The 144,179-nt window shown below is 38.5% G+C and overlaps 7 protein-coding genes across 10 annotated transcripts in view; 5 read left to right on the top strand and 2 right to left on the bottom strand.

The window, feature by feature from the left end:
- LOC132107703 (T-cell immunomodulatory protein-like) overlaps positions 1–56,635 on the top strand; it is a 203,699-nt gene extending 147,064 nt beyond the window's left edge. For all 3 annotated transcript variants that reach the window (XM_059513876.1, XM_059513868.1, XM_059513860.1), the window contains 6 exons: positions 24,609–24,652; positions 26,844–26,922; positions 45,944–46,068; positions 49,182–49,264; positions 49,957–50,074; positions 55,233–56,635. In XM_059513876.1, the coding sequence (XP_059369859.1) occupies positions 24,609–24,652; positions 26,844–26,922; positions 45,944–46,068; positions 49,182–49,264; positions 49,957–50,074; positions 55,233–55,292 (509 nt within the window). In that variant the 3' untranslated portion in view covers positions 55,293–56,635. The remainder of the gene's footprint in view (positions 1–24,608; positions 24,653–26,843; positions 26,923–45,943; positions 46,069–49,181; positions 49,265–49,956; positions 50,075–55,232) is intronic.
- A 515-nt stretch (positions 56,636–57,150) lies between these two features.
- On the top strand, positions 57,151–75,474 carry LOC132107674 (neuropilin and tolloid-like protein 2). Its single transcript, XM_059513807.1, has 9 exons — positions 57,151–57,554; positions 64,775–64,831; positions 65,319–65,459; positions 66,721–66,969; positions 68,302–68,349; positions 68,626–68,753; positions 69,403–69,631; positions 74,053–74,166; positions 74,483–75,474. The coding sequence occupies exons 1-9, from the start codon at positions 57,545–57,547 to the stop codon at positions 75,181–75,183; spliced, it is 1,677 nt and encodes a 558-aa protein (XP_059369790.1). The 5' UTR covers positions 57,151–57,544; the 3' UTR covers positions 75,184–75,474.
- An 8,676-nt stretch (positions 75,475–84,150) lies between these two features.
- Positions 84,151–91,022, top strand: LOC132107668 (dnaJ homolog subfamily A member 2-like). The gene is made up of 9 exons (XM_059513795.1): positions 84,151–84,317; positions 85,099–85,158; positions 85,950–86,176; positions 86,411–86,491; positions 86,713–86,846; positions 86,938–87,134; positions 88,489–88,633; positions 88,703–88,830; positions 90,035–91,022. The coding sequence occupies exons 1-9, from the start codon at positions 84,240–84,242 to the stop codon at positions 90,218–90,220; spliced, it is 1,236 nt and encodes a 411-aa protein (XP_059369778.1). The 5' UTR covers positions 84,151–84,239; the 3' UTR covers positions 90,221–91,022.
- Positions 91,023–93,989: 2,967 nt separating this feature from the next.
- On the bottom strand, positions 93,990–105,299 carry LOC132107662 (alanine aminotransferase 2-like). The gene is made up of 11 exons (XM_059513781.1): positions 104,699–105,299; positions 102,871–102,960; positions 101,826–101,934; positions 101,448–101,581; positions 99,058–99,301; positions 98,336–98,415; positions 97,341–97,477; positions 96,751–96,925; positions 96,450–96,605; positions 95,933–96,045; positions 93,990–94,986 (listed from the first exon to the last, which is right to left on the bottom strand). The coding sequence occupies exons 1-11, from the start codon at positions 105,005–105,007 to the stop codon at positions 94,887–94,889; spliced, it is 1,647 nt and encodes a 548-aa protein (XP_059369764.1). The 5' UTR covers positions 105,008–105,299; the 3' UTR covers positions 93,990–94,886.
- Positions 105,300–107,264: 1,965 nt separating this feature from the next.
- LOC132107655 (UPF0547 protein C16orf87 homolog) lies at positions 107,265–113,509 on the top strand. Its single transcript, XM_059513773.1, has 4 exons — positions 107,265–107,551; positions 108,274–108,367; positions 111,492–111,671; positions 112,879–113,509. Exons 1-4 carry the CDS (start codon positions 107,486–107,488, stop codon positions 112,995–112,997), a joined length of 459 nt encoding a protein of 152 aa, XP_059369756.1. The 5' UTR covers positions 107,265–107,485; the 3' UTR covers positions 112,998–113,509.
- An 8,601-nt stretch (positions 113,510–122,110) lies between these two features.
- On the top strand, positions 122,111–138,876 carry mylk3 (myosin light chain kinase 3). Of its 2 annotated transcripts, none has more exons than XM_059513750.1 (13): positions 122,111–122,342; positions 127,091–127,181; positions 127,309–127,639; positions 128,693–129,159; positions 129,826–129,931; positions 131,037–131,130; positions 132,296–132,405; positions 132,946–133,087; positions 133,776–133,846; positions 134,443–134,571; positions 135,667–135,819; positions 137,832–137,967; positions 138,078–138,876. In XM_059513750.1, exons 1-13 carry the CDS (start codon positions 122,262–122,264, stop codon positions 138,153–138,155), a joined length of 1,989 nt encoding a protein of 662 aa, XP_059369733.1. In that variant the 5' UTR covers positions 122,111–122,261; the 3' UTR covers positions 138,156–138,876. The 2 variants fall into 2 exon arrangements, with proteins under 2 accessions (XP_059369733.1, XP_059369725.1); XM_059513742.1 differs by lacking the exon at positions 122,111–122,342 and adding an exon at positions 124,890–125,627.
- Positions 138,877–138,890: 14 nt separating this feature from the next.
- orc6 (origin recognition complex, subunit 6) lies at positions 138,891–142,635 on the bottom strand. Its single transcript, XM_059513762.1, has 7 exons — positions 142,501–142,635; positions 142,279–142,405; positions 141,439–141,602; positions 141,267–141,356; positions 140,800–140,909; positions 139,907–139,993; positions 138,891–139,653 (listed from the first exon to the last, which is right to left on the bottom strand). The coding sequence occupies exons 1-7, from the start codon at positions 142,563–142,565 to the stop codon at positions 139,523–139,525; spliced, it is 774 nt and encodes a 257-aa protein (XP_059369745.1). The 5' UTR covers positions 142,566–142,635; the 3' UTR covers positions 138,891–139,522.
- Positions 142,636–144,179: the final 1,544 nt, after the last annotated feature.

Below are 144,179 nucleotides of genomic sequence, written 5' to 3'. Positions count from 1 at the left end.
ATTTAGACAAGATAAAACTTTAGTCATGAAAGTAACAGGGGCTATGACTGTGTTTAAAGAGATAGTTCACCCAAAACTTACTGCCAGCATTTATCTAAACAACTGCAGTAAATTGAGTCCAGCTTCACTTTCAAAAAGGACAACAAATGTCTATAAAATGTCTATATAATGAAGATTTGTCCATCTTTGATACAGATTTCAGATTAAAAACAGTCCCCTCTTTCCACACCTGTGTTCCCATGGTCATCTGCTGCAGATCACCACAAGCACAGGTTTTTCTATAACCTGAAATCACAAAAGAAATAAATATTTTAAAATACTTTTTACATTTAGGGTACCATGAATAACCCTTGCATAGTGCACATTTAAAGTGTAATGGATTAGTTTAAGCATTCTTTAAAATTTCCAAACTCATTATGGAGGAAACACTTAACCTGTTAATTATGATTGATATTAAAGTGTTAGTTCACCCAAAAATGAAAATTCTGTCATTAATTACTCTCCCTCATGTTGTTCCAACCCCGTAAGACTTTCGTTCATCTTCGGGACACAAACTAAGATATTTTTGATTAAATCTGAGAGCTTTCTGTCCCTCCATAGATCACCTAGAAGCCTATGGAGGAGTGACACAGCTCTCAAATTTCATCAAAAATATCTTCATTTGTGTTCCGAAGATGAACAAAAGTCTTACGGGGTTGGAACAACATGAGGGTGAGATATTACTGACAGAATTTTCAGTTTTGGATGAACTAACCCTTTAATGTTTGAACATGCAATACATAAACTGCGATCTGATTTTCAAATAGAATGTTGAAAGTGACATTTTGATGAATTTATATGATTTTATTTTTCTAAAATAAAATGTTTACTGTACTCTTATGATATAAGTATGATATAAATAATGTAATAATCTGACCTGGAGTAATTCAATTTGCCAAGTAGCAAATTTTCTAAAACAGTCCCCTCTTTCCATACACACCTGGGTTGCCATTGTCATCTGCTGTAGATCCACAAGCACAAGCTTTTCCACATAACCTGAAATCACAAAATCAAATAAATATTTTAAAATACTTTACATTTAGGGGGTTAGGGCTACCCCTAACCATGAATAACCCTTGCACAGTGCACATTTAAAGTGTAATGGATTAGTTTAAGCATTCTTTAAAATGTTCAAACTCATAATGGAGGAAACACTTATTAACCTGTTATTACTGTATGATTGATATATTAAGGTTTGAACATGCAATACAGACACTGCGATCTGATTTTCATATAGAATGTCGAAAGTGACATTTTGGTGAAATTATGATTTTATTTTTCTAAAATAAAATGTTTACTGTACTCTTATGATAGGAAATAACATAATTATTTGACCTGATGCCAGTCAGCCTGTTCAATAGAAAATTAACCTACTAACGTTACATGACAAAAACTATGACGAAAATTACTCAACGAAATTAACGCTGGAACGATATGAAACCTGATCAGGAAAGGCTAATAGTAACGTTGCATTTTTTGGCTGCTATGTTATTTTAGGTAAATGTATAGGAAGCAACGTTATATACTTGATTTAGCTGCATCATATACCTAGGGGTGTAACGATCCATCGATCTGGATCAATGCATACTTTCTATATTGAAATGAGAACACTCTTACCTTCATTCGAAACGTGGAAGAAAACATTATATTCCTTTTTCCAAAATGCCAATGCAGATCCATGATAATGATGGCTCACCTTAAAACAATGAATTGAAAACACCCGCGCTAACCCGCTGAGAAGTCATCTCTGGCAACCGTTTGTCATTTTTCAAACTTGTTCTGTTACGACACATTAGACTTGGTGGTCGTTGTGGGCGGGACTAAGAGGACACGGAATTGGCGGCAAATTTGAATCTGCGTCGCGCGCGCACACACACACACACACACACACATACACACACAAACAACAATATGCATCTGAATAAAGTGTGCTGTTGAATAAAAGTTTGAATGTTAAATAGTTTTATGGAGTTGAAATTATAATAATGTTATTTTCATTATTCTGTGGAAATATTTTGATCTTAGTCAAAATGCAGAAATCATTCTCTGAATAGGCAACAAAAGTTACAATCTCACACACACACACACACACACACACACACACACACACACACATGTATGTATGTATATGTATATGTATATATATGAATGACACATTGCTGGTAAATGGTAAATGCTAAAAAAGACAATGTGTATGTTCATTTGTATATGTACCTGCCTAATTTTGCTCTCATGCATTTGTTGGTGTTTTTCTGTGCACTTGTAAAACGTATCTGCAAAATTCCACAAGGAAAGTTTCTGTTGGTGCTTCTCCCAACAGGTATGACTGTGTTGGCCCCATACTTCACTACCATATCCACCCTATTTTTCAACACGGAAGAAGCTTTTCATACGAGATATTTTCATGTATGACAGTATGAGACTTCAGTTTCATTAGTCACTAGGTAGAACAGCTTGAAAAATAACAAGGGTGTAGTAAACAGTAAATTACTTGTGCTATATGATTATCATGTGTTTATGATTATGATAATATTAAATGAATATGGTAACAAATATTAGTAATAAACTGTTTTTCTTCAGATGTATTGATGACACCCAGAAGTCTCACACAAGTTAAAAAATGGCTGCACCCATTGTTATGTCAGAAATAAGATGGATAACACAATGGGCTGGATGACATGTAATATTTTTACGTTAACAATAGAAGTGTTTGCTACTAGGTTATTGCTAAGCATTTAATAGTGGTTCAGATGTTAATTGGTGATTGCTCTGTGATTTCAAGTGGTTGCCAATAGCAAGGATGGTGAATGTGATTTCACCAAGTAGAACTTGTTCCTGGATCAACTTCCTTGTTTGTCCTGGAACAACATTCCAATCAACTAAACAGATTTTAGGGATAAATGTAAAATTAATATCAAGTATTAAGACTATGGGTTAAGACTATGTTTTTATGACAGGAATGTTGTTCCAGGATCACCAAAGGTGATGATCTACTGTAGGTACACGTCTTACTTTGCAAAATCACCTCAACCATCACAGGAGATACCATAACAACTATTTTCTCTCTCTCTCTTTAATGTTTTTTTTTTCCTCAGAGCACAATGTCCCTTTGATAAACACTATCACAGCTGTGGCAATGTCACTGTATTAAATAATTTAACTATTTATGAAAATGAATTGTAAACACAAAATGCTATTTTTACAGGGTACCGTGACTCTAGTTGCAGCTCCAAAAACTAAATAAATTCATAAAGTCAAGTTGTATACAAGCAGCACAAAATAAAAAATAAGTGGATTCGATTAAGTCATGTTTTAGCAGTATTGCGACAGGAGCAAAACTCTAATTTATGTTTAAATGCAGACGCAATATATTTTATATATAATTACGTTTGCTTGTACTTCGCCACCTATTCGGTAAAGGAACATCAACGAACAACAACGCAACGCGGGCCCGCTCAGTCACAGTCACACTTGGCCAACAGGTGAGCATGAGCAAACATCTTTTTCTCGACCTTAGGTATTTCATGTGCAATTGTATGTTTGGTTACATATATACAATATTCAAGTAATTTCACTGTCTCTCCTATGTGCGCTGAAGTTTGATTTGATAAAGTTAGCAAACTGGCTAAACTTTACTTTTTGCATATAAAACTGCACAGTTGCGTCAGGGTTAACTTATCTGTATGAAAATTACATGCGGCACTTGTTCTGAATGTAATAAATACATGCTTTGGTAACAATATATTGCTAGATTTTCTGTGTGGTTGTAATAGGCTACTCCTGAAGAGAAGTGTTAAGTTTTAAAGAACTGCGCTGATGCGATGGCTTTATTATCCGTGTATTGATCATGGATGGATAATAAAAAATATACACAGAACAAAAATACAGTACATTACAATCTTAATACATTCACAATTCCTTTTGCATAGTGATGAGTGATTTAACATATACAACCACACTCAAGGTAATCCAATAACCACTTGTAACCTCTTATTTTCACACTCGCTACACCTCGTGCTTAACGTTACTTGCTTCGGTCCACGTGCGGCAACTGCGCATTCTAAATCTACATATTAGCACTGGAAATTGACTTGTTAAGAAAAAGTGAATAAAGTTCTCTACAATATACACGCTATTCTGTGTTAAAATTTATAATAATTATTTTAAATGTTTTATAGCTCACAGTTTAGTTTGTAATATGAAATGGCTAATGTCTTTACATGCCGTTTCTGTGGCCTTTCGCTAAAATCTGTAAAAGGTTATGTAGATCATCAAGGACTACATAGACATGAGGCTAATGGCCAATAGTGATGTGTCGTTCTTGAACGATTCGTTCATTTTGAACGAATCTTTAATGTGACTCGGGAAGAACGAGTCGTCTCGGGGAGTGATTCGTTCAGTCGCGCATGCGCATTATTCTATAGGTTCTGTTCTAGTAGTAGTGATTCACCATACATGTCTATGGATTCACCTGTCAGTCAATGGAGTCTTGAGCCGGAAAGAGAATTGATTAGTTCATAGTTCGGGTCTATCGGGTTTTTGACTCGTTCCTTAATCACGTGACAGCCCCATACGCTAACCCAATGCAGTCTGAGCCGGAAAGAGAATTGATTAGTTCATAGTTCGGGTCTTTCGGGTTTTTGACTCGTTCCTTAATCACGTGACAGCCACATACGCTAAAACCAATGCAATATGAGCCGGAAAGAGAATTGATTAGTTCATAGTTCGGGTCTATCGGGTTTTTGACTCGTTCCTTAATCACGTGACAGCCACATACGCTAAAACCAATGCAATATGAGCCGGAAAGAGAATTGATTAGTTCATCTCATGAGTCTTCGGGTCGGGTCGAGTCATTCCTTAATCACGTGACAGCCCCTTATGCTAAAACCATAGACAGTAAAAGAATGCAGTATTGAGTCGGAGAGAGAATTGATTAGTTCATCTTTCGGTTCTTCGGGTTGTTCGTTCTTTTGTCCCGTGATGTGACAACATTGGCTAGAGTAATTATTAAATCAGATTGTCTGTATAAACCATACTTTTGTAACATATGACACTTTATAAACATTAAAAAACACTGTGTACATACTTTTGAATTGTTGTTTATTGTTTATTTTTGTGCCATTAAAGCTTTGTAACAAAGAGGACAACTATTCCAAAATAAATCAAAATAATAAAAAAGTATAATAAAGATAAAACTAAAAGATAATAAAGCCACAGGGTCTAATAACCTTAACAAATGAACTTTAAAAGTACAATAAAAAAAAAGAAAAACTAAATATTGCACAACAAGCTTTGCTTTTTTTTATATAATAATTTAAAATGAATACATTTTAAAATAAATAACACTTTTGTGCCAAAATAAAAACTTTATATCAAAGAGTATAACTATTCCCCAAATAATTTTAAACCATTTAAATAAAAATAAATGAAAATGAAGAGATACTAAAGCTACAGAGCCTTATAACAATAACAAATTACCTTTAAAATCACAACAACAACAAAAATATTGCACAACAAGCTAGTCTTTTTCTAAATAAATAAAAATAAATAAGCTTTAAAATAAATAACACACTGTGGCTATATTTTTAGGACTTGCTTTAAGGCATGTTTGCATAAAAAAAAACAAGCTCCCTGACCTTGGATGGGCTGAGTCTGTTTCTTCTATCTGAGATAATCTGCCCAGTTTTAGAAAAAATTCTTTCAGATGGCACAGATGTGGCCACAATGCAAAGTCTTGTCTTTGTGACTTTCAGAAAGGCTTTTGTATACTGGTGAACATCTCCTCCACCAGGCCAGAGGGTCTGATGTGCGGGGTAAGAGTGGCTCTGCAAGGTAGGCCTGCACCTTTATAGCATCTGAGGTCTTAGAAGAGGTAGCAGAAGGCCTCAAACATGGCCCCTGCACTGGCAGTAGCACCAGGATCTGAAGTATCCTCCTCACTCTGAGCTGGGTTAAAACTGTTAAAGCTGAAGTTATCATAACCTTAATGTTTTAAACTAACATTAATAATTCAAATTCAAAATTTTATTTGCTTTTAATGTATATGTCATTATGTCCTTTTTTGAGCAATCTTCTTATACATATATTACACCAATATGTCAAGTCTGCCTAGGAAAAGCAATTATTATACTAACAAACTCAAAATTGGAGTAAAAATGAACAAACTAGTATAAATACTTTTTATTGTACGCTTGAATTATTATATTATTATATAGCCTAGTGTTTATTTACCGATAGACAGTCAAAAAGACAAATTAATCAATATTTTATTTATAACAGGGTTTTATTTATTTATAAAATAATAACAAACCACAGATCCTCAACAAACAGTAACAAAAACACAGTGACAGAAAATGTCAGAAATAGCGTATGGGTCTGTCACGTGATTAAGGAACGAGTCAAACTCGACCCGAGACCCGAAAGACTCATGAGATGAACTAATCAATTCTCTTTCCGGCTCAAGACTGCGTTAGTTTTGCGTATGGGTCTGTCACGTGATTAAGGAACGAGTCAAACTCGACCCGAGACCCGAAAGACTCATGAGATGAACTAATCAATTCTCTTTCCGACTCAAGACTGCGTTAGTTTTGCGTATGGGGCTGTCACGCGATTAAGGAATGACTTAAACCCGAGGACTCTTGTCAGATAAGAGGTGAGGTGAGCTAATCACAGACTGAAGACCCAGGTAAAGAAGGAATTTTTTTCTGTATCTTATAGCATTTTAGTTTTGTATTGTTTTTAGTGTGATCAACGTTTGTGTAAGTACTAGATGTGTTGGGGAAGTAACATAACATTTTCATTACATTTTGCTAAAATGAACGAAATGAACGAAATGACTCGAAAAAAGATTCGTTCATTTTGCTGAACGAGACTCAAAAGTCCGAGTCGGTAAAATGATCCGAACTTCCCATCACTAATGGCCAATATCCATGTTGTGTGACTGACTGCAAACGAGTTTTTGTTAAGTACAGTGCTCTTAAAACACATTTTCATCGACACCACAAAAACCCAACTGTGACAACTGGAAATTATACAAGTAACGTTAGTCAAGGACCATATACATGTGAGAACACAAGTTGTCAGAAGCAGTGCACAGATCTCAAAAATTTGCTCGCACATCTCAGGTCACATCTTTCCAAAAGTGAGTTGGTAAAGTGTCCATTTGCTAGCTGTGGCAAACTATTTAAGCTACGGTCATCATTTACTTCACATATATCCAGGATCCATAAAAATGCGATTGCAGGGCAATTATCCGCTACATGCTCTGCAGATTTGGTGCATACTGAGCCAGCTTTTGATGCAATTGAAAGTGATACAGGTGAAAATGCATGTGAGGATATGCCAAGTGATACTGATATGAGAGCCATCTACACAAAAAATATCTGTATGTTTTACATGAAACTGCAGGCAAAGCACCTCATTCCTTCATCCACCATACAGATGATTGTTGAAGAGATAAATGTAATTTTATTAATAAGATTCGGGAGGAGCGCGTCAGATACTTAGCCTAATCAACACAGGTGGACCATAATCAAGTAATCAATCCCATAGTATAAATATCGCTGACTTACCTCTATCCATTGACAGTTTATCAGCATCCCTCCTCCACCCCATCTCCTCACTTCAAGTTCACTTTATAAATAGACGGGGAAGGGGGGGGGTACTCTAGGTTCGGGCCATTCCCGAGCTCGGAGCCCTTCCCCGGACAGCACGCCAAATACGCATTCCATACCTCAGCTAATTATATGTAAGCGTGAACTATTGAAATGGCTTACATGATATTTGCAGTCAGCACACAACAAAACAATTTAAAGAAAAACTTAAAGGGATTACAAATATTTCTGATTCTGATGTAGAAGCAGCTTTGAATGGTGTGACAGATTTGCATTCTTCATGCAGCTTTCCTCTCTCCACAGAATATTCCAGGAAGCAGTTTTTTCAAAAGAACTTCTCCTATGTGCACCCACAACCTATTTACCCAGGGACAGATGATAAAAGAAGAGACAGGTATGCACAGTACATCCCTCTCAAAGAAACTTTGAATGCAATATTAAAAGATCCTGTGGTTTGGCAGGAATGCGTGAAGACTCAAAATGTCCCTCCTACAGGGGTATTAACTGATGTGTGTGATGGATCAGTGTTTCATACCAATGCTTTGTGTATGCAGTCAGGTATAAGTTTAAAGCTTATTTTGTACCAGGATGCTTTTGAGGTAGTCAACCCTCTCGGCTCGGCAAAGAAAAAGCACAAGATAGTGGGAGTGTACTTTACACTTGCCAACTTTGAGCCGTTCTATCGGTCAAGTGTTGATTACCTGCAGCTGTTGCTTTTGTGCACGGAGCAAGATTTTAAATACTTTGGGCATGATAAATTGTTTTCAAGAATGCTGTCAGACATTAAAGAGCTAGAAGACAATGGTCTAGTCACGTCTTCAGGTCATATTGTACGGGCAACGGTCTTGTGCATTGCTGGTGACAATTTAGGATCCCACTGTATTGGTGGTTATACTGAAAATTTCAGTACTTCCTCTCACTGTTGTAGGTTCTGTTTGGTACACAGAGAGGAAATTGGTAATGTGACAGTCAGATTTCCAGTGAGGACAGTTGAAAATTACAAAGAGGCAGTGCAGCTACTACAAGACAGTGAAGAAACAGTTGTAAATGGAGTGAAGTTTGACTCACTTTTCAATACTCTTCAGTATTTTCATGTTTGTCAGCCCGGCCTTCCACCCTGCATAGGCCATGACTTATTTGAAGGAGTAGTTGCCTATGACCTTTCTATTTGCCTGCAGTACTTTGTGAAAGTGAAGAAATGGATGACTTACCAGCAACTCAACCGGCAAATCAAACAATTCAAGTACATGGGTTCTGATGCTAGTTCAGTTCCTTCAGAAGTCAGTGAACGTGGAATTAAGATTGGTGGGCAGGCAGCTGAGAATTGGTGTTTGCTGCGACTCCTCCCCATCATTATTGGGGACAGAATCAAAGACACCCAGGACCAGGTATGGCAGTTAGTGATAATGCTAAAGGAAGTAGTGGAGTTAGTCTGTTCCCCCAAGATATCTGCTGCCCAAGTTAGTTTCCTTCAGGTCCACATTCAAGAATATCTTGAAACAAGGAAGCATCTTTTTCCCTCTGAAAAACTGAAACCAAAGCATCACTATCTCCTACACTATCCATGGTTGATCATGAGGTTTGGCCCACTCATTCGCTTGTGGACAATGAGGTTTGAGAGCAAACACTCATACTTTAAACAATGTGTGAGGAGGACACAAAACTTCAAAAATGTTTGCAAGAGTCTGGCAAACAATCATCAGCTCCTTCAATCCTACATGAACTCCAGCTCCTTCTTTCCTCCAGCTTTGCAGGTGAAAGACTCCTCCCCTTACAGCAGTAAAGTACGCAATACTGTTGAGGCAAGCTTGGTCACACCTGACTTGGTGTCCACAGAAGTGACCTTTAAGGGAACTCTCTATAGAAAGGGTTTCTTTCTATGCCTTAATAATGATGAGTCTGTGGAATTTGGACAAATTGAGCTTGTTCTTATGAAAGAAAACAAAGATGTCTATTTTCTTGTGACACCACACTCATCATCTTACATGCCGGAGTTTGGGCTCTATAAAGTTGGAGAAGCTGCAAGGGATATGCTTTGCATTCATGCTGATCATTGTCTAGATTTTTACCCACTTGCTGCATACAGTCTGTTTGCGATGAAAGTAATATCCCTGAAGCATAGTGTTTTAGATCTGTAGCTATGTTTCCATTTCACTGATCATTTATTTCCCCTGTTTAGCCATGGATGACATAGCCACACTTATTAAAGAAGAACTTCCAATGTATAGCACACCGGCTACAATGCAACCCATTTTGGATGCCCTCCGAGACTTGGGTGTGGAAATGGTTGATGACATGAACCTTGTACAGACAGATGACCTTGCTGGAGTGCTCAAACCCATTCAAGCAAGGAGGCTTCTTGCACACATAAAAAGTAAGGCCTATAGTTTGAACATATGAATGTATTTTTGATTTTGTTTGTATATATTGACAAAGGGCCTGTATTTTGAATATAAGCGATCAATGATCAATCAATGTACTAAATCCTCAATTTCTACAAAGTTGTGTATTTACGCTGTAAAAAATGAATCCATGTCCAAGCGTGACTTTGATCTTTTTAAGTGAATGTGTCTCTGTGCTTTTTAGGTGTCCTCTCTGCTCAGAGCGATATAGCTCCAAGCCACTCAAACATGGAAGGTGATTTCCCTAAACGTTCCCTAAGTTTCCCTAAGGACACACAGGTCATTAAAGAAGAATGGCCCTATCTATTTTCGCTTGTTGGCCTGAAGGAACACTTCAAACTTTTAACTGGTGTCCACATCAATGAGGCATTTGAGGAGGCCATGGCAACTAAATTTGCTAGAGTTCTTGACTACTTCCAATCTCTTCCACTTGAGAAGTCAAACATAGCTTCAAAACAGAGAGAAGAAATCCAAGCTGGTGGTGGACCCTCTGGAGCAGTGTTGATGCTACTTTTACACTTTAAAGATGATCATGAAAGAATGTTCCACATGGTCGACAAAACTTGCATTGCAGATGAGGTTCAGACAGAACACCTGCCACCCACACCATGTATTATTGTATGTGGTAAGTGAGAGGCAACAGAATTTGTGTGTGCTAAAATCAAGTAGTGACTTTTAAATTGATGGATTTTCCTGTATGACTCTGATAATATTATTATTTTAATTTTTTCACAGGAGAGAGTCCAATGTCTGCAGCAGCTTTCATGGTGGGAGCGGACCATGTGGTGATAATGGAAAACATGACAAGCTTCACAGATGCACTGGTCTGCATGTTTGTGTGTTACTACATCTTTAACATGCACTATCCAACAGCACTTGGGGGCACACTCGAGTTTCTTCAAAGGTAAATGTAATTTAATTATCTTCTGATTGGGATTTTTTTTTTTTATTCTTGAGAGTAGTATCTTGTATTTGTCTCTGTATTTTTGATTTCAAGCATAGGCGTCGGAAGCAAAGAAAATGTGGGTGGGTCCTCCCCCAGAAAAATGTGACTCGACTAGATGCCATTTCCTGTATTCTGGTGCATTTTAATTAAATAATTATGGGACAATCCACAATCCGTTATTATCCTTCTTATATATTCTAATTTGCCAGCATTGACAACTTAAATCTGTTATTGTTGTTTGCAGCTCAATAGTTGACCGGAAGGGTACAACTGACGGTTATTTTCGTCAGGGCTCGCTAAATCATTCTGCCCGCTTTGAATCAGACACAGGGATAAAGTATTGCGAGATTACATTTATTTGAATGAACGAATTATAGCATTTATTTGAATTAATGAGAAAGAGAGAGAGATTCGTACCAGCATCTGTTCAGCTTCTCACTCTATTAACAACGAAGCTGTGAGTTGAATTACTTCAAAATAGCGATGTAACCCCCTCGTTGCTAAGAAATATAATGCAGCGATTCAGTAGCAAAGCTATTTTATTACTTAAAGTTGTAGGGCAGCGTTGATAAGCTTCTGTGTGCGTGCAGCGCGATCTCCGCTCTTAGTGACATTTGTGTTAGTGTGCTTCAATGCACAGCAAGGAAGTCAAGGCTGTAACTAAAACGCGGAATGGAAATTAATTTATTAGGGCATTCCTCAAGTGGAATGGATTAGACTGAAGGCACTCTTACAAGTGAACAGACATGCGCTGAATTAGAGATGGTAAAAGTGAGTGGGTCCAATATCATTGGTCTTAAAAAGTGGGTGGTCCTTGTCCCACCCATATACAATGGTTCTGGCATCCATGAGTTAAACTGATTGTTGAAGGGATAGAACTTAAATTTCATATCAGCCAATATACCATAGACCACCAGTAGTTCTAAAGAGAGGAGAAAAGAGGAGAGGAAAAGAGAACAGGAAGAGAATTTAAATTTAAAAACCAACAAACTTAAGAACATATACAAATTAAAAAAAATAAAGAAAAACAAAATAACAAAAACTACTAGGGTACAAGAACCTGTTGTCTTTAACACAACAGTAACTATCTTATCAAGTCAGTAAACCCTCCCACCCAATCCACACACACACACACACACAAACTTTCACAAATGAGGAGAGGAGACGAGAGATGCTTGATGTAGTTAACTTTGTAGTTATTTTTTCACAACAGGCCAGATACTTTTAAATAAGTAATATCACCTCTACTAGGTGTTTAGAGCATTTTGGATATCTCAGTCTCTCATAGACCATATTTGATTTTCTCATTCTGCACAGTTTCAGTCTCTCTTGTGCATATGCTGAGTCTGTCTCGACATTTCTCGCAAATAAACATTCCTTTCTATTCCTCAAATACCTTTTAAGTTAGAAATATTTAAAGTTACATAAGTACAGACACAGTGTTGCCCCTAAATTCTCAGTAAAGTCAAAATTGTTGACATCAAGGAGATAGAAACAGCATAGAAGAACTACAAACAAGGGCTATAGTAGAGAAGTGACTCTTATGGTGCCCTCTTTGAGACAACAATTCTAACATTCATCCATACACTTCATGTGGGTACATTGATTAGATTGGTGTGTTATTGTGAGTTGATGTTTTGTTGATATGTAACAGGTGTTTGTTTTTTATTCCACTCATTTACCAACAGGTGCATATTTAAGATCAATCCTGACAAGGGTTCCAAAGTTGAACGTCTGGAAAAGAAGAAGAGCAATGCAGTGAACCCAAAAGTCCTGACGCTTATTACTCGCATTTCGGAGTTTGAGTGGAGTTCTTAATGAGTAAGTTGCTTATTGTCACTTTGCATGAATTAATGCTCTTAAGCCCAAAGTACATACTTTGTTGAAAAGCAAACACTTAGTGTACAATGTACAGCATGAGTGACGCAAATCATCATCAACAGGTTACGCAGCCAAAATAACGAGTAAAATGAACATACGTCTAGAATGACGAAAACAAACATATAAAAACAAAACAACGCAGTACAAAGTAATCGTTGGTTATTTACGTCATCGTCACTGAAAAATTACATTGTTGTGGAGAATGCTGCTTACTGGCTGAACTGAAAGCCTCTTAGGCCGCATTTACACTGCATGGTTAAAGTGACCCAATTCCGTTTTTTTTCCTCCCATGTGGCACAGTTCGGGTATGACCGGCGAACGTGTAAGCAGGAAAAAAGCACATGATCGGTTTCAGGCCTCACTTATATGTTGAAATAAATCTGATATGAATTGGATACGCGCATTTGCACCTGCCATGTATGCGGACAGATCAGATATTCCCGTCAATGCGAGTCGTACGTCATTGAAAAAGTGACTTTTTTGAAACCGATCGAGGTACAGATGCATCTATAACAACTAGCAGAGTATTAATTTCGTTCATTTGTGTAAAATAAAAGGTGATCTGGCGCTGAAATGTGTTGCTTTTGAAATCATGCTGAGTGCTCGTTGTTGCTTTTGTCAGTGACGGCGGCTCGTGCACAGACACGCGCTTCAGTCCCGTTGTGGAGACTCTATTCGTTCCAGTGAAACCACAAAATAAAATGCACATAAAAATGTCCCTGCCCTTGATATACAATCACTGATGAACGCATTTGGTTTTAATGAGTAAAAAAACTATACGAGGGTGGAATCAAACCCAGAATCTCTGACGTGTTTAACAAAAGTTCTACCACCTATTATTCCTCTCGCACACATTCAGCGGCTCTGTGTACAGAATCACTGTCATGAAGAATTTGTACTAAATAATTATTCTGATGCAAGGATGAAACTTGCATTTAAAATAGTTTATATGAATGTCATGTTAATACATTAAACTCTAAGTACTATTGAAATTGATTTTGTGATATAATGCTATTTTCTGTTCGTTTCGCCAAGTGTAGTGTAAATGAAGATATCAGATATGAGTCACTTTTAAAAGATGATGTAAGAGGGTCGTCAAAAAAATCGGAATTGGCCATCAAGACCTGCAGTGTAAATGCGGCCTTACATACTATGCATGTAAACATGAACACTTTGTCTTAAAGGGTTAGTTCACCCAAAAACTAAACTTCTGTCATTAATTACTCTCCCTATCTTCAGAACACAAATAAGGATATTTTTAACTCTTTCCCCACCAGCGTTTTGAAAAAAAAAAAAGTTGCCAGCCACCGCCAGGGTTTTTGACGATTTTCACTAAACTTTGATGGCCTGCAGACTATTTTGTTCTATGAATATATGAACATACTATAAATCAAAATAAAGATCTGAGCCTCTGCTTTAAAAAAAAATAAAAAAAACGTTTTATTTTATCTTCACTTGTTCTTATTTTATCACCACTCTCCTAACTAATTCCCGTTTGTGCTGATCGCGTCTACGTTTGCAGACGCTTGTTTCTATGATCCGGAAGTCTCATACTCTTTCAGAACATGCGCTAGGGCTTTCCTTACCGTATGCCACCTGAAACCTGGAATATTCTGTGTTTGGCAGTGAAAGAGTTAATGAAATCCGTGAGCTTTCTGTCCCTCCATTGACAGCCTAAGTAACTGAAACTTTCAAGACCCAGAAATGTAGTAAATACATCATTAAAGTAGATCATGTGACTCCAGTGCTTCAATCTTCATTTTTTTAAGCAAAAAATGAAAACAGCAAAAATAACGACTTTATTCAACCATTTCTTCACTTCCGACTTTATGGCAAGCGCTTTTAACATGTAATCATTCACAGGATATGAATTATTGATTTATTGATTATTGATTTTAGAAATGATTGATTTCTGCATGTAAGGGGGAGTAAATTAAGCTAAGCTATTGTGCATGTGTCAAACCTGTCTGCACACACAGTCAAATGGAGTATACTTTGGTACAGGGTTCGACTGGACGCATACGCTGAGCCTTCACGTCAAACTTTACTATACTTTGGGCTTCAGACATTACTTATTTCAGTAAGATTGAACCTAGTCTTGTAAGGCAGATGTTTTAGCTTGTACATATTGCTAATCTTTCTAATAAACCGTCTGTACTTCTCATCTCCTGACTCCTGTACTGGATGCCATTTTTTTCTCACAAGTTGTTATGTTTTCTAGAGACCCAAGGAGGATTATGTGCATGGGAGCGGCAGTTGGCCTGTCTGAGAAAACCTCTGGAATCTCAAGTCTCACAGACATATAAAAAGTCCACTGGCACTGTTCTTCATTATCTTCTAGTCATCTATCACATATTTTCCTTCTGACCTCTTCCTCACACACAGTTTGTAATGTTAAAGGAGAATTTTAACATTTACCTCTGTTGTTTGTAAATTTGTAGTGCTGTCAGTACAGAGAACAACGAAAACAATCAGTGTTGCCTACACCGTGTTATCCTCTTTTTAAAATTTGCACCCACTTGACTAAAATGGGGCAAGTTTTAAAGCTGCTTTTAGCCTCTTAACATCCTTGTTGTATCATTACAAGTGCCCAGACATGTGAAGTGATTCCTTCAGAGTGAACACGGTGAATCTGACTGCAGTAGATGTGAAAGATATGCATAAAAGTGATTCAGCCAGCGCACATACCTCTGTTTACTTCCTGTTTTCCGGTGAAGCCCACAGTAGACGATTGTCGAACTCATACAATCCAATATTCCAAAACGTATTTTTATTTTTTTCTACAAAAAACTATTTGCCGTGTTTATAATAACCATTTTAATTTAAAAAAGATATAATAATCACGGCAAAAAAAATTTTTTTGGGAAAAAATAAAAATACGTTTTGGAATATTGGATCATATGAGTCTGACATCGACTACTGTGGGCTTCACCGGAAAACAGGAAGTAAACAGAGGTATGTGCGCTGGCTGAATCACTTTTATGCATATCTTTCACATCTACTGCAGTCAGATTCACCGTGTTCATTTTGAAGGAATCACTTCACATGTCTGGGCACTTGTAATGACACATCGAGGATGTTAAGAGGCTAAAAGCAGCTTTAAAACTTGCCCCGTTTAAGTCAACAGGGTGCAAATTTTAAAAAGAGGATAACACGGTGTAGGCAACACCGATTTTTGTCGTTGTTCTCTGTACTGACAGCACTACAAATTTACAAACAACAGAGGTAAATGTTAAAATTGACCGGAGTTCTCCTTTAACATTCCAAGGTTTTAGAATTCTACATTACATGTTAGCACAGTAAACAAGAGATGATCTGTTCAAAAATGTTACCATCACATTTGATGCTGGCGTAATACAATGTTTTTGTAATAATGAATAAAATATGTTATAAATATGGAGTTTCTAATTCTAATTTCTGAAAAATTGTAATGCAGGTTTGTTGATATTGTAGGCATTAAAAATCACTGAAGGAACCATGGACCACAAAAAGTTAAGCTTGAATTTTGATCCAGGAGACATGGGCATTTCTTTCCTGCCAGGGCATGGTAAAACCCTAAATAGACCACATTTTAATTTTTAATGATAATTATAAATATAGCTGCAAGCAGTGTAAAGCATTTTAATTCCGCTATAATGTGCTTAATCAAAATGAAGTAATTTTACATTAATTTCTGTCTTAAACAGGAAAATAATCTATAAAACATTAACAGTTATTTTATGTAAAACTACATTTTTAATCTGTAAAAATAGTATGAATTACCTTTAAAAAACATAATTTCTATGTAATTGCTAATTACAAGGAATTACTGTAATTTTAATTGTAAAACTTTAAATTACAGCAAATATCTGTAAAACAACAGCATTTTACTCTTTAATGAAAAAAAGGGGAAATTCTGTAAAAAAATACAGAACATTACCTGTAAAATAACGTTTTTTTTTTACAGTGTACAGAAGAGAGCATATTCTTTAACACACTTACAATATCAGCCATGTCTGTGACGGAGCCTGACATTTTAAAGAGTAACTGCATATTAAAATGCTTATTATTCAAAAATTATTATGTGCAGAGGTGGGATTTCAATAATTTACAATTATTCACTATCTCCTTTGTTAAAATCAGTGTTAAAGTTGAAGGTTAATACTACTTTTTGTTTGTTTCTTTTGGGATAGAAAATGTACGTTTCTGGTAGAATGTCCCTTATATTGTAGGAAATGTTCAAATGTCTATCAGTTTGTCACCAGTGAAACAGTTTTTATTGTGCGTGTAGCTTGTGAGTGACATTGTACTGCAGGTAAAGACAATTTATAACCATAACACTATCAAAATAGAGTATCAAAATATGGGGACAATTGTTTGTTGACTAGAAATGCTCCTGAGATCCATGTTCCCACCAACTGCTAAAGTGAGGCAGGTGACTTACATCAGAGCGTTATATCTGCATCAGCTTTCCTCATTTACTGTCCTCTAGAGGAATTGTGGGTTATGTAAGCCATGTCCTAATGCAATTACTGTTCCCTCTCTCAGTACCCAGCGGTTTACATATTGCCTGGGAAGCCCTCAGTTATTGCATCCTCGGAGGAATAAATAAACAATTTAGTTCCATTCGATGCCAAGTCCTCATGGCCATGTGTGTTTTCACATAAATCTGAATTTATACATGAAAAGAATATGAGCCTTATCACAGACGTGTAATATGTTGAAGCCTTAGTGTTTTGTTTTCACTTGTTCTGCATTTACATCCCAGTATCTCCATGTTTAAAACACCCACTTGCCCCTTTTTTCCTCAGTATCATAAAAGCTCTTATAGCTTATATCATAAAATAGTCTTAGTGAGCAGTCAGCGGGTAGCAGGAGCGTACAAGAGGCAGGAGAGGCCAGGTGCTGTAATTTCCTGTGATTGCGTGCTCTAAACACACACGGACGGCAGTTGGAGTCTGTGTTATGATGTGGATGAGTAAGTGTGTGTTGACTATAGGCTGAAAGGGAGAACTATGGCAGCTGATTGCATTCCTGTTCATTTATTAGAATGCAGATGAGCCCCAATGAAGAACATCTGCGTGCTTTGTTCAGTCCAGTGCTCGTTCAACCCCCCCCCCACGTTACAACTGTACATGGGAACTTTTTCTTTCACTGTAGCAGATTGAATTTGATAAATTATTAACTGTGGTTTCAGTTCAGTTCTGTCAGTCACTATAGGTTTTTGTTTGTTTGTTTTTTTGCCTTATTAGACAGATGTAGTAGAGGAGGACACTAAATTATTAGCGAGAGAAAGTGAAAGGTGTCACACACCAAACTCGGACTTGAGGAACAAGTTTGTCTTTTTGTGGACTGGCAAGGTTGTGCATAATTTAGAATTGTAAAATGTGATGCATTTCATGAGTGTGAATGTGAAATCAACTAGCCACATACTGTTCACACTTATGGATAATTATTCATGACAGTGAATGAGGAAGTGTGTCTCTGTCTCGATCTCTCCTGTCTGACAGTGAGCACACACTCTTTGCTGAAACCAGCTCTTCCTGTGTCTGCCGGTTTTAATGGCTAGACTGTGCTCACTGAGCCTGTCTCTGCTTTGTGTCTCTGACACTCTGGAGATTATCTTCCGATTCATAATCTGATTTAAGAGTTCGATTAGAATTGTAATTTAGTTTGTGTTTTAGTTTCTTGATCCCAATGTTCCAGATATTTATTGTTAGATTGTTTAATAATTTGATTTATTTTGAAGTTTGGGTGAGAAGCAGTGCTGGTTTGAAACTGGATAGTTAGTCAGGTTAGTAAGTCTCAGAACTAGCTGACTGAGTGGACTCTTTTCGGGGTTCAGTTCTTGGGTTTGAATTGCTTTAAAATGAAGTGATTCTGTGGGACTTGATTTAAGATGCATCCAAAATCTATCTATCTATCTATCTATCTATCTATCTATCTATCTATCTATCTATCTATCTGTCTGTCTGTCTGTCTGTCTGTCTGTCTGTCTGTCTGTCATCTCTCTGTCTGTCTGTCTGTCATCTCTCTTTCTGTCTGTCTGTCATCTCTCTGTCTGTCTGTCTGTCTGTCTGTCTGTCTCTGTCTTTCTGTCTGTCTGTCTGTCTGTCTGTCTGTCTGTCTGTCTGTCTGTCTGTCTGTCTTTCTGTCTGTCTGTCTGTCATCTCTCTGTCTGTCTGTCTGTCATCTCTCTGTCTGTCTGTCTGTCTGTCTGTCTGTCTGTCTGTCTGTCTCTGTCTTTCTGTCTGTCTGTCTGTCTGTCTCTTTCTCTCTGTCTGTCATCTCTCTCTCTGTCTGTCTGTCTGTCTGTCTCTTTCTCTCTGTCTGTCTGTCTGTCTGTCTCTGTCTTTCTGTCTGTCTGTCTGTCTGTCTGTCTGTCTGTCTGTCTCTTTCTCTCTGTCTGTCATCTCTCTCTCTGTCTGTCTGTCTGTCTGTCTGTCTCTTTCTCTCTGTCTGTCTGTCTGTCTCTTTCTCTCTGTCTGTCATCTCTCTCTCTGTCTGTCTGTCTGTCTTTCATCTCTGTCTGTCTGTCTGTCTGTCATCTGTCATCTCTCTTTCTGTCTGTCTGTCTGTCTGTCTGTCTTTCTTCTCTCTTGCTTTCTGTCTGTCTGTCTATCTATCTATCTATCTATCTATCTATCTATCTATCTATCTATCTATCTATCTATCTATATGTCTGTCTGTCTGTCTGTTATCTCTCTGTCTGTCTGTCTATCTCTCTGTTTGTCTGTCTGTCTGTCTATTTTTCTTTCTGTTTGTCTGTCTGTCTGTCTGTCTATCAATCTATCTGTAGGTCTGTCTGTCTGTCTGTCTGTCTGTCTGTCTATATATCGATCTATATATTGAAAGTTCTATTGTTCTATCTATTGTATCACTCTATAATTCTATTCTACCATTGTAACATTCATCCAACATATCTACAGTATATGTCTGTCTGGGAAATGTTTTTCAAAACTTTCAAACTTTTGTTTCAAACTGTTTTTTGAATTCTACTTTTTCAAATTAAAGTTAAAATTTTAATTGCTTCCTGTTTACTACCTTAATTTTGGTAAGAATTTTTTCAAGAGCTAGAGAACATAGAAGGCATTTTCAGTTCAATTGTGAATTGTGCACAACCTGGCAGCTTTAATAAATCCTTTCCACCTCTCAAATTGCCATTGGTCGGTCAAACAGATAGCCATGCCCCAAACTCATGCCATTAGTTAGTCAGTGAACATCTCAAACAAACAGAGCCACATTAAATTATGGTTCACTTGCTTCTCTCCATTAAGATGGATTAGTATTATTTTAGCATAGACACTGCTGCTTTAAGTGTGTGGAGAGTATATATTTTTTTTTTAAGTATTTATAAATATATAATTTTTTTTGTTTGTTATTGAGGCAGAATGATTAGGTAATGGGGGACTGGGAGTGCTGCTTGTTACTGTAATCACTGCCTGACCTCAGCCAAGACGGAGAGCCAATCATATAGCTCTCTGTGTTCCTGCTGGGTTGGAGTAAGGTAATGGATGTAATCTCCCGACTCCAGGCTGTGATCTCACAACTTTGAAAGCACCTGGTCACCAGTTTCCTGGACTAGATTAAGAGTGACAGGTATTATTCCAGCTTTATGAAGTAGTGCACCACCACCTCTGATGGTGTAATAATGTGTGAGTGTCTGTGTGGGGCAGCTGTTATGAATGACATGTGACACAGTCACTTAGAGCATCGGTGGCATCTGGTTTACCAGTGCGGAACAGAACAGCAGGCCTCATGTCCAATTTCACAGCCATCACATCACAGCTATTCCATTGTTTCTGAGAACTCCTGACAGATTCACTCGGCGAAATCTCCCAATGTCCTGGGAACAACTAGGGCTGTCGTGGTTAAGAAATTTCCCCTGCAGTTATTATGGGTGGCTCAATATTACCGCCGGTTTTATTTATTTTATTTTTTTTACATACCTAATTTATCCTGATTTTGCTGCATACAAAGCTCTATCATTGAGTTATGTAGCATATATTGTTGCTTTTTTAACTGACAGAGGGACACGTTTTAAAACATTTTTGTTTATTGTTAAATGCCAAACAGCAACAAGAACATGCGTTTTCCAATAAAAAAAATTTTTAAGAAGTCATTCATTTTCAATGTAAGCTGGCATTGAGGAGCGGCGCGGCGCAACTTGACCGTTGAGAGCGTCGAGGAGAGTTGAAATCAAGGCAACTTTATGGTAATGAGCTATGACACGGTTGGGCAGCAACCAATCGGAACGTAGAAGTCCACCGCTTGAGAGGATTCCAGAGAACGCAGCTCTGACCACATTAGTTGCCAAGCACAATACAGGACAGGTTGATTATTGCTGTTTCGCGTTTGCAATAATCTATGATTTGTCCCTGTTTGCGTATTAAAAGTGATACGTGGACCAAGGTGTCTGAGACTGTTCATTTTACTGGTGAGTTGCTGATGTGCAGCATAATGAATAATAATCTAATGATATAATAAATAATAGTACTGTAGTTCCAGTTTACTTTTAAACAAATTTTCCTGATTATACTTACATTCAATAATGTTTATACTTGATTATATTTACTTAAGTAGCATTTTCAAAGCAAGACTTTTACTTGCATCAGAGTATTTTTACAGTGCTTTATACATTATTAGGTAAAGGAACTTAATACTTCGTCCACAACAATATTTAACGAGGTTAACTTATAACATTACCCTCCTTGTGGTTAGTCTGCACGAGATCAACAAGCTTGTTTGCTTTGCGGTCGCTTTAAATACAAAATAATCATTCGATCTACGTCAGAGCGTCTGAGCGCTCACGAATCTTTCTGCAGCGTCGTGAGCAGAGCGGCAAGAGCGATTTTTTTACGCTCTCGACGCCGGCGGTGTGAACGCACAGTTATGATGGTTTTCTATGAGAGGAAAAGGCTTAACGTGTTATTAAACGAGTTGAATTCATATTCAGGGATCATCTGATTTTTTGTAGATACTTTATTAATATGATGTTTAGTGAGTTTGGTCTGTTAAACCACGTTAAGCTTTTTTCACGTTAAGCGTTTTAGAATGTCCCGATGACCTCAAATTAGATGTATTGCCGCGTCACAGGAACCTTTTTGCAGTGAATTTTGCATATCGGCTCATCTATATTCGCTGGCTCGCCCTTTTCATTGGGTTGAAAGCCAAAATGTTCCCAAACTGGCGACGTGACATTAGGTTTTGGGACGAGATCGAGCACCTCCCATCGTTTCAGCCGGCCTATTCAAAACAAACGAAGCACCATAAAGCTACAAAGGCTCGCGAGAAAATTACAGCCGTAACCATATTGTATCATTAATTTATTTAACATTGAATGCACAGTGACAAACTGAAAAAAAACAAGAAGGCCACAGCCTCATTAAAAAAAAAAAAACTGAACACTGCGGTTGCCGCGGTTGCTATCTTTCCTCTGCGGTTTGCTTGTCAATAGCGCGGTATTACAATATTGCGGTTATCGCGACAGCCCTAGGAACAACTGCAACACAATTTGGATCCGTTCCTTTTGTCACAACAAGAAAAAACTAAAATAAAAACAGTTGAAGCTGTTAAAACAAAATCATCTCAGATATCTGGGATGAGGTGTTCAAATGAGGAAATTGTTCACGTAACCTCATAAGCTTATCAAGATGTCGTCATGATTTGTGAACCATCATAAGTTTTTATTGAATTGTTTTTTCAAATGTCCCCTTTAACACTCTATATTTCCCCTCAGCTTGTCATAGAAGTTTAATGACATTCCTGTCGCTGTGTGATTAGTTTAATTTCTTTGTATTAGAGAGGTTTACAGGATCTCCAGATGAAGCCTGCGGAAGCAATAGAGACAAATGTCGAGTCTTATCTCTATATGAAGGCTCACACTAAGCTCTGACAGTAAACAAGCGCATTATTCATGCAGTGAGTTCACAAAATGGCATTTCATTGGGATTAAGCACGTTTAGATGTATTCAGTGCTAAACCTTCTGTTAATGGTTTTATGCTGTACTCTTAGTTGGGTACTGCACAGCAGTACATGCACACACACAAACACACAGACACAGTGGGAGTGTGTCATGACCGTGCATATCATGCTTCAGTTCAGTGCACAAGCCCTGCTGGTAACTTGTCATTGATAGAGACATTTCCACTATGTGTGCATGTTTCATTATCCTTTAGTGTGCGTCTGCAGGCATGTCAGTTTGTATGTTCAAAATAGTGGTCAATATTAGCCACACATTCACAAACACTAGCCAAAAATGTATCTGACAGCTTCAGGCCAGCAGGATGTCTGCCACAAAGAGGTATATCATACCTGGAGAAGGTTATCTGCTTGGTTGTTGCAGGACCCAAAATGGTATACTACCATTCAAAAGTATACATCAATACAACAAGGATGCATATAATTGATCAAAATTGATCAAAAGTGACAGTAAAGGCATTTACTTTGTTACAAAAAAAATAATAACTTTGTTTAATTTTAATTTACTTTGTTTCAAATAAATGCTGTTCTCTTGAACTTTCTGTTCATCAAAAAATATGATGTATTATGTATTATGGTCTCACAAAAACTATGAGCAGCACAACTTTTTTCAACATTGATAAAAATAAATTAAAGACACACACTTATATATATAATTTTATATATATATATATAATTTTCTTTTTTAGAATTTTTTTATTATTTTTTCACCAAATCAACATATAAAGATTTCTAAAGGAGTATGTGATACTAAAGACGATGTAATGGCTGCTGGAAATTTTGGCTTTGCTATCACAGGACTAAATTAATTTTTTTTAAATATATTCGAGTAGAAAATGGTTATTTTACTTACAGTATTACCTCTTTTACTGTGTTTTTGATCAAATAAATGCAGCCCTGGTGAGCATAAAAGAGTTCTTTCAAAAACATTGACCATTTTGACTTTAACTCTCTGTTCTTGTCTTCCAAGCACAAACAAATATAAAAAAATAAAACAAAACTGATAGACCAGGCATGAATGAAAAATGATTTCAGGCTTCATGTCACACCTCTCTTTCACCCCTCAGTACGTTCAAAGCCACACATTTGATTTCACAATCCTAATAACTCATGCAGAACATTTGTCCGTCAGACCAAATATGGAAAACGATAAATTTCTAAAGGATGAGAAGTGATAAAAAACATTTTCAGAATTAGTTTTTCCGTCACAGACTTTCAAAGCAACTTTTTTTTTCCTATGTCCTTTCCATTTTCCCTTATATAATTTATGCTGGTGTTCTTCCATCCTGAACTTTCTAATTCGCCGTGTCTGGAAATAGTGCTGCCTGTCACTGCCAGTTTAAAAATCTAATGCTGAGTTTAGATAAAGACAGATGCACAAGTACACAGATGGTTCTTTGTGTGCCACTAATGAGCAATTAATGATTTTTTACTTTCCCTTACATATGTGCTGTTCTCTAACGCACAGTCAATTTTGGTCTCAAGAGAGGCAGAGAGTCTGGCTCTTATTTCACACCATTAGTGGGAATTTAGTGCACATTTTGCCCAATTCATTTTCTCTAGGCATAAGTCCTGGCTGATGATGTGTGCAGGAGCAGAGTTGCTGTTAAATTATGTGATATTAGAGGAGGTGAATGTACGGCTGCCCGTGTTTATCACAGTGTTGTGAAGTGGATCTAAGACGGACACTGCAATCAGCCTGTCTTATCTAAGGGCCGGATGTATGGGACACGGTTATGATTGTCTTTATCTCTTCCTCTTTGTAGTGCTCAGTGGCCTGTGCTTCAATGACTGTCCAGAAAACGTCAAGGTGAGTTCTGATCTGTTTTTGCTCTACAATACAAGACACTCAACTGGAGTGGGAGTGGCATGTGTTTGGCATCACCAGGCCCACATGCAATCTGCTATCTGCAGATTTCAGAATTCACACCCATCATTCACAATGTTCTACACATTCCCTGCCTATAGCATGTTCGTTTATATTATATGGGTATTTTGGATTTAATTAATTTTTCTTTATTACATTTGAGTTGAATATGCTTTCAGCAACCTATAATTATTTTTCCACCAAATCAAAGCAGAAATTGTGACTAATTAGCCAAACAGGAGAACTTCTGCCAATGCTTTTACTTAAAAAATGTCAAATATTAGCTGATTAATCAGCCTTAACAATAAGAGTTCAGTCGACCACTACATCTAGGTAACTCTTATAAAGATCAAAACTGATTTTGATTGCCTGACTTCTGTCACATTATCTTTCTTCCTTTGAAGTCATCGACTAGCTGTTGAGGTTGTGAACAAGTGAGTCACAAAACTGTCCTCATTCTGATGAGAAGAAGGGCTTTTATGTTCACACTCTTGTTTTCTCCCTCTTCTACACTCTCCATTTGTGTGTGAGCACTTCTTCTTAGTGATATGCTGAGTGCAGACAGTTAACCCTGAGGCCAGTGGATAGCAGAGGCCTCTGTGATTTAATGAGATGGGCCGCACTCCTGTCTCGCTCCAGCTGGACCTCTGACATATATGTTATACAGTCTCATGCTAAATTAATATTCAGATGCAGAAATGGGGATGTTAGTGCAGATGAATTCATATGTTCTAGATTGTAGCCATTTGCATTTGTACGATTTTTCCAGTGTCGCATGCAACACACAGTTGCACATCCTGGACGATCACAGCCAGTGTAAATCACACTGAAATAGGGAAGAAGTTCAAATTTAACTTATCTATTTTCTATTAATTTCTATGATTTCAATGAATGCCCAGCATGATTAATATTTAAAGTGTGTGTCATGATAATTAAAGGGATAGTTCACCAAAAATGAAAGTCATTTATCATGTGTCTCTACATGCTGAGTGAAGAAGCAATTAAAGAAGCAACAAAAGTCATAAACTGTGATGCTGTGTTTTCTGTTGTAGTCAGTTACATGTGTTTTGTGTTTTAATATCTATGAATAAACTGTGATGGATGTTGGTAATGTAGTTGGTTGTCAGGTCCAAAGAAGTGTATTGGACTTCAGGTCTCACTGATGTCAGATTCTCTGGCCGTGTAATTTGCCCTCATTGTTGTCTTTGTCTGAACATTTTTTATCTGTATCTGATGCTGCCAGGTCTTCGTTTCCCTCATTTATGTCAGTTTGGCACTGGATGACTGAGAGCTTCAGCTCCAGGATTGTCTCACTTCCTGTCAACATTGTCTATTGGCTGGATTCATCAGTAACGATGGAACATAATTTACAACTAGGGAATAATTTCACCCCTTCCCACCATTAATCATGCCCTACAACTACATCCGTTTAAAAATGTATGCTCACTTGTTCCTGGCATGCTGTTCATTTGCAGTTCCCAGGTTTATTGTCTGCACAGAGAAAAGTATCCATAATGGAGAAGCTGTCATGTAGTAGGTGTGCTCCATCTCCCCGGTGCTGAGCCAGTTCTGGCCCCACATTCCTCCTGGATGCTGATAGATATCTCTCATGTGTCTCAGTATTTGAGGGAGGCTAGAGCTGGGCCTGTGTATTCTGTGTGGTGATCTGTGTGGACTCAAGTCTGAAAACACACACACTTGCATACAAGCAGTCAGGGTCAACATCTTCGCCGTCAGGCCAATATCAGAGGTCAGAGTAGCTCCAATGTTCTGGATTTTAGTCTGCCAGGAAGCAAAATCATATTTGCAATTTCCCAGGCTACTACAATGAGCCTTTCCCAGGAAGATTTTATTGATATTATCGGATATGTGGTTGAATCAGTTAACTCTAGGGTTTTTTTTTTTTTTTTTTTCGTCTGAACATCACCTTTTTTTTTCTTTATACTACACTACACTATTTGCAATAGACAATGGAGATTTTTGGCCTGCAAAATTATTTTTCTAATTTGACCACACCTTTAGTAGTGTTTTTGGTTTTGCTTTTTTGCTTCTTGAGTAGTTTTATGATTTTGTTCACATTTTTTGTATTTTATTGTATTGTATTTGTTGTTAATCACTTCTATCTATCCCACAGCCCTTTGGTGTGAACCAGCCTGGCCCGTATGTCATGTACACATCGGTGGACTCGAACGGTTATCTGAAGAACGCGTCTGGTGAGTACACAGCTCAGAAAAGATTAACACTAGATGGAAAAGGCATCACACATATCTCTTTGCCCAGCACATCCTGCCTCAGGAAGGTAAGAAAAGTCAACCGCAACACACTACACTTATCTGTCCCGACTAGTTCACTACTTTCTATGGATCAGACTAAACTAGTCTAGGATTATTTTGAATTGACCTATAAAAAGCTTTTTCTTGGTACACTTTATCCTGGTGTTAATTCTAAAATCTGTTCTGGCATGGTGGAAAGAGTATGAAAATATTCTACTCGAGTAAAAGTACCATTACATTAATTACATTTTACTTAAGAACAAGTAAATGTAACAGTCTAAAAATCTACTCAAGTAAAAGTTAAAAATATAGAATAAAAAATTTACTCAAGTACATTTTAACAGTGAGAGGGAGACTAAAATGGGATAGGCCAAGTGCGATAATAAAACACATCTGATCCAGCTAATCTAATCATTCAGGCTTATTTGTAACAAGCAGACTAGAAGTTAAACAGGCATGGGTACCATGGATGCCAATTTATTTGCTATGTTCAGTAATGTAAAATAATGCTAAACATAGCATAATTGCTTTTATATTGATTTGTATGAAATAGCCTAACCTACAAGAATGACTTGTGAATTGATGTGAACACCAACAAATGGGAATAATGCTCAGAATGCTTGAGGATTAAACATCTCCGATGATGTTCATCCCCAAGGATTGATTTTAACGGGTTACAAGAAATGGTAGGATATGGATTTAATTGCGAACTGTTAGTATGCTACTGATTTTATTATGATTGATCATGCTAGCTACAGCATTCGAGGCCACACGCGTCGAACTAGTTGTGACAGCCTGGTGAATAATCTGCAATACATAAAGAAAAGAAAATCTTTAAAGGTTATTCACGATAACATATTGATGCCAAGGTATCTGGTCTTTACAGTGCTTTGTTATGTGGAGCTGTTTGGTAGATCATGATCTAAACGAGGCAGAACGCCATACACTGTAACTCAATTTGAGCGTTCCAAACAAAGTGAAAGAGCGGTAACTGGTGTTATACGGTGCTCTGCCTTGGTTTCTCTGTGGCTTTTCCAAGTTACGGTTGATACGACCCATTATTTTCTTGGAAAAACAATGAAATTGACTCAAGATACGTCGTATACACATGATGAAGAATGTCTTCAATGTCCCAAAAATATAAATAACTAATTTTCAACAAAAATCGAAGTTACGGTCTTTTGCCTTTGCACGGCAGAATACTTCAAACAAAATATACTTAAATAAAAGTTAAATTACAGATTTTAAAAACTACTTTAAAAAGTAGAACTACACAAAAAAGCTAATCAATTACAGTAACGCGAGTAAATGTAATTTGTTGCTTTCCACCTCTGCATGGTATATTGTGTGAAGGATACACACAAATGCTCTGGACAATTTTTTTACTCAGAAAAATGTATTGACATTTGTTCATGAGAAATTAATTTATGTCCATTGTCACACCATGTTTCTATAGACAACAGGTCTAAAATATTGTTTTCCAATCTAGAGCAAACTAGAGATTCTGTAACTAAGCACTAGGGCTGTGCAAAAAATCGAATGCGATTTTCATGCACATCTCATCAGAAAAGACGCTCCTGTAATTAGAAGTATATCTCCAGCACGTGCGTTCAGATCAGGGTTGCCAGGTATTCACAACAAATGCAGGTTGGGATTTACTACACCGAGCCGTAATTCACTGACAATCTACACAAAATCGATCTTTGTCGATTTTGAAAACGATTTTGTGTTAGTTGTCGGTAGACTACGGCTCTGTGTAGTAACTGCCGCTCCACCTGAACCAGTGTTGCCAAGTCTGCGATTGTTTTTCATGTCCGCGGTTTGAAGCAACCCCAATACCAATAACGTGATATTTAGACCCTAAAATGCGAATTTTACCATGCCAACCCTTCCAAAAAATGTATATTTTAACCCCGGGAAGCAATTTTTATCGGGGAACCTCCCGGAAACGCGATTGGGCTAGTTTTGGACTAGTTTTAAGAAGCAACTGGGCAGGATTTGTTGTGAAAACCTGGCAACCCTGATCTGAACGCATATGCTGGAGATATACTTCTAATTACAGGAGCATCTTTACTGATGAGATGCGCATGAAAATCGCATTCGATTTTTTGCACAGCCCTACTAAGCACACATCGGTTTAACGCTTGCGTTGCCTTGTTTCTTGATTGCTTAGTATTTTATGTGTGTGTGTGTGTGTGTGTGTGTGTGTGTGTCGTATGTTGTTTTGGCCCTTGAGGGATATCCGACTGACTAAGTTCAAGATCATCTGTTCCACCTTTCTAAGAGCAGATGAGGTTAAATTCCTCACGGCTCTGACAGAACTCCATCACTTTGGTGTAAATGGCTGTTTTCCAGAACCCTCTTTTGAAATACATCACTGACTGAGTTCTCAGTGGAAGCATTACATAAATAGAATGAATGTTTCTCTCATGCTGTGATTCTGTGTGTGTGCCTCCACTGGGCCACGTGCATGTCTGCATCTTCTGTGCAGACCTGTTCTCTCTCTCTCTCTGTGTGTGTGTGTGTGTGTGTGTGTGTGTGTGTAGACTGTGCTAAAGATCATCAGCAGAACAGGGAGTGGCATGTGACAAAGCTATTTCAAAGATAAATGGCTAAAGGGACAAAAAATATTCTCAGATAACGGGAAATAATGAATTTTAAGGAACGTGTGTGCTTCATGCTTGTAGAAGAAACTGATATCTTTTTTTAAAGCAATTATGTCCTGCTTTTAAAAGCTGGACCAGAGTTTCTGAACTTGTCTTTGAGTTCTGTCCAATCAAATTATAGCCTTTCCACTAGCTAGGAAAGGATTTCTGTTATCTTAAATATCTTCACTCTCTCTCATTGTCCTCTTTATCTTTGTTCTTTCCTCTCTAATTTGAAGAGAGATAAAAGACAAATCTTTAGGCAGATAGAGCATTTATAAATGTTTATTGTCATTGTGTCCTAAAAAAAAACAGTCTCCGAGTTAAATGGCATATGCTGACATAGTGGTCTATAATGAAATGTCACTGTAAAAATGTTCTTGATTTGTCTTGTTGTGCACCTCTGAAGCAGAATACAAATGAGCAGAAGTGTTTGGCTGTGTTTGCTTCTTAATAGTCTGAGTATGAAATTCAGTATGAATCTCCGGCTTCACCTGCCGTGTGTCAGGTTTGTTTTGATTTTCAGGTCAGGTACTAATGTGTTTCACAGAACTGTTTTTCTGTCTGTTAGGGATTTGCTTTATATATGTACTCTATAATTTGCTCTATCTATCTATCAGTGGTGTGTAGTAGAGGTCTTCACAGTGCACCTGAGACCCGTCGAACCGGGATCCGACCCGTACGGGTTCGGGTCTATATTTTAAATCATCAGCCGGGTCCGGTGCGGGTCCGAATCTATTACCTCGGATCCCGGGTCTGTTTAACATTGTGTGTAATACCCGTGCGATCGGAGTCATCGGACTCGGAGAACAAACACTGCCGTGATCAAACACTGCTTGGGTTTTTTGTAACTTGCAAAGTGTAAAATTCTCTCTCGCACTCTCTCTCTCTGCCGTTAGAAGCAGAGCGCACAGACTCAGAGTTAATGCAAGTGCACGCACGGTAATAATGCTTGCAGGCTTGAGACATTTATATTTAATATATTTCAAATCAGCAACACAATCTGAGGTGAACTGTAACATGAATGTTTTCTATGACGCTCAAATTGCGTTAAACATATTTAAGGTTGATACAGCTAGCACGCATGTGCAGTCTCCAGCATGTTTCATGTTTCTATGGCAACCAGTGAGGGACACTTCGACCGCCAAACCGCACTTTACATTTTCTCCCATTTTTATAATAATATAAATGAACCATTTAATCTTAAAATTTTATTGGTCAGATTCAGACTCCACGCAGAGCAGAGAGCACAGAGATGATAGCAAATAAGTAACGTCAGTGGCGTTATTATAGTTCAAAAGGCAAACAGTCGAAGTTATTATGCGAGTTAACTCGAGTCAGAATGTACATGTGCACAGTTGCATTGACATCAAGTGGACTTTTGAAGCAGTAATAATGAGTGGATTAAGCTTGGACTTGGAATAATGAGACTAATAACATGGATAACTTTCTTGTCGGAGGATTGTAATGCATCACAGACAGTCAGGTACAAGGAAGAGAGACTACGGCTCCTTAAATTAGGTAAGACAAAAAGCTGTATTTTTTGCAACCGGTTTATTGACTTGTAATAACAATTTAAGGTGGAATATGTGACAATCGGGTCCAGTCGGGTCTGTGTCTTTCGGGTTCGGGTACAAATTTTTGGACCCGTGAAGACCTCTAGAGTGTAGTGGTGTTCTGAGATAAGACAGCAAAGTCCTCAAAAAGGCGGCATTTATCCCATGAACCAATCACAGCCAAATATAACTAGTCATATCCTGTCAAATTGTAATGGAGGCATTGCCTCCTCTCACTCGACTTTTCCCCATTCATTCTCAATTACCCCCCACCAAACTCACTGCACACTCTGTTATAATGGGTAAGTTAAAACTCAATGGGCTCAGGGGAGGCGGGAGAGAAGCGTTGTAACCTTACTTTACTGTAACGTTTCTAAAAAATTACTGATTTATACACTTTTTTTATTGTTAAATTTTGTAATTTTGATGTTGTTTTATTTTTGTACTACAAATTTTTTTCTCATCCAATATAGACACTGCCACCCTTGCCGCCTCAGGGGAAATGCCCCTACTATCTATCGTTCTATCTGTCATTCTACAGGGCTTAAAGTTCTCTGGCACCGTGCCGGATTTCCGGCATGCAGCGTTTAATACTACATTTAAAAAAATAAATAAATAAAAAATCTTGTTGATTGATATCACTTTTTGAGTCCATGCGTCTGCCTACTAATGGTATGAGTGGAGCAACTTTCACTCTCAACCAAACTAACATTAGTAGCCAGTCAGAATATTTTGCTTTTATAAACACGAGACGCGCATAATAGTATTCAATTGCAGAGTCGCAGCCCCGATGAATGGAGAAGCAAGACAAAAAGCTGTGGAGCGAAATGGTCAAATATATCCATCTAGTGCGTATTTACATAGAAAAGCTCATTTAAAAAGCAGCGGAGCTTTGTAAACGGCTCAGAGTAATCATGTCATCTCCATAAGAATGATATGATTGCCAACACATATTTACCGGGATTTCTGAAAAGATCCTGTTCACACATGATCTATTAATGGTAACTTTACCAGTGATTTACCAGTAAAGACTGTATGTGTGAAAGGGGCTGAACTCCTCTGTATACGCTGTGAATTTTAATTGCTTAACGTAATCTGGAACTACCGTGTGCATTATCTCCCCCTAGATTTGTAACGTAAATCATTTATAAACCTTTGCCAACACAGAAGATATATCAACCTATGTCTAAATATGCCATTGTATTTTACATCGCGATTTTAAAATAAATGTTTCTGCACGTGGCCAAATATTAAAATTTAATGGATTTAAACATTGTTTAATCAAGCTGTAAAGTGAAATGTCACCAGGCCGTTGGCGCCCTCTGCAGGTATTTGTTTTAATACATAATGTACTTAAGTTATGTTCATGTTATATATATAGACATATTACATTATGTATTTTAATAGTGTTGTTCAATACAGTCTTGTAATTTCTTGGTTTTGATGGTTTTTTGAGCCAATTATTATTTCCTCATTGTTAGTTTATATATAAATAGTCATATTAAAGCCTAGTTCACTTAGGTCTGTTTGTGTGACTAAAAAATAATAATAATAGGATTACTCAGTTGTCAAAATAATCAGTAGATTGATTACCAAAAGAATCATTAGTTACAGCCCTAGATTAGTTAAAATATTTCTAAATACAACTGCATTGTTTTACTTTTTTAATAAAAAGACAAACATTTTATTGAAAACTTCTTAAAAACAGTATCAAAATATTGTCACATTCTAGTGAACCAAGTATCTGTACTTTGTCTCATCTAATTAGCTAGGTGTATTGTCACACTTCTAGTGTCAATAAGCGATGATATAGCTCATAATTTTCCAAGTGTATGATACAGCTTTCATTCTGCAGGTCAATCATATATTCATGAAAAAGAAAATCGGTTTGAATAAAGAAAGCAATAACTTTGTCATAGTATCCTTTCAAATGTTAAAGTTGTCATAGCCATTGCATGCTTTACATGTGCAGCCCATGCCCCGTGCCCGGAAAAAAGTTCAGGCTGAGGATTTTTTTTTGCTTAAACCCCTGCATTCTAGCTCTCTATCATTCTGTTAGAGCCGTAGTTCACTGACAAGATGCGCATAATAAACGCAGTTTTTGCTTAATCGCAATTGCGATTAAATTTCGATTAATCGTGCAGCCCTGATTTCTATGTATGTGTGGTTCTATCTAGCTATCGTTCTATCTGTCTTTCCTCCACACACTGTTTACCATGTGAAGAGTTGAGGAGTGACAGGGAGTTGATGGCATTTCCCACAGAAAACAGAGGAATAGATAAATAAAAGCAATCACCGTTTCAGCACAGAAACTGTTAGTAGAGCTTAGTGGCTATCGTCCCTCTGTGATCTGATGCTGAACTTCTAACTACAGTTCTTTGATAAATGTCCTGTAATTGGAGAGATTGTGGCAGGGTTTCTGGGGTCAGCTGAAGGACAGTAATGGGGTGTATGTTGTACGCGGAGTGGAGAACAGGTCAGGTCGTATTAGGACCCTTATTCCCTCAGGCTCTCACTGGCCAATAATGAAACATAGCACAGCAAGACTTATTGCACATTTAGACTCGAGCTCAGGGCATGGGGACGACAGTATTCCTGCTGCTGTCTGCATTTGCTCTCCCTCTCTCTATTTGAGGACAAAGTAACTGAAGACAAAGTAACAACCAATGCAACAATGTAACCACAGATCCCATGAAGGCAACATTGTTCATGTACAGTACTGTCCTGATAACAGTTTAAAATAAATAGAAAAACAGGCCTACCATTCTCTGAAAGTAAGTTTAACTGGAACACTGAAAATAACTCATTTTTAAATCAGCTTGAGTTTTTTCTCAATTGGCTTAAATGAGGAGCAACCTACAGTATCTATTCTAAGCTAACATCTCTTCCACCAAGAAATATAAATATATTCTTTAGATCAATTACAAACTAATTAGGACTATGCCTCAAACAACCTGTGACAATTTAATTAGTCTATCATTTAAAAATGTGTTGTGTACCATCACAAATTAAAATATTTTAATACAAAAAATATATAACGCAAAATATACTGTATTTGTATTAGATTTAGCATTAACCCTAATACATTACTGCATTTATTTTCTTCTTTTCATTTAATTTGTTTTGCGTCAGTGGGAATTTATGTATGAATATTTGTATAGGCTGTAAGTAAATGTGCATTTGTCGGGAGTCGGGTGGGGGGCATCCTCTCCAGTCATATCTGAGGTACTTCATAAGGTACCTCAGAGGGTTCTGTTTTCATGCTTGTATAATTGTACTGATCCTTGCAGTACTAAACTAATGAATGAGAGTTGTAAGTTAACAGAGAATGTGAGCAGAAAAAGGTGAAGTATGGAGGCAGACATGAGGAGGGAGAAGGGACGCAGAACGAGGAGAAGATGCAGATCAATATAGGGACTGAGACTGTTCTCATTAATTTGCCAAATGAATGTGCTGTATAATAAACAGCACATCTGAATCATCACAGTGAGGAACACTGTCCCACACACTCATATATAGGCACAGATGGAATCTGCTAACTTTTTAGCATTCTTCCCATTGACTCTGGGGAGGAATGTCTACTGAGTTCTGCAGGATGATTTTAAACTTTATCAAATATGTTAAACGGAGCTGAGATTTCTACTCTCTTTTTTGGAAGCTGTCATTTTAATGACATTTAAATCAGCCATATTTAAAAGGTTTAATTCATGTTGTGACTGAATTAAAACAGTAACACTGTAGATTAAGGAACACTATTCTGAATAACCATATTCTAGATCCCTTAACCCTTCACCATTCCTAAACATGACTACTACAGTGACTACCTTACACAAATACACGCGGGAGCCTTTGAAAGCCACATCTATTAGCGGATCCCTAATATATCTGCTCATAGACGCCACTTTCAAATGCTCCCATGTGTATCTGTGTAAGCGCTCAGTGAAGAGTGTGAAGCAATGATCATTGTAGCCAATCGCTGACATGTCTGTTGGACACGTGAGAACAACGGCCAATCAGTGATGTTTAGGAATCCTCTAAACCGTGCTCAAAACGCTAACGGGAAATGCTTGAATCATCCAATTTTTAAAATTTAAGTACTGACTGGTACCGACCTGTTATAATGAATGTTACGTGTAGCTGTGCCTTTATTTAGTTGAAGAAACAGATTTTTTTTTTCCCACTTCGTTTTACTACTCTTACTCTTTTTCATGCTGAAGAAACAATATAATCACTAGTATCTATATTTTTATTTGAGAAATGATGCTGTCAAGAAAAGAAAAGAAACAGCGTTTTAGACCCCAATGAATTTAATAAGAGAAGATTGAACTTGGTGGATGAATTACCCAGTTCTGTGTGGGCTTGCTTATATCCAAAATTACAATAATCATATTGTACAAGTCTAATGTCTCTCAAGTCCATTCACCATCTTCCTCTCTCTCTTCTTCCTCATTCACACTCTCATATATGTGCTGTGCCTGCTGCTGAAGTGAGAGGTCCATTTAGTATTGATCACAGCTTTTGTCCCTCTCTGAATTTCCCATAGCAAGTATAGACCTCACCCATTCACAACCCAAAAAATGATCCCCTCTTTCCTGCTGTCTTTTTCCAGTGTCTCCTGTGATCAGAAAACACTCCGTTTTTAAATCACACAGCCTTAAAAATATGAGATGACGCTCTCCTGCTGACAACGAGTGTGTATCTTTATGATGGTGATCTGGATCATCGTGGTGTTGGAGCAAAAGAAGAGATCTCTGCTGGTGTTAGCACGTCTCTGTCTCTGGTTATCACTACAATCCATCAAAATCACAAAGAGAGCACATTCACATTCATCACACATACCGTATCGTCTGCTTCCTCTCCATGAAGAGCGATAGAGAGAATGACAGTGATAATGACCTTTGTTGGAGCCTTTTTTCTCTGTAATTGATCTGAACACCGCATTTTTCTGCTAGGACAGTTTGAAGTCCTTTTATTATGTTCAGTGCACATATAGAGAGAGAGAGACCCATCTGACCTAATGCAGTTATTTCTTCTAGAATTACCTCTCTTGATAGCTTTTTTGATGTCTTGCTCTTGAGTCAAAGCAGCTCTATGGTGTGATACACAGGACTATATGTTGGCCAAGCATTAGTGATCATTACAAATACACACACAATAGATATCGATGACAGCAGAACCTATATCAAATACTTATATCAACATAACTTTGAATTTTAAATTAACGTTGCATAGCAACATAATTTTGAATATCAGATTTTAGAGTCACAAGGAAGAGCAGTACATGTATGATATCTTGTTTGAGTGGTTGCCATTTTTCTAATGGCAATATGTTGCACACCTTCCAGCTTCCTGAGGTTTCACACTGCTAAAATTATTCACATGGATTGCAAATTATTTGTGTTGGTTTACCATTTTCTGCCTCTTCGGTTTATAGTAGTTACATATAAACTAGCACATTTTCGGCTCTGCAAAATTTTTGAATTTGGTTTTGGATTGTAAGCGTTGCTCTCTTGGAAGGTTTGGACTTAATGAAGCGTCTGTTTGTAACTTCGGGTTAGGCAGGTTTAGGTTACAATGGCCTCTTCTGAAGATTTCTAAAAAATAAAAAAATTACCTACTGCTCAACACTAATATTTTAATAGCAGTGTTAAAGGGTTAGTTCACCCAAGAATAAAAATTTGTCCATCTTCTACTCTCCCTCGAAGCATCCTAGGTGTATGTGACTTTCCTCTCTTAGAATAATCCAATCTAAGTTATATAAAAAATCATCCTTCTCTTCCAAGCCTTTCAATGGGGTAAGCAGGTGTTTGTTGTCAACAGTTCAGAAGACGTGAAATAAAGTGCACGCATCTGTAATAAAACATCCCTCACACTGCTCCGGGGGGTGAATAAAGGCCCCCTGTAGCAAATCCATGCATTTTTGTAAGATAAATATCCAGATTTCAAATGTAATAAACACTTTATTTCTCTCTTCTGCTGACTGTGGGGAACCAGAAGACATGCAGGTGAATGTTGTAGTTCGTCAGCGCTGCGTGGTTAGTGACGAGCGCGGGGAGAGAGAACAAAACAAAACACTGGTCAAGAATTAGAAGCATAAAATGAGGATTTGTAAAGAAAAACGTCGGAGGATTTTGAAATTATCAATTTTTTCAGAAAATCCATCATGTATTCATATTTGTGGTGAGATTTACTAAAATTTGACGTTGGAATGTTTTTGTATCATTTAGTCGGTCCAGGTTCTTTCTTTCCCCACTCTCTCTGCACTGGATGTCATTCTGGCTTTGAGTGGCCATATTTTCGCTCTGCTGTTTTCTGTGACATTAGCGTGATAAGATGGAAAATGCTGCTGAAGGCCTCTGGAACACTCCACTTATCTCCCTCAGAGCAGGCACGTGTCGCTACACACAGTGTCTGGATCAAGGCGCCATTTTGGCTCTGTGGCTCGGCGAGCGGCTGTTCCTCTCTAACCTCTCTAATCCCTCAGGCCCAGGCAGCCTCGCCACCATTTGTTCCTTTTATCGTTCTACAAGCGCCCAATCGACAGGGCAAAGAATGGTTTCTATAGCGACAGTATACCCAAGATCATTTAACAAACGAGAGATGATCTGGGCTGTTGGGTTTAGGCTGAGGGTGTGTTTGTGTGGACACTAGAATCTGCTTTCAGTCTTTATTTATATACTAATGAACTGTGTTGTTTTCTTTCCATCTGTTTATGAAGTATGTATTGTGGCTAGCAGGCACATTTTTAAAGTTAGAGACAGATGCACTTGTAAACCATTTCTTCTTTTTCCCACCCACAATCCAGATTGATTTCCACTGGCCTGTTGTTTGTCAGATTGAAGCTATTTTCTTTTTTTCCTTGCATGCATTAGAGTACATCCTCTACCAAAATGGTCCTACAGTTGTAGTTAGAGAAAATATGTTCCCGTACACTTGAACAGGCTGTGGGTGAGTGAGTGTGTGTAGGAGGCGAGCTACAGCTGTATTAGCTCGTCTTGCACCTCGGCTTGTGCTCAGCTAGCTGAATTTCAATCCTCTTTGATTTTTTGGATGCTGTCGCTCATATGGGAGTTACAGATCAACCTGTATGTGTGTGCATGTACATGTGGTTTCCCAACAACACCAAACCCTCAGCTAAACAACATTATATATAAGAGCTTTTCAAACTGGGATCCAGGGACCCTCAGTGGGCCACAAAGATTTCTGAAGGACCGTGTGATGCTGAACGGCTGGAAATTCAGATCTGCCATCACAGGAATGCATTACATTTATAAATCTATCTTAAAACAGAAAACATATATTTTAGTTTATTTATTTATTTTGTGTGTGTGTGTGTGTGTGTGTGTGTACAGGTATATATGGTTTATGAGGACACAAATGTGTATTACATTGGTACTACATTGTAAACATGGTTTATGAGGACACTTCCTGTGTTCCTGTGTTTAAAGGCTTAAAAAAAAACATACAAAACTATGTTCTCTTACGAGAGTTCTCTCGTACTGCGTCTTAGCTAAGACGCTACGGGAAAAGTCTCTTTTCACGAAACACTGAAGCAAAAAATTATCCTTAATTTTGAATTATTGTAAAGCGCATTTGCAGCAGCACACAGCCATAGGCGAGACGGCTCGCCTCCATGCCACTTCCCGCCGAAATGGGTGTGGCCTAGCCCTATAAAGGGAGCTCGAAAAGGCTGACTCACCTGATTTTTCATCTCTTCAGCGAAGCTCACGCATCGTTGGATCACAAGAGGAAGCAAGCGCCGTCGATAGCATCTCAGCGGGACGAGCCATTCCTGAAGTCGCTGGCATACGCCGCCTTCCACTGCCGTTCCTGCTGCGCATTCCGGCGCCTATATCCTTTTTGTATCCTCGTGCGTGTTCGCCCTGCGACACACACTCATAAAAGAGCTGCGTCTTTTTAAAGATGCCCTCGTGCGGCTCGTGCAGAGCCCCGCTCAGCGAAGGAGACCGTCACGTCATCTGTGTCTCCTGCCTGGGTGAGGATCATGCAGCGCTCGCTGACGGCGGCTGCCCTCACCGCGAGCTACTGCCGATGGTGACTCTGAGGACTCGCCTGGCATTCTTCTCCGAGCCTGCATTCCCCGCTGCGCCGCAGTGCCGTAAAAAGTGCCGCTCCCAGCGAATTCTGGAACCGTCTCCAGCTCAACCGAGCTCACCGGTTCTCCCTGCTTCACCGGCCTCCCCTGCATCGCTTCCCGATGGTCACCGCCCGCTGTCTGCTGCCGCGTCTTCCGAGGAAGTGGAACTCAGGGCCGCGTCGGGGGAAGAGGACACGTGCTCTCTGCTAGCTTCGGGCAGTGAGGGTTGGGCGAGCTCCGGGGATCTCGCGCCTTCTCAGAAGTCCAGCAGACGGGCTGATATCGAGAAGGAGCTGATGCGAGTGCTCACGCTGGCCGTGACGAGCCTCGGCCTCGAGTGGTCTGCACCGGCCATGGGACGGGTTATGGCTTCCGCTACTGTGGCTGAGAGACATCTATGGCTGACGCTATCAGACATGGCAGAGTCTGAGCGCGCTGCGTTCCTCGACGCCCCGCTGACTCCCGCTGGCCTCTTCGGATCGTCTGTCAACGAGTTTGTAGAGAGATTCGTCGAGGACCAGAAAGCGTCGCAAGCTTTCAAGCACTGCTTGCCGAAGCGCTCCGGTTCTGCAGCGAGTCGTGCTAGACCGGCCCCGCAAAGCTCTCAGCCACGGCCCCCTCCTCCTGCTGCTTCATCGCAACAGCGTCAGCAACGCAGCTCGAAATCCCGTTCTCGCTCTACCAGCCGTCGCCCCGCGCTGCGGGAAACACGGCAGAGGATTACGGTGTGGCCGGAAGCCCCGAAGTCATCCTAGCACTTCTAGGAAAGCGCCGGTGTACGAGTTCCGCTGTGGCCGAGCTCTCACCCAAGCGCGCCGCTGTTTCAGTTCCAGGAATTGTGACTGTCTCAGCGTTTTCTGCAACGCGCAAGCCTGTACAGTTGCCCGCTTGCCTGCACACAAAAGCCGTTGTCACGGCTACCCAGATATTTCCCGAAAAGAGTGTAATTTCTGGTGTCCCGGCCACGGCCGATGGTGCTATAAATGTAGTGACGATGCCCACTGCTCAGTGCCCATCTCCACATATAAGCATAGCCCTTCACACAGGGCTCGCGCCCATAAGATCGGCTCAGATCGATCGCGCGCACTACATAGTAAACGTGCCCACTCCTCAGTGCCCACAAACACTATGTCACACACGGCGTGCGGTTTGTATAAAAACGAAACCCGTGCACGTGCGCTCAGCCCAGGCAGACAGCGAGTCGAAAGCAGTAAATGTGCACGTTTACAGCCCACAGTTACTCACAGACAGCACGAGTCCCACAGGACCCGCTCAGCACTCCCTCACTCGGTTAAGCACCGTGGCGGGGTCGAGGAAGAGCGATCTGCCCGCTGTGATCAGCGCGCTCCCCGCCTCAAACGTCACAGGCATAACGCCCATGTTACAGCACACCGAAGCGCCGCCGTTGCCCAGCCAACAGAGCGCGCTTCACATCCAACCCTTAGCCATTCATGCAGATGCATGGTCAACGCTTCCAGGGGTTTCGGATTGGGTGCTAGACATTATAAAGAGAGGCTACTCACTACAGTTTTTTCGACGCCCTCCGCGCTTTTTAGCGCGCGTCGAAACTACGGTCAAAACAGAAGTAGCACACCTACTTTGGGCCAAAATATCAAAACTGTTGAGCAAAGGGGCTGTGGAGCAGTATCTCAAGCTCAAAGCGAAGGGGGGCTGTACAGCAGATACTTTCTAGTGCCCAAGAAAGACGGGGGTCTCAGGCCCATACTGGATCTAAGACAGCTGAACAAGGCATTGGTGGAACACAGTTTCAAAATGCTTACGACCAGGAAACTCCTCGCGCATATTCGCAGAGGAGACTGGTTCATGTCGATAGATCTGAAGGACGCGTATTTTCAAATACAGATAGCGTCACGTCACAGGTGATACTTGAGATTCGCCTTCGAGGGCCAGACATACCAGTATACAGTCCTGCCGTTCGGCTTGTCCACGGCTCCTCGTACGTTTACGAGGTGCATGGACGCAGCGCTCGCTCCTCTCAGACTCAAGAGGCATGCGAGTGCTGAACTATTTGGACGACTGGCTGATTCTGGCTCAATCACGATCAGAGCTCGTGGAACATGGGGCCATTTTACTCGATCACCTCGAGAAACTCGGTCTCAGTGTCAACTGGACGAAGAGTTCGCTGAACCCCAGTCAGACGATACAGTTTTTGGCTATAGCTCTGGACTCACGCTCCATGACAGCGTGGCTGTCGCCACAGCGCGCGTTGGGCATTCAGCGCGCAGCGAGCTCTCTCCGCTGCGGCGCGACCTTCTCGCTCAGAGAATTTCAGAAGATGCTAGGTCTCATGGCCTCAGCATCTCCAGTTCTTCAGTTGGGCCTGCTCCGCATGCGCCCCTTGCAGTTCTGGCTGAAAGCGCGAGTACCGCGCGGAGCGTGGATATCCGGTCAGTTGCATCTCAAGGTCAATCAGAGCTGTGTTACAGCCCTGAAACCCTGGACAGCGAACGACTGGTACCAATCAGGTGTAAGCCTGGGGACTTCCTCGAAAGTGAAAATGGTGTCGACAGACGCCTCCACTTCGGGATGGGTAGCGCTGCTCGAGGGCAGACCGTTCTTTGGCCTGTGGTCAGAACGGGAAAAGCTCCAACATATCAACTGTCTGGAAATGCTGGCAGTAGAGAACGCGCTGACGCGCTTTTGTCCCCGAATCAAGGGCCACCACGTCTTAGTCAGTTCGGACAACATGTCTGTGGTGTCCTATATAAATCGCCAGGGCGGTCTCAGGTCCCGAAACCTGTACAGGTTGGCAGAACGCCTCCTGGTTTGGGCTCAGCGCAACTTGCGCTCGCTGAAAGCAGTTCATGTGCCTGGGCTACAGAATCTGGGTCCAGACAGACTGTCCAGAAACAACATTCCCACGGGTGAATGGTCTCTACACCCGCAGACAGTCCAGCTGTTGTGGGAGAGATTTGGCAGGGCGGAAGTGGACCTCTTTGCATCCCACGAAAACGCTCACTGCCCCGCCATGGGACGGGTTATGGCTTCCGCTACTGTGGCTGAGAGACATCTATGGCTGACGCTATCGTATATCGTACATATATGGCTGACGCTTGTGGTCCCTCCATTTGTGGGCGCTCAACGGTTACCCGCCGATCTCTCAGTGGGAGTGCTAAATACCATCACTCAGGCTAGAGCTCCGTCGACTCGACGGCTGTATGCCTCGAAGTGGTCAGTATTCTCCAGCTGGTGCACAGCTCGGGGACGTTCACCCCTTAGTTGTGAGGTGACGGAGGTTCTCTCCTTCCTACAGGAGCTGTTGGATAATGGCAGAGCCCCCTCCACGCTCAAAGTTTATGTGGCGGCTATCGCAGCGTTTTCTGAGACAACGCTCGGTCAGTCAATAGGAAGGAACGATTTGGTCATCCTGTTCCTCAGAGGAGCTAGGAGGCTGAATCCTCCCAGACCTCCGTCAGTCCCTGTATGGGACCTCTCGACGGTTTTGGAGGCCATGAAAGGTTCCCCTTTTGAGCCTATCCGAACGATTAGCCTCAGACATCTGTCATTCAAGATGGTGTTCTTGTTGGCTCTCGCTTCAGTGAAGCATGTGGGTGACCTGGACGCGCTCTCGGTGAGCCCGACGTGCTTGGAGTTTGGGCCTAATGACTCAAGGTTCATACTCAAACCTAGGCACGGTTATGTGCCGAAATCCCTCAACACGCCGTTTCGGGCTCAGGTTATTTCCCTGTCTGCCCTGTCGGTGTCAGGAGAGGATGGAGACTCGAGTTTTCTTTGCCCCGTTAGGGCTTTAAGAGCTTATGTGTCTCACTCCGCTGTCTTCAGACAGACTGAGCAGCTGTTTGTCTCGTTCAGTGGACGTTCCAAGGGAATGGCTGTTTCAAGACAGAGCCTATCCAGATGGATAGTTGACGCCATAGCGTTAGCTTATGCTTCCAGGGGCCTTCAGTGCCCACTGGGCATCAGAGCACACTCCACAAGAGGCGTCGCCTCGTCGTGGGCATGGTCTAGTGGGATCTCCTTACAGGATATATGTATGGCGGCAGGATGGGCCTCGCCATCTACATTTATCAGGTTCTATAACCTGGAGGTTCCCGCCCTGCAAGCAAAGCTGCTGTCGGTATAGTTGAATCAGGGTCCTGATTGGAACTCTGAGATCGCAAGCGCTATGCGCTGCCGACTGTTATATGGGCAGTATTGCGTAAGACCCACATTACCACATTGGTCAGGCCTTGCCTTGATTATGTGATGTCATATTGCCACGTCTACGGACGCTGCTAGATATGGGACGGAGGGCCCCCCCCCCCTCCTGTTCTAGGACTCTCTGTGAGTCCCTCTGGTGATTGTGCACTGTAAATCCTGGGCGTCGCTTCCAGGTTTATTGGTGTGTGATCCCTGCTCGCACGGCGCTTTACATGGGGTTCCCGTAGCGTCTTAGCTAAGACGCAGTACGAGAGAACTCTCGTAAGAGAACGTACTCGGTTACTTACGTAACCTCGGTTCTCTCTAGAAGAGGGAATGAGTACTGCATTCTCTGCCGTGCGTACGAATCCACTCTGGTTCGCTTCGGCGATGAAATAAATCAGGTGAGTCAGCCTTTTCGAGCTCCCTTTATAGGGCTAGGCCACACCCGTTTCGGTGGGAAATGGCATGGAGGGCGTGAGCGGGTCTGATGGAGGGTTTTTTAACTGTTTTTTTAACTGAGAAGATGCGCAAATAAACGCTGAAAATGAACGTGGATTTGCGCAGCTTCTCAGTTAACAATGGCTCTGTGTAGTAACAGCTGCTCTATGTGAAATCACGCATCTGACGGAATTTACCGCTGATTAGAGAACTGGCTTTACTGACGAGATGCACATAACGATCGGCCGATCATGATCGGAGCAGCCCTAGCATTGATGTTTGCCTAAAACCACCCCTTGATCTGCACCCCCTTACCTAAATGCATTACTTCAGAGTTATGTGCCCTCTAGAAGCTTGCGTTTTGCAAGTGAACCATGCATTATTATGCCATCTCAAAGAGGCACAAAATCACTTTCCCAGACTTTGTGTGTGTCTGTATATATAAATATGCATTAGGCTAACCAAGACTTGTCATTTGCACTTACATATTATTGCTCTTTAGTTACTTTTGATTGCTTCTGTTGTCCTCATTTGTAAGTCGCTTTGGATAAAAGCATCTGCTAAGTGACTAAATGTAAATGTAAAATCTGACTGATTGCGAAACACAAACATGTTCTGTTCTGCAAATGATAATATAAGATATAGATCGAAATACTAACATTGTGTACTTCACTACTAGAGCAAGAGTATTAAAAAGATCATTCTTGTTTTGCTTGTTTTATTTTATATTAGCTAGGGATCTGTTCCTGGTCAGTGAGACTCACTCTACATTTTCCATCAGTCCATCTAATTGATCCTCAGCCTCGAGCAGAATTCCAGTACTGCTATTATGTGCCAAAGGGAAGTTATTAGGAGACCTGTGTTCTGTCTCTTCCTCTCTTCTCTCTGATGCATAATGGGAAATCAGCTTATACACATCTAATTGTTCTTCTCTTTAATGGCATCATTATTAAGTCAGACACATGACACATGAGCAATGGACTGACCTTTCCCTGGTTGGGGACTCTGTGTGAACTTGCTTCAGCAGGACTCAAATAAAGCACTCCGTCAGTTCAAATTTAGTGCAAGTGTCCTTGGTCCAGAATCATTAAAAAATACATTTCCGAAACAGCTCCTTTTTTTCTGTTAAACAGCAGTTTATAGTGAAATCATTCTGTTGATTGATCTGATTCATTAATCAAACTTACCCAATTCACAAATTCTGCTTCAACTCTGACTTAAATGGTCTGGTCACAATAGTTAATCTCACTTATTGGCTAATAATGACTTATAATAATACACTACTGTTCAGACATTTGGGGTCAGTAAGATTTCTTGATGTTTTTGAAATAAGTATCTTATGCTCACCAAAGCTGCATTATTATATATATATATATATATATATATATATATATATATATATATATATATATATATATATATATCAGAAATACAGTAAAAGCAGTAATATTGTGAAATATTTATAATTTAAAATCCTTGTTTATTATTTATTATCTTTTAATATGTCATTTATTCCTGTCTGACACTTTCAGGTGCAGAATAAGTTTTTCATAAGTGACAAATACTTTCATGAATAGTGTTTTGGTGACCATTGACTATTCTATTAAAAGAGAGAGAGAGAAAGAGAGAGAGAAATTCAAAATATCTTCTTTTGTGTTCCACAGAAGAATAAAGTCATACAGGTTTGAATCGACTTAAGGGTCATGACAGAATTTCATTTTTTGGTTACCTAACCATTTTAAAGCAAATTTAGCATGTAAAATGTTATGCAGTATTCTGCAGTAGTTTGTTGAGGTTGATTTAAAGCCCTTCATATGCTGAGATCTCTTATTATAAGAAGCCTTATTTACGGATGACACTAATGGCAGCTATTTCTTCGGTTTTCTCCTCTTTCATCTTCTCCTCCCCCTCTCTTACCTGTTCATGTCCCATTTCCTCCCCCTCACACTCGGCTGTTCTCTTTCACCTCTCACTCCTCCATCCTCAATCCCACTTCATTCCTCTATGATTCTACCTCACGTCCTCCCTCCCTCTCTCTGTCTCTCTGTCTCTTCCTGCAGCGGGACAGCTCAGCCAGTCGGCTTATCTCGCGCTCCAGCTGCCCTACACAGTGCTCGGTCTGGGGCGCAGCGCCAACTTCCTGGATCACCTGTTTGTGGGCATCCCCCAGCCCCCTGGAGGGAAGGTAACAGACACACCTACTCAAACATGCTCACAGTCACTCGCCATATGGAGAGAGGAGGGAGGAATCATGGGTAGAAAGGCCCCGGGAGAGGAAGAGCATGCAGATGGCCTGGTTTACTTTTACCTGCTCTTTTTCTGTGTTTGAGAAGGGAAACATTGAGTCTGATGTACTGTATATATAGTATGTCAGACACAATGTTTCCTATGTAGGAATATATATATAATTCCTTGTTTGTAGACGATTATAGAGCTATATCGCCAAGACTTACATCTTGCTTACATCTCTCAATCCTTTCCAGGTTTTCACATTTTCATGGTGTTTTCTTTTTTCTTTTCTTTTTTATCATCGTCCCTGTCTAGTTTTATCTCAAGAACTGTGATTTGAAATCTCTCCCTCCCTTCGCTTCCTCTAGAATTCCCCCAGTGCTACTCATTTAAATTTAAGACATCAGCTTCCTCTGCTGTGAGTGAGCTAAACAGAGGTCTTTATCAAACAGTGATTAGAATTGCAGATTTGATTTACCAACACACACTCACACATGAATACATGCACATGCATACACACATGAGCGAGCCTTGTGTACAGCAATTTGCCATGTTGTGTTTTTAATAGGGTTGCCGATCTAACATGTCCATTTAGTACTATTTATTTTTTGTTACACAAAAATGGCACATTTAATCATGCCTTCTGACCCATATGCTACTACAGCCAAAACGACTCACCAAACTGCTCTTACTGAGAATTGTTCACACAGTTTGCATTGACAAGCATCAGCATGAAGCACAGGGCAGAATAAAATCGAACACAGGAGTCTTGAGGCATGCTTTTTTAAAAGTTAAACAGCTTTTAACCTAACAAGGTGTCTTTATAATGCAGCACTTATGATGCAAGACATTGAAAAAAACAAGACACAACACAACAGCTGAAAATGTTCATCTAGCATTTGGAAATCGTGTGATGTATTGATTTCTAAAGGTGCTTTTTGTTCAATTTTTACTCCTCTGATACACTAATCATCTTCTTTTGGAGGGCTTTTTTTTTCCTCCGCAAATATTGGTATATGTGATTGCATATTCATTTCATTACATTTATTTTTGTGTTTTTTTTGACCCAGAGTACTTTTTTTGTATCCTAGTACAAACACTGAAGGGAATGAAAGAGGTAGACTTTGCCAGAGAATTTCTTCAACAAGGCTCTGCATACATTGATGTTTTTTTCTGACACAGATGAATGTTTCTAAACGGCATACCCTATAGTTCCTGCTGACTCTCAAAGCTTGTGTGCAGAAGGGAAACGGCTCAGCCTTCTCTGTCTTTTTCATATTTCTAATCTCTCAACAACCTTGACAGAAGAACATTGTGGAAAAACACATTGCTCAATATTGCACAACACAGAATCAGAGCTTCATCTAATTAGATGCTGAACTTGAAAAATATGGGTGATGCTTGGGTAACAGTGTCCTTGTTACTCGTTACATGTACTAATCACAGTAAATTATGCATAACTAATCCTAACCCTAGAGTAAGCACATGTTGTTGAGTAATGTTACTCAGTACTTATTTGTGTATTGACACCGTAACAAGGAAACCATAAAATAAACCAAAAGTAGCTTGAAGTGATTCGTTTTTTTAAACAGTCAGCACAAGCAATAAATGTTTTTTCTCACATATTAAATGATTGCACTCTTAAATTACAGTATATCATCTCATATCTTTAAATGTGAAATATCTTCCTTCTCTATTTAAAAAAAAAAAGTTCTCACTGTTGCACAATCGTAAGGCCAGGACCTGTCGGTTAGCATAACTCTTAACTGTGTGGGCTTGAGCTGCCCTCCCTCTTTAATGCTCAGAGCAGCAGTAGAGGCTCTTTGGCTGTAACAAATCTTTGTCTTTCAGTCAGTGCCCACAGTTGTCCTCCGCAGTAAGCAGAGGCTTGATTCCCCACAGGAAGACCGAAAACCACCCCATCCGTTTCATTTGCAAGCCTCATCCATACTCACTAAAGACACATGCTAAAAATATCTCATTCAGACCCCACACTCTTCCTCAACTGTGCGTGTTCACGTGAATACCGTAATGTAGAGTTATGATAAATGTGTTGTCGGAAATTAAAATCTGTACCCCTGGAGGATTCCCTCAGAAAGACAGATTTAACATTTGCTACTAATTGCTGTCGAGAAACAAGTTGAAGAGGGAAAATTGCCTTTGTAATTGATAGAGGTGTACTGTCTTCATAATACATTAAGGCTTCCAGAGACTTCCCTTCCTCTAATTAACTTTTTTGCAAATAGCTGGGGGAATCGATGACTATTGATGCTGCTTCATGTTTGGAGGCTTATTATCTGCACTATGCACTAAAAATGATCCCGTTTTCTCCTACTGAGAGACTCACGACTTCAAGATGAACGGAAAATGATGTTTTCATTGCTGCCATGTTAGTTTTTTTTAGTTCTGTTGGTGCTTAAATTACATTAGTATCTCTCTGAAAGTGGAGTAAATATTTAACAAATTAGCAGTCTATTGGCCTGATAGAGTATTTGAAGTGAACATCATACTATATGGAGTCACATGGGGTTAGCAGCTGAAGGATTTAATTGGGTTCTAGCCAGTTTGAGGTAACAGAGTTGAACTTCACAGAGATTTTGTGTAGCATTGATCACCTGCCTGCAAATGGCTTCCTACCTACTCATCTGATGCTGAATTCTCTGATTGGACTTCAGTAATAGCACTGAAACTTCACTTTCATGTTGAGAGTTTCAGCACCTGAAGTGCGGCTCTCCCTCTGGCTTGCAAAAGTTTAGTTAAACAGTGTAAATGCGTTCCAAATTGGGCGACGAGAGATGTTGGAATGGTGTATCAGCTGTTATGCGTTTAATAATAACTGAAGACGGATGTGTTAAACATGCCCTCTTCTCCGTTAAGACCCCCCACTTCAGTAATGTCCAATTATACAATAACACAATCTCCTTCCACAGAGGCGCATCAGCTCTAGTGCATGTTTGCCAAAGGACAGCTGCAGAAATTGAATGTGCTGTTATTTCCATGATGGTAATGGTACTAATATTCTCTGCATTCATTCTCTCTCTTCCATCTATCGTTCTCTTTCTCCTGCAGGACTTGAGGAAGCAGGAATGGACCGCTATCATTCCTAACTCCCAGCTCATTGTTATACCATATCCACAGAACGACCCTCGCAGGTACACACACACACACACACACACACACACATGTTGGAATTTTTGTAGACGTAATGATTTTTATATTGTACAGACTTTACATTCTATCCTCTAACTGTAAAAGTCTTACAGAAAAGTGTTTTTAGTGCATTTGTCACTAGCCTTAATCAAGACCATGAGAAGGTATTTCCTCAGGCATTAATATTTCATGTGTTAACCAGCACAGCTAAAATGTATCTTAATGAAGCTGTCTGCCAATCTATATCATAAATATTTGAGCAGATCACTTGATTTCCCACTATTGCCCACAGACTCCACTTGGGCTCCTTCAGCTGCCTTTTTGCTTTCAAACAATTTGTAATGATAAACAAAGAATCTCTCATTCTATTCTCTCCAGTAAGTGGTGAGCTTTCGCTCGCTCTGTCTGTTATTTAAAGTGGCTCATCTTGATGTCCTGATGTTTCAGCTTGTCAGAATGCATCAGGTCTGAATATATTTAGGTTTCTCAGGTTTTCGTTGAATCATCGTATTAAAGCTCGCGTGTGAAGGTACGCAGTGCTAATAAGAGTCACTGTTTTGATGATCTACACAGGTATCACTCAGTATAATGTCTTTATGTGCTCTCTCAAATTTGAGTGTTGTTTAAAGTTTTTGCTGCACTTAAAGATGGTGCTCTGAAAAGTTTTCTTTTGTCTTTCTGTCTGTCTTTGCAGCTGGAGTGCAAAGCTCTACCTTACCCCCAGTAATATAGTGTTATTGACAGCGATAGCACTGATTGGCGTGTGCGTCTTTATTCTTGTCATCATCGGGATTCTGCACTGGCAGGAAAAGGTGAGAGCGAACATCTCATCCTTTTATTTTCAGCCTCTCTCACTCATCTTTTGCTTTCTCTGATCTGAGCATGATTGTAAAACTCTCACCTAAACGTTCCTGGTTTATTCTATGAATCTGCTTGAAACACTCCAGCATCTGTCTTTCCTTCTACAACAAAGGATTGTGGCCTCACACAGACTAGTCCCTTGGTCTTGGTCTGCACATGTGTGGGGATCTGAGCAGATGGGTGTGTCTGTCTGTGTGTGGCCCTGCCCTCCGGCTCTCTCCGAGTGTGCTCCACACACACAGCTATGCTCCTAATTGCTTTGTTCTGTCCTTTCAGCATATCAAATCTGTTCCTTATTATCCCACACAACATGTCCTCCAGGGTGTTATGTGTTTTGTGCACGTGAATGCGGGAGTTTTTGTCTTTGTGTGTGGGAAGGTGATTGTTTTGTTTTTTTGGACGCTATCTGTACCTCTGAATGTGTGAGTATATTCCTTTTAAGCACTCAGGATGGGTCATAACAGTTGTCATGGGTCATAACTAGCTGTCACAACAACTGATTTGTGAGGTTGATGAGTTTATCTAAAATTTAATTGGCATGCTGCACTGGGCTTTTAGCTTTGATGCCGTTTGCATGGTGTAACCCTTTCAGAAAAGTTACAGCCGTGCACATTCAGCCTTTTAAAATAGTCCAACTTTTAAAGACCACTGCATTCTGTTTTAATCCATTTTTAAGTGTTTTTGAGTGCAGGAACATCTTCTGTAATAGTTCCCAAGACACACGTTGGGGTAAACCAGAAACCATCTTTCCAAGACCAATTTGCCGACTGGTCATTCAGTTTAGAGTTGGTTTATAAATAGCTCTAGAATTTCCCTGGTTTAGCCTAGTCAAGCTGGTGTTCAGCGGTTTTCAGTACAGATTTCCCAGAATGACCACCAGAAAACTGCAAAATCACCTCTAAAACAATTGACTTTTTTTTGTATGTTTTGATTGCAGAGTAACCTCTTATATGTGAGAAATCCAACCAGAACCAACTTTTTATTTATTTTAATTTTTTTTATGAAGGGGTCAATATGATGCTACATGCACTTTTACAAGTTGTTTGATCTGAAATGTGTGTTAGCAGTGTACCACCCTATAATGATAAAAAATATATATATCTCCTTAAATAATTTCCCCTTTCTCAAATCGAGCTGATCTTAGATGGCTGTCTTTGTGACATCACAAAGACAGACCCCTCCCATGATAGTGTGATTCAGCACAGACTGGACCGCCCTGAGTGAGCCATCATCAGTCCACCATCGTTTCACCGCCAGACCAGAAGTAGACAAGAATGGCTCCTAAGCGATCGAGGTGTTTTGTTGTTGGATGTAATAATGAACATAGCAGTCATCATTTACTCCTGACATCTGAGCCGCTGTAGACACAGTGGATTATGTTTGTTTCTGAAGGGAATGCACCCCAGATCTAACTAAATGCATCTATGTTCGCTCAAATAATTTGTGATCCAGCTTCACCAGCAGAAGAAATTAGTATAAGGTTTTTTGATGAATATTTGAAAATTGCCTTTCCTAATAATGTGCTAATTAGCGAGTTTCACGATGAATACGGCTAAAAGTAAACAGTCTCTCAGAAAGTGGCTGGGTCATTAGAGCTCATTAACATTTAAAGGAAAATGCTACAAAAGTTCTTGTTCTGAAAAGAGCTGTTTTTGACAGGGTAAAAAAGGTGTTGTTTTAGACTACCATTGAGAAATAGATCTGCAAATGTATACTAAGTGATACTACATTGGCAGTGGATGCTTGCTAGGAAGAAAAGAAAAAACAGAAGTAAATAAAAAAATGATTAGATATCATCAAGCCTTGTAAATATTTGTTCAATAGCAAAAAAAATTCATTATTTTGACTCTGTCCTATGCACCTGACCGCTACCACCCAGGTGTATGCAGAGTGTTGGGACACCTGTTTTGTCTTTTTATTCTTTTAAGAATGCCCATTTGTGTTCATGTATTCAAAGGCATTATGGCGGTCCTGGTGGTGCAATGTGTGTGCATGTGTGTGAGGAGTGAAGAGCTGTTCTAGTGCTGGCATCCTCTCAAAGCCATCTGCTGTGGGTGCCTGATTATGCGCGCTGAAAACCATAATTGCTCTCTGCTCAGGGAAGCGCTTCCCACTACACAACCTTCATTGGAGTTGACACTGCATTAAAATAACATGCTGGCTCCATATCTCTCTTCCTCAGCCCTGCAATTATATATTTGACAAAAAGGAAGAGAAAGGCTGAAGGAAGGCCTAGAGAGGGAGTATTTTGTCTCTTTGTCTTGTCTTGATGACTGCTTGATGAAGCATGGGCTTTCCTGATGCACATGTTCAGGTGACGATTAGAATTGCTCACTGTTTCAGCTTTTAAAAGGTCAGGAAGCGGCCTGTTCTCCTCCGCCTGTCTGAGAGAAGCTCCGCACCCCTGTTTTTCTCTGCACAACTGACGCTGTGAGATGTGTAGGCTGCAGGTGGTCTGTTATGGCATGTTGTTACATTACCAGACTGTTACACATTATCGCTCGCGTTTCTGCAACTCTCTCCATTTATTGCAGCTTCTCGCAATCCAAATATAGCACAACTCCCCAAACATGTTCTTCTTCTAGTCACAGAGCTGCATTTGTGGAAATGTTTTTGCATTCAATTTCAGGATAAGAATGAGCGTATGCCATTGCGAAGCAGTGGAAATGTCAGTCATGTTGTGCAGATTGACTTCTACGCTCATGTGACCCCTCATAAAAATGCATGTTCTCTTCGGACAAGGCTTAACAGATTTTTTTTCTCTCTCTCTTTGCCTCTGCCCTCCATCTTCATTGCCCCCCATGACAGCTTGTAATTGAAGTGGCTTTAGTAGATAAGAGAGGGCAACCTATAGTGCCTGTGAAAATAGCATTTGAAGAGGACTCCGCTCCATTTCTGCGGACCGTTCCAATTGCATCCCAGTGGAAGGGGCCAACGTTAGAGGAAGATAAGAAACAGTATTTCCCTTTTGCCTCTGGCTTCTCTCTTCATCCTGCTCAATGTCACGGGAAAGACACAAATAGAGTTCTGAGGTGTTCTGTATCATTTGTATGTCTGCGTGGGGCAGGAACATGCCTTGTCTTCCCCTGCATGTAGACATCCTCACTTAAAGAAATACCTGAAAAAATTTGTTAAGACATAACAAAGGAATATGGTTTTCTTTTTTTACAACATGGTCTTAATTACTCAAAGTAAATGAAAGTAATATATTAAAAAACATACAGTTGCACCATGTTTTTCTTTTATTAATTGGTTGATATTTGGGTATTTAATTATGCTTTATAATACAAAAAAAACATACATCAGTTGTTTATCAGTTAATTAAAATGAAATAAGCATTTACTTTTTGGTACCCAGAATATTACATTTGCAACTGAAAACATATTTTCATAAAAACATTTATTTGGACATGCATCTTTTGGAACTATTCATCAAATCAGACAGGGATTTGGTTCAGTCCATCGGTTTGTTGGATGAAAGCACAAAAGATTGTGAGCTTGCAACTTATTGTAAGAAAAGGGTGGATGAAATCCGGCAGATTCATTTATGATAAAAAAAAATTAGAAGGATGATATACAGTATGAGGGCAAAACAGGCACCAGAATTTATTCAGATAAATAATGTAATATTTATTGAATTGTAAAAGGAGAACATGATTTTGAGATGGAAAGGTCTTTATAAAATTGCCTCACAGGCAACATGACTGCGTCTAATCCTCCTCCATGCGGGAGACTGCGGATGTGTGTGGGTCATGTGACTGTCAGCCTGTCAGTACATGGATGCTGTACTATATGTTGCCTACGGCTCCATCAGTACCAGTTTTTATGTACATATATATTTTCAAGCATCTCAGTGCCTTATGGTGTGCTTGTTGGAGAGCACACGTCAAACCCAGTGTGTGGCGGAGGAATGCAAGTTACATTTCTGCAACAAAAACATAATACAGAAGTGTCTGATGGGGAAAAAAAACTGTGAACTTTCCACTGGTACTGTGCCTTTGTTAAAAACCATGTGAAGTTGCATCATTAAATTGCTGGCAGCTGGTTTGACAGAGACTATTACTATTACTTATATGATATGATACGCTACAACTGCAAGTCTTGCTATTTAGAAATCCTGAGCTTGAAGGAGCGTACAGGCTATTCTTATCACTGACTATGTAATTAAGTCGAGCACTCATGACAGAGTAATCAATGAATCTGTGACTGGCCTATGACTCAATGAACACACTTAAATGAACCTGAAATGAGGATGAAACCGTAGGTATGTATCTCACATCTTCATTTGTGCTACAACTCTCAATTATGGCAATGAAAGATGGCGAATAATGATGTTGATTTGACTCGGCACCGCATCATGTGGAAAAATCCAAAATATAGTGGTATATCTTGTGAATAGATATCATCTGGATGCTCCTGTGCAGATAGCGTAGGGCTTGACAGTGCTCAGTCAAAGCCTCAGGCTCCTTTTGCATGGTCTGTGAGATATAAAGTCCTTTTGAAAAGGAAAATAATCCCTTCTTCTATCTGTCTGGCACATTGCTTTTTTTCTTAAACTGATTTGCCATTTTGCTTATGACCGACGTGCTTTCCACAGTTACTAGGTGGAAGACGACACACCTAAAGCTAAAAATACATCCAAGTGACCCTTATAGAACAGGAGAGCCAATTCACAAGTGTTTCACAGAGGGTCCCAGTGCGTGAGTCACTCATACTAGATGAGAATAGACATCGTTTTTGCCATCACCGAGACAGGATAATCACTGAGTGCGCACACACACACGCTCACTCTCCAGGCTGGGCAGTGTGTGTTATTAACAGTCTCGGGCAGCAAGTGTCTGGTGTTGGCTTAATCTTTGATTGCACACAGAGGTATTTCACCATGGTAAAGTGTGCCATTGTGTGCGTGTGATAAGTTCTCTGTCTGTCTGTCTGTCTGTCTCTTTGCGTCTGTTCTTTTCCTCTCCTAACGTCTCAAACTCCATTGTATTGTGTTTGCATTCAAGTCAGGGGCACTGTTGACATTCAAGTCCCAGCTTCTCCAGATTGATATCAGGACTGTGAAGTTACAGCGTGTATGTAGCAAACTCTGATTGTTTGTGTGTTACAGAAAGCAGATGACCGGGAGAAGAGACAGGAGGCCCATCGCTTCCATTTTGATGCTATGTGAGAATTTGGAGAGAGCGTTGTGGGTATTTATTTTCACTTTTTTTCCACACTGGAGCATTTTATGCGTTTAATAATATCTGAAATCAGAGGAATCCATCTAAATATGAATAGTTTGAACAGTGATGTGTCTCTCTGGATCTGTTGACTTCTGAAGAGGAGAGATATGTTTCTGGCAAGGTTTTTTTTTTTTTTTTTTTTACAAGATCCTAAAGGCAATAATGACATTTGCACATTGAGAAGAGAGAAATGTTTTGGTGCCATTTTTTTGTACTTTGGTTTGGGACAAACATGTTATTTTAAAACTCTGTCTTTATTTCTCTGTATTGTTAAAGTATCTGGTAAATGTCAAGTAGGCAGAAACAAAACTGGTAATTTTCTCTTCTTGTTTGTTTTGTTTCAAGTTTTATGTCATGTGTTTTGAAGGACGTAATTACTTGTCAGCCTTTATGTCTATGAATGTGACAGAGTGATAGTTCTTTCTGAACCTCTTTAGTCTTTACTAAAAAGCTTTGACTTCAAGTGCTACATGAGGCCCCCTGTTAACAAAGGTGTCCTCTGCAAACTGATTTTATTAGGCATTTAACTGTATGGAACCCAAAAAAAATATGGCATCCTTCTTTCACAATAAAGTATTGCTTTATCTGTCAACATTCAGTGCCAACCACATCCAAATGATTTCACAGTGACTTGTGAATGTTTTGATTCATTAACTTGACACTAGGTATCAATATTATAAAGGAAGTCAAATCCCCAAACCTAACTGCCTGAGGTCAACATAAAGTAGGCTGCTGTTTCTGCCTGCACTGTCCTGTGTTTGCATTCTAGTAATTCCCTCTGTCTGTCCTCTTTCCAATAGTAAGACACTTGTCAGTTTCAAAGTGGTATTATTTCTTTTACATGTTTTTAAAACACTGAAAATTAATTATGTACTGCTGAAGAATGTTTATTGTGAAGGGTTTTGTTCTTGACTGTATATATCTGACGTGTTTGATCCATGCATCGATTCATATGCTAATCTCTTTCACCTTTAAAAATGGTTTTGTTATGGTGCACTATTTGCACATTAAGTGATTTCACTTTAAAAGGAAAATTCAATTGTCAAATCACAATACAGCTGCATACTAAACATGCATATTGACTGGCCTGCAATTGCCTGTGGTTTTCACTAATTGTTTCTAGTCAGGTGCATATTGGTCCTAACAGGTTTTGCATCTGTGCTCAGTTTAAATTATTAATGAATCACTCTCAATGTGTTTTTGGTTGCGTTGAATTGCTGTTTTGTCATTAGATGTCTACTGGAATGTTGAATTAACAATAAACACGACCAAATGCTTTATTACCTAATGCGTTTGCCTCAAGTTGTTTCTGGTTGATTTGAAATTCACTCAGAGTTCGGATACATCTCCAGAAGATAGAGCAGATGAGTCAGAAGATGAATTCATCACCTCTTGTACTCTGGGGGGAAAAACACGGATTTGTATTCAGGTTCATGTGCGTGGAGGACTATGTCTGTTATCACTAGACAATCGCCAGATGACTTGAATGAAATTATGTTTGGGGGCTGCCCAATGCTTTTCAATGGTTTTATTGTAGCAAAGGTATAATAAGCTTTTTTTTGGCGTGTTGATTATCATTTGTATAACCACAGGTTTACTACAAATACTATGGTTAAACTATGGTTACTGTAGAAAAACCATGGTTAATTTGAGTTTTTGTGTTTTTTTTTTTTGTTTTTTTTTTGTTTTTTTTTGTGGTAAAACCGTGGTTAATTTTCTTAAGAGTCTTGATGCTGCGGCCGTGGCGTATCACGTCACCTTAACTTGACCGCGCTCTCCGCGTCTCACTCTCGTGAACTGCGCGTGCGTACATGCTGCTCATTCAAGCGAGCAGCGCCCGAAGCTCAAACGAGCCTCGTTTAGTTTAGCGCTATCACCTCAGTTCAGCCCGAGACTCCCACAGACGCGCGTCTCTCCACGGACTCTCCGCGTCGCCCATCTGAAAGGTGATACACTGCATGAGGATTTACAGAGCGCATTTCTCAATAGGATTATAAACTACTGTCATTTACAACCTGTCAGGCGGACTTGAGGTGCGTTTTCTTCGAAAGGAATACAGTGGTTCTTTCCAACTTGAGGAATGGGATTAACTAGATCGAAGAAAAGTTGGGATTTGTAGGTCTGGTAAAATGGAAAGATAAAAGCTCGCCTACATAGCTCAGCAAGGTGGAAGCAGCGGTATTCTCAACGAAAGGAAATGCACAGAGGTGAGTTTCAACAAACATTTATTTATTTTGTGTCTGGCAACACAGCGTGGGTTTGTTCCTTCGTGAAGGTTGCTGCAACAAATCTGCAAAACAAATACAGCTCAACGTTCATAGAGCAGAAATAACAAGTTGCCGTTTTCAGGGCTAACAATCTCGTCGCCACCTACAGGTGTGCTTTTGTTCATATCGCGCGTGTCAACGGAAATCTGGCTAATCGATTTCTATTCGTTATGTGCTTCATTTTCATACGCCGTTGGTCGTTTGTATCACGGGAAATATATTCAGTCATTGTAAGCGATTAAAACTAGTAATTTTGACGTTAAAAGCTTTATAGTCACTGCAACACAAGGCGAGCTGAATTAGATTTCTGCAGCGTCTCGTGCAACTTCGCCGCGTGAGCGCGTGGCATTTGCAGAAGCGGCGCGAGAGTGCTGAAGTGACAGCTCCCGCGTGCCACATCTGGAGCTCGAGCTGCTGCTCCCCAGCCTTCATGACCCTCTCCACTGATGATCCGTGACATTGAGCTTTAAGCATATGTACATAGCGAAAGACGTATTGAGATACTCATTTTCTCCCCTATTTTCTGTAGTTCTCAACTAGATAAGTAACTCAGATCTCTGCAAATAAGAAACGCTTAAAACGCTTTGTATAGCAGTGTAAATGTTATACATTACAGATAATTAATTAATATAGCAACATGCAACTTCAGTAGGCCTATCGTTAGTATAGCAATACAATTAATTAGTGTAGCAGACTACTAAAATAAATATATTTACCTATATGTTGTTCAGTACTATTACTTATAATTTGTGCAATCACACAATTATAAATTAAGGTTCACGAAGATGATCAACCTCCTAAATAAGCCATAATCTCACCAGTTAAATGTTTTGGATGAATTTGCATGATGATGGCCAAATTTCACACCAACCTAAATTAACTTCCCCTCAACTGCTCTATTGCACATTTGAATGTGTATGAGTATGAGTAATTAGTCTGAGGCATTTACAGTTCTCATTGATATACTACTGGGAAACTGTCACCTGTCTTTAATTAACTTTAAATTAGTAAAGTGCTGCATTTAATTCAAATGACATTATAGATTATACAGTTCATTTACTCAGTCAAAAATAGCTAGTGAATCTCTTGGGTCAATTAAAGCTATATTAAAGGGATACAGTTTTATATAAATATTTTATTAAATTTTTTATTTAAAAAATTTTCCCCTTACTAATGAGATTTGTATGGGTTTGTTTATGGACACATTTCTCATATATATCATAACATTTTAACGCTGCGTCCCATGGGGCTCAACCCAGATGTGTGTTCATTTGAAACCAGACAGCACGCAGGATAATTAATGCAGAAAATCAGATCCTGCATGAGATCTGGAGCCACTGTTGCCATCCTCATTTTAAGGACAAATTTTGATTTAATTAAGCTACTCTAAAAACTTTACAAGTTGTGGGCTATTTAAAAAGATTTTTTTGTTGCCCTCATATCAAATAAGATAAAGGATCCCCAGAGAGTTCTTCAGTTCATCTTTCATGTGTGTTTGTCTGGCATCTCTTCATTTCTTCAAGACATGAAATGGTTCTGTCTTCAGCGTGAGTGGCTTTATAAGATGGAGATTTGTCATCTTAGACTTTTCACTTTTATTGTTAGCAAGTGAATCTTCACCGAGGTTGTGTTATTTCAGGTCAGGCTAATCCAGATATGTCAATCATTTAGGCGTTTAGAAAGTAGCAGGACATTTTAGCAGTGCAGTCTTGAGGTTCAGCCCGAGCAATCAGGTGGAATTGTCTTTTGGGTCACCTCAGGCGCTTTCGAAATGCTGGCCATGCAGAATGTGAAGATACTTTTAAATTTAATTCTTTAAAATCATTATTGCCATTTTTACAATAACAGAAGGGAATTTGGCTTATAGGATAATGACTTCAGGGTACATGAATATTGTCTGTTGAATTCATCACTTCCGTTTAATCTGTAGGCCACTTCCTGTGGCTTCACCGCCTTGGAAACGCTGGTAAAGCCACTAAACCTAGCCTGAAACCTTTAGAAAAACAAGCATAACGGCTAATGCTAACACTTATGATTTGGCAGTACGTGGGAAAGGAGACCAGAAGCAGTTTTTTTAATCGACTTCAATGGTGCAGAGGCTTAACCTTATTTGACCGTTCCAAGCATGTAGATGTGTCCGCAATCTTGCAATGGTCAACTTGACGTCACTCACCATAATATTCAATGAGTATTAGAAGATGCCACAATTCTGTGCAGTCTGTGTGTAGCAAAGTCCCTTTAAGGCAAGTAGTTTCACTCGCCGGCCATCTTTGAAACACCTTTGGGGCATGCAAGTGCAGCTTCTGTCTCTTTGAATGAGGAAACAACCAATTCTCCAAACTGTTCGCCAAGTTTACGATTAAATTAGGGCTGTAGCTATCGAATATTTTAGTAATCGAGTATTCTACCAAAAATTCCATCGATTAATCGAGTAATTGGATAAAATGTGTTTTTGCTTAATTAAAGTGCAATATTAATTATGCAAGAGAAAATAAGACTCCTGGGTCTCTTCAAATTAACAACTAAGTTTCCTTTTTTAGAAAAAAAATATTTTTATTTTTTAAATGCATAGAATGCAATGCATACATCAAAAATAAACATTTAATTATTACCCATTGTTTCTCTGTCTGTACTTGTACTGTGAACAATGACAATAAAGTTGACAGATGAATTAAGTGCATTTAAGTGCCATTCAGTTGGGGTTTTAAATAAAGCATTTTCTGAGATGCACATTAACATTAAAAACATACATTTAATTTATCTTTTAATTATTGAAAATTAAAAACTTTTTGTAAACAAAAGGGATTTACTAATAAAAATAAAACATGGAAAGAAATGTTGTGCGATTAAACCTTAAAAAAAATAATGTTGGGGTTTTTTTTTTTAGTAGGCTATGTATTCTGCTAAACAATAGTCTTTAACCGGACTTTTATTTTGACAGTGTCGTAGATTTTTCTCAAATCTAACCAAGTCCTATCTCATCTGACCTAAATCTACCGGGGCCGTCTCCAATCGACGATCTCCCTGGGCCGTCTCCAATCGACGATCTCCCTGGGCCGTCTCCAATCGACGATCCCTAACGTCTCCAGTCGACGCTTAATAAACACCTATTTATCTAAACTATCTCACCTGCTGCGCAGCAGAAAATGACAGACAGACTTCAGCAAATGTCCTTTGAGCTCTTTATTTACGGCCGGGAGAGTACTCGAGCAATTCTCAGAGAATCTCTCTCCAGAAAAAGAATACATCAGGTTTTATAGGACAAATACAGACACCTCAAAATAAACTCAGCATGACTAAAATCACTAACATAACGTCACCTTTTATCAATATGATTGGTTCAATTTATAAAGCAAGCCCCTCCCTTCTTTACCCTCTGAGACATGACATAATGCAGGCTAAAAACGAAAGGTTAGTAAGACCTGTTCCGAAAAGAAGAAGTAGAATTTAGTTTGTTATTTTTGTTAGACCTAGACGAGGAAGTTAGGTGAGTGTTTGTCATAATGTTAGACTCAAAAGAGAAGTCAGGTTAAAAGTTTAACAAGTTGAATTAAGGTTAGAAGTTTAACACAGGTTAGATTCAGAAAAAATAGTTTACTATCTTATTTATTAAAAATCCACCACAACGGGTTGGCGTACCTTTACAGTTCTGTGTATGTGATGTGAGGCTAGTTTTACTCGAATCAAACGGTCAAATGCTCATGAAGTGACTGTCAGAGCAGTTCTGCAGATGTTGTTCATGTGTTCACATCCTTATTTAGTGAGACAGCAGAAGCTGAAATCACCGGAGCGCTTCAGTGTGTGTGAATAAAGGAAGACGCGCTTCTGCTCCATTCATTAACAGAGAAACGCAGAACATGCAGGATTCATATTTAAACAGACTATTCCGGCTTAATATTTACAGATATTAGTCCATATCGTGATTTGATGTAAGTGCAATGACCTATTTTTGATTCATTCATTCAAAATTTGGCAAATTCCGTGCCATTCCGTGTTAAACTGTAAATTCCGTTTTTATGACTGGATTCCACGATTCCCTCCGCGTTTTCTGCATGGCGGAAATCATAGGGCCCTAGTTGTGGTATGCCAGCTCTATCTTGCAATGGACACACGCCACGATGTTCTCTTTACGTTTGCCCGCGCCCTCGAATCAAAACACTGCTGACTCCTTGCAGGATGCGATTTCAGACGCAGCGCTTGTGTCTCCTTCCGCTTTCTGGGTGACGTAAACGCGTTGTATCACATTAAAAAAATCATTGCGAAAGAACCTGACGTGAGATTTAAAATAAATTAAAAGAGGCTAAGTGTATGTCTCCGAACGCTGACTGTTTCTATAGCAACCGGGACTTATAACCTGCAGCTGCAGTGATGCAATGACTTAACCGATTAGTGAATGGATCTTGTACTCAAAAGGTAGGGCTTCCTTCAACAGAGCGGCCATTTTAAGCATTGCATTTTCCCCATTCAAAACTATACAAGTGACATGTCTTGGGTACTCTACAGTCTTTTTCTATATTAGTTACCCATAGAAACAGCCGCTGATGAGAAATCCACCTCTGCATATCTATGGCTTGAGTGCTTTCCCTCAAGACCACAGTGCATTGACATAAGTAAACCTACCATCATTGCTTCTATTACATATAAATGTACTTGCTACACATCACAGAACCTTGAATAAATTGTCTTAAAGGGGTGGTTCACTATTTTTTTTGTTCTGGGCTTGATTGTATTTATGGTGTGCAGTCTAACGTGTTAATGCTTCGTTTAAAAAAAAAAACCACCCTCTGTCCTTCTCTGAGAAATGCTCTGATCATTTGTGTGTTGGGATTGGCTCATACTTTTAGATACGCTGTTATTTGTAAATGCTACTGCTTATGTTAGCTTTTAATACAGGGTTTTATCCTGATTAAAGCTTTAATGCAGTATGGCAACTGCACGCGCGTCTATGTTTAAAGCTTCTCATAGCTATGTGAAAATAAGTGTATAATTGGAACAGTTCATTGTTGGAGCTGAGCTGAATGAGAGAGAGATGCAGAGCAGGGAGACGTGTGGAACAGTATTAAGAACTTCTGCTTTAGAACATTGATTTAGAAACTTGTGAATCCATTAGAATCATTAGAAGACAGAATCACGATTCATATATGAAAAGATTTTTATGTTCATCTCTAGTTTTCTCTTCCTCTTCTCTAAAGCAGCACAGCATGGCCTGGCCTACTTTTCTCCTTTTCCCAAGGGTGGGGTTTATCTGGATTTGTTACCTCACAAACCCAGGAAGTAACTTGTTGTAGTCCATACTTTTGTAGACATTAAACTGCCAGACAATATCTCCGTTTGCATTGAACTTTCAGCTTCTTAACTTTGCAGATATTGTTTATGCTCAAACAGCTAACAGTTAAAGAGTGAAATCGCAATCAACCACCCCTTTAAAAATAGTTGATGATTAACTAACAATGCTGGGGTGCCAAACGACGATGCTTCTTGCGTGAGACATGTCTCTTAAACATGGACCAACTTTGATGACATGTTTCCCCAGTCATTAACATCTAGCAAAGCTTTCTTAAAGCTTAATTAAAGGGGTCATATGACGTTGCTAAAAAACTTTGTTGTGTATTTTGTGTAATGCAATGTGTTTATGTGATTTAATGTTCAAAAAACACATTATTTTCCAGATAATGTACATTATTGTTGCTCCTCTATTCCCCGCCTTTTTTTAAATACATCAATCTTTACAAAACTCTTCGTTCTGAAAAGCGAGGTGTAAGCACGGCCGGCAGGTTCGACCAAGGAGCGGTCGCCGGGCTTGCAGCAACCACATGTCATGACCCCGGACTAGACTCCGCTTCATCCACAGTGAAAGCTGATCCGGCAATCCACAGCATGAAGTTAATGTATTTCCTCAGCGACCAGCACAATATCGGATATTGTCCTCTTTTGGAAGGCCAAACAAAGTAGTTTCGCTTCCACAATGGAACACATAGTGTCTCAACATGGCTGCAGTGGAAACAGAGAGAATCAAAGTTACGCCTTCTTTCTTTACGTGAACATTTGTTTTGCAAATCTTCCCACATAGTGACATAGAGATATGGGGGCGTGTTTAAACGAGCCATTTTAGTGGGTCAATGACAAGTCTTAACTTTAATAAAGAATATCTCTTTGGGTTTGAGACTATAGTCTTTGCAACTTTACACTTTTCATGCACCAAGAGCTTGTAACACTCCACACTCGCATCATATGACCACTATAAACAATGTACATTCATAAAACTATTGTTTTAATAGGTTGTATATGGAGGTGAATGTAAAAGTCATGGAAGCACTATCATGGATTTTTTTCTTCTTCTGCTGTTCATCAGTTTACCAATCTATGACAACTTTGCTTCTGAGAACCCTGGAAATTTGGCTTTTTTCATTTAATTTGCACACTGACTTCTAAAAGTGTACATGAATGAACACACATGTGGCATTCTTCAGCTGTGTCTCATCATACTTAATGAATGGCAACTGATTGGCCTGAAAGTAAATATGAATTCATTGAATAAGAACTAAAAATACATTTGTCACCGCTCATTTGCTTTAGTTTGCGGTCTAAATAATTCCCTCAAAATCCAGAACAAAATAAATTTATATTGAATTATAATTAAATCAACAATGTGGCTGTGCATATTTTGTCATTTAATTACAGATTTTCTAGGCAGGGAATCTTTGACCATCTGGCCTTGTCTCAGAGATGACACCAAGTGCAATGTGTGTTATGACATGACATGGATCTTCAACATTTGATCAGTCTGCAGGATTTATTCCTGTCCAGATGCAGGGCATGGAGAGTGATATCGGAGTTTGGGGAGATCAATGTGCTTGTGTCTGGGTGCTCACATCACCCGTGGCCTTTGTCTCTGCTGCACAATGAATCATAACTGTCGTTTTCAGACAAGAGAGACGAAACTGGATCAGCCAGATTCTGTGCTGTAGTCAGAATACTTCAGAACCAAGTCAGTTTCTGTATGGTTATTTTGCAGTACTGATACAGTATTTCCCAGTCTAGTTTACAGGTGTCCTGAACATCATGTCAGATGGAGGACACGATGGTTGCTAAAATATTATGACACATGCCTATTTTTGTGTACTAACATTTGACATGCTCTTGCTCACTTTTGTTTCCAGCCTGGGTTCTGCTCATTGTAATAGAAGAGGGATTTGCCCTGGCACAGAAAATTAAAGGTATGACTCATTGACACGCATTATCACACTCACATCTGAATTGTCACCTGTGGCGGTCCTATCTGTACACAGTTTTGCAGTAGGCACCTGCAGAGGGTTCCTGTGCAGATCTTTTTGCTTTCAGTGTCTCATCAGTTTGTGGGTAAACTGGCCAGTTAATGTAGAGTTTTAAACTCATTAAAAATGCTAAATAAATGCTTCCTGTGATCAGACTAGTGGACCTATAGGGTTGAAATTAGTTTTTATCTGAATCTTTCTTTGTAAGCTAAAAATACAATTGTTCAAATTCTCACTCAAATCAGTATCAGATTGTATGGTCAGCTGTTGATGATGACTGTTACCATCTGCAAAAATACTGACTCTCTGACTCTTCACACTGTTTCAGTGATCTTCATTGCGCTTTAGTTTATTTTGGTTAAACAAATGTGATATCCCATCTGTTTCATTCCTGTTTTTCTATCCCCCCTTCATCTCTCTGTTCTCTCAGAGACGCAGAATGCAGGTGAATCTCTGTTTAACACTGAGCAGTGCGGCCAGTGGACCCGAAATATCAATGGAGGCCTGTTTACATCTCCAAACTATCCTAACTCCTATCCACCCAACAAGGAGTGTGTGTACATCCTAGAAGGTAACCTCCCTAAAAACAAATGAAAGAAGCTTCTCCGGCTATTCTTCAGCTGTTAGATGTCAGACTGTAATTGCTAATGACAGCTTGATTGATGTCTGCCTCAAGTTAACAGTGTTTGCTTATATAGGAGTGTTGTATTTTGCTTCCAGGTACTTAAGGACTCTTCTCATTATTAGTATGCTATATACAACACTAATTATATTGTCTTAACAACATCATATCTGCTGGTGCATCTAAGTATAACACTATAGATGTGCGGATGACAATTGAGTTCTGGCATAACAGTGTTTGAAGCGATGCGAGATCGCCCCCTGTGGACGAAGCAAACTTACACTCAAATACATTCTAAATTTTTAAATAATCATTTATATGAGATATAAGCATTCGTGTGGTTATTATTGGCTGGATTTCAGTTTTTATAATCCTTTTGACCAATGCAGCTTAATGTGATTGTCGTCTCAGATCAAGAAGAAAACTTATGACAGTTTTAACAAACACTTGCATGTGATGGAGAAAAATGTAGATCGTCAGAGCTTAGTCAAGTTTCCAAATGGCCCAAATTACCTTAATCTGCCCTAATAACATATTTAGCTGAATGTATAGTAATAATCCTGTGCATATTTATGTGTATGCCTTTATATGTATAACAGAGAGCAGCTATTTTTTCCTTCACAAATAACTGTAAAATATGCAGAGTCTGTGGTTTTAATGTAGGCAGCAGCATATACAGCCGAGTAAACCTAAATCAACAGTGACAATGGTTATTTGTTTCAGAGACTGATATGATTATGGTTGTTGTGCCTTGAGCAGGTGACCTATATTCAAAATGTAGTTAGTGGATAGTGGCTGCTTCATTGTATTACATGTTTTGTGCATTTATTGTACAACACAAATTGGAGATTACTGTAGACATTTCTGTATTCATATTAATAAATCAAAATGAATTCAAATTAAGTGTGCATTGCAACATAATGGTCTATCAAGTTCTTTCAACAAGGTAATGAAAGAGAGTTTATCTTCATTTGTAGTAGACTTTATAATGTGGACAATGGATGTGAAATCTGTATTGTTCATTTTGCTAAATATTCAGTTTGTGTTTGTGGCATAATATATGTAGCATTATTGTGTTCGCTTAATTTATAGCAGGCATCCTGCAGAATAGACAATGGCTTCTTCCAGAACAGGTTAAAGTGTCACATACTCTATAGTTGTAAGCTAAATATAATGTTTACTCTTTCTTTCTCGATTCTCTCTCTTGCAGCTCTCCCTCGGCAGAGAATTCAGCTGGCCTTTGACAAAATGTACTATATCGAACCTTCCTTCGAGTGCCGCTTTGACCATATTGAGATAAGGGATGGTCCCTTTGGTTTCTCCCCTCTTATTGATCGCTTCTGTGGGCCAAAGAGTCCAGGCGTGGTCACCTCCACGGGCCGCTTCATGTGGATCAAGTTCACTACTGACGAGGAGCTTGAAGGCTTAGGTTTCCGCGTCAAATACACTTTTATAGCAGGTAACCTAGACATGAAAGCAGGAAGTTTGGTATATTTGAGCTTCATAAATGCATACTGAATTTAAAGAGATGGCCTTGATGCTGTGGACCTTGTAAAGAGTCATTGCTTGCCGGTTTCACATTGCAGAATTGTTTGTCTGTCTGTCTGGCTTGATTTATGTTTTGAACAAACAGAAGTATGTATTCAGTAAATGTGACTGAATCTAGTGATTTAAACAGTTGGGGATCAGAGTCCATTCTGTTAAAATTAATTACCTACACATATAAATGTGACCACCTTCTTCATATAAATTAGATTTCACAGCAATCAAGTTTGTAATAATTCTCAGTGGCCAACTTCTGATAACTATTTTATAATTTATGGCCACTATTATGCCCTGACAAAAGTGGAAACATGCCATTGTTACGCTAAGGAGTTATTTCTACCTGAATTAATCTTCAAAAGGACTTTTGTTTGTGTAATTTAAAGGTGCTGTAGGTAGGATTGACACTGAGTGGTTGAACTAGGTATTGCAGTCCAAATTAAAAATATTGGAGAGGGCTTTTTTCACCTGGCCCCTCCTCCTCAGACCTGATGCACACGCAGGTCACCAGACTGATGAGTCGACACAAACAGGAACGAGTGCACTTAATGATGAATGAAACAAAATATGCCGTGTTTCCCGCCAATTGGCAACCCAGGGTGACAAAATACAATTTGGTAAACTGAAAGTGGGGGGGGGTTTCACAAACCAAAACAGAGACAGACGTTCTGGCCAGGCAACGCACCTTTTCAAAGGAGAATAACTAACTGTAGCATTGTTGTTTTTCAGATAAACAAGTATGGGGTTTAGTTAGTAAGTAACTTAGCATGTTTCTTAAATATCTGCAAACATATTTTGATATTTTTATGCTAGTATAGTCAAAAACTTACATACAGCACCTTTAATGTATTTAGGTTGATTCATTGGTGTTATTTTTATTTGAAATTTGTTTCTGGAATAACGTCTATTTAACTAGAGATTACCACATGAAGCACAATTCTTAAGTTAACATTTTTCAGTGTAGGAAATATTCGTGCAAGTTTGCTGTTGCCGTTATGCGGTCCTTATTTTTAGGCATTCAAATTCTGGGCCAAATCCTGTTCAGATGCAGTAACTTTAAGACTTTCAGATGTTCTGTGCACTTAAGTTCAAATTAGACAAACATTAAATGTTGTTTATTAGATCAAACGGCAGATCTTTGCATTGCAGAACCCACAGCTCACTTAAACTGGATTCTGATGCACGTTTGGAGCATGGGATTTCCAGCATGTGCTATCTGGGTAATGCGATATCTGTCTTATCATTTCAGACCCAGATTTTCATTTGCACGTCGGTGGATTGCTAAATCCAATTCCAGGTAAGCCCCTCAATATTTTCACCCCCCGCTTCAATTCCATCTCAAGTGCTTTCTATTCTCTGCGGCAGGCTGCAGGCTATCTGCTGCTGACATCCTCCACTCCTCCCTCTCTCTGTTGGTTTTATGCTGCCTATCTGACTGTGTCTCTTGTCTGACTTTCCATTTCTGTTTTCTCCAAACAAAAATTTATTTTTTGCTATAAGCACGTTAGGTTTTATCTTTTCTTAATTACTCTCTTCCCTGTATTTTCCCGCTTCCAACTTTTTCCTTCGGCAGATTGCCAGTTTGAGATCAGTGGTACAGACGGAGTCATCCGCTCCAGTCAGGTAGAAGAAGAGGATAAAATAAAAAATGGAGACGCATTGGACTGCATCTGGACCATCCGTGCCCCTCCACAGTCCAAGGTGACCCTCTTTGCTTCTCCTTTACTAGCACAGTTCATCAAATGAGATGACCCTGCTCTTCTGCCATGGGCAGATATATGAGCACCTAAAATCAGGGCCTGATGAGACCACAGGAGGCCATCAGGCCCCACTGACCCTTTTTCTGCTGAGAAAACTTTTCAAGAGCTCAAAATTAGCATTGCAGCAGCAGCAAGTATTAGACCAATGATGCAGAAATGGTGGTAGAGCCGAATCAGCAAGTAATAAGACTGAGGGAAGAAAACAGCATTCAGATGGCCCGGGGATTACACACTCACCTGCGCTAAGCAGACCGGAACACTTAGCAGGCTAAAAAAAACATCCCTGAAGAACTTTGCAGAGGACTGAATGATTACAAAGCACGAAGATAAGTCATTAGAGTTTTTGTGATCTTTTGTGCCTAAGTCTTTAAAGCCAAAAGCTTTTTTGTTGTTTTTGTTGTTGTTCTTCTTCTCAGTAAGCAGTCCCCTTAGTTTAGGACAGTTCAGTTTGTGTCTGACCAAACTACAGCAGTATTTTCCTTTTCTCTCAAAATTCCTTTTTTGCACTTTGCTGTATTCTTGTCTTGTTTTAGTCAGCATTTTGCAGAATCTAGCTGATGCATTTGTTAAAGGTTGGTTCATCCTTGCAGATATACCTTCGCTTCCTCGAGTACCAGATGGAGCACTCAAATGAGTGCAAGAAGAACTTTGTTGCCGTGTATGATGGCAGCAGCGCCATTGAGAACCTGAAAGCAAAGTTCTGCAGCACGGTGGCCAATGACGTGATGCTGGATACTGGTGTTGGCGTTGTGCGCATGTGGGCCGACGAGAGCAGCAGACTCAGCCGTTTCCGCATGCTCTTTACCTCATTTGTGGATCGTGAGTATATATGTTCTTCATTTTAAAATTACAAAAGGATGGAATTAACAGTCAGTTGACAGGATGGAAGAGTATTGGTAACTAATACAGAATGATACAGACAAAGTGAATATAGATGAATACACAAATCATTAAAGGGGTCATATGATGCGATTTCAAGCTTTCCTTTCTCTTTGTAGTGTTACAAGCTGTTTGTGAATAGATAAGATCCCTAAAGTTGCAAAGACTAAAGTCTCAAATCCAAGGAGATATTCTTTATAAAAGTTAAGACACCCTCCACACCCCCCTAAAAGGCCTTGTTTAAACAGACCCACACTTCACGGTTAGGTAAGATTTGCATAACACCACCCAAATGTCCACACAAAGAAAGAAGGCGTAACTTTTATTCTTGCTGTAGTATTGTTGCCGCCACCCATGTTGTGGAGAAACTGGGCCCTATTTTAATGATCTAAACGCAAACTGTAAAGCGCACAGCGTAGGTGCGCCTCAGGGCATGTCCAAATCCACTTTTGCTATTTTAACGACGGAAAAACGGTTGGCGAAACGAGTTGTCTTTATTCTCTTAATGAGTGTTTTTTGGGCGTAACATGCAATAAACCAATCAGAGTCTCATCTTCCGTTCCCTTTAAGAGCCAGTTGTGCTCGTGCCATGATGGATTTGCTATTTACACGGCAGAATTTGGCAAGTGCAAAGACAGAACACGTCTCCGAAATGATGGTTTAGGGGTGAGCTGGACCGCAGACAGAAGGCAAAAGGGCCAACAAGTGCTAAGCATCTCTCGGGGAACTCCTTCAAGACTGTTGGAAGACCATTTCAGGTGACTACCTCTTGAAGCTCATCAAGAGAATGCCAAGAGTGTGCAAAGCAATAATCAAAGCAAAAGGTGGCTACTTTGAAGAACCTAGAATATGATATATTTTCACACTTTTTTGTTATGTATATAATTCCATATATAATTCCACATGTGTTAATTCATAGTTTTGATGCCTTCAGTGTGAATCTACAATTTTCATAGTCATGAAAATAAAGAAAACTCTTTGAATGAGAAGGTGTGTCCAAACTTTTGGTCTGTACTGTATATATATATATATATACATTTAGCCTACAAAAAAAATCGTATACATTGCAATCCTTTTATTTTTAATATTAGGCATGTTTGTGTGGTGCTGTGCGTCCCTGTGTTTAATAAGCAGCGTGTACGTGCGTTGCGGACCCGCCTATACTAACATGCTCTTTAAATAACAAAGAAAAAACATTACGCCAGACTTTAGACTAGGTTTGAGCTGGTCTATGGCGTAGTCTATTTTCAGCTCCCTAAAATAGCAATACACCAGCAATGCGCCTGAACACACCTCTTTTTTAGACCAGCATGCCCATGGGCGCAAACATGAGCGCAAATGCATTTGCTAATTAAACGACGTGGCGCTGGACGGGAAAATGCGAACAGCGCCGGACTGAAACTAGCAAACACACTTGCACTGCGCTTGCGTCGCATTGTGCTGGGTGTATTATAGGGCCCACTGTGCGTTTCAATGTGAAAGCGAAACAACTTTGTTTGGTCTTCCAAAGGACACAACTAGAAATCAGTGGTTAAGTTGTATTTAAAACACTGTTCCAGAACAGTTCATCCCAAATATTCAGATATGTGCAGCGCATATTATGGAGGACGCAACATGTAAAAACACAGTATAAGTCATTATAATCAGTAATTATGTCCACACTGGATGCAACAAATGTCTAGTTCATAATGGGTTTTATTGTTTTTTTTATATTTTTATATGACCCCTTTAAGACGTACAGTGAAGACTAATATTGATTGCTTGTATCACTGCATAAAGAAGCAGTGAGAAGCCTTCATATTTCGTAGGCAAATCAGTGGCTTTTATGGTGCTAGAAAGTTAGTATGGATGGATGTGACCTTTAGAGAAGTCTGTGCCATGTCAGCTAGCAAACAAAAAAAAGGAGCTAAAGCCAGCAGGCTTGGTAGAAACATCATTTATATTTCATTTTGTAAAGTGCTTTAGGCAGAGTCTGCCTCTCCAGGATAGCAAGCATTCTGCTAACCGCAGTATGGAAACAACACGAAAACAAAGAGAGCAGGACAGATCCCCACATTATAATGTGCCAGATTTCATTAAAATTAAAAGTCATTGAGATAACTTAATATGATGCGAGAAAATGCTGTTGTGCATCCTTGTTTGACTGTTACATAGACTGGGGTTAAATATCGTCAACCGTCAACATTTAAATGTACAATGCAGAAATGGAAATCAGATATTTTCAAGCATGCAAGTTTATCACAAACGTTGCTTGAAATGTCAGAAAAAGGATGTTTAAGAATAGATAATGAAATATGCTATGATTCATGGAATTGGAAACTGCCTCGAACAACCTGGCATTTATTAACAACTTAACCATTTAAGGAGTGTGAAGTTAATTAAAGTAATCTCTGTAGAAAGCAGTGATATCAAAAAGCCAATTACTCCCCCAACCTTTGCATCGGAAATCAAATAACACGGCTTCAGTGTCGCACATTTCTCACGCTAATTGGTCAGTCATGACGGAAAATTGGAAGTTATCTTTGCCTGCTGAAAAGAAAGAAAAAACTAAATGAAGCTTTATTTTGTGAGTTAGATGTTTTGGTATGAAAGATATATCACAATTCCTTTCCCTTTTGCTTTTTCAGGACAGTTGCTGTTTAAAGGTTTTATGCAAATTGTGGAAAATTACCATAGAGCAAATGGATATTTTTGCTCTAGTCTGTAATACTTTTAATAAATGCCAGAATAATCAGAGGAATTAATTGCAGCATTCAATGTCAACTCCATCTGAATATTAATCTTGCTCAGAGCAAAAAAGCAGTGGCTGTGGCAAATGCAAATGATTTTCCACACTGTGTTCATAGAACTGCTTGAAGCCTTGCAGCGCTGTGAATAGATTGACACAGCCAAGTTGGGTTTGGGGTAGTTGGTTCATTTAATGCCTTCACTAACATCTTGGCAATGAGCAACAATTTCACTTGCTTTTCCACTGTGTTTCAAAATATCACACAAGCTCTCAGCATTACAGAAAACTGACCCCTAGAATAGACCGCAGTATTAAGCTTTTTTTATGTAACAATCGTGGACGATGTGTTTAGTTATTTGAGTGGTTTGAGACGCATGTTCGCATTTGAGTTTTCGCTGATATGAGAACCATTTCCAGTTCCACAGATACCCTGCCATTCAAAAGCTTGGGGACCCTATGATTTTTTAATATTTTTGAAAGGAGTCTCTTATGCTCACCAAGGCTGCCTTTATTTGATCAAAAATACATTCAAATTATACTTAATATGTGTGATGATGACAATGGTGAATTTTCAGCTTTTTCATTACTCCAGTCTCTTCAGTGTCCTATTATCCTTCAGAAATCATTCTAATATGCTGATTTTGTGCTCAAGAAACATTTCTTATTATCAGTTCAGATTTTTTGTATTTTTCTTTTTGATAACTGTGATACATTTTTGTAAGGATTCTTTGATATATTGAAAAAACAAAAAAAACAAACAGCATTTATTTGAAATAGAAATATTTTGTAACAATGCCTTACTGTCACTTTTGATTAGTTTATTGCATCCTTGCAGAATATAAGTTGTAATTTAGTAGTAAACAACAGGTTTAATATTAATCTTACTAACTACAAACATTTGAACAGTAATGTACATTCAGCTTGTAAGACTGCGCACATCCTGCTCTGAATGATTCTCCCCTAACAAGAAGCGTATCACCCCATTCCTGATGAGCGATAATGTATCAGGGGATGTGGTGTGACTTTGGCAGTCATCAGTGGTGATTGCTGGAAGGCAAGAAATGTCTAACAATTTTGGAAATGAGCACAATATAGTGGGAGCATGGAGCTGTTGCCAGAAAATGAAAGTTACGACCTCTTCAACCCTCTGCCAGGATCACTTAGTCCAATAAACTGGATGAGCTTTTCCTGCCTCCCTCAAGCTCTAGCATAGAAGTCATAAGGAGGATGCTAATGTAGCAGTTGGATTTTGGTGTAAAATTGAAACCGAGGGATGAGGATGTGCAGCTAAAAGAGGGAGATGTGATGAGGAGTTGAGTGTAAGGTTTACAGACACAGCCTGAAGGATTCATCCTCAGAGATCAGCATTCACCTTCAGTTACAAGCTTATCTCCCTCTCTCTCTCCCTCTCTTTCCATTCTTTGTTACCCTTCGCTCTGACTAGCATTCTAAGCATACGTTCAGTCAAGAGCTTCAGGGCAACTTGGCCAGAAGGGCTTTGTGATGTCTGATAGATTTGATTTGTGGTGTTGTGATCAACACCCACTACACAGCCTGTGGTACAGGCATGAGACGCACGCATCTGCCCTTGTTTTTAACAGATTTAATCTTTTCTATCTGTTGTGTTTTTCAGCTCCATGCTCCAGCAGCACCTTTTTCTGTCACAGCAACATGTGCATCAACAACTCACTGGTGTGCAACGGCATTCAGAACTGCGTTTACCCCTGGGATGAGAACCACTGCAAGGGTGAGTTACTGCAGAAACAAGCTTCTGCTTCCTCAGTCACCTACGACCTGAGAAGGAAACCTCTGACTGGGGTTAAAATGCTATTCTCCTTCTTTAAAAAACATTAACTGAGCCCAAATTTACACATTTTCATGTAATCTTTCTTTTTTTTATATATATTTTCTGTTCACCCATTCAGTCAACAAACTTTCTTTATAGAAAAACAGCTTCTGGTGCTTTTAAATGCTGTATACATAGATTTGGACTTGACTAATAAAAGTAGGTTTTAATGTCTCTTTATGGTTTAAAGTTTGACTGAAAATTATTTTTACCTCAGAGAGAAAGTCCAAGGGGATCTTTCACCAAATCACAAAAACACACGGCACAGTAATCGGCATCTCTGCTGGTGTGGTTCTGGTCTTGCTCATCATCTCCATCCTGGTGCAAATAAAGCAACCCCGTAAGAAGGTAGTGGCCCGTCGGCCGGCAGTCTTCAACAAAGGCGGCTTCCAAGAGGTCTTCGATCCCCCCAACTATGAGTTGTTTTCCCTCCGCGACAAGGAGCTGTCGTCAGACCTGGCCGAGCTGTCGGATGAGCTGGACGGCTACCATAAGCTGCGGCGCTCCTCCACCATGTCCCGGTGCATCCACGAGCACCACTGTGGCACCCAGGCCTCCTCGGGCGGCAGCATGAAGCAGAGCCGCACCACGCTCAGCTCAATGGAGCTCTCTTACCACAACGATTTCTCCAAGCCGCCTCCCATGAAGACCTTTAATAGCAGCAACACTGGCACCTTCAAGAAGAGCTGCTACGGCTACAAACAGACTCATGACTGCGCTGAGCAGGTGATCGAGGACCGCGTGATGGAGGAGATCCCCTGTGAAATCTACGTGAGGGGTGGGAGCGTAGGAGGGGCCGCGGGCAGCATCGGAAGCGGCTGCGGGAGCATAACCATCCGAAACCATGGCAGTGCTCGCAGCAGCAACAACACCACCGTGGTGGACCCGGGACAACACTCCATATCCATGGACTTCTGAGATGGCAGAGAAGGATGAGGGGAACAAGAGCGCTGACCACAACTGATTTTGTCCTGCACTGCTGTTTTTAATGCATGGACTCCAATGTCATATAGACAAGAGTGAACGGACTGTGCACAGACAGGCAGAGAAGACGACGTGTGGCTGGATATTTTAATCTATGTACATTTGAAATGAAAGGTTGTATGTAGTTTTTTTGTTGTTGCTTGGCATTAACTCATATTTTGCATAATTTGGCACTGTGGATAACTCAAATTTTGCTCAAATAAAGGTGACACATTATGAACTGAAGTCAAAACCATCCCCTGCTATATCCTTCAAAGCTGTTCACACCAAGGATGATAACTATAAAGTGTTAATAATAGGTTTAATTCTATGAGAATAGTGAAGTCCACACCACAACTAAAAATTATGGAAATGTCTTCATTCATAAATTGCTAGTAAATTTAATTAATGATTATAGAAAACGGCAAGCAACACATTGAATTAAATGTGATACTTTGAAGAGACTAATAAAAGTATTTTCTTGTGAAACATACTGTTATTTTTCAATTGAGGGGGGAGGGGGGGTGCACAGGGCATAATCATAATAATATCAGTTGGCATCACTTTTAGAAAAAAAATTTTCCAGTTGGTGAATGATAAAAACATTGACGATCAGAATCCACCAGACGTTGAAGAGCTTGAGCATTTAAAGTGGCTCTGTGACATCATATGAATGTTATGGACATGTGGAAGCTGATATAGTTATTAAGTTATCGTTCTTGGTGTTAACAGGTCTTTTACACCATGCCCAAACCAGACAGAATAAGACAGGTTTCCATATAATAATTAAAGTTTAATATGCAGCTGTGGTAATCGCTGCTTAGGGCGAAAAAAAAACTAGTTTACATGAAGACAGGAATTAGTGTTTGGTTTGGACAAGGTGTTCAGAGGAACATGCTTTTGAACAAGAATGGCTTCTAGATCAAATATTACCACAGCTTACACAAACACAGACTGGATTTATATATTTTGCCATTGGTTTTTAGATTTTGTTTTAAGCAAATTCCCCGTGTGCACTTATAGTTGTGTCTCAGTGGCCATTAAAGACCACAGCACATGAGCTATATGTTCTGTATCCTATAAACACCATTTTGGAGGTTCAACCAATCCATTACAAGCTTCAGATAAAGTGTGGAAAATTGTAAAATGAAGCTTACACCTTTTGTATAGAAATGATTCTTTGTTGTTGTTAAATAAGTAAAAAGAACCAGGAATATATTTTCTAACCAATATATGTTGTATATCAAATTATAATTGCGCTTCCATTTTAGTCTTAACATGAATAATTGTGAAGATGTTGATGTGAGAGATGTATAATTACATTTTAATAAAATGACACCACCTGAAGTAATATTTGATGTGCAACAACATCTTTGCATCTTGTGAACCACAGCAACTCTAGTAGGCATATTTCCCCTTATTTCCATTAGAGTCTACATTACTTTCCTTCAGTCGGCCTGAGCTCACCAGTAATGATATTATATTATTGTCATTACTGGACACCTCTACATACTAAGAACGTGCCTTGCTTTCATCTTCACTGCTATTTCATTTTCTGTTCACTTATTTTCCTTTAGTCCTCTCCCAGTGTCCATCTCACTGATCTGTCATGTTGAATTAGACTGTGGAAGCACTCAAGGCCTCATACGTCTTGAATAGGACAGATGCAGCGCAGGTCACAGCCTCCACAAGACCCCGAGGCCCGGCCGCCCTAGCTAGTCACCGAGGTTAAAGTCAGCATGCATTTTGAAAATGAAAATGCCTCATTTGTTTTCTTATTATGAGGTTATGCTTCCATTGTGAATGTTTCGTGAATGGGTTATAGCTTGTTATTCCTAAGAAATAATGGTAGATGCTTTTATTACCGTCCATTCAGAGTTTCTATTTTATCAGGTCGTGATTCTCTGGGAATCAAACCCCATGAGCTTGTAAGGGTTAGTGCTATACTCTCCTCTGAGCTACGGGAACATACTTCTGTTAGAATAAATGTCAGTAAAGGTATTAAGCCCCATGTGATGACAATGACATACAATTTAAACAAACAGCAAAAAAAAAGGGAAATGAAATATACAGCCAGATGTTGAGAGCACCTTTAAAAGTTTTTGAAAGGATTAGAAATAAGCTACACATTAATTTATTTAAAAATAAATAATTGGGATTCAACATTTATTAAACGTTTGATGAAACCTTTCATTTCAGCCTGCATATAAAAAAATTTATCTTCATTTGTTACCACTTGAGCAGCACATTTTACTCTGTTTATGTATATATCTGGTCTAAGCCTTAGAAGTTCGCATATTTTAAAGTGGACATAGAAACGCAATGACTGGGTGTTTGTCGGACTACGGTCATTTGTTGCCATCGCGTGGTGATTCCGTGTAAATGACATATTATTCTGCTAGTGATGAACTACAACGGATTGCATATTAAAACATAGAATATGTTCTGACTAGCGGCGATTGTCTGGTTTGGACGCAATGTGTACAGCGCGGGGGATGGACCTCAGTTAATATAATCATGACAATCTGAGCACCTTCACTGTCTGTGACGAAAACGTCTGCCTATTAAAATCCAATCATTTCATTCTCATTCTGGAATATGTAAGGCCAGGGGGGACAATATAATGAAGATATTTCATGGATTGTTTAATGTTACATAATAGTTTTATTGTCAATGTAATGTGAAAAGACTAAAAATCGAAGAAAGCACATCATTTGTGCTAAAAAATTTGCCTATATTGCAACATCATGAGCTTAAGTTCGAGCTTGAGTTCGAGTCCCGGGCCGGCAGGAATTGTGGGTGGGGGGAGTGCATGTACAGTTCTCTCTCCACCCTCAATACCACGACTTAGGTGCCCTTGAGCAAGGCATCGAACCCCCAACTGCTCCCCGGGCGCCGCAGCATAAATGGCTGCCCACTGCTCCGGGTGTGTGCTCACAGTGTGTGTGTGTGTGTGTGTGTGTGTGTGTGTTCACTGCTCTGTGTGTGTGTGCATTTCGGATGGGTTAAATGCAGAGCACAAATTCTGAGTATGGGTCACTATACTTGGCTGAATGAATGTCACTTAAGTAGGATTGATAAAGATTCATTTCCAGAAGCACAAATATATATACGTTGTAATTTTAAAGTATCAAAAATGAAAACAATCAAAAATAAAAACAAATCCAATTAGAAATATTTATGAAATTGTATTATTTACAAGTCATAATTTTGTTATTATAATATACTGTTTTGAACCATTTGCTGTTGTGTTTGTAATGGTAACTGATTTTTTTTAATGTATCAAAACCGATCTAAATCAGTCAGTCTGACCCGTTCCATAACCATTAAAAAAAGGCATTTAAATACATATATATTTAATTTAATAATTTTCCGCGAATTTAAATTTGTAGATAGTAAAAAGTGAGATTTCAGTGACTTTTGACCACTGGACTATTTTGCTTCTCTGGCATCGTGACATTTTCCACACACAAGCGAAGGCGGCAGATTTCACAGCATTAGTTTTAAAGCATTAATTACACACGCAATAGTTTTGTCTGGATATATTATTTAAATGCCCATTTATCGCATTATTTAAACACTATTCGTCAAAAGTAAAGTTGCTGAATGTTAATATGAATGGAAGGATGGAAGGATGGGAGACGCCGCCATTTAGACTCGATTAGCCGTTGTCGTCGCTTGCTGGTGAAAGAACGGCAGCCGGGGGAATGGTCGGAGAGATGGCAGAGGGAAGTGATGTTTCAGGAAGTGAAATCGGAATGGAAGTAGGTGCCGGTGGCGGGGAAAATGAAAAAGATGGTATATGGCATACTCAGAAAGTTAGGCGAAAACGTAAAAAGACTAGAAAGTTAACTGAATCGTCTCAGTCTGATAAAGCTGAGGTACACAGTGCAGGAGAAGTAGAAGTAGCAACGGAGTTTAAAGTAGTTGTGAAATTGGTTAAAGAGGGCGAGTCGTTTAGTAAGTTGAATCCGGTTAAGCTTACAAAAGAGATTAACACACTGGTTGGAAAAGTGAAATGTGCAAAAGTCTTGCGGGACGGGTCTTTGTTAATCATCTGTAATGATGCCAAACACAAAGAGAGAGCACTCAGTTTGAGTAAAGTTTTGGGTGAAAATGTAAGTGGAAAATTGCTTGACAGTGGAAAGTATTTGCGTGGGGTCATTACAGGCATTCCACCTGAAGTCCCAGTCGAAGAAATTAAATCCAATGTATCGGGAGGGAAGGTTGTAGAAGTTAGACGACTAAAAATGAACAGAAATGGGGAAAGGAGTGATAGTTTTTCAGTCATGTTGAAGTTTGAAGAGAGGGTTCTACCAGATAAAGTCTGTGTTGGTTACATGAGTTATGGTGTTAGGCCGTTTATCCCTCCACCACTTCGATGTTTTAAATGTCAAAAGTTTGGACATGTCGCAGCAGTATGTAAGGGGAAGCAGAGGTGTGGGAGATGTGCCGGGGATCATGAATATGGGAAGTGTGAGGAAGGAGCTGCCTTGAAATGTTGTAACTGTGGAGGTGAGCATAGCTCAGCTTATAGGGGATGTACAGTTAGCAAAAGAGCTGAAGAAGTACAGAAGGTTAAAATCCAAACTGGGGTCTCATTTGCGGAAGCGGCTAGGAAAGTACCTGCTCAGCCAATTGTACAGGTGAACAAAACAATGGCTGTAGAGGCATGTAGTTCAGCTTGTCAAGGATGCAGTAAGATCAAAGAAGATACTCTTCTCATGAGAAAAGATAACTTTGTTTTGTTCATGGTAGAGATTATTAATTGTACTGCTCAAGCTGAAAGGAAGACGGAAAAAATTCAAATAATTGTAAAAGCAGCGCAGAAGTACCTCGGTTTTAAAAATACTAGCTGGGAATTAGTGGAAGAGAGATTAAATGAGAGTCAATTTTCATCCCAACCTCAAACATGGAGTGGTGTACCGTCTGTCTCATGATAATTATCCTCCAGTGGAATGCAAGAAGTCTCATTAGTAATGGTCAAGAGTTTAAGAAGTACATCTCTGATTTGGAAGATAGGCCCCATATAATATGTATTCAGGAGACATGGCTCAAACCTCAGTTAGATTTTATTATTCAAGGTTACACAGCAATAAGAAATGATAGGAAGGATAGACAAGGTGGGGGAGTAGCAACATTTGTTCAAGATGGTCTGAGGTATAAAGTTGAAAATATGGGGCAGGAATATGAATCAGTAGTTGTTAAAATCTGGATAGGTAATGATCAAGTTTCAGTGGTTAATTTTTATAATCCTAGTAAGAGGTTGAGTATTGAGGACCTAGGTGCTGTAAGTGGGCAGAGTCAAGGAAAGATAGTGTGGTGCGGTGATTTTAATTCTTATAATGTATTATGGGGAAGCCTGAATACAGATGCAAATGGTGTGATTATTGAGGAGTTCCTTGAATTGAATTCGCTTGTTTGCATTAATGATGGTAGAGGTACAAGATATGATTGTTGTAGAAACACAGAGAGTTATTTGGATTTAACATTTATATCGAGTGGAATGGCAGGTATTACATCATGGGAGGTGTTAAGTGAATTACCTATGGGTAGTGATCACTTCCCTATAATTGTAACAGTTGGAATTGATGTAATTAAAGAAGACGAAGTGCGGGTACCGAGATGGAGGTTAGATAAAGCCAACTGGGAATTATTTCAAGTTTTAGCTGAGAGGAAGTGTGGTGAATTAGATGAAAGGTGTTTGAAGGATGTGGAATTATTTAACTCTGAATTTGTGTCTAATATTCTTCAGGTGGCTGAGGTTTCAATCCCAAAGACTGGTGGAAGAGGAGTTAAAAAGTCTGTACCATGGTGGAATGAGCAGTGTAGTGCTGCAATTAAACAGAGAAGTAAGGCATTTAAGCAGGTAAGGAAGAATCATACACTTAAGGCTTTAGTCCAGTATAAGAGAGCACAGGCTGTTGTTAGAAGGACTGTTAGAGCTGCAAAAAAGGCTTTCTGGAGGGAATATTGTAATACTATTGGGAGAGAAACTAAGTTGTCAGATGTATGGGGAGTTGTTAGGAAAATGAATGGTGTAAAAAGGAATCATTCTATGCCTGTTTTGCTTTGTAATGGGCAGACTGCTGTTAGTAATAAAGAAAAAGCAGAGTTGTTGGTGGAGACTTTAGTTAAAGTACACAGTTCTGAGAAATTGTCAGATACTGTAAAGTGCTGTAGAGAGGAGGCTTTAGCTGAAAATCCAGGAGTTATTGTTCGGAAAAGAATCACAAGTCGGGATCTTGATATGCCTTTTTCAATTTTTGAATTGAAGAAGGCTGTCTATAATGTGAAACAATCTACACCTGGCAAGGATGGTATTTGCTACTCTATGCTTGGACATTTAACTGACAGATCTCTTAATGTTGTCCTGAAGCTTTTCAATCTGGTTTGGGAAACAGGAAGGATTCCTGGTGGGTGGAAACAGGCAGTTATAGTGCCAGTGCTGAAGCCTGGTAAGAGTGCAACTGACCCTTCTAATTACAGGCCCATTGCGCTTACCTCACAGTTAGGGAAAACGATGGAGAGAATAGTAACAGATAGGCTGACATATTATATGGAAAGTAAAAACTTGTTCTGTCCTTTTCAAAGTGGTTTTCGTAAGGGAAGAAATACGATGGATGCAATTTTATGTTTGGAGTCAGAAGTGAGAAAAGCCCAGACAAACAAAGAAATAGTGGTTGCTGTCCTCTTTGATATAGAGAAAGCTTACGATATGTTGTGGAAGGAGGGATTGTTGATGAAGTTTGAGAAACTTGGTATTGGAGGTAAGCTTTATAATTGGGTACTGGATTTTTTATTTGGAAGAGAAATTGAGGTTAGAGTTGGCACGGCATATTCTAGTACATATGCTGTAGAGAACGGTACACCGCAAGGGAGCGTCTGCAGTCCAGTACTTTTTAACATAATGATAAATGACATTTTTGATAGAATTGACGGAAGTATAGGCAAGTCTTTATATGCAGATGATGGAGCCCTTTGGGTGCGGGGACGTAATCTAAAGTACCTGGGAAAGAAGATGCAGGATGCAATTGTGGTGGTGGAGGAATGGGCTAATAAGTGGGGCTTCAGAATGTCTGTTACTAAAACTCAAGTTATTTGTTTTTCAAGACGACATAAAGACATTACATTAAAACTTTATGAACAAAAGTTGGAACAGGTGAGTGTTGTGAGGTTTTTGGGAGTTATATTTGACGAGAAACTTACCTGGAAGCAGCATATAGAGTATGTTCAAAGTAAGTGTAAAAAAGTTAATAATTTGTTGAGGTGTTTGTCTGGTCAGAACTGGGGAGCTGCAAGAGGAGCATTGTTGAGGATTTATCAGTCTCTCATGAGGTCTTCACTTGATTATGGCTGTTTATCATATATGGGAGCAGCTGAAAGTCACTTAATTAGGTTGGACAGAGAACAATCACAAGGGTTGCGTATTTGCTGTGGAGCTTTTAGAACGTCTCCTGTTGCTGCTTTGCAGGTTGAGTCTGGAGAACTTCCGATGCGGTTAAGGAGAGTTAAGCTAATGTATGCGTACTGGGTCAATCTCCAGGGTCATAGCTGTGTTCACCCAGCAAAAGCTGTGTTGCAGGATTGTTGGGAACATCAGAAGTCTAACTACTATAGCTTTGGGTGGATCGGAGATATTAAAGCCCAGAATGTAGGCCTGATGCAATTTAAGTTCAGTTCGACTGTACCATGTTCATCTATACCTCCATGGATGTTTGTTATGCCAGTAGTGGACTTGCAGCTACAACTGGCATTGAAAAAGGAAAGTAGCGGTACCCCAGAATGGCTTGTTGTTCAAAATTATTTTGAGCAGTTTAAAGAACACCTTGTACTGTATACTGATGGGTCTAAAGATCCCAACAATGGCAGAACAGGAGCGGCAGTGAGTATTCCACAGTATAACATCAAAATTAAAAGAAGAACATCTGACTATCTTTCAGTGTATACTGTGGAACTCACTGCCATTGTTTTAGCTCTTAATTGGTTGCTTATGAGTTGTATTGGGGGCATAAACAGAGCAGTAGTTGCCTCGGACAGTCAAGCTGCATTATTGAGCATAAAAACTGGAAAGTCATGCAGACTAGATCTATTATACAAAATATACCATATGTTGTTTCAGCTGCATAGTGAGAATGTTTGTGTTCAGTTTGTTTGGGTCCCTGCCCATGTAGGTGTTGATGGAAATGAAGAGGTGGATATTCTAGCTAAACAGGCCTTGAAATTGGATGTGGTTAACATCAATGTCCCTATGTGCAAAGCTGAAGGAAAATCTATTATTCAGGAAAAAGTGATTGGGATGTGGCAAGAGCAGTGGGATAGTAATGACACTGGCAGACATCTTTACTGTGTGCAAAGAAATGTGGGAGGGGGTAGATCTAGGGATGGAAGTCGGAGAGAAGAGGCAGTGTTGACACGTTTAAGGATTGGCCATTCAGGTCTCAATAGATCTTTGTTCCGTATAGGGAAACATCAGACAGGAGTTTGTGATTATTGCGGACAGCCAGAAACAGCTGAACATGTCCTAATAGAGTGTAATAATTACATGGAAGAGCGTAGTTGTTTAACATCAGTCCTATATAAAGAAGGGAAAGCGCTTACTTTAGTTAATCTATTAGGAGATGTATCTAAAAGTGTTAAAAATCAAGTTATGAGGTTTCTCAAAAATACGGGGTTGTTCTACCGAATTTAATATGTAAATATTTATATCATAGGAATGCGCATAGGTGAATAATTCCCTCTGACTATTCTCGACGACCACACTCATATCCGGTAGGTGGCGGTAAATGCACCTTAAGTTGGTCTGCCAACCGCCAGTTAAACTCTAAAAGAAGAAGAAGAAGAAGAAGAAGAAGAAGTTAATATGAATGATGTGTGTGATCACGAGGACATGTGCCAGTGCTGTGAGAGGAAGCGCGTGCGGATAGGTTAAAGTTGACGCTTCCGGCCGGTGTCTCTGTTCAGCTCTCCGCTTCCTGCAGAGTGCAGACGGTCCTTCTCTCCGCATAGCCATGTCTGACGTCTCCGATACCAAACTATACGACCTTCTCGGGGTCTCCCCCTCGGCCTCCGAGAACGAGCTGAAAAAGGTACGGGTTCATGTGTCTTGACTTTAATTTGGGCGCTCATTAGCGTTGTTTGAGAGAGTGACTCGACTGATTTGTGTGTGTGAGTCAGGAAGAGACCGAGAGAGGATTAGCAGGGAGCTAAAGCGGAGTTTGGCCTTGTGTCTATAGTTACCTGATCGACGGACAAAACCGGCGAGATGAAGTGTTGTTGTGGGATTCAATCAAGCATATCTGCTGTCTCTTTACACATCCACTCACCCGTGTATGTGTTTGATTCATGCCTTGGACTTTGACATTAAACGCAGGCATCATGTTTGTCTTCCTATGTGACGTTAGCTGAAAACACAGTTAGCATGGTCTCACCGTGTGGCCGGTGTGTAAGTGAGGCCTCGACGCAGGGCTTTTTCCTTTACACCTGTGACATAATGCCAAAGCGGTCACATGCACAACCAATTTGAAACCAGCTCAAACTAATCTGACGCATACGGCGGACTGTGGATATGTTTTATGTTCTTTGTCAATCACAGTTAGCAACGCTATGTGTTTAGCACAGAGGAGTTTCTGTCTGAAAGCTCGTTGAACTGATGGAAATATGAACATGACGCACAAACCAACTCCTTTAACGTCATTCTCAAATCTGGAGAGATATTTGCTGGAATATTCCGGAAGGTGTAACTCGTTTTACCTTTTGTTATGTTAGTGGTTTGATTGTGGAATGTTGTTTATGTACTGTATAGGTTGAATGTATTGTGTTGGATGCTTTCTGAAGTGAAACTAACTTTCTAAAACAAATACATTTCAGGCTTATCGGAAACTAGCAAAGGAGTATCACCCTGACAAAAACCCAAATGCTGGAGATAAAGTAAGATCATTTTATCATGATTTTTATCTGAATGTAGAGTATTTTGATGTAAGACATGTAGAAAGATAAAATGCTGTTAAATGAGTACGTTGTGGAGAGATTGATCATTTTGTGTACATTTGAGTTAAATTCTAATATGTAAAAGATTTAACGAATATTATGCTTTTAACATATTAGTTGTTATCATGGGTGTAAGGAATAAGGTCACTCACAAATTTCTTTACTCACCCTTCCAAACCAATAAGACTTTCACTTGTCTTCAAAATACTATTAAATATATTTTTAATAAAACCAGATATATTTATTTCTCTACATTTTAAAGTCAGTTCCACCAAAACGGACACTTTAAAAGTGCATAATTGGCTCAAAGTAACCCATGTGAATCATGAGGTCTAACCCTAAATGCATAAATTTTATTTTAATTTTAACCCAGTTTTTTTTAAAGAGGTAATCACTCTATATGATGAACAGATTTAATTTGGTCTTTTATTTGCCTATAAATACTGATTGGCACGCATGCATGGAGCACATTAAATGTTAAACATGCTTGATACACGTGAAAAAAAAATCACTAGATTTCTATGATCTTGCCTTTTATGAACTTTTTTTTGAAGCATCAAAGTTTTGGTGGACTGGAATCAGTTTGGTTAAAATGACTTGTTTCAAAGATTAATTTTATTAAATTACAATTTTCATTTATGAGTGTACAATCCATTTATTGCTTTAATACGTATTGTATTGTCTTAATGCCTCTCTTCAAATATTGCATCATCCCTTCCCTCCTTTTCCAGTTTAAAGAGATTAGCTTTGCTTATGAAGTACTGACTAACCCAGAGAAGAGGGACTTGTACGACCGTTATGGGGAGCAGGGTCTGCGAGAAGGTGGCTGTGGAGGAGGCGGGATGGATGACATCTTTTCCCATATCTTTGGCGGCGGTCTCTTCGGCTTCATGGGTGGACAGGGTCGGAGCAGGAACGGAGCGCGGCGGAGAGGGGAAGACATGGTCCACCCCCTGAAGTATGTGAAATCACAGGCTTTCACTATTAAAGAGATGCGTGTAGAAATGCTGATCTCTGCTGCCCTTTAGAAGTCAAGTCATAATGACCCATTTTTAGCTTCCTTCCTCATCCTCTCACTGTTGCCAAGCACATGTATAGCTTCATCTTAAGAAGCTTTAAATGTCACTGGTTTTATTTGGGGTTGCATCATGATATTCTGAAAGAACTTAGACGTTTATTTTTTTCCCAACAGGGTGTCTCTTGAAGACGTGTACAATGGAAAAACAACCAAATTACAGCTGAGCAAGAATGTTCTGTGTAGCACTTGTAATGGGTGAGTAAGGTTTGTTTCACATTATGGGTGTTTTCAGGACAATTAAGGAGAATGATCTCTGTAATGAGCATCTTAAGTTCTTTTCTCACCACACCCAATCATTTCAATACAAGCGTACATTTTGTGTAAGTTACTCTTGTTAAATCATGGCTTTTAAAGAGTTTGAAACTTGCCCTGGCTGAAGTGTGTATGTGCTGAAGTGTTTTTCTGTGTTTCTGCAGTCAAGGTGGGAAATCTGGTGCGGTCCAGAAGTGCACGGCCTGCAGGGGGCGGGGTATGCGCATTATCATCCGACAGCTGGCTCCTGGCATGGTCCAGCAGATGCAGTCCGTGTGCACTGATTGTAACGGTGAAGGTAAGGGACTGGGGTCTGAATGTACTTCATGAATGTCAGCCAGCATGTTCACGTGGAGGTAAGATTCGCTGCTGGTTTCTTCATGATCCAGGCGAGGTGATCAGTGAGAAGGATCGCTGCAAAAAGTGTGAGGGGAAGAAGGTGATTAAAGAGGTGAAGATTCTGGAAGTGCACGTGGATAAAGGTATGAAGCACGGACAGAAGATCACCTTCGGCGGCGAGGCTGACCAAGCACCTGGACAAGAACCCGGAGACATTGTCCTGGTCCTGCAAGAAAAAGAGCATGAGGTTTGTCAATGTTCAGAAACTTCACAGATTAAGTGAACAAGTGTTTCATATCTGGGCAAAATGCCTTTAAACTAGATTATTAGGAGTTTGTCTGAAACTGAATTTTTGCACAATGGCTGATACCAGTACTGTACAGTTATTTTGTCCATGTTTTAAAAGTGAAACATTAAAGCAACACTATGTAACTTTTTCTGTGTTCAAATTTGCTAAATGTATATGATGAGCGAGTACATCATAAATTAATCTACCAAACTGCTTTTTTGTCTAAATCCGAATCTCTACAGTACACTTATAAGTGCTCATGTTTTGGACTATTGTAGCCTGTTTGGGTCGTCACCGCTGTGGAGTAACGCATGCCTGCGTGAAGCTTCATAGACAAACTCTGAGAAGTAGCTCTGGTTGGAATGTTCTTCTGTGGGATGCGTGCAGTTCTGTTTATTAACCACTAGAGCGCCAAAATGTACAGTGTTGCTGTAACATTCATCTGTATTTGACTTGTTTTAACTTGTGTTATAAAGATAATGCATTAATATTAGAGGAAAACACCCCTCCATGTGCATGTACAATAATAGGCTCTTTGTTTATATACTGACTAACTACCAATTCTCTTGCATGAAAAACTTTTTTTCTTTCTTTTTTCTTGTCAAAGTACTACAATAAGGTCATGCTGTTTTTTCCATTGAGAAACCCTAAGTCTTTTTTTCAGAAAACAGGCAGTTACATGTTTTGCCTTCAGCAAACAAAGATTCCTTTGTCATTTGTCACTGCAGCATTCTTTCATTTTGTTCATTCTAAAATTCAGAGAATAAATGTGCAGTGTATAGCTTGGGGACAAGGGGTATCTTTAAAGAATGATTTAGTAGATTGGGACATAAATGTATAAATAGTGGAATGAACAGTTGAGTAGCCAATATATTGTACATAGCCAGTGTGAATAATGCTTTTAGCTGTGTGTGTGTGTGTGGTGTTTTGTAATTCATTTCTGTGAGCTGTATTCAAAACATGCATTAAAAAAAGTTACCCAGGAAGTTTAGAGCTCAAGCAGCCTTTGACTCTCTAATAAGTTTAATAACCAGCAAGTAACAAAGAACTTGTTCTGTAGCGTTTTGATTCAGCCATACAGACGATCGATCCGACTGCTGAGCTGCTGCAGATTGCAGTGACAGTGTGTCATGAACGTGCTGCTTTACAGGTTCTGCTCCCACCCTCCAAGTCCAGCGAGAGTCATGTCAGTTTCGGGCTGATATATCACAGAAGCATCAGTTTTTTTGTTTGTGTGTGTTTTTGTTTTTTTTTCTCTCTAATATGTTCTGTAAAGCTAAAATGTTTTTTTTTTTTTTTTTACTTTCAACAGACGTTCAGAAGAGAAGGCAAAGACTTGCACATGACCCATAAGATCGGCCTTGTTGAAGCACTTTGTGGTTTCCATTTCACATTGAAACACTTAGATGGTAGACAGATTGTGGTGAAATACCCAGCTGGCAAAGTCATTGAGCCAGGTGAGTCTTTTTGAAATGAGTTCTACGTGATTTCGTCACATGGTCTAAAACATGGTGTTGTCTTCACAGGTTCAGTCAGAGTTGTTCGAGGAGAGGGCATGCCACAGTACCGTAACCCCTTCGAGAAGGGGGACCTGTTCATCAAGTTTGACGTGCAGTTCCCAGACAACAACTGGTTAAGCCCAGAGAAGCTGTTGGTAAGACAAAGTACATTTGAAGTTTTTGAACAATATTATATTAGAATATCACTTACATTTAGTCATTTAGCAGATCCTTTATGCAAAGCGACTTACAATTGAGGACAAAGGAAGCAATCAAAATCAATGAGAGCAAAGATTTGCAAGTGCTATAACAAGTCTGTTATCCTAACACAGTACACATAGCAATATTGTCGGTATTGTTACTTATTAATAAGCAGGAACACATTTAATTTGATGGTGACAGTAAAGACAATAAAGTTATTATGTTACAAAAGCTGAACGCTCCGATATATCGTTCTTCGTTTCTGTGCAAAAAGTTGGAAAATGCTGAGTGACGGTGTACTGTCAAACTTTCCTACAAAAAATCTTGGAGCCAGTTTAAATTATTTTCTTAGTCTTCATTTATTTTATTAAACTGGATGCATTGTTTTTGTACTTTTTATAGTTTATGCGGTGTCATTATTTACTTTTTGATAAAAATAAAGGTTTATTATTGTACATTTGTTTGGCATTTCATTTATTGTAGACCTATACCCTTTAAATTTGCTTATTGAAAGAACCGCAGCAGCATGTTGCAACATTTATTTGAAACATGTATTTGGTACTTACTACTTTATATCTTTACTCTTTCTTTTCATGGCTTTGGAAGACCTGACTCGGATGTTTCTTTGTCGTTTTTTGCATAACTCCTGGTCATCGACACCAAGCTTCATTGCAATTTCTTTCTAGGAATCAAATGCTTTCTCTAAATCTTTAAATTCTGTCCACTAGCGATCGTACAGGTGCGGATATATTTGTGAAGCTCAACTGTTTCGAACTGATTATTTTCGAAATGATGTCATCAGTTCATTTTTGGATTTCGTTTGAAGTATATCGGGCATTTATAGAGGGGCCAGGATCAGGGGCTCCAGTGCTTTATCCAGATTTCCTTTTAACTTTTTTTTTTTTACATATTCCCATCCAGACTTGTAAACTATATCATGAAAAATCTTGTTTCTCGAATATGTGCACTTAAAAATGCATTATTACTGTTTTTACTGTATTATATGAAACAACTGCTGCTTTGAGCATGAAAGCATTGAAAACATTGAAAATGAAAATCTTACTTCAAATTGTTCAAAATCTATTCATTTTTTTTTTATATTTTCCTGAAAACAATAGGTTTTCTTTCCCCTAATATGTGCCTTGTTTTTTTTGTCAGGAGTTGGAGGACTTTTTGCCCACACGGGCCGATCCACCAGTCATCTCTGGAGACGCAGAGGAAGTGGACCTGCAGGAGTTTGTGAGCCAGAGCTCCTCTGGTGGTCACCGCCGTGAGGCATACAACGACAGCTCAGATGAGGAAGGAGGGCATCACGGTCCTGGCGTGCAGTGTGCCCATCAGTAAACCCCACTACAGCAAATATCTTGTCCGGCTACAACAGTGGGGATTAAAAAAAAGTTCTAGTTGCACAACAAACAGGTGTGTTTCTAATCTGATTCGGGGCTGCCTTAAAAGATGAGAATTACATACAGCCATTCCTTTCCACCCGATTCCCTTGTAGTAAACACACAGATGATCTAGTGACTCTTTCTTGCCCCTCATCCTCTCCCTGCGCCCTTTGGAGGCAACCCCACTTCAGAGAGAAAAGGGTAATTGCTAAGTACTTTGTAACTTTTTTTTTTTTTGGTCATTCACAAATTTAAATCTAATTTAAAACAGTTTTGGCCCTGGACTTGAGACCTTTTTTTGTTGTTGTTGTTGGAGAGCAATGACCTAACTGAAGAGGAGTTGAGAGATCCAAAAACAAAATACAAATGGGACATTATCACCAATCCATTTTTAGGTTTGTTTGTATCCGTGTGCAATTTTTACCACTTAATTTTATTTGTAGATTTTTTTTTTTTCTCTTTCTTCTGGAATTTTAATTGGAACGAGACTATAACATGTATAAAATAAGTGATTGTCATTTAAGCTTTGTATCAGCTGCTGTCACATTTGAGTTTTTTTTTTGTTTTGAAATAAAATCAATTGCCTATTTGTCAGCAATCCAGGTGCATGTTGAACATTTTGGTCCCTTCACTGATTGAAAGAGAGGTATGCATAGTGAAATGAGTGGAGGAAAAAGCACCTTTATTATAGGCCTATATCTTCTGTGAAAAAGTTTGAGTTGTTGAATAAAATGTCCTTCGATATCTCCGCAACATAATCCAAGTGTTTGCTTTATTTGGGGCTTGGTAGCTAGTTTTTACAGTTTTAGTGCCATGCCAACATTGAGCAATCCTGACTATTCAGTACATCGGTCACCTAAAGCAAGCTGGATCAAATGCAATTTACCTGCATTTCAATAGCAGTGGAGCTCACAGATGAAACCATGGATGTTAGCTCACTGAATATGGTGATCAATCCAATATTATCAGCATTTTACCATTTTCACTCTGGAATGTTTTTAGATGCTAAAGCTCAACAGATGTGAAATGTTTTCCTTCATGTGTTTCCTTCAGACAGGTCTATGTGTCGAATGGTAGTGTAGGGTTACACATAACATTATGTTCCCACTCCAAAAGCTCATGTTACTGCAGTTGGGTCATATCTGCACTGACAAAGCAGAGTAGTGTAGGAAACACCTGTGACCTAAAACCCTATGTAGAAATGATCTGGATTGCCTAGGACTGTCACGTGCTTTACCTCATACTTCCTGTGTTGGAGCCAAAGTTTTTGGGAATTTTAAATGACTGTATCACAGCAGTTCAATTGGCTCTGAAGAATACCAGAAGGCAGTACACGTTACCTGTACTGGCAATATTGACTAAAGTGTTTAACTGCTTTTAATGTAAACATGAACATTTACTAATACATAGCATTTTATTTCTGTGCTTTTTAAAATCATTTTTATTATTGTATGTTCTTGCTTTTAATCTGAATGCAGTGCTAAAAAATATTTGTTTGGCCAACATAAGACAAATACACTAGAGCAATTATCCTTGTTAAAAGAAAAACAAAACTGATGCAATGCACTTTAACAGTCTCCATAAGTTTAATATTCAATTGAAAATACTATATACAATGTTACCACTAGGCCAATTTTAAAAAATCAGTACAAAAAAAAAGTTGCTAATGCATGTAGGGAAAACTGGTTTCATTAAAAGTTCACAGGCTTGAATAAAGGCACCTCATATGAAGTGATGATTAATATCAAATAATGCAAGGTAGAATTAAAGTCCATGTAAAGCAAGATTAATTGTCTTCGGAGTTTGTCACATCACAGAAAAAAAATGTTATGAACCACCCAGCCAAATTTAAATTATAAAAAAAAAAAAAAATGGCAAGTACATAAAATAAGGTATATTTAAATCTTGGAGAGAAAAAAAAAGTTGAATTCTCTGCTCTCAAACTGATTATAACTGCCCTGGAGCCCCTGAGCATGGCCCCTCTCCTAACACTATAACACTGCTGCGCAGCCTCATTAATGTTTGACATCAGTGATGGGACGTTCAGAACATTTTACAGACTCGTGACATGACAGCATTGGATAGAGAAATTAATTTACAAGCTTCCTCATCATCATTATTATTATTTACTCTTACAGTTACTGCATTTCTGGTCTCAAATTGTAGCTTTTTACTTCTTAGTTTATAAATGTGTGAATTTCTGTCATGATGGTCATTTTCCATACACTGAATGTTGTAACAAAGGTAATAAAGAGTTGGTTATTATTATTAAGTCTCTTTCGGGCTGACTGCATAGGTTAATGCGTATGGGCCTGTCACATGATGAAGAACGACTGAAGAAACCCGAAGACTCATGAGATGAACTAATCAATTCTCTTTCTGGCTCACTGAAACAGATGAACTACTTCATTCAGTACAGAACCTATAGATTCTGACTGTACGAATCACTTCCCGAGTCACATTAAAGATTCGTTCAAAATGAAAGAATCGTTCAAGAACGAGCCATCACTATTTGACATTGAAGTATCGTGAGAGCGATTCGGAAGCATAACAGGTGTCGCTCTCTAGAGCTCCCATGGTACTCTGATGTCCTCCTACACCGGGGGTCTCTAAAGCTGTCGGAGGTCCACTCTGCAGGACACCGGCCCTCCAGGACTGAGTTTGGACATTCCTGTCCTACACCGATCTGTCTGCTGCTTCAGCCCAAACAAACCTTTACACAGACTGTAACAGCATTCATTCACTGTTAACGGCTTTGATATAAAAGAGGAGATGTCAGAAAGTGAGTCAACTTTGACACAAATCTCTATTAATAGCTAATATTTAATTAGTAAATGTCACACACTTGGTTTTTTGAGGGTGCACTGCTGGGAGGGTTGAGTCATGTGACACAGCAGCCACAATAGTGCTGTACAACTGATGTAGGCCTATTTCCTTTTCTTTCTTTTTTTTCCCCAAAATAATCCCAAACTTGTAAACTATATCATGAAATATCTTGATTCTCGAATATGTGCAAGTGAATGCATTCTACACATTGTAGATCATGTTAGTTAATCTATAATGGGCGATGTGTAATCTAATGACAGAGCATAAAACCAGCGCGTGCCATGTCAAAATATTTGAATACGACTGACTTTGTATTTAATGTGTATTTAATAGCCTATAATCAATGAAGCCGTGTACACTGAAATTAATCTCTTTCTTTGTACGCACATCTGCACTCTGATGTTTACAAGAGAACAAACGATGAGAGCAGAATTCAGTCAGAGCACTGATCAAACCAGCGTTTCAGCGATGACTCATCTGAACGCTTCTGATTGGACATTGCATTCAGAATCTCAACAGAAATGTCTGTGATTGGTTTAATGTGCAACGCTCGCAGATTTGAATTTAGCAGATGATGAGCCGCACTGAATGTTTTAATCAAATGTAAAATATTATTAGTCTATTTTTTGTATCTTGGAAGCTGCATTGAAAATTTACTAGGGGACACGTGATGCCTCTGCAACGTTCATGTGTACGTTTATATAGTATGTATTATATTTATATTATATTTAGTTTATATAGTATGCACAAATTCAGGATCAAAGTCTGAGCTGACAGAAAAAAGTAGATGATCAGCATCATGGTATGAACGAAGCCTGATTGGTTTGCTTTTGTCAGCTCGAAACCAATCCTGTAACCCAGAGTTAGTTCAGCTAGCTTCATGGTACAGGTCCCAGGACTGATTCAAATAGCATTGTGTTTAATAGCTCAAAATAGCTTGCAACACAGAATGAAATAAAAGGCATCAGTAAACAATTACAGCACTTTCTCTATGCATGCTTCCTTCACTCCATGTGTTCAACTGGCCTTGAAAACATACAGTGTCAGAGACAAGTAAATCATTATCTTGGCCACAATCTTCCACAGAAGCTTAACTTGGGACTAAATTTGTAAAAAGTACATTTTTTTAAGATAAAATGTTAAGATACATTGAATGGGAATGAGTGCAACTAAGGATGAGGACAACAAAAACATTAAAAGAGTCCCTTCTTGTAAACTTCCCAGAACTTTAACAAGTGTTCATCACAACAGCATACCAGCTTCCCTCCCTTAGCACCAAAAAAGAAAAAAAAAAACAATTTGCATCAGCCAAATGGTTTTGAATAGATCATATAAGGTGCTACAAAAGAGTTTAAGTTGAGCTATTTTCAAGTGAGTAACATCCATCACAGTTTAGTTCCTGGTATGGAAAGATGTTCATAATGCTTGTGGCAGAATCTCTTGTATTATAGAGGTTGTCTATGTACCATGAACCCTACTGCAGAAGTTATGATTTAAAGGCAAATTCAATAAAAAAATATATATATATATAATGACAATGTGTACAAACATAACTGAAGTATTCAAGGTTACATGTCTGACTAAATCGCTATTTCTGTAAAACTCATCCAGAAACCATTTTCCGAAAATATTAGTAAACAAGGCTGTAATTCCAACTGCTTGATTAAATCATGTCTAGAATTAGAATTTTTAGTCTTAACACTGCCTTTCCAGTTTAAATGTGTTAGTTTGTCAAGTAATGCTGAACTCGCAAGCTTATGTTTTCCAGATCAGATCAGATCAGATCACACGTCATCTCACTCCAGAGCAGAGGACTCTTTCAGGAAACTGATGTGGAAATCTCGCACTTTGTCAAGAAGTACCTTCAACTTCTCTATGGATGGCAGGATTGTCATTCTGAAACAAAGACAAACAGACCAAACTTTAAAACAAAAACAAGTAAATAAAATAATAAAACACAATATCAAAAAGCAATATCATCACACAATAATTTAAATGGTAATGGAAGTGAATAAGGCTACGTTCACACTGCAGGCTGAAACGACCCAATTCCGATTTTTTTGCCCCTATGCGACCTGTATCTGATCTTTTCATGACAGTCTGAACGACGCAGATCCGATCTTTTCAAATGCGACCCAGGCCACTTGGGTATGTGGTCCTAAATCCGATACGTATCCGATCTTTTGAAATGCAACCTCCGTCTGAACGGCAAGGTCACATGTATCCGACCCGTACGTCATTGATACGCTACAAACGTCATAATTCTGCGTTGAAGTAGGCGGGAATGAGAAGATAAACAACAACCATGGCGGACGATGCTGCTTAAATAACTTTAATATTGCTAAACGAGCTCCGCTGTTGACTACACTGTTGTTATGACATCCATGTTTAGCTACTTCCGCTAACAACGAGTGACGTTGTTGGCCGTTGAGTACTCTTCTGCGCATGCGGATCACTTCTGGGTCATTTCACGTTCACAAAGGAGATCACAAACGGTCGCATTTAATTGGAAATGTGAACGGCCTTGCAAAAAAATCTAATTTTTTCAAAAAATCGGAATTGAGCATTAAGCCCTGCAGTGTGAACGTAGCCTAATTCTCACTTTTCTGAGCCATTTCATTAATCTGGTTTAAAAACACCACGGAAGGTGACGAGCACGTTCAACGCAACTTTTCTGTGGTGTCATAAAAATCATTCACAACATTTTCAGAAAAGAAAAAAAAAGTGCCAAAGACAAAATATGGCAGATTTCAAATCATGTTCTTCCAGGCAGTCATGGGTTGAAACAAATTCACCTGATATATAAATAAAATATTTGAATTTGTTTGATCAAAAACTTTACCTGAAATGATATGTTCCATCTTTCTGCCCAAAGCCACTACCAGGAACAACACAGATTCCTGTCTCCTCCAGCAATCTCAGACAGTAAAACATGTCCGGCTGCATTCCTAGAGCCTGCCGAACCAAATCACAGACACACAACCTCAGTGACAGCTCACACTTTGCATTTCTAACTTTTGCCTTTTCTTTTTTTCCGAGTTACGAAACACAGCAATTTCATTCGAGTAGAAGAGCAGTTTCTCAAGTGGACACATCAAGCAAAAATGTACCATTATCTGTTGCAAACTACCATTCTGCAAGCATTCACTCAATTCTTGATGACCGTTTGAACTGTGCTGAACTAGTACTACTGGTTACATCCTTTTTAATCAGATAGCACTTAAATCAGTGGTGTTGAAAGGAAGTTTGCACAGTTTACTGTGAATAATGTAGCGTTCCATGAAACTAGTGGATCCCAATACAAAAAGCAAAAAAACACCACCAGAGAGCTCAAGTGTTGGTGAAGTAGGAGCACTTGCCTTGGCTTCCTCCACTGCCTTAGGAGGAATAAAGATTCGTGGGAAGGCATACATGGCCCCCTGGACGGGATTACACTTGATTCCTGGAACTGAATTCAGGTACTGCTCAGTTAGTTTAGCTTTGTCTGCTAAAGCACCCAGCACTGAGGATTTCTCCTGAAAGAGATCAAACAAACACAATCATCCCCCGTCAAACCCAAACATACAAATTCTTCAGGGATATTTAAGTAATAACAGGTTACAGATGCGTAACATTTAGAGTTGGAGAGTTACTGTCAGTGTTTTCACCAGACACACTAACCTGGTGGAACTGTTTGTACGAGTGCTCGTCTGGATGTGGAGGGTTGACAATCACATCCATTGCAGCCTGGCCAGCCAAGGGGGGACACAGACGCACTGATAAAAGCTTGACCAGCTGGGCCTTGACCACAGGATCCATGTTGATCACCTCCATATATCCCCCCCTGAAGCCACATCTGTGGATCGACATCACCGTGAGTTCTCAGACTTGCTGGACAAGTTTGCCAAATTCATTAGAGGTTTTGTCAGAAAAACACTCAATTCTAGTCAGGCCACATTCCACATAAAATATCAGAGGAATATTTTGGTCTTTTGAACAACTAGACAAACTGGGTTTTATCAATTATTAATGCAACAATGCCTTAGCCCAGCACACTGAGCTGCCATTAAAACGTCCTGACAAATGCCAACTTCGGATATTTCTACATCACATCTATTTAAAATCACAAATTATAAAGCCAGATGATGTCTAAATGTGTTTCAGGATACTGTGGTTGTCATGTGGAGGGTCCCTGAAAGCTGGTCTCATGGAGGCCGTCTCAAATGAAGACGCATGCTTTCCCTGCAGTGGTTCAGGACAGGAATACTCACTCTCCCGTGTAGCCTTTGGAAGTGGAATGGAAGGAGGCGAGCTCCACGCTGTTGAAGTACTCGGGACCCATCTCATATAGCACCTTCTTGAAGGAGTGGAACTGACAGTCAGGAGTGTACACATTGTCCTGATACACCTGCCAGCAACAGAGCAAACCAACACTGGGTCCATAATAGTCGTATGGGAGTCAAATGTGTTCAATAAGAACAAGATTCAGGCAACTGAGGCACACATACTTCTGAATAGTTTCAAGCTTAAATACACACTAACGTTGAAAAGTTAGTAGTTGCTACAATTTTTGTTTGATGATCTTCAAAGAAGTCTCTTATGCTCATCAAGGCTGCATTTATTTGATGAAAAATACTATAAAAACAGTAAAACTGTAATTGTATTAAAATTTAAAATGTAAAAATATACATTTTTAAATATAAAAAATCTTACATATAATAAAACAAAATATAATATTTTAAAATGAAAAGCATTCCTGTAGCTCACTCAGTTAGATTATGATACTAACAACGTCAAGGTTTTGGGCTTCATTGCCAGGGAATGCATGAACTGATAAAGGAAAATGCCTTAAATGCAATGCAAGTCACTTTGGATTAAACCGTCTGCAAAATGCATGAATGTAAATCTAAAATGCAATTTATTCCTTAATTTATTCATAGTCTTAAACAAATCATTCTAATATGCTGATTTAATGCTGAGGAAACATTTCTTACTATTATTATTGTTGTTCAATATTTTTCTGGAAACCGTGATACTTTTTTTTTGTTTTTTAGATCTTTGATGAAAAATAGTTTTAAAATGAAATTTATTTGAAATAGAAACTTGTTATAACATTACAAAATGTCTTTGTAGTCACCCTGGTCAATTTAATGCATCATTGCTTATTAAAAGTAAAAAATAATAATAATAAAATAAAGTTTAAAAGCTAGCTCAACTATTTTTTTATTCAAATGGTAAATGCAAAAAGAGCACATATTGAGATTACCTCATCTGACATAACAAAGAGATTTTCTTCATAAGCAAAGTGTAGGACTTCTTCAATGCAATTTTTACTCTGGACCTGACCTGTAAAGAGTAAATGGGGATGAAGGGACAGAGAGGACAGAATTAAAAGAGATAGTTCACCTAAACATAATATATATTGCATCAACATGTTAGCGCAGTGCATCTTAACATGCCGTATTTAATACAGTGATTCTCACATACATATTTTTATAGTCTCTCTCTTCCATCAATGCAGATCAAAAATAGATGACTCATTCTGCAATCCAGATTTCATCTCACCACCTGAAGTGTCCAGCCCCCCAAAAAACCTTGCATCAGCATCACAACACACATCATCACTCCAGAAACGGGACAGCACAAGCTCGGGCAGACCACGAAACATATCGGACCAATTTGAATTCTACACAAAATAATCTATATTTTAAAATATTTTACATTCCATATGCAACATTCAGTAAAGTATTGATTAAACTAGTTTCCATTCATCAACACAAAGCAATCAGCTTCAGAAGACCTGGAATATTGCCTAGAAATCCTATGGAAGTTATTTTAGATTTCATCAGCATCTGTCCCCACACACGAGGGATCATGACTGGAAAAAAGAACATGAGGGAATAAAGGGGACATGCTCTTCTTACCAGGACACCTGCTATTGGATCCAAACAAACTCGAGGACAAGAATAAGCTTCATAATATACCTACCAGTAGGGTTGCCAGGGTTAATGATGCAAATGACTCTTGGCTGACAGTGCAGCTTGGCATCCTGATAAGCTCTGTAAAGTTCGTTGATGTCCAGGGCCCAGCAGTTGTCCTCATCTAAGTAGTAGTTGACCTGTACCGCATCCATCTCAGAGATTGCAGCAGAGTAAAGCGGGTATTGAGGGATGGGGATCATTACACCGGTTCGAGAAGAATCTTTTCCAGACACCAGCAGCCGTAGAATAGTCTTGAAAACAAAGTTTGGTTTTGTTAGAAGAAGAAGAATAAAGTTTTTATTCACATACACATACATATATTCATATGCACTTGAGATAAAACAAAAAACAACAAAGAAATAATCATGCATGTGAACTGGTCCCCAAAGATGCTATCTAAAGCTTATACTAGGGGGCCATGACAAACCAGGAAAAAAGAAAAATGAAAAATGAACAAAATGTGTGGCCTACATATAATACATTTCATACATCACATTCATACAACAAAAAGTAGGAGAGATCCCATTTAACAGATACAATTTTGTTTAACAGTTTACCTTAAGGTTGAAAAATGTATACTGACATACATACAGAGTGAGAAATAGTACGTACATCAGGAAGATGTATACAAGCTTAGTAATTGTTTCTTGAGGTTTTGTTTAAAAGAAAAAATAGAGCTTGAGTTTTTCAAATTTTCATCCAGCTCGTTCCAGATCCGCGGTTCCCGGCACAAGCTCACATAGACTGTTATTCAAACCAAAGACCAACTGATACATAGTACATGCATTGTGAAATATATTATATTCAGTAAGTCTTAAAAGACCGTACCTAGAGAAAATAGAACGAGTTGGAGCATTGAAATCAGACCATGATATGGCACGAATGATTTTGTTTTTGTAGAATTTCTAATTTTTTTATGTGAGTGGGATAAGTATTGTATTGATAAAGTATTGATAATATTGCAGTAATTTAAATGGGGTTCAAAGAGGGTTTTGTAAAGAGTAAGTAGTATTGCGTGGGGAAGCAGGTGTCTAAGCTTAAAGAACAGACCAACATATTTTGATAGCTTTTTGATAAGGTATTCAATATGGTGTTTAAAGTTTAGGTGATCATCTATAAAGACACCCAAGAATTTAGTCGTCTTCACTCTCTTTAGTTCCTCTCCCTTTATTTTGATCTGGAAATTTGAATCCTCGAAATTAGGTTGTTTTTTATTTGGACAGAATATTATGTAGTTGGTTTTACTGGTGTTTATGGATAGTTTATTTACTTTGAACCAGTTATCCACATTCTGAAGCTCTTTGTTGAGTAATTGTTGAAGTTCAAATTCATTTTTGTGTGATAGGAACAAGTTAGTGTCATCTGCAAAGATTACTTTATGGAGGGTCTTTGAGGAATTTTCCAAGTCATTAATGTAAATAATAAAGAGGAGAGGACCTAATATGGATCCTTGTGGAACACCATATTTAATGTGTTTGTTTTCTGATGTCTGTTCGTGAATAGTTACATATTGTTGCCTCAGGTGTAAGTAGCTCTTGAACCAACTCAGTGGTTGCCTCTGATTCCATAATGGTGCAATTTGTACAGTAGTATGGTGAGGTCGATGGTATCAAAGGCCTTTGAAAGGTCTAAGAATACAAGGATACCATATTATTCCCCCTTTTCAATGGCATCATTGATCTTTTCAGTAAGATCAAGGATCACCATACAGGTGGTGTGTTTTTTTTCTAAAGCCATACTGGGATGGGTTGAGTATGTTCAGTGTATTAAGATAATAAATAAGTTTATTATAAACCACTCTTTCCAATATTTTGGAAAGAGTTGGTAAGATGGATATGGGACGATAATTTGTTATGTCATTTTTATCACCAGATTTGAAAATCTGATTTATTTTTGCAATTTTTGTCATTTTGAGAACAGTTCCTGTGAGCAGTGAGAGATTAATACAGTGTGTAAGTGGTTCAATTATTTCTCTGGCAATACTTTTTAATATTTTACTGCTAATTTCATCTTCTCCAGCAGAATTTGAGCTCTTCAGAGCCATTATGCAGTTTTGCAGTTATTATGCAGAACTGCAGTATTATGCAGTTCAGTGGCTTCTGTAGGCTTTAGGAAGAAGGAGTTTGGATAGTTGCCTGCCATATATTGTTTGTAAGAGACACTGTGTGGTTGAGTTATGTTTTTTGAGAGATTAGCCCCTATTGATACAAAGTAATTATTAAATTCATTTGCAAGATCAGTATTATTTATTGTGTCTGGGAGCACAGTGTCTTAATGGCCCCTATTCAAAACATTATTCAGCACTTTCCATGATTTCTTGGAGTCTCCCTGCAAGGTTTTTATAAGTTAGCACTGCAGGTCAACTCTCTGACTGATTGTAAAGACACAATGACTTACCATAATGCCATCACTAGCCCCAGTGGTGAGGTAAATGTTTTCCCAGTCTGAAGGAACTCCTTCATCTCTTTGCTCTATGTACGCAGCGATGTCTTTGCGGATGCACTCCACGCCGGGGCTTGCACTATACGACCCTGTGACAAAATCACAGGCGTTAGCACTCATAAAGCACTTACTGCAGCAAAACACTGAATGGACCCGAGTGTTGTGATACAGGTCTATTGTTCCCAAGCTTCCTGAGAACTGCATGATCTGCAATAACAAGAGATCATGGATCGTTTCCAATCGCTACACTGTCAACTGAGTTTTACATTTTGATTTATAATATGGTCTTAACCAGTTTCAAAGACACATCCTCAGAGGAACAAATGCACACACCGAGACTGTGTCCTCCGCAGCCCTGCAGGATACGCCGTGCTCTCCATTTCGCATCCTCTGGGAAACTAGGGCTGTCCATCAGCTCAGGGAATGTACAGAGAGCCACCACCTGCACAAATGAACACACACAGATTAAACACACTCTTATATGTCTGTAGTCAGTGAGAGCAATTTAAAAGATTTTAGAGCAAATACAGTCCAACAGTCTCGATGCACATGTATTTCCACTAAAATCTAAATGCTAAAAGTCCATTTGCAATGAATAATATAATTATTCACAATTTTTTTTTTTTTTGCACTTTGTGTAATATTGTTTTATGTTTTATTTTATGTTAATTATGATTGTTTTTAAATGTACTATATAGATAAAATTGAACTTGAACTTGAACAACAATAAACTGCTATTTATTCTGGCAATATTTCTACATGTATTGTAACTTTTAAGCATAATGTTCCATTGATCATTCACTCATTTTGCACACTGAAGGGGAGAAAAATGTAATTTGAACAAGAACTTTTTTTCCAAATATAACAGTCTGGACCGGATGGCTGGTGAAGTCCAGTCCCTCCCAAAGTTTCCAAGCCATAACCCATACAGGTAAAAGACAGCTTTCTTTTTACTCTATTTTCCTTAATGTTGCCATGAGCTCAATAATTATATGACCACACTGACCAGTAACTATGGCATGCAAAGCTGCATTCTGTTGGCTCTCAAGAAAACATATTTCACAAGCTCTCTCAGGCCATCACATAAGCTTTTGTTCAGTTCATAATGAAAGGCTGGATCAACTCTGAATAAACTAGGCCAATCATAAAAGACGGTGGAAAATGAAAAAAAAATGGGAAACAATGTGCTTCATTTAAAGTTGCAATAATACTGAAGTACTGTATTTTCGAATTGTTCACAATCAGGTCTATGACATTCATTTGGAAAATCAATCAAGTTAATCTTCATTTTTATGCCAAATTTTAATGCTATAATAACTTAATTCAAAACAAAGACAGTTGACTATGATAAAAGAATAAGTAGTGCATTTTTGGTTACCTGTCTGAGAAAGGTGATTGGCTGTTGTCCCATGGCATGTGCATCACCGATGTTGGCTTTGATGACTTCAGAGAAGGGTTTTGTACCACCCTATAAGAAAATAAAAGAGGAGTCCATTATGTGAACAACTCCACAAGTCTTCCCCAGAATCCACATTGCAAAGGATTCAAATAGACCTGTCCTCGCATGCATCAGACAGCTGCAGAAAAAAAAGATCATGTCTACCACTGTTGCAGTGAAAGCAGATGTTTGTCTGGACATGCATAGTTAGGTTTAGTCATAAAAACTAAATATGTTAAATTATATCCGTATAAAACTAATGTTGTGAAATATGTTGTAGAACATTTTGTCTTTTAAATCAGGGTAAGTTTCATGACCAACTACAGACATTAATCACTTTTGATGCTGTTGTTGTTGTTGTTTTTTTTATCATTGTAGTCCTCAAACCGCTTTGTGAACATTCTGTATCATCTAGTCACATGCTCAGGGCATGGCTAAGGGCAACACAAAGTTGAACAGTCAATTAAGGTCACATTATGAGATGAGGAGACCATCAGGGTCTGAGGGGGATCATGCCCTTGTCAAAGGTCTAGAAGGCATCGGTTCATGGGCTATAAATAAAGCTCCGTTCCTAGGTGCTCATCTGTCATTGCTGAGCATCCATGCTCAAACATACTTCTATGTCACGGCAAAGAGAGTTAGATAACATTACTGCTGAATGGTCAGCTTCACAGGAATCAGACACTTTGCTGCACTGATAATGGCACTGCAAGGAAGTCAGAAAGTGGACTGAACACGGTTTTATTCAAAGCAACTCTCACGGACATAACAAGAAATGAAAGGGAAAAAATAAAGATGCGTCACTAAAAGGCATGCAGGGCAGATCGCCTGACATGTTACTTCCAACCACCAAGCACTTTTTGGCATGAAAAGCAGTATATCCCTAAGGGAACATCCTCACATCCATTCAGTAACTAGTGGAGAATTCATGTTACAGCAAGTTTGAATAGTTCTTATTTTAGTTATTCAAGTACTTATTTTTCATCCTATTTTTTTTTTTACAATGTTTAATTTAAAAAAAGAAAAAAGCTTTAATCCATTGGTCTCCATTGGAGCGAAGATCTGCAGAGCTGTGGCCCTCCAGGAGTTGAGTTTGAGACCACTGCTTTAATCCATTCAATCCCACCAGCAACATTTGTGACCAAAACCTATTTGAAGTATGAACTATACATTTTACATAGTGCTGTCAACTATAAATTAAAGTTATTAAAGTTATTAAGTTAAAGTTATAAATTAAAGTTAAAGGATTTCATGTAAGTTTTCTACATAACTGGTGTGAATGACCAGTTTAACCATTTGAACTATTGTTACGTGTCAAAAATCCAGAAATTGAAGCATATTAAAAATAATATTAATTCTACAAACGTATTTGGTAGATATAATACTTATAGGCTTTATTATGAATGCGTTATTAAAACTACTCTGCCTCACATCAATCATAACTAAACAAATAAGTAGTCGGATGTGCGAACAAAAAATAATAATAATAAAATTCCCATGCTGACTCAAATTTTAAAAAAAGAAAAAAATATAAAATGTTCAACTTTATTGACTGCAACTTTTTATTATGTCTGCCTAAGCGATTATGACTATTCTAGCACTGGTTACAACTGTGAACAGGAATAAAACATATGGTCATATTTGTATTTTGTTTTTAAGAAAAACCCGTGTTTATTTTAGTGGGGTGTCCAAAAGCAAACATTTACGAACATGTAATTTCGCTGTGGGATGCTGCATTGAAACAACAATCTATGAAAGATCTTCTCACCTCCTCCAGGTATCTCTCGATCTCACCGGCTTTGATGACGATGGGTCCTCTCACAGCGTACTCCACAGCCTTCACCTGCGGGTTCAGAGTGTCCATAGTGAGGGTCCTCTCCCGCATCTTTCCGTCGAGGCGCCCAGCAGCCGCTTTAGCCTCGGCTGTGAGGAAGCGCATCTGGCCGTGCTTCTCCACGGACGGACCTTGAGACTTGTGTCGTACCCCAGCAAGAGATGTCAGTGTTAATAAAGGGGTACACTGATCCAGAGCACCGGCGATCAATGATCGAGCTGCCAGTGACTGCAGGCGATACATATCGGCACAATGAGGAAGTCGAGCCTGTCTGGTGAACCTGTCGAAAGCCAGGAACAAGGATGCAATGCTGTAGAGACGCAACTGTAAAAAAAAAAAAAAAAAAAAAAAAACTGTTCTTCTAACCGCGAGTTAAAGCAGTTAATAAAATTAACAAATACAGAGCTAAATAACTTTAGACAATGTTTCTTCTATACGAGGCAGGACCGCATTATCAAATGCTTCACCGTCCCACGCTCATCAGAGGATCGTCTCATCATCGCCTAGTATCATCCCCCCGCCAATCTTCATGCTTTCATTCAGCGCGCTCATGTTTCTGTTCGTCATGGGGGTTGTAGTTCTCATGCTGCTGCTTGATCCACCCTCACCATTCACTGCGCTTAGAATTAAACTACAAACCCCAGCGCTCTGTGTGTGTGTGTGTGTGTGTGTGTGTGTGTGTGTGTGTGTGTGTGTGTGTGCGTGTGTGTGTGTGTGTGTGTGTGTGTGTGTGTGTGTGTGTGTGTGTGTGTGCTTGTTGGGTGGAAAGTTTCCCGCTGTCATAGCCGGCAAAAATTTCATCAGTCTCAAATTAAAAGCTTAAACTCTGCCGTTGCAAATTAGATGTGACGTGTCTGGGCTTTTTTACATTTTCTTCTGTTTTTAAATATTCTTTAAACGATTTTCTCAAACATTTGGGTAGAGATAGCAGATTAAAACTGAATAAAGCAATTTTGAACTTTGTTTGGCCCATATTACTTAATTATCTCCACCCTCAGAGTCATAAAACAGGAAATAAACTTGTTTGCGTCTTTTTGCATTTCATCACATTGAAGAGCATTTCATCACAATTCTTTTACTGTCTATGTTGAAGAGTGAGCAGATATCATCGTGACATATTACACAATACATCTGAACCGTTCTCTTGTGGTCAATCTTTCTTTAGGATAAAGGGAACAAGAACCTGTCATTTAATTCTACTCGATTTTCATATTAAATCATAAATCAGACATTTCATAAATCATTTATAATTCCAATCGAATTCATAAAACCACGCTGTTTCTTTTTTCAAGATAGTTCATTTTAGACGATAGTATTTGACTCATATACAAGCATATGGATTTTATTAGGAAAATATACACAAATCCAATTCAAAGGCTGGAGTAAGTGAAAATGTTTTTGTAGACCATAATTAGATGTAATCTGATTGAAATGGTGCCATCTGTTGGACGCAAGGCTGTATAATCCCGATTATATATAGCCTACATATTAATATTATTATTTAAAATGCCTACCTCTCACTGGTACCATACCATGTTTGTCATGTTGCTTTTTATTATTATTTATAATTTATTTAATCAAATATTTGGTAAAGGGTGTTTTCACTTATAACTTCTGACATGCCAATGTTTTATTATAACAAAAAGAAAGATTCCCAAACAACATTCTCTTTCAGTCCGATCAAAATCCACACTTTCTCAGGAAACGTCATTAACACCCTGTGTGTACCAGTAGAGGTTACAAGAGCAGCCTTGAGCCTTCAACCATGACTAGTTTAGCATATGAAGAGGACATGAGATTCCCACAGTGCAACCAACAACCATGAAGTCTGCAGAGCCACACATTATACTCTTTTAAGATTCCGCTTTCTGCGTTTAAGAGGAACTCAATAGTGGGCTTTAGTACTTCAAAGTTTAGTTATGTGAAAACGCTGCTTCCCTGCTGTATTTCAAAACACAAAAGCACTTTTTTATATTATAAACAAGACATAGCCTACTCCTGTTCCAGACCTTTCTATTTCAAGCACACTTTTTATACAGTGTTTTGATTGTATCCCATGTTGTGAGAGATATAAAGAGAAAAGTTGAGCAGTGGGTGGAGTTAAGTTTTGTCCTTAACAACAGAACAAGACGTTAACTGGGCTGGAGCATAAAAAAGCAGAGGATGTGTAAGAATGTGTTTCTATTCTAAGCCAATCACACAAAACCAAACCATCTGCTAAGCCCATCAACAGACCTATAATAGGCTAATTTAGCAGAAGATGTTGCCTGTCAGGAACATAAAGGGGGGGGGGGGGCAGCGTCGCAACCTCCATATCTATTTCACCTCCATCAGCACTTATTTTTCTTCACCCATGTGAATGAATGTCGTGGTGTAGTGCGCATGCTCCGTGAAATATCTGGCCAGCAGACATTTTTTATTATCGCCGTTTGCTCTCTCAGAGCTGCTTTTGTGACGCCCAGTCATCAACTTTAGAGTGTGTAGACAAAAAATTGGCCCAGTCTTACCATTGCTAGCTGTGGGTCACGTGAGCTGACAGCCAGGACCTATCACAGCTCTACAGTGCGCATGCGCAGTCTGTACAATGTGGTTGATGGTCCATCGGCTTGTGTGTGTGTCTGAGCCCCGGGAACCCGATCAGCTGCACTTCTCTGTGTGTGTGTTAGTGCAGCTGCACGGTTTACAGCTCGAGGGATATTATTGAAGCTCGTCGTTATAAATATGTCTACAAACAAAGTGAAGAAAGTGAAAAAGGCCACCAAATCATGCCCGGAGTGTGACCAACAGGTGAGGTGTTGTTTGATAATGAATGATACATATTTGTGGGGGGTTTTTTTCTGAAGTTTTGAATCGCCGGATTGTTCTGTTTAGTATAGCGTGTGTGTGCTTCAGTAAAGTTAATCTATTTATTATGTCTGTGTGAGTTACAAACAACGTTGCTACGTGATGTGAAACATGGATTACACATTTTCTCGATTCTGTTGAAGTGATATTATTGATATTATGTATCTCATCACGTAATAAGCCACCGAGTTTTGTTTTTATTTTACTTTGGCAATGTAAACGTGTACGGCTGTAAAGGGATATTGAAATTGAAACCTTGAAATTGCATAGGTTTCATGCAGTCTCTTTTTAAATATCAGTAAAAGGGTGATCTCTGCGATTACAGTGCTTTTAAATCTGCATGATCGTATCTAAAGGCTTCAGCATCTTCTAATAATGATCAAATGATACATTCATGCTAGTTTTGATGTATAAACGATAAATTATCATTGTTTGTTTTGCTATTGAACATTGCAGATGATTTGATAAGACTGTATTTTGTGTCACTGTATCATGTATCAGTTTAGCAGAAAACTATCAGGGTGTTGTTTCCTGTTTACTATAGAGTCAGTATAATTTTTACTCCTCTAAATGTGTGATATTGATTCCTCCAGTGCTGTGAAATATTTATTTCACATGAATTTCAGTGTGTAGTGAAGTTCACTGAGCTCTTCTGTCTCTTTCAGATTCCTGTGGCTTGTAAATCCTGTCATTGTGGCTACGTCTTCATAAGCCGAAAGCTTCTAAATGCCAAATTAAATGAGAGGTCTCCAGTAATGGGTAAATTGTGCAGCATTTATGTGTTTTATGCAAATGAAAACCCCATATATCCACTCCTATATTATGTTATGTCAAAGTAAGTGCTGTTAAATTATTTCTCAAGTGGCCTTTAACAAGATTCAAGGTGACTATTGATCTGGAAAGTGACTGCTGCTGAATCTATGTTTAAAATTATTACAGTTTCAGGTCTTGATTAGCAAACTTTTCTGTCCCACTGAAAATGAAAACACTTTCATTTCATCCCTTTAATGTCTACCCATATGAGTTCGCCATAATTCGCCCGTGTCTTCTGGCTTTACTCATGAGTCATGTTGATTGAAAAAAAAAAAAACGGTTGTTTTTGATATAGTATTGGTATGTGTTGGACTCTTTGGGCTAGTGAATCAAAAATGCAAGTTTCCATTCTGCAGGATGCGTTGAATACAGAGATGATGGGTGCAGTGATGGCTGTGTGCTTGAATGAGAAGTGCTTAGAGAGAAGGGGGAAGGGCAAACTAATGCCTTTCTGAAGAGCTTGTTCCTGCCGCCCCTCTCTCTCTGTCTCTCTCTCTGTCTCTGTCTCTGTCTCGCTCTCGCTCTCTTTCTCTCTCTCTCTACACCCTCTCACCAGTGTCTTATCTAGAGACTAGTCAGTATTTCAATTTACTAATTTTTATGATACATCAAGTCATTTATTAAATCTCCTGAAGATGAATTTAGACAAAATAAATTGGCAAAAGCTGAACTGGAAGTTTGTTGTATTTTTTTTTTTAAGTTATGTCACTAAATGACATCTGTAGAAAATGTTCAAAGTGTGTTATATAAGTGATGAGAGGCCAACTTGGGTAAATAAGTGACGACTTCACAGCTAGGGCATGTGAGCACATTTCAGTGTGCAGTTTTTTTCACAGCTAATTGGTGAACTTGTGGTTTCAAATGAATGTTTACTTGCATTCATTTGATTTTCTTCTATTCTGCGTGTGCGTCAAGTCTGAGAAGGAGGGGCCGGGTGAAAAAAAAAAACCCCTCCAATATTTAGAATTTGGACTGCAGTTCAACCACTTGGTGTCAATCCTACATACAGCACCTTTAAGCACTAAAGTCAGGTTTTAGGTCAGTAAGTATTGTATAACCTAGAAAACAACCCCTCACTGTGTGCATAATAAATGGTCATAGTCTAAAGCATGCTGAAGTTTTAAAGCAGCTGGTGTGTGTATTTTTTGGTGGCGCAGACAGTTTTTGATTGTCACATTGAGTTATGACTGGAATGCTCCGCACAAATCTTTTTTGATTGAATGTTTTACAGCGGTGTAATGTATACATTGATTTTCTCACTTCTCCACATTCTTACAATATATATATATTTTTTTGTACAAATAATAGTGATCTTTCTACAAGTTACGTAAGGAATGAATTTGTTAATATATGGAGGGTGTGAGATCCCATTTATGTTATATGAAGTGTGTAGCCTTAGATTCTTTTAAGAGAAAAACATCTCTATTTTAGCAGTAATATTCATTCAGGTCTTACCCTTCACTCTGCTAAAAATAATGTGCTCAATCTGAAACAGGACCGACTTATTTAGATTGCCCTGCCTGTCCTTGCTTTGTTTGCTTCTTGGAAAGAGAATTTTAATTCAGATAAAATATTAAATGAAAACCTAAATAAGACATTTACTTATGAAATGGTGTCAACATGAAACAAGACAAATGTGGCAAGAATATTTGATCTCATTTACAGCCAAGCTTTCCAGATATGTAACAATAATATTCCCACATGATGCAACCCCGTCTTCATGATTGTGTCATGGTTGTGAAGGAGTTACGCCGTGTTAATTAGCTGTAGAACAAACAGAGCTCCTGTTGTTAGTGCAGGTTATTCCCGAGTCGACGTGCAGACGGACAGCAGGCCTGGAAAGATCTTATCACAGCCGTTACAATCAAATGGCTGCCGTGGAAGTACTTGATTATATAAATATTTAACAATCTGGTGGGGACAGAATGTGTTGCCAATAGAGAATTGAGTTACACCAAGATTATTAAATCATTCAAGTGCTCGATTATTGTAAATATATGTGATAAAAGTAATTTTTGGAAAATTGGCATGGTGTACTTCGTCTAAAAATACTTAACCGCATGTTTCTATAATTTTTTTAAATTATTATTAATGTAACATTAATTAACTCATATTAATTGAGAGGCTACATAGAGTATATGTAAATTAATATGTCACACCAAAATAAACGAGTGAACGATGGAAAAAAATTGAACATATTTAATAAACAGTTATGTAATCAACATAATCAACATAAAATGCTGGGAAAAGACACACTGCCTAATATATACAATTAACTTTACACATTCATATACATTTAGAGCAAAAATATTTGATAATTCAAAAAAAAGAAAAAAATTTCTTTTTACGTTTGAGATCTTTGACAGATTATGTATACAACTGTTCAAATTCTTTGTCTATTTCTTTTTCTCTTTAAAAAGCTTTCAATTTATTATTATTATCCTGTGTAGTCACTCATATTACCATATTTTTCGGACTATAAGTCGCACCTGAGTATGAGTCGCATCAGTCCAAAAATACGTCATGATGAGGAAAAAAACATATATAAGTCGCACTGTACTATAAGTCGCATTTATTTAGAGCCAAGAACCAAGAGAAAACATTACCATCTCCAGCCGCGAGAGGGCGCTCTATGTTTTCAGTGTAGACTACAGGAGCACTGAGCAGCATATAGCGCCCTCTGGCAGCTGTAGACGGTAATGTTTTCTCTTGGTTCATTTCTCTCGGTTCATTTCAAATTAATTTTGATAAATAAGCTGCACCTGACTAAGTCGCAGGACCAGCCAAACTATGAAAAAAGTGTGACTTATAGTCCAGAAAATACGGTATCTCTCTTTTGAGTCAGTTACTAATGACGTTTACTCAAAGCCTGAAGAGTCCTATAAATAAACTCTCTCAGAGAGACGCAGGCCTACTTCCTTTAGGAACAAGCCTTTAATTCTCTTGAGTGTAGCTCTGCATATGCTCTGCTGTGCTTGTTACATCTTTGCTGATTTGCATGTGGACTCACAGACCCTCTTTTGTATCAACACCAAATACTGTATAATCTAACCTTTTGATTGTGTTTCAGACAATGTGGATGCAAAGAGAAGACGAACAGAAAGAATCAGAAAAGAGAAGATAAACTTAACCTCTACCAGTGATATGGAAAACAGGAGAGGACCCCGTTCCAGCAGTCAGTCAGATCCCATCCGCAGAGGAAGAGGCAGACCCAAAACTGTTGGGCTGAAGAAGCAGGAGGAAGAAAAAGGTAATGTGCTGCTCCCACGTGTCTGGGGGAAAATAATCATTATAGATTTATGGTCACTATAAACATTAACTTAAAGAAATATAGACATCCAGGGTTATTCATTTTTTTTTACTGTTCTTTTTTTTTCATTTGCATTTACAATAATGTCAGTTTAATTGTCTACAATAATAATAATAATACAGTTTTCTTGGAATATATGTTGGAATATGTTTTAGAATGGATATGCTCAGATAGGGACTAATATAAGTGAAACCAACAAATTTCTTTGAATAATAGAATATGGATATAAACAAATGTGTTCCGTTAAGCTGACAAAAAAAGGGTTGTTGCTTTGAAAAGTGCTTTTGTCGATGTTTGCTTGGTTATCTCAATGAAAGCATTCTGAGTGAGTGTGTTGTGAAGGGTTCTTGTGAGTAATGTTTGATTACAGGTTTCTCTCCTGTAAGACTATAGATGTGAGATTTATTCTTAATGCTTTATTTTTATAGTTTAAATGCCTGATGGGTCAAACAGTGAATGACCTAAAAACTGAAAGAGGAACATTTAAGAGCATTTCAAATGTCTTAGGCATTAAGAAATATTTGAGAGAAGTTGCTGTAATATCGGGCTAGGAAATGAAAGATTTTGACGTATGTTCTCACGTCTGAAGCATCTGGCCAAGAGGAGGTATGTATGAGATAATACTGTTCACATTTGATGGTGTTGATTGTGTCTTGGAGTCCAGATACTGTAAACTTAGCCAAGCCGCTACTTAGATCTACCTAGCACTACTACATTCAAACTGACCTTCACTCCCATCATGCACCTCTCTGATTTCACACTCCCCCGTAGAGATTTCTGTCTATTTACATTTGCCTTTAGGATCATCACCACTGATCCTACTGCATCTGTCTTCACTTATGGTCACGTCTAGCTGTAAACCAAATAGTGTCTCCTATTAAATAAAACACTCTGTTGAGCAACCCTAGTATGTTTTTAGATAAAGCTTTTTTTAAATTATTATTACAAGAGATGACCATATCTCCATGGACACAAAGAAATCTTCAGTATTCAGCAGCCATCAGGGTGGTATGTGTGTGCTTCATTGTACTGTTTTCAAGTGTACAGCTTTCATATTGTGGATTAATGATTTACGCACATGGTTCTTTCTTTACTCTCTGCTGAATAAATCATTGCCGGGTCATCATTTTTGTCTTTTCTTTCACAGAGAAACAAGAAAAGGAGGTAGACCTTTATGCCAACCTCTCAGATGAGAAGGCTTTTGTGTTCTCAGTGGCCTTGGCTGAGATTAACCGCAAAATTCTGGGCCAGAGACTCATCCTGTAGCAGGCGTTGGGAACGGTTGCAGCTAAAACTCAGGACTATTACTACGTGGCCGTCCCATCTGTCTGTTTAAAAGCGGGTTGTGAAACTCTGACCCGGAAAGACTTAAACCCCTGCCTGTGTGGCTGAAGCTCAGTGGTGCTCCCGTGAATCGGTGGCCGGTTTGTGTATGAGGAGAAATGAGTGACAAGTGTAGTAATGATAAGTGGTGTAGGATTCTATCTATTTTAATGGCAATTTTACGGAATGTTCTAAATGTTGCTACCAGTCGTTTCTTAAAATTTCAAGCTTTTTATTGGGGGACAGTGGGTTCACCAAAAGAGCAATTTATGTGCAAATTATGACTGGTGCCATTATTCAGACTTGGATCTACTCAAATATTTAGGTGCCAGTGAACCATATTTCATAATTAATCTAACGGGAGCTGAAGCCTAGGAAATGCCGGATTAATGGTTATTTATTATGCCTGAAACACTATAATTTAAGTGCGTTTTTTTTTTTTTTTTTTTTTTTTTTTTTTTTTTATTACCTTTTGGTATTGTTTTATGAATGGTAACAGCATACATGTGTAAAATTCATCTTGTATAAATATATATATATTAAATTGAATTGCATTTAAACTTGTGGTTTTATTTTTAGGGGAAGTTAATTGCTACCATTCCTTCTCATACGTCATCATCCCTTCTTTTAAGATGGATTTGGAGCAAGAAAAATGCCTATGGCGGCTCGTAGAGAGAGCTCATATTTCAGCTGTCTTCTAAAACTCTACTCAAAACTCACTCACTTTGTTTCAGTTCTTCACAGGCAGTATTTCACCACGAGCAAGGAACCAGACTCAAATGTGTTGAATAAAATGCATGCGGATTGTCCTGATATTAAATGAAAATGTAATATTTGGTATTTATATGACATTATCATTTACAAGGAGCCTAGACCATGTTGAATTTATTTATTTCCACCTCAGTTCAGATCGTGTTCACTTCCCTACGAGAGCCAGTCTTTTTTCCCAAAGCTTCATCCCCAAGCAACAGCTCACCTCAGAGAATCAGACTGCTGTGGTTTCCACAGAGATGACGGATCACCGGCTCTAGATTCTCTTTTAAATATGTCACTGACTTGACCCCAGTAACCTCTGAGATTCTTATAGGGCATGTTAATGAATAATTTATATTGTAAAGCATGCCAACTTAATAGTACACACTATGTCTCTTTGGTCATTTGATTGAGAAACCAAAACAAAGGGGCCAATTTTGGGAGTATTGTGGGAGTTTGAAAAAAAAAATAGAGCCTGAAAAAAACTGTACAATAAAATTTATGAATGATTAAACAATGAGGTGTGTAACAATAAAAGTGCCAAAACTGAGCGGAAACTCTGCAACTGTAAGGTGAGACATGTGAAGAGATAAACGCTGCATTTATCTTCATGTACATGACACAAGGGTTGTTGAGTTGCACCAGGCACCAGTTTCAGGAGAATAACCAGTGGGGATTTTTGCTTGTGGCAATGTTTTTCTGTGCGATTATTAAAAGGCTGAAACTGTTATCTGCTTTCATGGGTGACATGACGATGTAATGAGTCACTGGACGGTTGGTGTTTTTAGTCTGAATGGTTTTAAGGTGAATGGCAGATGGTGGTGGTGGTGACGAGGGCCGGATCTTGTTTGGCACTGGCTTGAAGCTCCCAGTGGACATCCTCAGTGCGGATCACAATCTCTGGCACTTTACCTGGAGGACAGGAATAAAACCAATTCATTAGGTTACATGAAATGTAGAAGTTGAATAATACCATCTCGTTTAAAGAAAATGAATATTTGTGACCCTGAACCACAAGTGTCAATTTTTCGAAATTGAGGTTTATAGATCAATAAATAAGCTTTCCATTGATGTATGGTTAATTATGATCGGATAATATTTGACCGAGATACAGCTATTTGAAAATCTGGAATCTGAGGGTGCAAAAAAATCGAAATACTGAGAAATTCACCTTTAAAGTTGTCCAAGTGAATTCTTAGCAATGCAAATTACTAATCAAAAATTAAGTTTGGATATTTTTATGGCAGGAAATTGACAAAATATATTCATGGAACATGATCTTTACTTAATATCCTAATGGTTTTTGCCATAAAAAAATTTAAATGTAGACGTTGAATCACACCATCTCGTTTAAAGAATATTTGTGCTAGAAATTTACAGATGAGACATTTCCTCACACCAAAGGAAATGAACTGGAGTACATATCTTCTGTTTGTTAGCATACATCATTTAAAATGTTATTGAGATGGCTCCCTCTTTCTGGAACCACATTTGGGTTGTTGATGGAAACTGAAGTGAATCGCGGGCTCTGGTTTCTTTCCTAAGGGTGTTGAATAAAACAGATCCCTGCATTTTTGTTTCTTTCATATCAGACAGCTCAGTGTCTGATTTCTGGCGTTCAATTGGCTTGGTTTTATTCTCAGTTAGACCCTAAGTGTCAGTCTCTTTATGAACCACTAGATGGCAGCCAAACCATAATCCTCTACTTTTACTAGTAAGTTTCATACAACAGCTACAGAAACAGTTCTCAATCAGATTGAGGAAAAAACTATTCTAAATGTTTTATGCCCAACATTTATTAACAGGAATAATGTAGGTCTAGTAACTGTTTTGAGTCACAAAATGGTGGATGTTACCAATTCCAATTAACAATGACATTTTACCATGTAACCAAAAATGTACAAAGTTAAACATAGTTCCTGCCAAAATCCAGTAGGTTTAATGCTCTAAAATCATCATGTCAACAAAAAAAAGAGAGACAGAAACAGTGTTGATCTCAGCCGAACAGCAGCGCTGACAAAACTCCTGCAGCTCAGTTGCTCCAGAGATCGAAAATGATGGAGACGTGTGCAGTAAAAGTGCAGAAAACAGTGTCTGTTTTGTGCACAGCTTGAACAAACTACAACAGCTTTTGCTGACAGTGGTTGGAACATTAGCAATATCGATGTATTATAATCTATATTAGTTACTATATTACTATATTAGTATTATAATCAATACTAATAATATGGCTTCAAGATGAAAGTATGAGCATAATATTATTTGTTGTACACTTGCCGTCCAGTGGCATTAAGATTTGTGCTCGGTTACAACCCAATTCAAACAATAAATACAATTTTGGCACTCTTTAAAGTGGCATAAGTGATCGCTTTAAGCCCTTCAGTTCAAGCGGCACGTAGTGAACCCATCATATAAATATAGGGGGAGCGGGGTGATTTGAGCCTGCAAGTAAATTGAGCCACTCCTTGTTTGTAGACAACCTTCAACAAAATTGGTAATATGACAACACATATTTGAAGACTGAAAGGATTAGTTCACCCAAAAATGAAAATGAGGGTGTGTCTTACTCACCCCTGAGGCATCCTAGGTGTATATGACTCAGAGTTATATTAAAAGTTTTCCTGGCTATTTTAAGCTCTATCATTGCAGTCAGCGGGTGTTACAGTCCTTCAGTCCCAAAGAAGGTAAATGAAAAGCGCCCATCCATAATAAAAACTCCCTCATCTAGGATGTGAGTAAAACGCATCGTACATTTTTGGAGGAAACTAACCCTTTAAGCATTTTACTCACCCTGCGATGGAGAGGGGACCATGGAATAATTGATAAATACATTTAAGTTTAAAAAAAATAATTTTTTTGCTGTGTGTTGTCAAAGTGATTTTTGTATGTTCAAGGACTCATGCTGTTTGTGTCTGAACAATAACTGACAATAACAATGGAGGGGTTAGTGCTTTAGGAGGTTATAGGCTTAGGGTAAACAAGATTAATGTTTAGACTTTTGCATATTTTAACCTGGAACTTGGATGTGGGAAATAATTACTTAATTAGCATTACTTAATTAGTTAATTTAGCAACATAGCGCAGATGCTACAGAACACAGTACTGAACACAGTTCTGTAAGACTGTGAGCACTACTGTGAAAATCACAGTTTCAGCATGACATCAATGAGAAAACGTATAATTTCAGAGATATTGCCAATAACAGTTGTTCATAAAATATGTATAACCTTAATAAATGGTCAAGATTATTTATTTTGCCAAATCTTGTCATTTTAATAAATATTACCTGAAATTGATCAAAAATAGTTGCTGCTCCAATTAAGCTCAGCGTGTTCTTTCAAAGCTCTTCCACAATAAAAGCATATATAAATACTTCATAAACAGACTTTAAATATAAACAGATGGTTGTCACTTTAAGTTCATCTTTATAAAATGATTAATAACTTATTTTCACAGCTTTAAGATGACAAAATCTAGACGTTATTATATATATTATATTATAATTCTATTCCAGCCTAGAGACAATATAAGTTGACATCAATTTAATAAGAGGCTTTATAATGAAGCTAGTTTCTGTGTTCATCCCAGGAATGAAATAATTTATTTTTTTGTTTTATTTTATTTTTGAATTTGTGTCACTTAGCTGAACGTGGACTAGTATAGATGCTGCAATTTGCTTAAAAGGGTCATATGATGCGATTTCAAATTTTCCTTTCTCTTCGGAGTGTTACAAGCTCTTGGTGAATAAAGACAACCTGTGCAGTTTCAAACACTAAAGTCTAAAAATCCAAAGAGATCTTCTTTATAAAAGTTGAGACTCGTCCACGTCCCCCACATATCTATGTCAGTATGTGGGAATATTTGCATAATGTTGCCCAGATGTTCACGCAAAGAAAGAAGGCGTACCTTTTATTCTCGTTGTAATATTGGTGTTGCCGCCGCCGCTATGTCGTATAGATGTCGTCATGCCTGGAGCTGATCCACACAACTAAAAAATAGGAAAGTATGCTTTTAGTTTACTTTTTATGTACTCCAGAAATATACTTAAAATGACATTTAAGTATACTTGACTTATACTAACAAAAATTCTAAATATATTTGAGCTATACTCCTAGAATCTGTGTTTTCATTGCTATATGGTAGAGGGCGCTAGTACACATCTTCTGTACAGAATTTCCAAAAAAAAACACAAGTGAAGAAGAAAAAGAAACAACAGATACTAACACATCTAATCTAACCCGATCTTCTGACATGAAACAGCATCAAAACTGTAAAGTTATGGAATAAAATGTTGACCAATGAAGAGTTAATAATTACAGTCAAGATTTGGGGTGTTGATCGACTCCATCTACTTTTTGATTATCATTCTGAAACCAATTCATAGTCTTTTTTCAGCTTTTTGTTCAAAATTTTATTTCTTTATTTTTTATTAAACTTAGGCTACCCACATTAAAGTGTTTTAAAAAAGAATGCATGAAGCTAGAATTTTTTTGTTTTTGGTTACATGCAGATACCCTGTTCTTTCTTTTGATGTTTTATATGTTCAGATATTCATACAACAAAATATATACAAATTAAAACCTAAATAGGGACATAGTAGTATACTTAACGTATGATATAAAGTTCAATTAAAGAAAACTTGAGTATACTTGCAGTATACTGAGACTATACTTCTCAGTATACTGCAATAGTATACTTCTAAGTGTACAAAATATTTAATTAGTAAACTATTAGTAAACAGTATATATATATATATATATATATATATATATATATATATATATATATATATATATATATATATATATATAAGTTCACTTTTAGTATAATTGCAGTACAAACTACAAACATAGGTAAACTAGTTATGTACTCAAAGTTTGCTACTGTTATACTTAAAGTATACTTAAAGTATACTTTTATATACCAGAAAGTGGGCCAATTTAGTCCCAAGGAGTATTGAAAACAGAAGTGTAAGAAGTGTAACATTGGCATTCGGCCAATCACAACGCTGGATAGCAGGATAGCATTAACACATTTCATTACACCAAAAACAAAATAATGTTCTTTTTAGCTGCATCATATGAACCCTTTAAATGATACTTCATTATGAATATGTAATACGGGTGGGAGAACAAATTTTCCGAGGCATCGCGATTCTCTCTTCAACGATTCTGAATCGATTCGACTCAGTTATTTTCAGAGCAGGACAACATCTGATATCGAACTATATCTGTGCATTAGTGTGAATGCAGTCTGTTAAAGCTGCCAGCGTCTATGATCTCATCAGTAGGCCTAATAATCAAACGACAATAATGCCGAGGAAAAAAAGAAGAATCCTTAACTATTGTCTGTAAACTTTATGACACGTAACACTTATTTTAATTGATTTAAAAAATAGCCTAATTTGCTCACATAATGATAATTATAATAATAATTACAAAGTTAATTTTGCACAAAATAATTTTGCTATAAAATTTATATGAAAATGTGCCGTTATATTGAAAACTGTGACGCATTGTGATATTGAGTTGATAATGATGATCGTAATTGAATTGAATTGTGAAACCAGTGAAGATTCACACCCCTATTTTTAATATGGAAGTAATGACATACAGAGATTCCAACTATAAACAAAAAGCATATAACTGCAATTTTATTTAAGAAGTTTAAAAGATGTATTTGCACAGCAGAAGAATTAATTGGGGAAAAAAATGTAGATCAAGAATCGTTTTGATTCTAGAACTAGAATCGGAATCAGATCGGATCGTGAAGTGCCTGAAGATTCTCACCCCTAATAGATGTACAGGATGTATGACAACATTATGATGCATCGTTAATTGTAATCGAATCGAGGGCCTCTGAATCGTAATCAAATTGAATTGTGAGATACCCATCGATTCCCACCCCTAATATATAACTGATCAAATTGAATGCCTTGTTGCTGGATTTTAGTGTTCCGTTTTTTTGTAATTGACTTTGTACGTTCAAATAAAACAGTTTCAGTTATTCTTTAAAAAGATTGTTTAAAATAAACAAGAATTTTTAATGAAACATGAGCTTAATGGAAACAGTTGTGCTTAAAGGGTACAAAAATGTATCCATTAAGCCCAGCCAGACTTTTTGCATTTAATGATGTCTTAATTGAAATGCTTTTGTCATTTAAAATAAAATATCTTTGTGTGAGAGATTTTATTTTAACATCACTTTTTGTACTGAAAACCAGTATGCTGAAACCAAAATGTCTCAACATAGATTTTGGTGAGCTTAATGGGTACTGTCAAACTCTCACAGGGAGCAATGGAATGAGGAGACGCAGGAGTAGCTCAAAACCAGATATGGGCATGGAAGGCACATGAGGAGCAAAAGACACACAACACAGGACAGAGTCCGACATAATCCTAACAGGTACGTTTACCCTATATGAGGCTACAATGTTAATATGGTGTTAGCTTTAAAAAAATGTCAAAGGTCCTGGGGTAAGTTGCTCAACCCTTCTTATGATTATAAAGTATTTTATATAATTTTACATTATATTTAATTAATGATTTTGATTTGTTGTTTTTTGTTTGTTTTTTTAACCTGATTTTTTTTCTGTAAACTTTAAGTAAGCCTTGTTTATGAAAATTGGCCACTGAAATTTTCATGAAATTTGATTTCCTTGCAGCATTTCTAAGTGGGATTTTTTTCTAAGGTCAGTAGCAGTCTGTTTTTTGTTTTGTTTTTTTTACTACACTCAATGGCCAACTAGAGACCTGTTTTTGTTTATTTTAATTTTTTACATTTCAATTTCGAAGACGAACTGATGGATTACTGCCACGTTAACTTATTTACATGACAGCTGAGGGGGTCCCATTATATGGACTCAAAGATATATTATTTTTCTTTATTATTCATCTAAAGTGAAAAAAGAGGTGGAATATCCCTTTAATTTGGTTCACCTCAAATAGCTCAAGAAACTTTCAGAATTTGACAATGGTAGTTAATACCACTTTTTTTAAAGTTCATTTCTAGCTGTAATAGAAATGCTATTTTAGTTGTCACTTGTACCCTTTTCTAAGTGCATTTTTGAACAAACGCTCCCCCCTCCAAGCACATTTTTTAGCCACGGCTGAATAACTTTTTGTATTTTCAGGCTGTAATCATATTTCACAGACAGACAGTGATTTCAGAAGTTATATCGATGAAGGTCAGAACAGGCAGTGCTGGTGTGGCGCAAATTGAGTCATTAAAATCCATGTTATATAAAAGAGCATTGTGATGACAAAATTGCATGTGAGTCATGTTAGACGCCATACTTGTGCCACCTGTCCCATTACTAACAGGAACAACAGCCCCAGCACACAATCACATCATTGTTTTAACATTAAAAAATGTTCAGGGCCATCTGGAGCACCACCCACATAACTTAGCAAGCCCTATGAACAAATCATGAAGGAGTTTGTCTCTAATAAAAAGTTACAGCATTTGGAGGTTTTCATAACACCTGTAATTTCACTTATGAAGCTACAGTGAATTAAACCACCCCACTTCTTGACAAGATCCTGGAAGCTTTTTCATTTACACAATTTTTTAGAACCTGATTTTATTCATATCATATCATCCATTGTAATTGTGTTACATAAGAACAACTGACATGCACCAACACGCTCAGTCTTACAGTGTTATAGAGACAATAGTAGCCAATCATGAAAAGAATCGTTTTCAGACTGGAAACAATGCCACCAGTCAGAGATGCATTTTCTTCCATCAGCCTCCTGGGGCTTTACAGATCTGCTTCTAAGACCAGAGCCACCTGCATGGTCTTATGCTTTGCCTGCTTGTAATATAGCTCTGGGCTCTTCCAACCCCAGATGAATGAGCTCTCTTATCTTGCTCCAGCTCTTTAAGATTCCTTATCAGGAAAGACTTAGTCTAGCTACTGGATGGCTACACATCTGAGCACGACTGACGCATTCGTCTCAAATTGCTTCAGTGCATGAGATCAGTTCCCTCACAAGCACTCAAAGTCTCTCCTCCTATTCTCCTACAACAGCATAAGAGAAACTGAGATCTTGTCTGACCCCCAGCATCCTCATCAGATCGCCGTCCTTCCATCTATCCATCCATCCTTGCTTTGTAGGGAGGAAGACTTCCCGTGGGGATGGTCCCAAAACAAAAAGACAAATCTGAGACCTATTAATAAAACAGGACACTCACATTTCCATCATACTCACGCTAATCTCAGGCAGCTGTTATCTCTAAGCAGGAAGTGCTTTCTGGGCCCACTGCCGTGCTGACGGGGGCACGTACCCAGTAAACAGGCTGAAAGCGATAAGATAGTTAGTGTTTGAGGGGTGATCTGTCCTCTCCAGAATGTTACAGAACCCTGAGAGTCCAGGTCTGGGGAATAGTCGTTGCTGGTGGCAGCCCACATTGAGAATGGAGTGCTACTAACCCAGGACAAGAGGGCAATGCATGATGGGGACCTCTCTGTACAGATCAACGCTTCTCAGCACTGGTGGCATCAGTGTGTCAGACTATATACGCAAATTCACGGTAAGATCCTGCTTTAGTGCAAACAGGATGAGAAAATTCAGTACTTAGAGGATATATTTTTCTTATAACGTTATAAATGCCTTATAAGATCATAACTGCCATAAAACTTATTTTATATGGGCTTTTGGTCATTGTCATTTAAGCACTGAACAACTATTTTTAGGAGCTAAATACATTTTTAAAGATCCCCTTATCTATTGAATATTAATTTAGTACTCTCTCATGAACAATTTTTTTTCTCATATGAAAGCTTTTAATTCAAGGGGTTTGTAATTCTGAGGAGAATTTTCACCAATTTTTACTAACAAACATATTCAGGGTTCCCTTTACCTCTTACATGGAGAATATGCGATTACTTTAATTACTCTATCTGTGTACTTTGATCGTTTATAAGCTTCTTTCTTGAGCTGGTCTTCAGTTCTTTGTCATTTTCTCTCTTCTTTTTGGTAGCAAATCATCTCAGTATTGTCTCACAAATTGTTGCACTTTTTGACACTGGCACCCCTTGGCCTTGTAACAAATTGCACATTGTCTGTAATATTTTAAAGATGTTGTACATTAGACAGCACAATCCTGTCTCCTTTCTCAGAACAAAGACAAAACATCAAAAGGCAATTAGCTTGTGTGGGTGAGTGAAGAAGAAAAACTATTTATTTCAAGGGAGCATATTTAGTTTGGCCTATTAAACAGATATTTGATTGAATTTTTTTATTTGTCTCAACAATTTCAGCGAATGGTCCGAATGATAATGGGATTTACATCAAATTTACACCCCATCATCCTGAGTGCTTTTGTCTGAGGCAGAAGCTGGATATAGACTCTTCTGCTGTCCCTGCCATGTCAAGCATTTATGTGAGGGCACAGAAGAGATTGTAAAATGAGACTACTGTGCAAACATTACAAGGCTAAACAACACTATGGACAACAGCATACATCCATTAACAAGACAGAACCCTTTCAATGCCATATCATCTCTATCAGGCTAACACAAGTACAGCAGTGTAACAGCAGAGTTGCATTTCCCCTCCTAATGCACACTGTGTACTCAACATGTTTGTGTGACATTTTAAATGAGTGAAAAAAAGGTTTTAATATATTAAGCATTGTTAAAGTTAGCTTATCTTTGCCAAACAGATATTCTTTCCCAGTGATGTTAGCTATCTTACTGGCCCGAGTCCTGCTGTGGAATGGAAACTGAGTTGCTTATGTTGTGCCAGCTTGTAATAACAGATCCCCACCACCACTAAATAGTCAGCATGGAGCCACATTCCTGTGGCTGTCGCAATACTGGCATCTATCTCTATTGCATAATAAGGTTATACTATATTGTGAGAATTGCATTCTGGCATCCGAACAAAGCAGAAAGCTCTTATAGAAGGATACAAACAAAAAGTCCCTGGCTTACACATGGGGCATTGACATTATGGACAGAAGGTCCAGAGAGTTCAAGGTTTCCCTTCAGGCCACTCTAGAAGCCCTTTTATTAGAGGTGTCTTGCACATTTGGTAGACACTTTTATCCCAAGCAACTCACATTGTATTCAAGGTATACATTATATCACTTGTTACAATGGGAATCAAACCCATGACCTTGTCATTGATAACACTATGTGCTACTATCTGAGCTAGTAATTTCTTTAAAACCTCTTAATAGATTTTAGGTCATAGAAAAAAGAGTGGAGCTTTACAATAGCATTCAGTTTTTTTCTGGTCTATTTACATTAATTAATATAATTTATGAATCTGCTATAGCTGATTGTAATTCATGTCTATTCATTATTCATTAGTTAATGTTAATTTACAGAGCTTGAAATGTTGGAAATTAATATGATGACGTTTGTTTATGAAATCAAATGCAATGAATGTTGTAAAGTGTACAAATAAATTAGTAATAGACATGGGAAGGATTTTGTTTTTATTTTGTGAATGAATGTACATGAGGAAATTTGTCCAGAGAAATTTGCTTCTTTAAATTATTTCAGTTTTGGTCATGATGATGTTTGATACGATTTTGTTGTTGTTGTTGTTGTAATGATTCAGTTAATGGAAAGATCCAGGATTGATTATGGTTGGATTCCAGATGAGGTGAGAGAGAGACAGTTGTCCACAGAGGTTTATTTTTACTTAAAATCTCAGCCAATGTCGCGGCACGCTCCAGTGAGGGTGTTAAAGGTCATATATAGTTAGCAGGGTGGATCCAGTGGTTGAGTCTCAAAGAAAAATGGATGAAACTGTGCAACAATGAATTTCAAAAGAAAACGTGCCAAGAACATGAAAGAGTGAGATTATAGTTTTCTTTCCTCTACCTAATGACCAACCATTTACAAAGTTCATTCCTTGCATGCCCACTTGTCAGCAGCATCTGCTGAGGAGAATTTAAATGTTTTGGTGACGTCAAGAGTCCGCTGGAACTTTGGCAATCATCAGGGCCTGCTAGGTCATTTAAAAGGCCAGTCCCACTGTACGTAGGAGAGAGAGAGAGAGAGAGAAAGAGAGAAGAGGGGGAGAAAAATAAGTGGAGAGATAAGATACCCATTGGAGGTGTTTATTTAAGTGGTGTCATGTCTCTGGCACATATCAACAATAGGGTTTGTCTGAGCTCTCTGTTTTGTGAGAGGCACACAATACCTCAGACAAGCATAGAGACTGCAGGGGAACAGAAATAGGGTGCAGCAGGATCAGTGGGGCTTCCTCTTTTTCTACATTTTCTCAGTGCGTGTGACAGGGGCCAGCCATGAGTAAACAGGCAACTCTGGCCTCCTGTATTGCCAAGATGTATGATGGTGGCAGGCTGGAGCACTCTGGAAGTCCATCTGGGACAGTCAAGAAGCCAAATCCAACTCTGATAGGTAGCCTGAGCAATGTGGAGGTCAAGTTAAACACCCTGGAGGGGAAGGTGGAACAGATCGAACATACCCAGACGGAGGTGCTTCACAAGCTGAGTTCATTGTGTCAAGGAATGGAGGCGCTAGAAAGGAGTCTTAAGCAGCAGGGTGGTCAAGAATCAAACGTGATTAAAAATGGCCAGCGAGAGAGCAACAAACTCCCTTTCCTGACAGAGGTCAGATCGCTTTGTGGCGAAACTGTGGATCTGCTTCATAATCTCAAGCACGAGGGCCAGGAGCAGAGAAAGAAGATTGAATGTATGGAAAGTTCTTTGTCCACACTGGAGAAAGTATTAGGGTATGTGGGTGATGCTTTCCGTAATTCAAAAATAGTGGCGTTCATCCTCAATGGGGTGGTGCCTTGGAGGAAACAAGGCCTTCTGGACAATGTGGAGGAAGAGGTCAGTAAGATCCTGGTCATCCTCTGTTCGAAACAGATAAACAGAAAAACACAGTTTATGTGCTATTCAGCATAACAGGGCCAATTATGTAGAATGAGGTGAAATCTAAGCTGAATATTTCCAAGCTGTTTACTACAGCTAGAGCTGTCCCTGAAAATGAGGACAAATTCAAAACAGCCTGCAAAGTGAATAATACCTAATGTGCAAGGTATTGGTTGTTTCTTTTAAAAAGAGCTCCCTAAGAACAGAACATTCTGTTTTTGTTTTTGCTAATCACTTTGGTTTTTCTTTAGGTTATTGCATTAGAGCCTTACAATAACTATATTATTCATGTTATCATTTTATTTAATTGGAAAACATAGAATTTTAGTGTGGTAGTTGTTGATCTTTACAGTTTATAAGATTTAACTTAGTAATAACATAGCAATAACTATATTACATAATAATAACTAATTCATAACAACATTCAGTGCTATATTCAGCTGTCAAGGTCATTTGTGTATATAACTATATACGGTAAGTTTCTCCACTATTTATTTATTTATTGTTAGCTGATCTATTCTTGCTAGTGAACTTGTTACATTTATGGCCAATCTAACCTTTAACCAAGGTTGCTATTTTATCTATGATGAGCCTCGTGTTTCAAATTCCTAGAGTGGATATGTGACTGAGCTGATGGTGACAGAGTGTATGTTAGCTCAGCTTTGCAATTAGCAAAGCCATAAACCCATACCTTTAAAACACATACTTTATGTTCAGTATACCGAAATGTGAATTTTTCTCTTGAAATTCTCTCAGATCCGCTTGTTAGAGGACATATTCCATTTCTTTTATGGTTTAACATTGATAGACGCTAGAACTGTTAATTTAAGACTGCAGCACTTTATAATTATGAAGTGAAATTGCTTTTGGATCCAAGTAAAATTGTGCAATAGTTGGCTTACGCTAACTGGAGCCTTTCACACTGTGTGTAATAAGCAGATCAACATCTGTTGTTAAACAGTGTAATTATACCAAACATTTCATGCAGCAAATGCCAAAAACCAAAAATGGACTGTTTTGTCACAAATCGCCTCTTGAGCCGTGTGATGAACATGAAGCTACGTGAACAGCCATTCTGTAAACAGGTTGACTATTATAAAAACGCTTCACCATAATCAGCATAAACATTGTGTATTGTTATGATTCACACACACCTCATGTATAAAAGATCTCAAGATGTAATTACTCATAGAAGTATCTTAAGTACAACTTCGCCAAATACATTAAATGAAGTCCAAGTTTGAGAGAATATTTGAAATTTGTAATTTCTGTTATTTCAACTGTATGCTATTATTACCTACAAAATGTACGTCTGTTTCAGCAATTAGAAGAAAGCTGGCAATGTGAAATACATGTTTTAATCATTCTATAATGCATAAAAACCAGCAAAAGTGTAACATATCTGCAATTCGGATCCACAGAAAAACAAACCAGATGACAACAGCATTAAACCGAACCACAGTTTCTGCCATCAGAGCACACAGACGGAGGAGATTAAAGAAGTCATTTCAGGTATGATTAAATATATCTTAAGCAAATTATGGACTAGAACTGTTTTTATTAAAGTGACAGCTTGTGAAAAATGATGTGCCAGAGCTTTTTCCAGCATGAATTTCAATTTACGGTTTTAAAAATGCAGCTGAGACTGAACTCCAGCAGACAGAGGTCACTCATGCCTCTGGTCCCAGCAGACTATATTCTCCTGAAGCCCTTACAGGAGAAAGTGAACCTTTGATACCTGTTGGTACGGGAGAAAGCTCCAAAGCCTTAAAAAAAGCCAAAGAGGTGACAGTGAAAAGCAGAGCACCTTTGCAGTTCCAGACATTTGCTCCTGATGTCCAGCTGGAGACAGAGGAGAATGAAGTGCACTATGTACCCAAACAAGAGACAGACGCTGTGCCAGCTAATGCTGAATGTGTCACTGGGACAACAACTAAAGTGGGAAAAGATTTGGCTCTTCAGCAAGAGAGGTGAGATATTCCCACAAATTGCTATTTAAGGTTCAAAGCAAAATGCTGTAAAATGAGCTAATTTTCCTCCCATCTTGATTTTTAAAAGGGACATTGCCAATGACATGTTACGTTTTTTCAAGACTGTAGCAAAAAGTGTCAAAAATTACTATGGGCTGAAAAGCAAACAAGTTATAATGGAAGACCGAACATTGTCATTGGCCACCTTCGGAGATAATTATATGGCAGTCAGGAGCATAATTGCTCTAATGGACTTTTTTTAAAGACTTTTCTCCAGCAGATAAGAACTATATAGAAGATTAGAGACCTCACATTTACAAAGTATTGTAATTAACCCTGCTGAAGTGACCAGAACAATCAATTCAGAAGCTGAAATATAAAACAAAACTTATGAAATATATATAAATATGCTCATTTTCGGTGAATAATGTTCAGAATAACATCTCCGAACAGTCCAGAAAATAAATATCACAGTCATAAAGAACAGCAATGCACCATTCCTAAGGCACAACCAAACAGCCGTGTTTTTCTCATCTGTCGTAAGAGTTTTAAAGGCAAGAGTGCTGATAATGCAATCGCAAGAGCACTGTATTTTTAATGTGCTAGCTGTGTGTTTTGCAACTGAGACACAAAAAACCATCTGCCTCAAATAATAGGCTGTGTTGTGCTTGTGGGAAAGCATAATTCATTAGACTAATGGCCAAGGTCTTGAGATTACACTATGCGGCATTGCGCATAGTGACTGAATGCATGTTGCTAGGCATTATGTGTTTTAGGCCATTTCGTTTCATTCAAAACATTCCAATTAAGGACCTTGTGCTGTTTTGGGGTTTGCCATTGTTCATAGTAGCCTATCATGAGCAGCCACATAATATATCATAGACAACAAACCAAGTATAAAGCCACTTGAATGCCTAATATGCTGATTCTTGATTCCCCTTATATACATATTTTTTAATTGATTACATATCATATCATGTTCTCACATACACTGTTATTTTTGGAAAGTGAATGAAGAGCACATCAAATGGTTGTTCTTTTGATTATTCACAGGTCTCTTGAACAGGCAGATGCTTCACAGGTTGGTGAGAAGGCTTCACTCAAGTCAATAGCTCCTGAACAACAAGTGGAGCCGAAGGATGAGGATCCTCAAAAACAGGCAGAGGTTTCACAGGCCTCATTGAAACCGTTCTTTCCTGGACAGCAACTGGATAAGAATCTGGATGTTCCTCACAAACATCTGCCCTGCACCAAAGAGCCTTTCAATAAGGATGTTGAGGTTAAGTCACAACATAAAAAGACAGTGGAGAGGGTAACACATGTACTAAAGCATGATGAGAGAAAGACAGAATCTGATCCAGTTAACAAGAAAAACGAAAATAAAACAATTGAGAAGATTTTTGAGTCTGACCCAATGAAGAACTGTGCAGCTCCTTGTTCACAAAACACAGCCGTTTTTGAGGAAGTAAAAGCAAACTCATCACCTCTGAGAAAAGCTGAGTCACAGCTACTGATCATTGGTGAGTTAACCTTGTGTTACTGCCAGCTGACAAAAATCATTTCAACCCTCACTAACAGGGAATGGGGATCATGAAACAAATGTATGAATCCTTAACTGTTCCATTAATTATTCTTTTAGTACTTTTAAGAAATCTGGGAGAAAAAGAAAAGCAATTCTATTGTCAAATAATATTTAAATAAATAATTTTTTAGGTGGCATGAGTGCAATCTGACAACTAGCATTTATTAACAAAATGATAAAGTGTATCTTTAGCTAAACACAATCATTTTAACAACAAGTAATTGTCAGTAAGTAACTACGCTGGTCACACAATCAAGGCTGATTTAGTTGTGTGATTCACATAAAAAATAAGGCTCGTAAGAGTTAATTGATAGGGAGTTGGAATACACTTGTATGTTTTTGATTCACTAAACAGAATCAACTCATAGGAGCACAACAATTACATGCACTTTAAAGGTTTGATTTCAGTCAGGCTAAAGCAGTTCAACTTTCTAATTAAATTAGACATTTTAAAATAAAATGAAATGAAATTGCACCAGCAAATCTGCAAACTGCGAACTTTGCTGGAACTGCACTAAAGATATCAGCATTCATCATGTCACCATGCATGCACGTATTTGGTGGGTATGGGAAGTCTCTTAGCCTGCTGGTATTTGTTTTCTAGATGACAGTCCACCTCTTCCAGCCCCGTTTGAGCATCGCATCGTCAGTGCCAAGCAGGTTCCCATGAACACGTATTATGCCGTCAAACCCAATGAAGTGCTGGGCGGGTGAGTCCATGTTTCACAGACATTGTTCACCCAAAACTAAAACATTCTGTAATCATTTAATCACTTGTTGTTCCAAACCTGTATGACTTCCTTTCGTCTGTGGAAATTAAAAGAAGATTGAAGAATGCTGGGAATAAACAGTTTTGGTTACCACTGACTTCCATTAACACACTATCAAAGACATTTACCAAAATATCTTCTTTTACGTTCCACAGAAGAAAGAAAGTCATACAGGACAACATGATCGTGAGCAAATAATGACTTAAATGTTTGGATGAATTATCACTTCAAATCCATTTAATTATTTATTTAAATGGTATTCGGTGAGTAAAAAACCAAATGAGGATGACATAGCCTCACAATCACAATTGAATTTATTTTCCAGGTGTTTGTACATGAAAGAATATAAATCAGATTTTTCATGTTTCCAATAAAAAAGCATGAATTAAGCTTGTTTATATTGCTAAAACAGGCAAAAACATCAACATTTAAAAACCTAATTCATAATATGTTCTCTGAAAATAAGCTTTAATTTCTATGAAGTATTTTGTTATGTGTGTTTTTTTTTTTGAACGTAAGACCAATCTCATACTTGCTAACATTTTTCTCTTGGCACTCTGTGATATTGCATATGCCCAGTCACATCTGACACACTGACAACGGTGCAGCAGATAAGAGTATTAAGTGGAGGGAGGGTTACTCTCTATCCAGGACTGGTAGATATGCATGCGGGCAATGCCCATGGAACATTTAGCACTAGTTGAAAGACTGGTACACACAGACACGGGCTCATTTGCACCCCCTCTTCACTTCTCGCTCCACATACAGTATGCCACAAATAAGCACTGGCTTGTTTTTTGACTCCTCATAGGCAGAGTTTATTTTGGGCAGGTGTTGAGCAGGTCTGTTTGCATGGAACTTTTTTTTTCAGCCAGCAGCAGCCGCCATCTTGACACAAACATGTTATCTCACCCCATGGAGACACAGCAAGTAAATACACAGTGAGAGGAAAAACAGCAAATGGTGACAGATAACTTTCACAAAGGTTGAAATGATTTCCATAATCCATGAAATGAAATCTGTGCGTGTATGTGTGTTGTTGCAGAGGCCGCTTTGGACAGGTACACAAGTGTGCTGAACTGTCGTCAGGTCTTATGTTAGCTGCTAAGATTATAAAAGTCCGGGGAATGAAAGAGAGGGTGAGTACAAAATATGCATAAACCATTAGTGTTTCAAAAATGTTTACCGCCCTTTTCTCTCTTTCTTTCTCTCCTCTCCCACTCCAATCTGTCCATCACTCTGTTGCTGTTAAGGATGAGAACATTTCCTTGACAACCACTGACAGTTCTGTGCATATGAGCATATGAAAAAATGTGCACACATTCACACATGCTCTCTGTGCATCATAATATCTGGATTTAAAAAAAGGCATATATTCAAGCAGAAAAACACATTATATTTATACAGTGCTCCAAACATTGAGCTGTTTTCATATAATGCAGAATATAAAATTCTTTGCACAGAGTAACATGTATTTTCATCTGTTCCCTACATCCTTCAAGCTTCCACAAGTGCTGCTAATTGCATCTAATGACAGTTCTTCTGTCGTAAGCACTTGCCCTCTGTGCAATGCCATTCCGTGCCCTCCGTGCTGTCATTTGCCACCATTAGAGAGCAGTCGGTTAGGAATGGGGAGTACAGATTATTTTCACTCTCTTACTTCTTAATTCCCGACATTTGACACAAATGTCAAAAGAGCAGAAGAAGTCAACACACAATCACATTGAGACTGTATGTACACTCAGTCTTTCCAAGCGCCATTCATGGAAACATTTGCATTTTGAAATGCTCCTTCTTAGTGACAACATGATGTGCCATTCCTTCTGCATGCGGCGTCTACTCCAAAGCATGCCGGAGAGAGGGAGAGTAGCTTTACATGAAATAACTGAATGCTTTTCCTGGGTCAGTCCACAGAATAGCAGACAGGAAGAGCCAGAATAACTGGGGCAGACAATTACAGGTTTGGCAAAGGCTGTCAAGCCCCCATTTTGGAAAATGTTTAAACACTTGTTTTTGTTACCCCATGCAATCATTGTAAATCAACTTCCAGCAATTTAACTGTGCAATTTAAATTCTGAAATAGCTTCTCTCTTACTAATGACCTCTTTTTAACTGCTGCTATTATCCATTTGGAGAGTATAACAACACCTTTTCAAGCAGCCTAAAATATAGGCTTTAGACAGCTGGTTGAAAAAGAAATACATTGCAAATCATATTTATTTAGTATTTGTTCTGGCATTGTTTTATGTATATATATGTATGTATACCCCCCCACCACCACACTTTTTTGTGCTTTCATTCCAGGATGAAGTGAAGAATGAGATTGGAGTGATGAACCAGTTAAATCATGTTAATTTGATTCAGCTGTATGATGCTTTTGAGTCTCGGACTAATCTCACACTCATTATGGAATGGTAAGTAGACCCCAATGTACTAAAAAGGTTCACTGAAATTTTGACCACCTGTGAAAATTTAAAGTTGTTTTAAATATTAATTTTAACTTGGCTTTGGACAGTATTCATCAGGCCTCATTTGCAAAGCAAATTTTCTCTCCTGGCCTGGTCTTCACATTCTGTCGCAAGAACATAGAGCTCCCACACAAGCCACTTTACACAGTCATGATGGTGTGTCATCTTCCTGCCTTGTTCACAGATTTAATTCACATTTTTTGATGGCATTGAATTGGCAAACAAACGCTTTTAATTTAGTGATGACATATTTGTGTGAATATTAATATTTGTAATACAAGACATTACAATAAATTGTTTTTTAGGTACCACTAGAAATAAAGAGTCTTAAAATTCATTTTTGTTTTAGCATTAAAGAAAATACTTGAACCCACATGACTTAAGCCACTTAATGTCATTTTGCCTCTACAAATAGACTGAACTAAAAAAGAGGAATTAATTTGTGATGTTCATTTTAAAATATCTTCCCCTGGTTTGTTTTTTCAGTGTGGAGGGGGGTGAATTGTTTGAACGTATCATTGATGAGAATTACCAGATGACGGAGCTGGATGCCATCGTGTTTACCAGGCAGATTTGTGAAGGGGTTCAGTACCTTCACCAGCAGTACATTCTCCATTTAGATCTCAAGGTATACCCCACGCACAGCACTGAATGTTATAATGTGATACTGATGGCATTAGCAGTGCATAGTGTCAGGTGTCTCTATGGAAATAACCACCAGTGAATCACCCATGTATGTCAACATTAGCATTAGTCTGAATGTCATACATTTTAATTAGCGTACTGCAAAGCGACTTGTGTTGCTGTTAACATGTTGTTTATAGGAAATATGGAATGCATATGCATTACCAATCTACATAAATTTGCTTGTGTGTTAGTAAAAGCCTGTTCACACCAAGGAATAGAACGAAAAAGATAAAGTCTTAAAAATCATTCTAAATGTAAAAGTAGCAGTACAGTCCACCCCGTAACTATAACGACACAGAGGAATGATATGAGTCCATCCTGCTTTATAGCACTCAAGCATTTAAAGTGACAGATGACAAAACTGAAGCACGCACTTACAGTAAACAGAACGATGATGTACAGTGGTGTGTGCATGTCAATATAGTTATTGTTTTAGTTTTCATTCTTGGTGTGAACAGACCTTAAGTCAGGTGTTGGATGTTACTACCCTTCATAAAAATACATCTGAATCCCATATTTAGTTCTGAAATACTAAAGTTGTTATTTATATTGTTACAGTTTAAGTATTTATAATCAGTTTTAATTTTAAATCTTATTTATCTTAAATTTTTATATTTTCTGAAATTTAGCCAGAAAACATTTTATGTGTGAGCAGCACAGGGAATCAGATCAAGATCATTGACTTTGGACTCGCGAGAAAGTAAGTACGCAGACCTCCTTGAATTCTCTTATTGAAAAGAAAGCATGTAAAAATAATTTTGAAGTGAACAAAAGATGCACTTTTCTCGGTCTTGGATAATTATTTCTCTAATTGTTACTCATAAAATAAAATGTTATAATAATGTGTTTTTAGCTTACATGAAGTCTTTTGATTCACTGCTATACTAGCACAGTGCACATGGTCTCCATGACTACATTAACTTTCCTCGATGAGTAATCATGTTTTTATATCTTCATTTACTTTGAGCTTTAAAGTCCATACAAAATCTATTAAATGTATTGCAAACTAGCATAACGTTTCATTTTCCATATCTTTTAAGAATCTTCATTGGTGGACAAAACACTGGTGTGGGAAATGTGGTTTATATATATATATATATATATATATATATATATATATATATATATATATATATATATATATATATATATATATATATATATATATTTAGCAGACTTTGTTTTCCAAAATGACTTAAAAATTAAAAACATTACAACAAAAGCAAGGCATGCTACAAAGAAATGGCACAAAATCCAAAAAACAAATCTGCAAAATGTGTTTGTTCATCCCACCAGGTATAGACCCAGAGAAAAGCTGAAGGTCAACTTTGGAACCCCAGAGTTTCTGGCACCAGAAGTTGTCAACTATGACTTTGTGTCATTTCCTACAGACATGTGGAGTATCGGCGTCATCACATACATGCTGTGAGTACACAATAGAGGCAGTAAGGCAGATCTATTTATGCAGTATTTCAGAACATTATGTTGACTTCCAAAGTTCAATATAAAGAATTGTCATTAAAGAGGCAGAATCAACATTCATGAAATACTGTAAGTGCATATACATTAATGATTTATTTATAACAGGAAGAAAAGTCTCCCTTTCTTGCTACGCTGAATTGCACAGTGACATAGACTCCTGAGTGAAATATCAGAGAGATCAAAAGCCAAATGCAAATGTGATGCCCATGAAAGCTTTAGAGGGCTCATCTGAAAGCATTGAATGGAGCCCCGATAAAAGGGCACCAGTTCCATACATCTCAGAAAGCATGTTACCAACCCTGCTGCTCTGAAAAACAAAAACAAAACACAGTATCCCATCTGTGTTCCTGTGCCCCCATCACTCTGCTCCCCATGAGCAGTACTGACCCTCTGCTCTGGCCAATAGCAGCCAGGCCTCAATGACTGAATCAATACTAATTACCTGACTGAAAGCTGCTGGTGGAGATTTAGAAAGGCTTGCCCATCCAGAGAATATGTGTGTCACCTACTTCACACTTCTCTGAGAACTGAACGCCCAACAAACCACAGTGTATTCATTTCATTATAGCGTTTTATTTAAAGTAGACACAAACACATAATTGTGTTAGTGGTCAGTTAAGCCACCATAACTATTGTTGCCTTCATTTCAAAGTGTTTATAGACAATATTGGCATTACGATTGTGTGTCCATGTACTTCTATGTTTATATTATGCATATGTAAATTTATATTTTATTTATGTTCAGTAACATTTTACAACAAAGTTCAAATTGTTAACATTACTTAATGTGTTTGATATCATATCAGCATAGCAACATTTTTAGTAATCTAGGTTAATGTTAATTTATAAATATTGTTAATTCATAATAAATAAATTTTTATTTCCTAAATAATATATACAACTTGAAATATTTTAAATGTAAGAGTATATATAGAATTGAACATTAATGTGGATTTATAAACGCTGTAAATGTTGTTATTGTGCAAAAACAAATACATTTTCTGGGTTATTCACTTCCTTTATGATTTCTTTTTTCAGTTTGAGCGGGCTTTCTCCATTTATGGGTGACAACGATACAGAAACCATGAATAATATTCTGCAAGCCAAGTGGGAATTTGATGCAGAGGCATTTGAGAATGTGTCAGAAGAAGCCAAAGACTTCATTTCCAGCCTTCTTGTTCCCGCCAAATGGTATTCATCCATCCATCATTATTCCACTAATGCAAAACCTTAAAGTACAGAACATATCACAAGTCACGTTATTTCTTCTACTTTTCTAGCCTGCTCTCTCGTGGCATTAAGAGCCTCACTTTTCTCTTCCATCTCTGCCCCACTTTGACCTGCTCAGGTTCCCTTAATGCATCCTGACATCAAAACTGAAACCTCTCAAAATGGAGAGCTGTCCACCAAAAACTGGCACAAATAACATATAATTGGCTGGTGACGTAACATGGCCTGGTGCATTTTAGAGCATTTGGAGCTCACTTTCATGTTGCTCTGTCTTAGCTAACCTCTCCCACACAAGGGCTGTATTGCTCAGTTGGCATGAGATAATAGCAGGCTGGCACAGTAGGTGGCCATGAGAGGGCACATTGTCTTTTGCCCACCATCTTACCACGGTCTATGCAGTAAACGTGATAGTCTATGATCCAGTGCACTTTGACAAGGTGCACTTATATGCAGTTTGACACCAACCCTGGCCTTCCTCCCTTCTCTTTATTTGTGGTGACCTCCTCACAGCCCCCGAAACATGCCGTGTGATTCATATCATATCACATTATCATGATGATAATCAGCTAGATTATGTCATTCTTACTGGCAAAAATGCACGAAGCAGTCTTTTGGCTTTGTTGGCCAAATGTTAGCACAAGTTATCCAAACTTACCACAGAGCCTGTCCCAGTACATACATTTTTGAGTGAGTACATGCCACAGGGAGCGAGTGAGTAAAACTGTCCCAGGTCTGAAAAAATGCCAAGGCTCAGTGTCTTATTGTTAATATCACTTTAAACAGTATTTTTTTTTAAAGTATTTGAGCCTGAGCATATCCCATTAATCATCATGTTCAGAAACTCACATGCTCTGAAAACTGTATATTATCATTTCATTTGGAAGTCAAATGTGAAACATTTGCAACTGCTTTTTTCACTTAATTAGAGGAACTAAAATTAATAAATTGTGTTGCCTGTTAGGGACTGAACAGACATCAGGAAGTTTATTTTAGACTGCAAAGTATTGAAAGTCTAATTGTCTTTAAAAACTTGACTTGAATTTTTAAAAATAAAAGTGTGTTCCATTAGGTAAAAGCTCTATACTTGAGGGAGCTTACTTGAACACTTCGGCCAAATGCAGGAGAGTCGTCTGTAAACAGCACAAATACCACAAGTGTGGGTATCGGGACAAGCACAGTTAGCCAAATCTTGGTTGTGTCTCATTTCGAAGACTGACGCAGTGTTTTTCGGCCACATACAGCATTGAGGATTTCTCAGTTAAGAAAAGTACCCATTACACTGCAAATAAATAAATCTCAGTAACACATTTTAGAATGATATTTTTCTCGGTGACATATGCATTCGACAATGCCACCTCTGGAGGGTGCAGTCTTTGAAATTAAACAGTTTGAAATTAAGCGTTAAAGATGTTTTAAACTAAACACTAAATATAAAATATATATAATATGATATATAAATCTGTAATGAAGAAACCGTAGGCACGTCCTGATTTTGCCAAAGTAAGATGTGTTCCTAAGTCAACATATTTTTGAGACCCTGGAACAACATTTTAATCCAAAGATTTAGTCTTGACCATATCCCTACACCTAAACCTAACTTTTTAACCATTAGTAATCAAATCAGAGGAAATGATAGCCGAATGACCACCAAACACTGATAGTAAGCCTAAACTACACAAAAACTATAAACTGGTTCTTCAAATCTGATTGGTTAATCAAAGATGTTGATCAAGGAACATGTCGCACTTGGTAAAACCAGGTTCTGTGGCCTACCAGTACTTATATTTGTTGATTTCCTGTCTATATGGAAAGTGTTCAATCAGCATAATGATCAAAACATGTCTAAGGCTTGAAAACAACATGAGTCTTCACACAGAAGGATTTGAACTGTATACTGCATTGATTATTTCTTTGATCATCTTAATGTGATCAAACCTTAATGTGTGTGTTTGTGTGTGTGGTCTCTATGGTAGCAGCCGTATGAGTGCATCAGGGTGCATGAAGCATAGTTGGCTAAATAACCTGGAGGACAAGGCCAAGATGTACAAAGTTCGACTGAAGTCTCAGATGAGGCTTCAGCGTTATGTCGCCGCTCACCGCCAGTGGAAGGTATGGAGTCATGAGTCTGTACATGTGTATGATTCTAAATGGATTTAGAACCTTTGGTGTTGGAGTATTGTACCACATAACATTATAACGTGATCCTGTTTATTTTACAGAAACATTTCTATGCGGTTGCTGCAGCAAACAGGTTGAAGAGGTTTCAGCAGAGCAGATCAGTTAGTACTCCAAATTAATAACCTGGAGGAGCATGAGAGGACATCACAGCATCGCACACTGGGAACATCAACTTCTTGTCTGAAAGTGTTTTAGATCTTGTTAAAGGTTTTTCTTAATGTATCTTGCTTGCAACACTATTGCATTTAATTTACACGTCTTTATCATGCTTTTACACCAGGAGTGTTTGGCATGGATATGCAGGATGTGCTTTTGAACCACATGAAAAAAGCTTTTGTCCCTTCTGTGAAGGCCTTTTTCTTGGGCACTACTGCCTTATACTAGTATTTAAAATTAAGTGTATTCATTCTCATGGTTCAGTATTATATGTATACTAGTATTAAAAAACATAGCATGAAAATTTGATGTAGAATCACTGTATTCATCCTATATTTCTGATCTTTGTTAAGCATGTTGATTAGAAATGGAAACTGATTGAGACTCAGCTGGCATGGAGTTTTTTACTTTACAAAATTTGCATTTAAAACCTTTCACTGGCTGTTCCAGAATAATCTGAATGTTAATATTGTGACTTGAAAATTGCTTTTTTGTGTGGTTGCACACAATTCATATAGTAATAGCATTACCACAAATAGATGCACAAAGGTAGTTTTGCTCATGGCATAGCAAATGGCATACAAGTACACCAAAAGTAGCAGGGAATTATAGGGCAGTTCTGTTTGCTATTTCTCTGTCATAACTCATATGTGTGTGCTTATATAGAAATCATTGTATTGTGTATTTTCACAAATTGCCCAAAGAGAATTAGTGTTTATTCAAGAAATGAAAATCCCAGAGAAACTGAGAAAAATTAATTGTGTCAAGAATATACATTTTATTCATATTAAAATCAAACTGAAACTGGAAGCAGATGAGCCAATCCTTTTTGAAACAAACGGATAACACCCAGAAGATCTTAAATACTAACATACACCACCTATGAGATTTTTCAAAGGTGATTCAAAGCAATACCACAGAACACTGCGAGAAATAAAATCATATTGTCACAAGACATAATCAGCCAAATCATATTGGATCAAACAAACATTAACACGCCAACTAAATGAAGGTAAAATACTACAATCTAAAAATGCATTATCTAAGTAAGGAACTTAACACTTAGCAAACCTTTATTAAACACAGGCACAATATTAAAGCGGTCATATAAAAAGTAACCATCCTTGCACAGTGAAATGGCAATAAATCAAAAGGATAATAAAAACTGCCTAAATTCCTCTGGAAATGTCCAAATTTGAATGAAACTATGAAACCAGAAGAAGGCAGACAACTACTCTTCGTAATAGAGTATTAAATCCAGCTCAAAGGTCCCGTTGACATTATGCAGAACCATTATTAAATAAAATGGAAACATAGAACCTTACAGAGTTCAAGAATCTAGTGGCTTTGCTTTTAATGCATTTTCAAGGATTTTTCTTTTCCACTCTTCATAATTTTTTGTCTCTTCTTCCTCAGTCTTCTCAACTCGCTCTTGTTTAGGGGATGTTGAAATCTTTCCATCTGGAAAAAAGAAAGAAAAAATTAATAATACTTTCATATCATCAAACATGACATGTTCTGCCTATTATTAAATATTACATATAGAAATATTAATCATTAGTCGTATTACTGAGAGAAAACTTTTTCCAGAGCTTAAAAACATGCTGATGAACCAGAAAAAGTTATGTAAATGTGCACACACTGTATATAAGGGCAGCTGATGGGTAGAAAAATTGTTTGCCATTATTTGTGTTAAGCAAAATGGCTTTCTTACCATCTTCTTCCGTTTCTAGTATTTCAGTGAGAGTCTTCTGCCTCTTTTGAGCAGTTTTGACTGGTTTCTCCATAGATGTAGGTCCATCTGAGGGTACAGGGACATATCAGACTGAGGGCCCTATTTTAACGGTCTAAAGTGCACGGCGCAGGTGCACTCATGGTGCGTCCGAATCCACTTTTGGTACTTTAACGACGGGGAAATGGGTGTTTTTTTTAGCGTACTGTGCAATAAACCAATCAGAATCTCCCATCCTCTTTAAAAAACAAATTTACACGGCGAAAATGTAATTTTTCATTTTTAAAAATGTTTGTGTGCTGCTGTGCGTCCTTGTGTGTAATAAGCAGCGTGTACGTGCATTGTGCACCCGCCTATATGCACATATTACTAACACGCTTTAAGTAACAAAGAAAAAATATTGTACCAGATTTTTTAGACCAGCATGCCTATGGGCACACAAATGGGTGCAAATGCATTTGCTATTTAAACAACTCAGCGCAGGAAGGGAAAATGAGAGTGTGTTTGGCTGAAACACTTGTGCTGTGTCTTGCGCCGGGTGTATGACAGGGCCCCGAAACTTCAATAACTACTTGAGAACAAACAAGCTGCTCTTTGATGTTGAACTGCACAAAAAAATAAACAGTCTAATTATGATATGTCTGTAGCCATCGCAACCAGTCAAATGGGTTTCTTTATGACAGATCTCTTTGAAGCAATATCTCTTTATTGAAAAAAAAAGATTAAACGTTGTGCAACTTCAATTACAACATCTTTGTTAAACATGAAAGTCAGACCAAGATCTCCTACAAAAAAATGCTTTTATGCCTTTATTATCTTTAATTAGGCTACGTATCATTTCCCAAAAAGCTTTTGTTTGAAGGAGTCACACTTACTGCAGATCTCCTGTCCGAATTTCTGAAACTGTGTGCACAGCCGGTCAAAGATCCCCTTCTTTGCTCCAGATGAAGAAGCCAATTTCCTGTCAGCTCTGATTTTCATGCACCTTCAAACAGGAAGGACAGAACCAATTTATTTTTCCATCTTCAGTAATGAATGTTAACCAGTTGCAGTTTAGATTTGGAGATTTCTGTGGATTGTTGGCATGCATAAAATCTTTTTGACCCATCTGGGAGCCTTTATTTATTTAATGCACTTCTCATAGCTTCATATTAAAGTACTTATGGCCTTACACTGGCACTGTGAAGAGCGTGATCAGGGTCTCAAGAGACAACGGAGCTCAAAATCTAAATTAATCTCTAACGTGATTGTCAAATACACAATCTTCCAACAATTTAAGTATTTTTGAACCATTTATTATTTGACACAATGACGATATGACATTACAGTGTCCTATACTCACTTGCATGCTGCATACAGAGCTGCTGTGGTAAAGAGAGGCTTAGACAGGTCAAGGTCTTGTTGCTGAGCAGCGGGCAAACTGGTCTCATACCTGCTCAAACAAATACATAATGTAGGTTTAGATCAAGTCATTCGATTAATCTCAACTGCACTGATGCAATGTGAAGACTCACCGCTGAAGGATCTGAGAGGCCACTTTAACTGCTTCCAAACAGCCATACTGCACTGCAAGATCTCGGAGACCCAGGTTTGACTGAAGGCCCAGCATGCACTCCATAGACTTCAGATTACTGGAGTACACCTTAGGACTCAGTCCGGATAGTTTGATGGCATACTCCTATCCAGCAGAAAGTTGAAAGAGTATTAATTGATACAATTTTTGCAAGCAAATAGACACACTACTACACATGCTTATGATTGGTTCAATTACTACATATTCTAAGTTCAATGGTTATTGTGTGAAAATTATTTTTAACAATTTTTCTACAATAACAGCGGTCTCCACTGCATGTCCACCACCACAAACTATTTTGCCCCAATCTCTCTTTTTGCACAAGTCAATCAGTGGACAATTATTCTCTATATTAAATACGAGATGCATGAAGAAAACTGAATATTTGTTTCCATTGCCAACCAGGCTGTAATTGAGCCTAAATAATCGCAAAAAGTGTTTACATATTATTTGTGTACATTTTAGATACATAAAGGGGTAGCTATAACATTAGCTTGGCAAAGCAAAGTAATAGGCTATTTATTTATAAAACACCAATTAATTCCAATGAAGAAAGCTATTTAATTAATAGACAAATAGACAAATACATTATTGAGATTAAACGATCTCGGGGAAAAAAAGAAAGCCTACTGACCGTAACAGTAAAAGATAAATCGCACATATACATATTTCCATTACATAATGTAGTAATTCAAGTGCGTATGTGTGTCACTCTGTAACGTTACATGTATAAGTAACATGTATTACAATCACATCACACAGTATGGGAATTGGATCTTGCCTTGTCTAGAGGAAACTTCATTGAAGTCGCTGCCAACTCGAGGCAGATAATGGCCTTGCTGGTGGCTGTCACAGAACCCAGTCCAACACACTTCACTTGAGATAATCGCATGTATTCCTCTGCTTGACTGAAAATAAGCGATCACAGTTAGTTGTCTTGTTGTTCACTTCAGATTGAACCAAACAAGCGACTGGTCTCTCTACACTGTCACACTACACTTACCTCAATACTTTAACAGCTGTTATCCCGATCTTCGAAGCAAGCTTACGAAATAAGTCTTTATCCATTTGTAAAGTCGTTTGGATCTTAGATCTCTCTAACCGAAACAGCGAAACTTTACTCACACACCAACTGATTTCGCGCGAAAACGAACACGTGTCACTCCAGAGATAAACGTCAGGCCCTTCCATTGGTGGATCAAGAACTGGGCGTGGACAATCTCGTTCGAGTAAAAACATTACGTATAAACCTTTATACAGTCTGTTATAAACATTAACTACTTTTAAGTATTCGTCAATTGTAACGTTACTACATATGGCTTAGCGAAGTGCAACGATATGAAATGCTTTTTTCTTCAATTGTTAAACAAATTTAATGATAATCCGAGTATTTTATAGTAAACGTGTTTTTAGTCGTCTCTACAGGGTTTGCTCTCTGTCTCGGGGCGTGCTGTGCGCGAGGAGCAGAGCTCGTCAATGGGAAGTTCGGCTCTTTTGGCTCAGCTCCCAAAGAAGAGCCGGCTCTTTCGACTCCTGAATGGCTCTTAATTTTGGATTTTTTGTAGGCCTTTGTTTCACCATAACTTTGCAAAAATTTATGGTTTGTGTGTTGAAAACCCTTTCATGGGTAGTGTTTTTATGAGAATCCTTATAATTGCCTAATTTTGTGCATTTATTTTGTTACAAAACCATTCTTTTGTTTAATATTTTAATCAAACATTTTATTGCACAAATTAACAACAAACCCGCAAATTAATCTACAGAACTAGAACCAAACTCAAGCAAACAGTATTAATGTCCTCAGTAAAGATTGGCATTCAAAAAAATCAGATGCCTTTGATGGACTGATCCTACAGTCGTGGCCAAAAGTTTTGAGAATTACATAAATATTAGTTTTCAAAAAGTTTGCTGCTAAACTGCTTTTAGATCTTTGTTTCAGTTGTTTCTGTGATGTACTGAAATATAATTACAAGCACTTAATACGTTTTAAAGGCTTTTATCAACAATTACATGACATTTATGCAAAGAGTCAGTATTTGCAGTGTTGGCTCTTCTTTTTCAGGACCTCTGCAATTCGACTGGGCATGCTCTCAATCAACTTCTGGGCCAAATCCTGACTGATAGCAACCCATTCTTTCATAATCACTTCTTGGAGTTTGTCAGAATTAGTGGGTTTTTGTTTGTCCACCCGCCTCTTGAGGATTGATCACAAGTTCTCAATGGGATTAAGATCTGGGGAGTTTCCAGGCCATGGACCCAAAATTTCAACATTCTGGTCCCCGAGCCACTTAGTTATCACTTTTGCCTTATGGCACGGTGCTCCATCGTGCTGGAAAATGCATTGTTCTTCACCAAACTGTTGTTGGATTGTTGGAAGAAGTTGCTGTTGGAGGGTGTTTTGGTACCATTCTTTATTCATGGCTGTGTTTTTGGGCAGAATTGTGAGTGAGCCCACTCCCTTGGATGAGAAGCAACCCCACAGATGAATGGTGTCAGGATGCTTTACTGTTGGCATGACACAGGACTGATGGTAGCGCTCACCTTTTCTTCTCCGGACAAGCCTTTTTCCAGATGCCCCATAACAATCGGAAAGGGGCTTCATCGGAGAATATGAATTTGCCCCAGTCCTCAGCAATCCATTCACTATACTTTCTGCAGAAGATCAATCTGTCCCTGATGTTT

The sequence above is a fragment of the Carassius carassius genome, chromosome 2, assembly GCF_963082965.1.
Source record: "Carassius carassius chromosome 2, fCarCar2.1, whole genome shotgun sequence".
Classification (NCBI taxonomy): Eukaryota; Metazoa; Chordata; class Actinopteri; order Cypriniformes; family Cyprinidae; genus Carassius; species Carassius carassius.
This window is presented reverse-complemented; position numbering and strand designations above follow the sequence as displayed.

Excerpts from the sequence above, each read along its gene's own strand:
- LOC132107674 (XM_059513807.1), top strand. Across the intron at positions 64,832-65,318 it reads CCTGGCACAGAAAATTAAAG|AGACGCAGAATGCAGGTGAA; the intron begins GTATGACTCATT and ends CTGTTCTCTCAG. Across the intron at positions 74,167-74,482 it reads GGATGAGAACCACTGCAAGG|AGAGAAAGTCCAAGGGGATC; the intron begins GTGAGTTACTGC and ends TTTTTACCTCAG.
- LOC132107668 (XM_059513795.1), top strand. The coding sequence starts at position 84,240 with ATGTCTGACGTCTCCGATACCAAACTATACGACCTTCTCGGGGTCTCC. Across the intron at positions 86,492-86,712 it reads CTGTGTAGCACTTGTAATGG|TCAAGGTGGGAAATCTGGTG; the intron begins GTGAGTAAGGTT and ends GTGTTTCTGCAG. Across the intron at positions 87,135-88,488 it reads TGCAAGAAAAAGAGCATGAG|ACGTTCAGAAGAGAAGGCAA; the intron begins GTTTGTCAATGT and ends TACTTTCAACAG.
- LOC132107662 (XM_059513781.1), bottom strand. The coding sequence starts at position 105,007 with ATGTATCGCCTGCAGTCACTGGCAGCTCGATCATTGATCGCCGGTGCT. Across the intron at positions 98,416-99,057 it reads TAACCCTGGCAACCCTACTG|GTCAGGTCCAGAGTAAAAAT; the intron begins GTAGGTATATTA and ends TACTCTTTACAG. Across the intron at positions 96,046-96,449 it reads AGGCAGTGGAGGAAGCCAAG|GCTCTAGGAATGCAGCCGGA; the intron begins GCAAGTGCTCCT and ends TTGGTTCGGCAG.
- LOC132107655 (XM_059513773.1), top strand. The coding sequence starts at position 107,486 with ATGTCTACAAACAAAGTGAAGAAAGTGAAAAAGGCCACCAAATCATGC. Across the intron at positions 107,552-108,273 it reads GCCCGGAGTGTGACCAACAG|ATTCCTGTGGCTTGTAAATC; the intron begins GTGAGGTGTTGT and ends TGTCTCTTTCAG. Across the intron at positions 111,672-112,878 it reads GAAGCAGGAGGAAGAAAAAG|AGAAACAAGAAAAGGAGGTA; the intron begins GTAATGTGCTGC and ends TTTCTTTCACAG.
- mylk3 (XM_059513742.1), top strand. The coding sequence starts at position 125,076 with ATGAGTAAACAGGCAACTCTGGCCTCCTGTATTGCCAAGATGTATGAT. Across the intron at positions 127,182-127,308 it reads GATTAAAGAAGTCATTTCAG|CTGAGACTGAACTCCAGCAG; the intron begins GTATGATTAAAT and ends TTAAAAATGCAG. Across the intron at positions 133,088-133,775 it reads TTCTCCATTTAGATCTCAAG|CCAGAAAACATTTTATGTGT; the intron begins GTATACCCCACG and ends TCTGAAATTTAG.
- orc6 (XM_059513762.1), bottom strand. The coding sequence starts at position 142,565 with ATGGATAAAGACTTATTTCGTAAGCTTGCTTCGAAGATCGGGATAACA. Across the intron at positions 142,406-142,500 it reads ACAGCTGTTAAAGTATTGAG|TCAAGCAGAGGAATACATGC; the intron begins GTAAGTGTAGTG and ends GCTTATTTTCAG. Across the intron at positions 139,654-139,906 it reads ACTAGAAACGGAAGAAGATG|ATGGAAAGATTTCAACATCC; the intron begins GTAAGAAAGCCA and ends TCTTTTTTCCAG.